This window comes from Mytilus edulis, chromosome 9, assembly GCF_963676685.1.
Source record: "Mytilus edulis chromosome 9, xbMytEdul2.2, whole genome shotgun sequence".
NCBI lineage: Eukaryota > Metazoa > Mollusca > Bivalvia > Mytilida > Mytilidae > Mytilus > Mytilus edulis.
The window spans coordinates 18,448,067-18,577,599 of NC_092352.1; the positions used below are offsets into that span (position 1 = coordinate 18,448,067).

At 32.0% G+C, this 129,533-nt stretch overlaps 4 protein-coding genes across 20 annotated transcripts; 1 reads left to right on the top strand and 3 right to left on the bottom strand.

Annotated features, from left to right (window-relative positions):
• Positions 1 to 1,370: 1,370 nt before the first annotated feature.
• On the bottom strand, positions 1,371 to 34,237 carry LOC139487749 (myosin heavy chain, striated muscle-like). Of its 16 annotated transcripts, none has more exons than XM_071272798.1 (38): positions 34,183 to 34,237; positions 30,309 to 30,632; positions 29,573 to 29,716; positions 27,903 to 28,059; positions 27,428 to 27,455; positions 26,347 to 26,473; positions 25,003 to 25,095; positions 23,391 to 23,454; positions 22,975 to 23,073; positions 22,290 to 22,393; positions 21,567 to 21,705; positions 21,017 to 21,135; positions 20,453 to 20,602; positions 19,993 to 20,163; positions 19,541 to 19,720; positions 19,104 to 19,230; positions 18,837 to 18,901; positions 18,364 to 18,569; positions 17,770 to 18,027; positions 17,039 to 17,504; positions 16,562 to 16,771; positions 15,815 to 15,960; positions 14,956 to 15,046; positions 10,896 to 10,952; positions 10,438 to 10,524; positions 9,898 to 10,064; positions 9,196 to 9,274; positions 8,724 to 8,969; positions 8,260 to 8,456; positions 7,579 to 7,711; positions 6,873 to 7,089; positions 6,182 to 6,422; positions 5,772 to 5,964; positions 4,857 to 5,357; positions 4,406 to 4,606; positions 3,897 to 4,058; positions 3,596 to 3,618; positions 1,371 to 1,776 (listed from the first exon to the last, which is right to left on the bottom strand). In XM_071272798.1, exons 2-37 carry the CDS (start codon positions 30,504 to 30,506, stop codon positions 3,610 to 3,612), a joined length of 5,832 nt encoding a protein of 1,943 aa, XP_071128899.1. In that variant the 5' UTR covers positions 30,507 to 30,632; positions 34,183 to 34,237; the 3' UTR covers positions 1,371 to 1,776; positions 3,596 to 3,609. The 16 variants fall into 16 exon arrangements, with proteins under 16 accessions (XP_071128899.1, XP_071128902.1, XP_071128900.1 ...); XM_071272801.1 differs by lacking the exon at positions 25,003 to 25,095 and adding an exon at positions 24,358 to 24,450 and having other exon boundaries at positions 34,183 to 34,235; XM_071272799.1 differs by lacking the exons at positions 25,003 to 25,095; positions 34,183 to 34,237 and adding exons at positions 24,358 to 24,450; positions 30,773 to 30,852.
• A 4,919-nt stretch (positions 34,238 to 39,156) lies between these two features.
• On the top strand, positions 39,157 to 83,802 carry LOC139487753 (meiosis inhibitor protein 1-like). The gene is made up of 29 exons (XM_071272814.1): positions 39,157 to 39,282; positions 40,879 to 41,117; positions 41,706 to 41,756; positions 42,194 to 42,267; positions 42,478 to 42,583; positions 45,282 to 45,482; positions 47,435 to 47,647; positions 48,536 to 48,581; positions 50,115 to 50,185; positions 51,128 to 51,227; positions 51,716 to 51,850; positions 52,556 to 52,732; positions 55,806 to 55,953; positions 56,565 to 56,725; positions 57,334 to 57,461; positions 62,420 to 62,525; positions 63,632 to 63,743; positions 64,403 to 64,448; positions 70,544 to 70,668; positions 72,129 to 72,245; positions 72,800 to 72,871; positions 75,426 to 75,528; positions 75,982 to 76,077; positions 77,203 to 77,295; positions 78,159 to 78,298; positions 79,047 to 79,274; positions 81,873 to 81,954; positions 82,629 to 82,738; positions 83,641 to 83,802. Exons 2-29 carry the CDS (start codon positions 40,880 to 40,882, stop codon positions 83,782 to 83,784), a joined length of 3,423 nt encoding a protein of 1,140 aa, XP_071128915.1. The 5' UTR covers positions 39,157 to 39,282; position 40,879; the 3' UTR covers positions 83,785 to 83,802.
• A 4,233-nt stretch (positions 83,803 to 88,035) lies between these two features.
• On the bottom strand, positions 88,036 to 121,552 carry LOC139487754 (protein transport protein Sec24A-like). 2 transcript variants are annotated; one of them, XM_071272815.1, is made up of 24 exons: positions 121,296 to 121,552; positions 119,349 to 120,074; positions 116,526 to 116,615; positions 114,395 to 114,481; positions 113,447 to 113,541; positions 107,848 to 108,336; positions 107,315 to 107,430; positions 107,003 to 107,105; positions 106,347 to 106,473; positions 105,643 to 105,752; positions 104,795 to 104,861; positions 104,407 to 104,571; positions 102,680 to 102,837; positions 101,848 to 101,949; positions 100,461 to 100,584; positions 99,576 to 99,734; positions 98,914 to 99,087; positions 95,595 to 95,705; positions 95,056 to 95,234; positions 94,431 to 94,568; positions 92,838 to 93,035; positions 92,102 to 92,205; positions 90,421 to 91,587; positions 88,036 to 90,010 (listed from the first exon to the last, which is right to left on the bottom strand). In XM_071272815.1, exons 1-23 carry the CDS (start codon positions 121,318 to 121,320, stop codon positions 91,473 to 91,475), a joined length of 3,762 nt encoding a protein of 1,253 aa, XP_071128916.1. In that variant the 5' UTR covers positions 121,321 to 121,552; the 3' UTR covers positions 88,036 to 90,010; positions 90,421 to 91,472. The 2 variants fall into 2 exon arrangements, with proteins under 2 accessions (XP_071128916.1, XP_071128917.1); XM_071272816.1 differs by lacking the exon at positions 116,526 to 116,615 and having other exon boundaries at positions 121,296 to 121,542.
• Positions 121,553 to 123,683: 2,131 nt separating this feature from the next.
• On the bottom strand, positions 123,684 to 125,522 carry LOC139489850 (uncharacterized). The gene has a single exon (XM_071276696.1). It carries the CDS (start codon positions 125,520 to 125,522, stop codon positions 123,684 to 123,686), a length of 1,839 nt encoding a protein of 612 aa, XP_071132797.1.
• Between the last annotated feature and the right edge of the window lie 4,011 nt (positions 125,523 to 129,533).

Sequence of the window (129,533 nt, forward strand, 5' to 3'; positions counted from 1 at the left end):
ATGATAAAGTGACTTAAACATTCTTGAATCTATTTCATACTGATGCTGTTCTCTAAGACTATTTTTTTTTTCTCTTTCTTACTTGGTGTTTGGTCTAGTTTCATTATTGTTTTTAGGTTTATCATGTGCTTTGTCTTGCTTCAGTTTCTTATGATTTTTACCACTTGTGTTGCCTTATCATGTCTGCATACGTTTCTCTAGTTTTTTTAATTGTTTTGTATTGGATCTTTTTTACCCATATAAATTTGTCGATACATATATTGTTTTTGAAGGATTTCATACTGGACTAACATAATCTAAGTGTATGATTCTTGATATGTTACTTGTAAAATGGAACAATTGTCCAAGCATTTTTGTAACTTAAGGTTCAGATGCTAGTCAGTATACATCATGTCCTTTTCTTCTTATGCTCGTTCTATATTACGATACCCTTTAAATTGTAAAGTTGATTTTTATAGATGACTTTTATGAATTTCTTATTCACTCTATTTCATACTCATTCTGTATAAATCTGTATATAGCATATATTTTGTTTAACAGTCTATTAACTTTGTAAAGGATATCTTTTATTTCCTTTGTAGTTTCCCTGGATTGTTTCTCCCTTTATCTGCTGTACCTTAACGTTGGTTTTTCGAACTTCCTTAGCCAATCTGCACATCTTTCATTCCAAGAAATCGTTTGTCCACTCTTTTTTTTTTGTACCTATTAATTTTGTCGGTGTCTTTTTAATGTTGGAACTTAAACTAAACTGGAACGATAATCATAATAACAATTATCGTGGAGCAAAAAATCAAATTGAGATGAACTCTGGTTCTTTGGAAGGAAACTTGTATTTATCTTGATGTCAGTTTAGAAATGCTTTCCTTTGTGGCATAAACTTTTTCGTATTTGCTAAGTTACTCGCAATACCGGTTAACTTGTTTCCTGTTACTTATTTTGTATATTTCGATTTAGCAATCTGTAAGATATAGCATGAATTTATAGTGTTTTTTTTTCATTAGGAAAATAGATATACGAAGGCAACATGCATGAAGGCTAACCAAACTGAAAGAGGTAAACCAAATCCAGCAGTCCAGCAAAAACAATGAGTTTCATTAACAAAGCATGTTATTCCCAATATTTCTGTTCAACGATTACTTCTTATGTATTATAAGTTCATTGGTCTTTTGTAAGCATACTGAAAAGAAAATTCTGATTTTTTTAACAGTTTTTGTAAGTTTTATCATCATAGTCGTTTCCGTAATTGGTATGTAAAAGATGACATTTATTCAATACACCAATGAGTATGTTTTCTTGTTAAATTCAGACCAGCATAGTACAGCTACTTTTTTTTATACAACTTGTAAGATGACATATAACAAACTCATTCATTTTGACATATACAGCTTTAATGTATTCAAAAAATTTGCACAACAAAAACTGTTGTATCTGTTACATATATCCTTATGAGGGATCATACTATATTAAATATATACATGTTATAATTCCATGAAGTTCCAAAATAAACTGCAGTCAATAAATTAAATTTTAAAACTATAAAACCTATAAAATAAATAAATCATAGTCAACAATGAACCACAATATCCTGGCAACTCCACGGGTAAGAATGTTGTTGTTCCTTGTGTAGTAGCTGGTCAGATGTTAACATGTAGATATTCAATAATGATTTTCCTCCTCATAAGAAGGAGTAACAGAGCGACGATAAAGTCCAGTTCCACGAGATGCAGATCTAGGCGATAGCAAATTACTAGAATTTAATGACGGACTTGAAGCTGGCTGAAAACAGACAACAAAATGTTTATTAGAAAAACATATCATACAAATTAGTAATATGAGTTTTAGAACAAACAGAATGAAACTTGTTCGTTGTCATAGCAACTTTTCTTACATACGTCTGAGATACAAACCTGGTAATATAATCAAGTCTTTAATTGCGAGAAACATACAATAAACTTGACAGGATACATAACATCTTCATTAAAAATATATACAGGGAACTACATTTGCCTTTTTTCGTTAATTGATCCCATGTGGATTTTTTGGCACCATATTGTCTATATCTTTTCAAGTATCGTTCAGTAAACGTCAGTAATGCAGCTGCACACTACGCGCGGGTAAATGAACCAAGGTCGTAATTACTTTGCCGTTAAGCATAATTCTGTTGAATTAGCAATTACCTTTGCCGATTGCTGATGGTGCATTAAGTTTGATTAACAAGTAATTTAATGAAAATAGCTTAAAAACTATTAACAAGATTACAATTAAAAACACTGAAAATCGTGACATCTGAATAAACAATACAATTACAATTAAAACACAAGCGCAAAAAGTTTATGAACATTATTTTTGCATTGTAATACCAGATAAAACCAATGATAAAGAGCAGAAGCCAAAAGTTCCTGCGTATCAATAAGCATGAAGGCAAGCAAGCAAATGATAAACCATAATTGAAATACGTTTAACAAATGAAGATAAACAAACTATTCGTTTTAGTTGCGAACAATGATAGTTTAGCACTCATCATTATATCGATGGTTCTTTAGTCAATAAACAATGCAAAGTTAGGTAAAGAGTCACAAGAACTTGAACATTGTTAATATTTCATTAGAAACACGAAAATATGTTAAATCCAATACTCTGACTGCCTCATTGCATGTTCTCCACAAGATAAGTCAAGGAATGGTTTATTAAATTGACAGTAAACAAGGTGTTTCTATATATTATCTAATTTCAAATGATCATGGGCCATAAATCCTGAACGGCAAAAATGAAAATCGTCGATATCAAACTAAACCACATTTTTTTCATCAGTAACAGCATATATAAAATTCATAGATTTATGCCTGGACGGTTCATGAGTAATTGCACAGAAACGACATAAAGTGCATATTTCCAATTTACCAAGACAAAAAGGCAACGAAAAAAGTGAAAGTCATCAATAAGGAACTTGAACTCCATTTTGTCATCAGTAGCAGTAAATTAAAATTTGAGAGGATTGGTTGAACGGTTCAAAAGTAATAGTTGGTGGGATACGACATAAAGTGCCATTTAAAAATTTATCAAGGACTTTTACTTCTGGGCGGCAAAAGGGAAAATCCTAAGTAATCGCACGGAAACAACATAACGTGTCATTTTGGATTTTCCAATAGATCGAGGACCATTACTTGTGAACAGTAAAATAGAAAATCGTCAATATTGAACTTGACCTCCATGTTGCCATCAATAACAATACATTAGGATTTGAAAAATCATTGGTAGCGGGATTCATAAACTATCGAACGGAAACGACATAAAGTGCCATTTTCCAATATACCAAGTACCATTACTCCTGAACGGTAAAAGTGAAAATAGTCAATATCAAACTTGACCTCCATACTGTCATAAGTATCCCTATATGACTATTGAAATTTGAAAATCATTGGTTGAACGGTTTGCAGCCGAAACCCCTACCGACCACCCGCAAACCGTACTTCGCCAATTTAATAACTTGATGAAAATGAAGAATGATACAAATGCGATGAACAGTGTTATGATGGAGTTATGAGTGATTTGTTAAACAAATTAACCACTGCAAAACACACAAACTAATAACTACCTGCCTTAAATGGCTTATTCGAGCTACAGAAAGAAATATAACAATAAGTACTCAATTAATTTAAGAAAAGGTAAACTATTTGAAAGGGTTAACGACGAATTGTTACCTTCTTAGATGTCTGATCTGTCCATGCTTTTCAACCTGCTGTTTGACTGCAAGTTGCACAAGCTTAACATCCCTTTAAAATATATGGTAAAATCTAACTATATTCAAGCTCTTATTATTTGATTTTTTAATCTTTTATTTCCATTGATATGAAACGAAACCATTAACAAGTATTCAACTAAAGTAGTCTACTTACAGTGCTAGTAGTATAACTAGTACGAGTTACAGAAACTGAGCTACGATTCTTAGCACGGAGTTTCTGAAGAGAACCTTCAGCACTGTCTGCTCGTTCCTCGGCATCCTCGAGCTCTTGTTGAACCTTTCGGTATTTAGCTAGATTAATAGCAGCAATCTCCTCCTGTAATATGTAAAAAAGTAAAAAAAGATTAAAAACAAAGGTTCAATTCTATATCTGTTTTGTACATATATTGAACAATTGACACGAATAATCTACTATGTTTTAGACCTAACTGTTAAAGTAACCGAACTAAACGAAAAAGTAAAATAACAAAAAGACCGAACTCAGATGAAAATTTAAAACGTACAGTCCGTATTAAATTGAAAAATCAGAAGCTCAAACACATCAAACGAATGAAAAACAACTGTCATATTCCTGAATTGGTACAGGGATTGTCTTATGTCGAACGGAGCTACGTTTTTACAGTGAATGCGATGTTTAATTTATTTTTAGTAACAAGTACTTACAGCTTCCTCAACTTGACGTTTGTAGGTCTTGAGTTTGTTGTTGAGTTTTTCTATCATTTCATTGAGATTTTCTTGGTTTTTGCGGTCTTCATCAGCTTGGAAGGCAATTTCTTTAAGTCTGCGATCTGCCTTGCGCATATGTTTCTGTGTCTCAGCATGACGACGTTGTTCACTGTCGAGTTCACCTTCCAACTCACGTACCTTTAAAAGTAATAATTTTAAACGTTAAAAAATGTCGTTTTACCTCAATGTTAATGAGATCGCTATGATAATCGGTTAGTTGTTTCTAGTCTATTTTGAACTCTTTGAACAGGGTTATATATTAAATCAAAGATTTCGTCATATTACAATTAATAAATTTGATAATTAAATTGTTTATTTTGGTTCTACTACTTTCAAAATTAAAATTCAAAAGACAGCTTATATAATTGTAATTTAAAAATATATATACTCGTTGTTCCAGCTTGGCAATCATCTTCTTTCCACCCTTGAGAGCCTGAGCCTCGGCCTCCTCAAGTCGGACCTGGAGATCCTTGACTTGACTCTCCAAACTCTTGCGGAATTTCTCGATCTGTTGGCTATGTTCTTGTTCACTTCTTAATTCATCTGCCAATCTTGCGGAATCATCATTTGCTCTCCTGGCACGTTCGTCGGCGTTTCTTACTTCGTTGTTCATCTCATCGAGATCGCTCTGCATGGCCTGAATATCCCCTTCCAATTTCCTTTTGGAGCTTTGAGCTGATTGAACTTCAGCAGATAGTTCATTCACTCTATCGTTAGCCTCAAATAATTCGTTTTCTGCTCCCTTTCTAGCACGCTCTGCTTGTTCAAGTGCTGTACGAAGTTCCTCTACCTCACCAGAAAGCATGTTACATCTTCTCTCGGCCATGTTGTATGATTCACGAACTTCTTCACGCTGGCGTTGTTCTTCCTCAATCTGTCTCTGCATTTCCTATATCAAAACATAGGAAGTATGAATATCTCTATCTCTTAACATTTCCAATACTAAGCTTTGAGTAATAGATTGAACGATTAAATCAAAATAGGTTTACATAATAAAATTAGTAAGCACTTTGTATAAGTAAAAAAAAGTACCAGTATTGCTTTTGAATTAAAGGCATTTGGTGTAATCGTCAATTGGACAGCAATGATCAAAAAGTTATGCATCAGGAGATTGACATATTGTCATCAACAAAAGGCTGGTCTCAATTCAATAAGCTCATCTCTAAATCTAGCTCATAATATCAACACCTACAAAGATGTTTCAACAACAAGATTTCCAAAATGACAAAATCTGTAAGACTAAAGACAACCACTGAACAACTTCTGGACTTGAGATAGGCATATGCCATTTTTAAACACTTACTGAAACTTGTTGTTGGTATCTCTTGATGTTCTTTTCAAGTTCTGCCTTAGCACGATTGGAAGAATCCAATGCTATTTCAAGTTCGTTTATGTCTTGTTCCAATTTTTTCTTGATTCTCATTGCCTCAGCTTTGCCCTTTGCCTCAGCTTCAAGACTTGCTTGCATGGAATCAAGAGCTCTTTGGTGGTTACGACTAAAAGTTTAAAATAAAAGTTTAAAATAATATATTTAGGATGGCTTCGTTTCAAGGAGGTGGTTTTTGGTTATGGTGTTTTAATTTTTTACGCTTACGTATTAACATAAAATATATAAATTATGACATCCCTTTATTTTTCGCCTTCCTTTTTTTTTAATTGAATTGTTTGCATTCATCTTAAATCACGATATTTTAATTATGATTAGTTAAGTACCGTGTGTTTTCAAATTCCTCATCTTTTTCTTGTAGTCTTCTTTCGATCTCACTTCGAACATTAGAAATTTCAAGTTGCCCACGCATAACTTTAGCCTCCTCTTGTTCCAAGGCAGATTCAGCCTCTTCCAAAGCGGCCTGCAGTTCTTCCTTCTCCATCTCAAGACGTCTCTTGGCTTTCTCGACCTCATGAACACTTCGGCCACCTTCGCTTAATTGTTCTGTAAGCTCGTGGATTTCCTCTGTAATAAAACAATTAAATATTGCAAAATAGTCAATGTAATTAGAAAATGATAACGTAAAATAACTAGTACACTGTTAATGCCTTGTGGACTTTCATGTTCGGATAAAATGGTAATAAGTTGCACAATTTAAAAAGCTTGTATTTACTAAATTATATTTAATATTTGACCAACCAGCAAGGTTAGATGATATTTAATATCTGACTCACTAGCAAGGTTCTAATTTAATTACTATTTCACTCACTAACAAGTATTAAAGATGTTTAATATTTGACTTTCCAGCAAGGCTTTACAATTTTTAATATTTTAATAAGGTTCTAAGATACTTGATATCTGACTCACTAGCACGGTTCTAAGATATTTAATATAGGCTGATTCACTAGCAGGGTTGTAACTTAATTAATATTTTACTCACTAGCAAAGTTCTAAGATATTTAATATTTGACTTACCAGCAAGGTTCTTATTTTCTCTTCTCAGAGCCTCAACTGAATCTTGAGATTCTTCATATTGAGCTTTACATCTGAAAAGTTCAGCAGAATAGCTTCTTGCTTCCTTTTGTGCATTCTCAAGCTCAGACTGAAGGTCAGTAACCTTGGCTTGCCATTCTTGGATGGTTTTGTCGAAAGCACGTTGTTTCTTTTCGAGGGAGTTGGCATTAGCATTGGCCTAAAAGAGTAATACATTAGGTCAGCCTTGCAAAAAGAGGCGGATATACTTCAAAATTCCGAACTCAAAGATAAAAGTAAAAAAGCTATGGAAAAAAAAACCGATAATCAACGAAAAGACAACAACAAGACAACAAAAACCTACCAAAAAACAGCAAGAATTATGAATATTAAGAAAAGAGTTCGTAATCAAAAATTAAAGTTTATGTCCACCAAAATCCAAATATATGAATAAGTGACTGTCTCAATGCACAGCTGTTACAAATTGCACGAATCCCAAAATAAAGTATTGGAACAAAAAATACTAGTTTATTATGTTACTTGAATTATAAAAAGTAAAATCATAAAAATACTGAACTTTGGGGAAAATTCAAAACGGAAAGTCCCTAATCAAATGGCAAAATAAATGATAAAACACACCAAAACGAATGGACAACAACTGTAATATGCTTACAAAACCAATAAGTAAAGTGACAATAATAATACTTACTCTTTCGACATCAATTCCCAGGTCCTCCAGTTCACCGGTCAGCCTGTTCTTTGCCTTTTCGAGTGAGCTCACTTTAGCATTTGCGGCCTCGGCGTTCTGTTCAGCTTCTTGAAGTTTAGCTTGTAGTTTACGTCTGAAAATATAAATAAAAAATAAAAACCTCATTTCAATCATAATTTATTGTTTAATGTCCTATTTCCAAGGTTCTTACCATACAACTTTTTTGCTTCAAACGAAAATGGAAACAATTTAAACCAAAATAGTCAGGGTCTAAAACAGGGTTTAAATCACACTTCAACGCTTTTGTCTTCACCATCTGCTATATTTGATATTAAGATAGTAAACCTAAGCGTTGGAAGTAAAAAATCGATTGAGAGAAAACTATCCGGGTTACAAATTGAAACCGAGGGAAATAAAGGCAACAGTAGTATACCGCTGTTCAAACTCATAAATCCATGGACACACATCAAATATAAGAGGAAAACAACGGAATAACATAAACACTGAAGTGCAACAAAACAAACGCCAACATACATAGAAACAGACTATTTGATAACAACTTCGCCATTCCTGAATTGGTACAGACAATTTTAAGGGGGGGGAAATGGTGGGTTAAAACCTGGTTTTATAGATAGCCAAACCTCCCGCTTATATGACAATGTTAATACATAGAAAACTTACCTAGCTTCTTCAAGTTCCTCAGCTTTGTTTGCGCCTTCACTTTCATATTTGACTCTCCATTGTTGAGCCTCATTATTGGCCTTTGACAAAAGACGCTGGAGTTCTGCCTTTGCCTCTTGCTCTTCCTCGTTAGATTCCCTCAAGCCATCCAAATCTGAGTTCAGATTCCTGATGTCACCCTGAAGTTTCTGGCGTGCCTGTGAAATTAAAGGAATTTCAACACATGATTCTTAGTTTTGATGTACAACAGTTTTCAGGAGTTTCTTTAAGGCAAAGTAAAAGATGCTTTCGGGTTTTTTATTCAAACGTAAAATATAAACATCACTGAACAAGAATTAATAAAAGATTTTTGAATAGAAGATTTGAAAAGAAAAGATTTAATATATTGATTAAAAAAAATTATGAATTCTCCAGTTACTGATTATTTGTTTTAAACAGATAAACAAAAGCTTGAAAATAATTACTCTGGTTTCTTCTTCTAAGGCTGCCCTCATTTCATCAAGTTGTGATTGCATAGCGTTTCTTTCCTTGGTAATAGCACTGCACTGATGTTCAACGTCCTCTAACTGCTGGATAATGTTGGCATTTTCAGCCTGCATCTTGGCTTTCTGTGTGTTCAAGTCGTTCACGTTCCTATTGGAATCATCGCATTTATGTTGGAGTTCAGCAATTGTGTTTTCAAGTGATTTGGCCATCTTTTCTGAAACACCCTATTATCAAAAAATATATAAAATGTAATCCCATCACAGAATGAATTCAGGAAGGCTTTTAAATACTTTTCATCAGATTTAATATTATTATACTCATGTTTAATTACAGTTTCATTTACAGATATTTCTGTAACCTTATATTACTCATTTTGAATAATTGTAAATAAACAATTTTATTGAATGCTAAAGTTTGGTTAAAAGCTACGAAATTCTACGTTTTTATTACCTTGTTTTTACTAATGTGTTGAAGTTGAGACTGGAGATCATCACATTCACTCTTGAATTGCTGTCTCTCCTTTTCAGTTCTATATAGAGGAAGGAAAACACACATGAGGAAAATCACACAGGAATAACAATCAAATGGGTAGGAAAATGCATAAATAACTGTTTATTGTTTAGGATGAAGTAATATATATATATAGGTAAAACACAGGTTACAATATTGATAGTTCTATTAACTAAAAAGGTAATGTTACTGCTAGGTTTACTAATTATTCTATAAAGTATATATAACTAGGTGTAAGGTATTCTAAGCTTACAGCTGTGGACCAATTGCCTGTTAAAATTTCTTGTGACAAACTTTACTTTTTGTCAATAAATTGAATTGCTTTCTTTTAAGATTAACAAAATGAACGATCAACAATGTGTCCTTGTCATATTCTTGTTCTATGTTAATTTGTATGTTTGAAAACCCCTATTCTATAAATAAAGATTACTTTTCTTTTCCTTATAAGATTTATAAAATAAATGGTCTACATCGTCATATGCTACATTTGAAATGTGGAAGCAGTTGTCTTTTAAAAGCATGAAAACATAACATAAGGTAAATCGAACACGGGAGTGTCTAATATTCATAGGTCATGGTCCACAGTATTCACACATATGTTTTCAAAAGGTCAAACCATTATTAAAAATATTAGTTACTTACTTGGATTTGGCCTTTTGAAGTTGGTCGATCTGGTCAGCCATTTCATTAGCAGCGTCTTGTTGTTTCTTTCGGAGGGAAGATACTTGGGCCTCATGTTGGAGAGTGGTTTCCTCTAAGTCACGGCGTAATTTCAAAAGTTCCTGTTCTCTCTTTTTGTTCAATTCAATCTAAAATATGTTTACATACATATGACTATAACTTCTGGGTTTGAATCACGATGATGGGTGATATAAATTTGCAGTTCTTACGAACAGTGTTTTAAAATTGCCGAATATATATATTAGCATATACTTTATAGATTCACAAGATTAACCGATAATGTTCCTGTGAAAAGATCAAAGGACACAAAACAAACTATCTTGCATGTACATAACAAAACACTGCCACAACAACAATACTAAGTTTACAAATGTTACAATTTCAGACCTTAAATTTTTTTGTCCAAGTATTATAAATTAAAAAACAAAACCAAATATTTTAACTGTTGAAGATACAAATCAATTTAGAGAATAAGTTATGTAAGAATAATAAACACTATACCTGTGCACTTGTAGCACCACCAGCTTCGTCAAGTCTTTCACTCAGGTCCTCCAATTCACGAGCAATTTCTGCACGTTGTTTGTCAACCTTTGAAAATAATGTGAGTACTTAAATTTAGGTTACAAAACATTTACAGGTTAATTCAATAAAGTATAAATTGTCAAGAATATAACACTTAACAGCATAGATATCCAATTACATAATGATTTTCTACACCTCCTTATTTTTATACAAAACAATTGGACTTTTTTGAATTGATACAATGAATGGTTAAACAAAACAAAACATTTGCTGTAATGAAGACTTTTTAAAGATCAATTTGAAAGTTATTAAAAAAAGTTACCATCTCAATTTGACTTTTTTCAATTGATACAATAAATGATTATAAACAAAACAAGCATTTGCTAAAATGAAGATTTTTTAAAGATCAATTTAAAAGTTATTTAAAAAGAACGCACCTTGGTTCTGGCAGCTCTTTCTGCTTCCAGTTCCTCCTCGAGCTCTTCTATTCTGGCCTGTAATTTAGATGACATGGTATCAGACATAGGTTGAATGAGACCCTAGGTACTCCAGTGATTTTAAATGATATGCAGAATTAAACAGTAAAGAGAAAACAAATATTCCACCTATGTTTCCAGAAGGAATGTATAAGTGTGCAATTGTCTGTACAATTTAGAGTTTTTCAGACATGAGTCATCAATGATTGCTTCACAGAGAAACGCAGCAGTCTTAAGTTAACTTTCCAAAGATAAAAGAATTTCTATGATTCTAAAATTATTCGAAGATTAGTATATAGATAAAATTTACAGGATTGAGTTTCACTTCTAGCTAACTTAGCATCTGTCGATTTGTAAAATGAACTTTTCAACTTAAGTAAGCAAACTATTTTTGTTTGAGATAAAAATATAAACAATCATTATTTGTTACCCATGGCATATGCACATATATCATATAGGTAGGTTACAGTAGGTAATATATTTATCATTTAACAGTTATTGTTTGCTGTGTATTAGTAATCATAGTTATATTATATTGTGCATTTGCTAAGAGATTTGGTATGTTTGTAATGATAATAAATGGCGATAATATGTTTATTATTGAACAAATAATGTTTATTATATTTATTAATTATCATAATTATATTGCATTGTCTGTATATGTTACTTAATTGGTATTCTTGCAATGTTATTACATGTCGATAATTTGTTATTATTGTTTGTTGTATGTATCGATAATCATTGTTATATTGAATGATGTGTATTTGCTAAGTGATGGGTATGCTTGTAATGTTATCATACGTCTATAATATGATTATTGTTGATTAATTATTGTGTATTATACGAAGCAATAATAATAATTGTATTGTATTGTCTGAATCGCTTAATTGATTTGATTGTAACAATATTGCATGCCAATTATATGTTTATTATTCAAAATTGTTTGGCATTTGTATTTGTATTTTATATTGTAAATAACACAAAAAGCTAACTATTTTCAATGGATTTAAGAACATAATTTATTTTAACTCTTAATATGTTTTTTTAAACTTTTAATTGAAAAGGTTTATAGCATAAAAATATATTATTCCTCATTTACGTTATCATGGTAACGTATCAACTAACATTTACCTTGATAACAGTAGCTTTGTTAATTATATGACAAATGTATTTATCTTTTTGGGGAAATGAGGGGGTGATATATGAGAGAGTATACATTTTAGATGGAAAATCATGTTGTTTGTCATAGTTATGTATTATCGGTATTGCAAAACAATCCCTAACAAGACATTCCGTATATATCATACGCAAAAAGGCAAGTTCCACTTGCATTACTTGAGTTCGGTAATTTTATTATTTTACTTTTTACTTAGCAGACCTATCATACAAACATTTTCATCAATCAAAAAATAACATGAAAACTTATAATCTACATCTGTGTGTTCCTGATTAGCATGTATTGCTTCTAAAGCAAGATATTAATTTATCGAGAACATAGTATTTGTAAAAACTATCATATAAAACGGCGTGCAAGTGTGTTGTGATGTGGTAGAGTTCACCTACGAATTTTTGCGGTGTTAGTGTTTTGTTGTGAATTGTTATTTGTCTTTTGAATTATTTTCTTTTGGCCATTGTGTTTTTCACTGATCTATGGTTTTATGTAACCCGGATTTGTTTGTTTCTCTATCGATTTATGAGTTTCGAACATCGGTATACTATTGTTGCCTTTATTTAGCCAATCCCCCTTTTTCGGTATCTTCTATACCCCTTTTTAACTGATACTGCTGAATCCTCGTAAATACATACGTCAAAACAATTACAACACACACAACATACACATTCGGTAAGCATGAAATGAAAGCAGCTGAAAGCTACATACAATGAATGGTATTCAATTTAATTTGCTAGTTGAAAAACCAAGTAGAACATTGTTCTCTTTTGAAATTATTACAAAACATTGGCTGTCATAAGACAAAATCAGTTATTTAGAACTTATTAATATTTACAATTGAACTGAAAAATGTTTCAATCATAAATTGTGTTCGTCAGAGGCGGTTTTCTGTGTTTACCTTTATCAAACACGCTCATAACTAAAACAATTGAATACCAGGGAATGCTAAAATACGTAGAAATATTACCAAAATTAAACAGCCATGCAGTTAATACTATAAAAATCTAAAATTGTAATATTTGGCTGGTTTGAAATTTTTCCATTTAATATTCCGAAGGCAAATAATATGAATGATGTTTTTCTGCGTTAGAAAATAACCCCCAGTAAAATAGCAATGATTGTATCAATCTTAGAAATAGCCTATAGCTATGCACCTGCAAAATTGAAATCCATGCAACAAGATTGTTTTACCTTGAATTGTTGAACATTCAGTACCAAACCAGCTTAAGCCAACACAACACAAAAGCAACTTTGAGCTTTGAAGCAACACAATTAAATTATATCCTACTTCTAACAGATTCTTCAATCCTGGGGCCACAATAGCTAAATCCGAGGTATCGCGCAGAATTTTTTTACTCCTTGCACTAAGTTTCTGGCGACCTATTTTTGAATCAAAAGTCTTCGAATAGAGAATAGGATGTGACGCAATGCCTTCCAACACAGCCGGACTGGTTCCTCGATAATCCCTTGTCAATTGTCCAATGGTAGATTCATAGTCAGAACTTCTACCTACTGAAGTTTTGGTTGTTCTTGTGGTAGTTTGAGAGGAGCTCATTTTGGGTGATAGTTGAGAGCTTGATGCTTTGGATGTTGATTTCTCTGTCACCGTCGTCACCTTGGCCGCCTCAGGCGCCGGTGGCTCGGAGATGATATCTGGTGTTGGGATCCTCTCTACTGTGGCTGATTCTTCCTTTGCTACAACTGGTTTTTCTTCTGTAGATATTGTGGATGTTACAGTGATTTTAGTATCAGACATACTATGTCAAACTAAAATTAAATTGATTGAAGTTGCAACTCAAGGCAACCCTCCGGCTCTATACCCAACTGTATCTAAAACCTCAAAGACAACACACTGCTAAGTCCGAAAGAACAATGAACGACTTTTGTATCAACACACTAACTACCTATCATTTACTTGGCATCGACCTTTAAAGGTGTATGCGGAAGCTATTGATAATACTTCAATGTCATTTCCATGACAACCACGTGAAGCATTTAGATGATAGATTAAACAACAATGTATAACCCACACATGTCTTATATAGAGGGGTCATGTCAGTTCATGAATGTGTGTGCGGAAGATATTGGTTAACCAGGAAGTGCTCATAAATACATGAATACCACCCCTTCTGTACCTCAAGAGGAATGTTCTCGTGTTACTGCCAGATACGTGTTCTCCTTTTATAGCAACCAAGATAAGATCCCTCCTTCTTCTTCGTTGATTGATAGGTATGATTCTACGCCTGATTATCGTTATAATATTCCTGAAGTCTGGTATACTAGACTATTAGGAATTTGCTTTGTCACGAAACATAATATTTCTGACAATTACAGAAATTGCTGCCTAGAATAATTTTTATGACTATTGTTTTTTCCCTTTCATACACCCGCTTGCGTGTATAAACATGCAGAAGGAATTTTGATTCATTAGCATATCAATTTTTACGGTTTTACTCTCATCATATCGTCTGAGTTCACAGATATTTAACATTGGATGTAGTATACGCTATTTTTGAAAATCGGCAGGCGTTTCAAAAGATACAAATATAATACTTGAAAATCCTTTTGTGATCAAATAATATCGACTTTTAAATAAAAAAAAGTTTTTTCAAAAATGAAATTCCAAGGCAAATACACAATACCTGACAATCTCAAACTTTCGACTTTATCAACAAACGGAAACGAATGGAAAACAACTGTCATATTCCTGACTTGGTACAGATATTTTCCGAAGAATTGTCTTAGGTAGAGTTCACAATACTGACAACGAGTACACACATGCAAAATAGCAATTGCAAAAACTGTTTAAAACAACAAAAAGCTCGATAGCTACGCTTAAAATGTTCTTACCAAAAGTTCTTTAATCTTTCTCTGGAGCTGAGCAATTAAACTTTGATCATCTTCCAAACGAGAGGATAAAGCAGCATTTTCGGCATCTTTCCTACAAACAAATTTTATTTGTATAAGTTAGATGGATCTTCTTTTTTTTAAATCCCTATAATATTTTTTTTTGTAGTAAATTAAAGAATAGTTGTATGCAATCATTTATATAAGTGTAAAAATATAATAATGGTATATTTTTTTTTGGATACTGCTTTCTGTCATTATTTAATTATATTATAATGGTTTTTTTTTTTTTTTAGGATACTGCTTTCTGTCATTATTTATTTGTTTTAAGGTACATACTTTTTGTTCTTAACAGAGAGGCAAAAGTTACCAAAGTGACATTCAAAATCATATGTAGAAAATAAGCTGACAAGAACAATGAAGAGACTAAACGACAAACAAAGTAAACAAAACATATCATTTAAAAAAAAACCGCCTGAGCAACACAAATCCCATCTTAAAACCGGGAGCGTTTCATGTGTTCCAGAAGGGTAAGTCGATCCTGCTCCATATGTGGACACCCGTCATGTTGCTCATGCAAGTACAAACCCGGTGATAAGTCTAGTTCGGCAGGTCACATTCGGAGTACAAACCCGGTGATAAGTCTAGTTCGGCAGATCACATTTGGAGTACAAACCGGGTGATAAGTCTAGTTCGGCAGGTCACATTCGGAAAAAGGAGGACAAGATTATGGTACGACGATCGAAACATATCCGTCGTCATCTGTCAAAGAGATATTCCATAACAGTCAACCAACTCGAGAACATTTTTGAAGGAATAATGTTAACTTGAAACTCTTATTGTTTTATTTTAATGTACATACTTTCTGTTAGTTTCTTCTAATCCTCTCTTTACACGTTCTAAGTCTTCGACGGCTTCTTGTGTGGCTTTCAAATCTTGTTCTATTTTGCGTTTGGCCTTTTCAACATCACCTCGAACCTTCTTTTCACGTTCCAAACCGTCTTCAAGCTAAAATGGCACACAATTCAAAACGTTATCTTTTTGTACGCTACTTCCAATTGACAATGTGTGTTCTTTAAATTTTCCATTTCAATACACCCATATTCTTATATAAAGGCAACAGTAGTAAATCTGTTAAAGACCATACAACAATCATCTACTAACACCCTTTAATATTTAACCAATAAATTGGTTGTGACAACCCAGATTATCGACCCTTACAAAGTTATGTAAAACTAAATACGTTGGAGTTGTTCTTGGATTATTAAGCATGTTCTCCGGATGTAGCTTATCATAATGTTCATAATATGTTTGTATTTCGAAAGTCCTTTTAGCATTAAGAATATAAATTTTGCAATTGAAGTCACAATTCAACATTTAATACCTCTGTATACCAACTTTCGGAACAAGTCGGTATTGAAAAATAAGATTGACAATAATGTGGTCACATGCAAAGACCATAATAGCATTGCTTAATAGCTTAACTTAATAATGTGTATATAAATTAAGGGAGTCTTCAAACTTTAAATATAGAATTCCTCATATTATGATCATGTCAACAATAAAATATATTTGTATATATATGTTAAACTAGATAGTTTTGTATTACCTCATCAAGAGTAGATTCGAGTTTCTGTTTAAGTTTTGATAGATGGTTGACTTTGTCTTCCTCCTTCTGCAGAGCATCAAGAGTCCTCTTGTGGTCTTCGTCCATTCCCTTTTTGTCTCTGTTGAGCTTAGCCATAATATCGTCTTGTTGTGCCATCTCATCTTGGAGTGTTTTAATTTGGTTATCTTTGGTAGTCTTTTCTTGTTCTGACTGTAATAATCAAAATGTCGTTAAAAAATGATGACACCAAAAGGACAATCAAAACTAATGTCCAAGAAAAAACAATAAAACCATTACGAAAACCAGTAATTACAAACAACAGACCTCAAAACAGTACAGGGAATACTAAAGACTGATCAATTGTGAGAAATCATATTACTGAGAAGGGGCGCTTACTCCAATTTTACATTTCATAATTATTTTGATACTGTTAAACACAATTATACATAGTAATATATACTAAAAAACATATCCTACCTTAGCAAGTGAGTTTTCAAGATCTTCAATGTCTTTCTTGAGTTCGTCATTTTCACCTTCCATTTTTCTTTTGATTACTTCTAATTCAGCTGCTGCATCTTCCTCGTCAAGCAGGCGTTCTTCCATTTCCTTAATCTGACTCTCAAAGTCAGCTTTCTGGGTGACAAGTTTTTCAACTCTCTCTTCCAAGTCAGCTACGGCATCTTGTTCTGTTTGGAGTTGTAGGTACAAATCATTCTTCTGTTCCAACAAGGTGACATTTTGAACCTCAAGTTCTTTCTTTAGACGTTCACATTTAGCTAAGTCTTCTCTTAATTTGCCCATCTCTTCAATTTTCTTCTTCATTTCTTCCTCTGCTCTAGCAATGTTCAACAGTGGCTTAACCTTGATGTACAGTTTCCACCATTGCCAATTTCTGAGAATCAGCCATTTTCTGATGTTACGCTGAATAACGGATAAACCAACTCTAAAAAAAACAATTACAGAATATTAGAGAAATGGTTTGAGTATTTATCCTTATAAATCTGCATTTACATGTTTATGAATATCTAAAAATTTACTGAAAGCCCAAAACAAATTAAAAAAGCAAAAGGTATCTCTCTGACACAATTGGTCTACATCGAAAGAGAAAAGAAGAAGAAGTAAACAATAATCTGAGTATAAACAATATTGCTTTAGCATACCTCTGGTCTTCAGTGTAGTTTACAAAGAAATCGCCAAGTTATACATACCTTTGATCGCACAATTTCTTGTATGACTTTCTGATAAGGTAAGCTCTGATGTGAGCCTGGAAGTTGGAGATGATCTTTGAAAGACACTCATCTCTCATATCCTCCAACATACCAAGCACACCAGCCTTGAAGAATACTTTGGTGGTTCCTAATCTGTATTCTGCAGGATCAAGTTGGAGAGCCAGTAAAACTTTCTCAGTAACCTGTTTGCCATCAGTGAAACCTTGTGGGATTGCATTTGGAGACAAAATGGAGTATCTGTAATCAAGAATACATATATCATTACACTGGTGTCAGAAATGTGTATTTACCTAGAACAAAATCATGAAACTCATTTATAAATGAAAAGAAAGTAAACTCAAAGAGATACTAAATCAGAAATATCTCTTTTTCACATTACAGATTTATAACATTCAAGTTAGGTCTGACGTTTTTGGAAATCGTAATCTAAACACTGAGATCAATTTTATGCATGCAATTCATTTCTCGTAGACAGTAAAAAAGAATAACATTTCTAAACATCATGATTATAAAAAAGAAGATGTGGTATGATTGCCAATGAGACAACTCTCCACAAGAGACCAAAATGTTTACCTCTGTTTGAATTCTGAATAGATAATCCTGTTAGGGAATCCTTTACGACAGATACGAATTCCTTCCAGTACACCGTTACATTGGAGTTGGTTCAGGACAAGGTGGGCATCAATCAAACCTGGTTGTTTCATTTCATTAGGAATGATACATCTAACGAAATGTGGATGGGTGCTGTACAAGTTCTTCATCAATTTATTCAAAGACTCCTGAAAATCATAAAAAAAATAGACTGTAGGTCGGGTCTCTTTGATACATTCCTCTTTTCCATTCTGAATGTTACATTGGTGTGACCTTGATCTAGTTTGTTATATTTACTTGATTACTAGTATAATATTTCCTAAATAGTTGGCAATGATTTTTTTCCTTTGCTTGTTGAATCTGCAAGTTTGAAATGAAAATATATGAAAGACCGATTTATGTAACTACAGTATTAAAACGAATATATAGTATAGATGCTTTAAAAATATACGTACTTTGTGAAGAGCTGAAATAGTCTGGAAAGCACTGGACTTCCTCTTTTTGTGTGTTCCTGTGGTCTCTGAAGTATAAGAAACAAAAATAAATTATTTTTTTTTCTCAGATTGTATTTAAGCGTTTAGAAAATAAAATATATGGCAACAATCAGATCCAAACTTCTTTTTTTTCACTATATGTTTGACCATGTTTGTAACAGAAAAGTTGAGCTTTCAAACATTTTAGGTGTAGAGATGGGTTGGTTCGCGAATGAATTTAGTAATTACCTGCTTCTTTGTTTTGAGCAAAGAGAGTTTGAACCAAGTGTTCCTTTGAATGAGACAGTAGTTCCACGACGGTTTCGTTGATTGGATCTTTGTTCTTTTCTAGCCAACCAACAGTACTGTATGGCACCTGTTCAAAGATATGAAACAGTTTTGAAAAACCAAAATTTTAAAAAAGTTTACATTAAAAGTTCAATTTAATAAACAGAATTTTATAACAAACACTAAGAATTTACGCATTCTGTTAATTGTTGTGATTTCAAGCTCATGTTGTATGTGTAAAACGTTTAAATGTGCAATAGCTTTTCCATTAGGTAAAAAGATTGAGAATTTATTCAAATTTGGAGAAATTAATTGACAAAGCTGACACAACAGCGACCTTTCCGTCAATAATTTCCAATCATAAAAACATATGATCAACATGTGAAAAAAAATCTTACAATTCCAGCATAGTGATGGAGCTCAAAATCAGATTGTCCCTTTCCTTTGGATGCATTTCCTGGTCTGCCAAAGTTAGGTGATTTTCCCAAGTGGTTGGCAAACAGTTTATCTTTAAACGACTTGTCGTCAGCTTTAGGGAACATGCATTCCTCTTCAAGGATTGAAAGGATACCCATGGGCTGAAATAAAAAAAAAACAATGATGTTATTCAAAACGATGTTATCATTCCATACTTAAGTACATTATAAAATATTGAAACGTCAAAGATCTGAGGCAACAGAAAACAAAACATATAAAAACATCAAATAACAGAAAACAAAACATATGATTACACATGAATATTGTGTCAGGATAAAAGTATTGAATTGTAATAGAACCAATTTAAAAGTGGTACCGACTTCGATAAAGCAAAAAGATCAATTTTAAATCAAAACCAGTGAATATCAATTACCTTTTCAATCAAATCAATACAGGCTTGCAAGTCCATACCAAAATCGATAAACTCCCACACGATTCCCTCCTTCTTGTATTCTTCTTGTTCCAGAATGAACATGTGATGGTTGAAGAACTGCTGTAACCTCTCGTTAGTATAGTTGATACACAGTTGCTCAAAGGTGTTGTACTAAAAGACAAAATAAAAAATATCTTTGGACTTCCGGTTTCAAAAACTATCAATAATTATAACAATTAAAGAAAATTTGCTCACATGAATTCCTTTAACCTTTTCTCACATTGACTCAATGTGTCAATATTTTATAGCTATTGTACACACACAGACGAATCCGTGTGAAATCAGGACTCATTTCGGAAATTCTTTTTTCCGTCCTGCATTATTTAACAATAAATAACCTGCTATGATTTCAAAAGCAGTGAACAATAGTTTTTAGAATAAGAAAATAAGCTTTACTTACATTGAAAATTTCAAAACCAGCAATATCCAGTACACCAATGAAATAGTTTCTCTTATTCTTGGTGTCAAGGGTTTGGTTTACTCTGGTTACCAACCATTTGAACATACGGTCATACAAAGATTTAGCCATAGCACTGACGGAATATAGAACCTGAAAGAAATGTTTTGTAATTATTATACAAAAGTTAAGAATAGGAGATAACAAGTTTACAGAACAAAATATTGATAAAATTAATTTTACATTTCATACTAATCAAGATCGGAGAAAAATCTTCAATTTAGAATTAGGATTTCGCTCGAATCCGTAGTAGAATATGTATTTCCAAAGATAAACAGACATGACTGACTGTTTAAGCATTCAACAAAAGCGGGAAAACGGACTACACTCAACAAGAGAGTTAAATCCTTTTCTTGAGTTGTGTAGAATACAGAATATCGATGATTACGTACTTCTAAAAATGATAAAAATCATAAAACATATTGTATTTTGTTATATTGAGAACTACTATACCAACTAAACCTGAATAATCAAGGTTGAAGCACAAATACTAAACTCAATCCCTACCTGTTCTCTTGTACGGCCTTGTGTGACAACCTCGTTACCAACTTTAATCTTAGGTTTAAGCAGAGATTTCAACAAATCATTAGAATTGACACCAAGCAAGAATGCAGCCTTTTCAGCATCTGAAAAATATAAGATTTCAATATTGAAAAGTGTACTCATGAATAATATACTTACAAACACTGTACTGAAGAGGTGTCTATATTTTTAGATTGGTAATATAAGAATAGAGATTTATATCTGTATAAGGGATACTTGAGGGATACGTCAATGAGACAGCAACCCAATGACAGCCCTAACCAATAGATTGATAGATTGCTGGTGGCCTAACGTTCAGTGAAAAATAGTCCATGATTGTTCAGAATGACAAAACCAAAGGACACCTAGAAGTCAACGCATAGTATTTAACAATAGACCGGTTTTCACACGTCAAACTCTTCATTTAATTTTTTTTTTTATATCATATGAAAAAAGACCTATATTGGAGATAGCACATAGGATAACAGTTTGTGTCAAACAAACAATAAATTGTACGCATGCATATTATATTTACCGGCAGTTCCATCGGCTTCAGCTTGTTCCTCACGGGGTCTTTGTTTGAATTTCATCTCTCCCATGTGCATAACAGATGCAGTGCACTTATATAAACTGGTCTTTTCTTCATAAGAGAAGCCCAAGATGTCAAAGGAAGACTGAAAGTTATATGAAATACATGGTATTACTCAAAGGTATAGCATTCCGGTTATAACTCAATCATTTCTTTATCCACGGTGTTTCTTTCTTAAAACAATACAATAGAACAGTATACAAATATATCATATAATACTTAAAAATGATGGGATATTGTTCAAATATTTGATATTATAGTTTAATAATACGATACAAAAATTGAAAATATAGTATACTTGAAGTGTTCGAAAGAATAAGAAATTTTAAATTAATAGACAATTTTTAAATAGAACAGTATATAATTAAATTGTACAAAAAAAAATGAAAATGAGCAAGTATGTAACAGCATTTAAATTGTACAATAAAATAATAAGCAAATATATATATATATAACAGTACTTCAAAGGTACAATAAAATAAAAGAAAAATATATAATAACACTATTTTGCTCCTCATTTCAGTCTTTTGTATAGTTCTTTTTTACTTTCTAGTAAAAGCAACTTTCTAATAAAAGCAACTTTTTAATAAAAGCAACTTTCTGATTATTTTTTTATCAAATCAAATAAAAACTTCTGTTGTTCCGGCCTCATTGGAACAGTTTACTCACGTCGGCGATTTTCATTTCCTCAACATCATCAATACCATCCACGGTAAGAGCTCCTTGGTTAATGAAGGAGAACAGTGCGGGGTCAGGAGTGATCAGCATCATTTCTGAAAGAATTGGTTAATAAAAGGGACATGGTTAGAGATCACACTAAGGTAAAGGGCCACAAACATTTACTAAGAGTATACACCCTCAGCAATGGAAGTGGTTGGTAAGGGTAATCCATGTGGTGGTCCTATAAGTCACTATTGACACTATCATAAAACACTTTTGAGGAAGGTATAATACAAACTGGTTAATGGTATATGGTAAATATTGTAAATTTGATTTTCGGGGTAAATCACATGCAACTATTCTCAAGGTTTCACTCTCATGGAATACTTACCTTGAATCTGTTATTTGGGGTATCAAACAGGTAAAAATTACAAAACTATATTGTCCATATAGGTGTTTATGGATTACTAAGGAATTCACTCTGGTTTGCAATGTAAAATAATAAAGGTGATCAAGGGTAAGGAAAACTCCATAATGGAAAAAAAGGTAAAAACTGGTTCAAACTTTTAACTCCGGTTTCTCGACCTTTAAACATTGTTTGCCGAAAAAACGAAACAAATAAAACTTGTTTTCTTCTAAAAGTCGAGAAATCGAAGTTTATAAAATAATTTATTAACGTTTTCGAATGACCTACCATGATACTTGGGATAGGCATTTGACAGCAACATGTAGAAGATATGGTAATCTCGCTCGGCAGCTTGTTGGAAAGTTACACGAGACTTCTCTAACAAATCTGGAAAACAGAGATCAAGTCAATATTAAATATAAAAAAAGAAGATCTGGTATGATTGCAAATGAGACAACTCTCCACAAGAGACCAAATGACACAGAAATTTAACAACTATAGGTCACAATACTGTCTTAAACAATTAGCAAAGCCCATAGTTTAGAGGAAACTAACAGGAGTACAAAAATAACCCCAAAAAAATCCATTAATATTATTTTGGTCACTTTTAAAACGTGTTCTAATGCATTTGACCTGTCTTAATTGTCATAATAATTAGTTGCAAATTTAACATGAAAATGTAAACAAAACAAAAAAAAACTTACATGTTTCAATGTCAGCACCAGCGATTTTGCCTGTTGGTCCAAAGTGAATACGGATAAATTTCCCCTGAAAAATTGAATGAGTACAGTGTAGCAGTTGCAGATGAAAATGTTCATGGTCAAAAATTCTCTGTTTTACTTATAATTTTGATCCAGTACATTGCAATGTTGCTTCAAACATTTACTCGGAGTAATAATTAATTGGAGTCTCCAATTTAGTATTAAAATCGAATAATAATATTTAACATCATATAAATAAGAAATATCCATTATGTATAAGATTATTCTATTGGTAGAGAAGATGGAATGGTGCATGCAAAGTGATCAAATGTAAGGTGAACACAATCTATACTACTGTATATCAGATTCAACACAACCATTGAATGATAGGATAGCAATTTCTTATTTGCGAGGTAGAATGAAATTAATTAATGATATTATTATTCTTTTTTCCATGTCAATTATGAAGGTATCCGCATGAAATTGATAAATGTAAATAATTCGTGTCTTTTATTCATGAAGAATATTGTGTTAAATCTGTACATACATTTGTGTTTTTGGAAAGATATACTATATAAAATTCGATCATGAGTTAAAATCTAGGGTTTCAAACAATCACACGGGAGAACACACTACAAACCAAAAAACCTGGTTTCTTATGGTTGTTGCTACGTCATGCAAGATTATCTTTTAAATATGACCATTCGGTGAATCCCTTATGTCCAGTTACACCAAAACCATCAATCTATTCGCAACCAAGTCGGTTCAGAATATCTCAATGTTTTTCTTATTTGTCAGTTTTTCTCCGCATTTGCTTCACATTTTCTTAGCTAGCTAGCTGTCTGTACACCCCAGGTAAGGAATTTTAGATAATTCAAATAACTATACAAAGTTTTAAAATTTCACGAATATAATTATCCTTTAATTTTAGATTCGAAATGCTTGCTGTCTGTCGAAAGATAATACTTACAAATCTAGACGAGTTGTTATTTCTCACCGTCTTGGCATTGCCAAAGGCTTCCAGTACAGGGTTAGCTTGAATGATTTGATCCTCAAGGTTACCCTAACCATGACAAAGGTAACAACAAAAGGGAAAGGTTAAAACGTAGAAAATCAGGTTAAACTAAAACATTCTAAAAGAAAATAGAAATTAATTCAACCTCCGTTGGACTGTTGAAACAATTTCCTGTATTATTTATATATGAACACTTTAAAAAAATCTCTGACAATCTGATATATATGTATAAGATTATTTGCACAAAAAAAGTATGTTGTTTTTAGTTTTATATAAAATTTTAAAATATTGGTAATATCATTGATATACGCTTTTATGAAAATATGCAGACATGGTAACAGAAGCTGTTTTAGTTGTAAAATTTCCCACAAAACGATAAATCAAGTCTTTTCGGAAAATTTAGCATTTTCCTACTCGTAGGAACTTGTGTTAGTCTGCATGTTATCAGAAAGGTTGTCCAAGAATTTTTTTTTTTAAAGTGTACATATACTACAAAATATCACTACAAAGTATCACACAGGTGAAAGTAGGGTAAGTGCATATGGTAGTGTTTGAAGACGGTCAGAATCACACGGTTGAGCACTGAAGCTCCATACTTACGAATCTGGACGAGTTATTGTTACGCGTGGTCTTAGCGTTACCGTAAGCTTCAAGTACAGGATTGGCCTGAATAATCTGATCCTCTAGTGAACTCTGTAGGTTTGGTTTAGGGGTAAAGGGAAAGGGAAAAAAGAAAAAGAAAAACGCATGTTATTAATACAATTATTGCTATAACATACGATTGTAAAACGATTCTTTTCCTTCAGCTGTTTATATACATACATTTATTCGAACATTAGAAATTTTCTAACAAGCTTTGATTCACATAATAAATAGTTCTCGTGTTGACGTAAAATGATCTGGAATATTCAAGTTGACTCAATAAATACAAAACAAATTATTGCAAATTTCTAAGTAATTTAATAAAGTATGAGAAACTGATTCAACTTAAAGATAAAATAAATCTTAACATGCAGTTCAGTATACATTTCGTGTAAGCAAAATTCCATAAAGAGATTTCGATTAATCGTGACTCTAAAAAAGTGCAGTTCTGTTGGAAAAATCACCACATGCAGTTGTTAAATTCGATATCAGAGAATGTAGCAAGTTCCCTTAAGCAGTGAAAAGTTGTTACAGTTGAGAACTGTTATTTACAGAATTAGATATATTTTTGAAAGGTGAACTATGTAAATTACGTTGATAATGAATTGTGCTCCTGTGGTTATTATTTTAAAACTAAAGACTATAGTATCATGAGTATGTTAATAAATTTATTCCTATTGCTACAATATTAGAAATAAAACCTAGATTGTGAAGTATTTAGACTTTTTTTATGCTAAAATGTTACTCTTCACACACTCAAACGGTTAAGGGTGACAGCATGACGTATGTCGACACCGGGATGTAGAGGTGTAATCCCACTTCACACACTCAAAAGGTTCAGTGTGACAGCATGACGTATGTCGACACCGGATGTAGAGGTGTAATCCCACTTCACACACTCAAAAGGTTCAGTGTGACAGCATGACATATGTCGACACCAGATCTAGAGGTGTAATACCATATAGGATTAACATGCTAGGATTGAAATCAATAAGAACAAATGACTTGGAGTCTGTGGTTGAATATAGAACGTTGAAATTGGGGGGAATTAGGGAATACGTGCAGGTGGGTAGTGTAGGAGGAAATTAAATCTTGAGAAAAAAAAAGATAATTTGAGGGGACTGCAGCTTGAATAACAAAACAGTGTCATTTTCAGCTCTGCATCTGTTGTTATGGAAAGGAAAGCATAAAGCTTTGTCTTTAATAACAATTACAGAACTGAACACGAGAACAGTTTCATTACAGCTATAGCTGAGTAAAACTATCATGCTTCCACACACGGGGTTAGAAATCCTGTACAACCTTCTTTTTTCCTTCCGCTGGTACAGGCTCATCTTCCTTGTCCTTTTTGCCAAGTGAAGCAGCAACTTTGGCAAAATACATAATTACTTTTTTCGTGTTTTCTGTCTTACCAGCTCCGGATTCGCCACTGAATAACACAATTTACAAAAGAATAATAATAAGACTACTACTGTTTAACGGTAGGCTTTATGTGTGAGTCTCTTTTGCCTGATTTCGAAATACCACCATAGAACTGTCAAGACTGCTATTAATGTTTACCCCCCTTCTAGTATTGTTTTAGACCGGATTGTTTTAGTGCCAAAAACATTTCCGTATAAACCATTTGAAAGTGGTCAATCAAAACCATAGCATTTGAGACGCACACTGACTTACGAATTTTTTCTGTTCCACACTATGTTTGTCTCCTTTATATAAGTTTGCAGCAACTCGTGCGAAATACATAATGACTTTCTTTGTATTCTCTGTTTTCCCGGCACCAGATTCGCCACTTGAGGTAACAAGACAAAACTCAAGATTACATCAGTCAACTATAGGGTAACTCAGGGAGACTTTTTGTAAAGTGAAATATATTATTTTGAATTTGAATTTCACTTAGACCTGATGCCAATATTGAGTTACACGCTCCTAGAAGAGACTTGGGCTATTTCCAAGTAAAGTAATATCAAACACTTAAATTCATTTTAAATTAGCATGAACAGAAGTCCATTGCTTTGGATGGACTTCTGGTATGAATTAAAACAATCATACTGTGAGAAAAACACTTTTGTTTGTGCTGATGTCTGCATGCTTTTACTATGTAAATAGTCTGAATTGGGGACTTTCATATCTGTATTCTTTTAAAACAAAATTAAGATGACTTTTCTCCATTCTTTATTTTTTGCCTAATATTCACTATTCTTATTTTTTGCCCATTATTCTCTATTCCTTGTATTTTAGCACCCCATAAAATCTCTATACTTTTTTTCTGTGTTTCTCCATCTTGTATATGTGTTGCCCCTTATTCTTCGCTTTTGGTACCCTATTCTGTAAGACCCTCTATTATAACTTAAGGATATTGAAACAGTGCCAATGTTATACTTACGTAATCAACATGGATTGATTTTCTCGATCTGCAAAAAAATAACAAACAATTTTAGAACAGAAAATGATGCAACACATCGAAAAACATTGTTAGCAACAGGAATAGGATGCAATAATTCCAAATGAAATCAACATTACAAGTATTTCTTATTACAATTTCGGAATGTTTTATCTTTAATGTCTTTGAATCAGAGCTTTTATCTCAGAATACAATATGGAAATTTGTTTAATATTATCTTTCATCTCTATATCTCTAAATTGTTTAACATTCAGTTTGCCAATAGTTTAAAGTTTAGGTGTAAATATTTGATATATGTATAGTTTTGCACAAAATTTTACACTTTCTGCGTGATATTGGATGTCAACACAGTAATATCCATCAAAACAAAAGTGCTTATGAATTGTTCATTATAAATATTGAACTTTAAAAAATAAACTGCACCCCCTCCTTATAAAAAACAAAAAACCTAACATACCTTGCAACATGAATTGGTAAGCGTTGTCAGCTACAGAGAAAAGATGAGGTGGCATTTCGGTCCTCCTCTTGCCTTTGAATTTTTGTATGATGCTGTCTGTGTAGATTGATAGCCATCGGTATGGATTGATGACAACACAGAAGAGTCCAGAGTAGGTCTGAAATAAGCATAAATTGACAGGTTAAAAGTCGTTTTTTTTTTTTGCTACAGATCTGTTCTCTATTATAGTGATAATACATATCAGGCCCGTATCCAGGAATTTCACAGGGGGGGGGGGGGGGGAGGGGGGGTCGTTGGACTCATGAACTCGACTTTAACAGTCACAATTTGAACAAAACATGACTTAAACAGTGCTTATTTGATTTCAAGGGGGGGTTCGTCGAAACCCCCCGAACCCCCCCCCCCACCCCCCCCCCCCCCTGGCTACGGGTATGCATATTGCCTTACATCAAAACTCAATAGTGAACATAATATATATTGCCGTACTTAAATGTTAGATAACACATATAAAATTAAGAATGGAAATGGGGAACTTGTCAAAGAGACAACAACAAGACAAAAGACAAGAAAACAGGCGAATATACCTTTATAGATAAAAATGAATTCTTTTAAATTGTCGGATTTATCAAAGCAAATGTACAAACGATAAAGATGAAGGATGTATATTGGTCTAGGCTTCTGTAAGATTGGTTTAATTTATATTGCCTCGCTTTCATTGAAAGTTGTGAAAACACTATTTATTTCAGTATTAGTAACCATTTGCATTAGCATAATCATTTTTGTTTAAACAACTGTAAGTAAAATAGAAAATTTAGAAAACGACAAAAAAGACGCAAGAGCATCTTTATTGAGATGTGAAAGGATATAAAACCTATATCAATAATAAAAATATTTTAAATTGCAAATTGCAATCTAACCAGCAGTAAAACAGAGTGATAATCCTCAACTTAATAAATAGTTTAACAGTTAAGATAAAGCTTATTGCTTCGTCTAACTTCTGGTCGAACTGAAATTCAATTTAGGAAAAAACATCACAAACACCTTGGTTCGTGAACCAAAATTACTTGGTGTCTTGACATCAAAACTGTTTGTCATAAGTTTAGGCTCGAGATAATTTGTTAAAACAATTATAGGTCACCGATATTACAGTAGATGAAAAACCAAATCAAACTAAATAAAATAAATGAGTGGTTAAATGATAAGTAAAAGAGAAGTAATAGCTACTTAATCAAACAGTTGATAAAATCTTGTTGATTATTCTATAAAAAAATATTTTGTTTATACTTGAATTGTTTTATAATCGTTATTATTCATGTCATAAGTTTGTTTTTAATCTTATTATTCTCTTTAGATATCAATGAATGATCAAATAAAATTTAAAAAGCGCGAAGAAAATAAAGTTTTGTTTGCCCTTGGAGATTTTTAATATCATCATCATCATCATTTATGTTTAATATTCAGATAAACATCAATCACTAGTATAGGAGGAGATCATACGTAAACATTTTGATGAGGAAGATGTTTGCCATCATCTGATAACTCTGACGTCATAGCTTCATGGTACTGCCTCCAAGATAAATACGGCAACAATAGCTCTCCGTATTTGTCGGTATCATGTTACAAGGGGAGTGTACCAAGGGAGAATAATTTCTAAGTTAATTGATACTCACATAGATTAAACCACTAGCGTATCTTGCTCTTAAATTGTGTAGGACAGAGGCTTCGTTCAAATAGGTCAAGTTTGCCATGTCTTCGATCTTTTCAAACTTGGGTGGATTCATCTGTTGGATATCGTCTTTTTTAACAGTTTTAGTCTGAAATTCGAGAGACGAATAATTAAAAACATATTAAAGCTGATTACAATTATTGTTCTAATGTTGTAGTTGTTTTCTTCCTTCCTATAAAGTTTGAGAACAATCAAACGATAGGATTTAAATTAATACTGCTTGGAAAACATGTCATGTTATAAATAGAGAATATGGCTCTAGATTGGAGCTAGATATCGTGATTTTAAGTTCGGGTTCAACTGTATGTATCTGTGATTGATTGATTGATTGATTGATAATTGTTTGCTTAACGTCCAGTGGCAAATATATCATGTATATTTAGGACTAAAATACAACTGTCAATCAGATAACTTCTTTATTAATCAGTAGGCCGGATAATAAAAAATACAAAACAACAAAAAAGACAGAATACAACAGTCGCACATTAAATTCGGCAGATTATATGAAAGCAGGTCAAAAAGAGTATTGTTTGAAATTATAAATTATATCGGTTTTGAGATGCAACTAGGTTATTTATGTCGCAAGTCAGACTATTTGGCCTACTTAAGAGTACAATGACAATAAAGAATATCGATTTTGAGAGAGTACAATAATGATAAACAAAAACAAACAAACTTACATCCATTTTCTCCACAGTTTTAACTGTAATATCATCTCCTTTTGAGGATTGAATTTCGGCGGCAACAAATCCAAGCTTCTCATCTGGAACCCAGCAATTCTTTTTTCCATCAAAAGGCACTGTCTGCAATTGCATTAAATCCTTTCTATCTACGCACAGATATTTATAATCTGGATCATCGGGGTGAATTCCGGGCATCTTGGCTTATGAGTATGGTACAAAACTCCAAAATATATAGTTGGTGCCGAAACTGGCGAAACTCGGAGATCGTCTAAACTCTGGACAACTACTACACAAGTTAACCCACTAGAATCAGCTCTTTGACTGAAAAAGCGACACAAATCAAAAATTAAACTATGCAAATTCCAACAGTAATTTTGCATATAAATATGGTATTGAATTAATCATATCTTAATCAATATACTTTAAAAGTCCAGGCAATTAAAACACACTCATATACTTACTTTCAAAAGCTGTTCTGTAAAGCTTTATTATCTTGATTCTCTATTTATATACGGCAGTGTAAAAGATGATAAGATTTTCTATAATTCTGTTAAAACTCGTTTGATAAGTGGAAATGTTAAAGGGGGTGTGTTTTTAACCAATCGTTCAATGTGTTATGAAAGCATAGAAAGATGCTGGGATGCTACTTAAGGAAGTGTCTTGTTGCCAGGGGCGTCTGTTGCCGGAAGATACAAATATACCTCTCACTTCCTCTTCAATCCAACTATGTATACAAGATAGATAAATATGTGATTGATGAGAAAAGATGTAAATCATGTTTTGTCCTTGTACAGATATTTTCGTTTACGAATTTATCTGGTTCTTATTTGTTGTTACAATATACAAAAAATGCAAATATATAATAAGAAGTACATTAATATATAGATTTCATAAATAATATTTTGTACTCATATTACGGTTATCTGAATAACACACATGCGCCTTTAATCATTGCCTACGATCTGCGTTTTTTTTAACAAATTTTGAAATGTTGCGTAATATATAAAAGATTAATAGGAATCATAAAAAAAAAACCACCAACACCAGTCTTCCTCTAAGAATTTTATGTATATGTATAACATTCAATTGTATTTATTACTATCACATTTACTTTATTCCATTTTAAACTTATTTATTCGAACTTTAACCAATTCATTAATCCAGCAATGAATCGTAAAGAGACCTCGAAAGAGACAGCAGATTAGTGGACTATTTGCTTCCTAGATTGTTTTGATAAGATTAACATGTTTACAGATGTCAATAGACAACAGCTGAAAACAATTCAGATATAACAGCAAATTAAGTGGTTCTAACAGCGCACTGTAAATTCCGATATTGTTAATCGGTTTAAATGTGACTACTGCCGGTGCCGTGAGGCAAGCACACGAGCAAATATATATTGGTTTCATCTGGTTTGGTATTCTAATTGTGTCAGATATTTTCCCTTTCCGTTTAGAAACACTTTTTTTTTGGTTTGGACGACTATCCCAAAAATGAATCCAAACTTTCTACTTGTGGTATTGATCTAGTACAAAACGCCATTGACAGAAATGTATAATTGGTCATAACTATGTTGTATTGTCTGTATCTGTTAATTGATATGCTTGTAATGAGCCCTTTGCTTTATAAAAATGTTTGTATAGAAATGTTATATGCCTTCGCGCGCTATACATAAACATGATTCTTATTGTATTATTATCTTATTGTATATTGTCTGTACCAATTAATTAATTGATATGCTGATAATGAGCCCTTTGATTTGTCATTAGGAAAAACAAATATTATTAGAAATGTTATATGTTTTCGCGCGCTATACGTAAACATGGATCTCATTGTATTGCTTATATCGATTAGAGCACATGCATGGATTCAGTGTACTCTTTTTATACGTCTTTTTGAGTTTGTTTTAATGGTCATGTTCTCGTCAAGTAGCTGTCTCTATGACAGAATAACTAAAAAAGTTACTAGTACTCAAATAATAACATTCGGGTTTATATTCGGCTGTGCTAAATTTCTATTTTCATGAATTTTGAACTATTGCATCTTGACCTCAAAGACGAAGAAAGTGGTTGTGACGGCACAATTTCCCTTGAATAAATTGGACATCAGGACCATTCCTAAAAAGGTCGCTTCCAATCTTTTATTAAATTCACAGCAATATAACAACCTTGTGGGTTCACTTTTTTTCTTAACATTTTATCAAATCTTAAATACATAAGTATGCGATCAAAATGTCTTGATTTTGAATTTTAACAAAATTGTTATTGTGCATTTAAAAAAGAAATAAGAATGAAATTCTTTATACCAAACCAAAAATATGCAATATTGTTTCAAAATTGTCAACAGCAATATGCAGCGCTGAATAACTTTTTATTTGTGAAAGTTGTATATGTGATTATTTTGAAAAACTGATATTTTTTTTACTTTGTGATGTTCAAAGTATCCATTTCAACAACTTTTTGATAAGGGGCAGTTATTATAAAGTAAAACAAATACATGGAAAATTGGCACTTCTTGTTTCCAATGCCTGTTGATAAATTTCAGAGGAAAATTAATTGTTTCTAGTACGTTAATTTTAACTTTTTTATGGGATGCTCGCTACAGTTTTTAAAACCGGCTTAATGAGTAATGCACAAGTTTTAGAGACAAACTTTTATTTAAACTATATATAAAGTGCCTAGAAAATCATGTTAAGAAAAGCGAAAGCTCCAAAAACTCTTATTCTGTTATGATATGACAGGATGGGATTAATTATTTTTTCTTTTCCGTGCACTTTTTATTTCCGGGAATTACTTTCAATAATTACAGGAGAAAAGAATTGTAAAACGAAATTGGGGAGGGGGTCTCAAAAATTTATCACCCATTTTTGCCTACTTTAGTTGTCCATACTTCATTTAATGTTGTTTTGTTACAATATCTGTTGTGATCCTTTGTATTTATAATTACACGAAATGAGATTACTGTCAAATTAATAAATGTTATTTCAATAGACGGTAACACGTAAAATGCATATGTTGATTCCTATCTCTAGTTACATGGTACATAATATAGACACTCATGGATTATAAAGTTATTTTATTCCTGTGCATCAAAGTTGGAAAAAAAACTATTTGCTGTCCGCGTCAAAGCAATGTCGATTTCTTTTAAAGGCATAGAAAACGAGTATCAATTAACAAACTTATTTTTCAGGATAATAACAAAGTCACGTAAGAATGCCGGAGCATATTGAATGTATAAATTTGCACTCGCTACTAAGCAGGAGAAAAGCTCGGCGAGACCCATTTCTATTTGCTTTCGAAGTTAATGTCGTAAACTTAATCATATATATTTTCAGATACATTTTTAGATGTATCTTGTATTTTTGTGGGGGTCTATATAGTGTTGGGTTCCATGGGGACCTTGTTGGCACTATAGTGACTAAGCTAGTTGCATGCTTTAGATTTAAGAACAGCATTCAGTGTGTGCGACATACTGAGGGTAAGACTAACATTTTCTATAGTCGTTAAAAGTGACTAAAATTTAACGAAGAATTGTCATTCGATCTTAAACACTTTTTGAAAATGTCCTTTATACACAAATTTCTCCCATTAAACATTTAAGTTCTTGTCTAAACTAAAACCATATCATTATCATGAAGTATTAATTTTTTTCCGATATTGTATAAAATAAACTTGTCAACTTGTAGCAGTTCCACATGCTACACGACAATTATAATTGAATGATATTAAAATTAATAACAATTACTTGTAGACATATTTTGGCAAGCGAGCAATAAAATCTGTTGAATCACTTAAATGTATCAAGGTATAAACTAAATTGCAGTGAATACAGTTCGATGTGTTTTTGGCATCGAAGATAAAATGGCACTTACCAGTAAGTTAGAAGCTGTGCGCGTCAGCAGTGATCACAAAATATGTTGGTACAGATATGTATACACTGTTTATATACCAAAGTATTTGCTGATATCAGAATATTAATATACCGGATTTAATGAAGCTATGCATTGCATATATTCGCCAGTTGTATAGGGAACACCAAAACGTTGCTAAATTTACTGGGGGTGACGATATTTTGATCTATGGTATCCATATCAAATAATTGGTGCTTTTAAATCAACTTAGAAGTTATGTTTCCAACCTCGAGAAAATACAATGACAGAAAGGACATCAAAAACGGAAAGTCCCAAAGTGACAATGCAAGACAAAGCAATTAAAAACAAACAACACAAATACCGTCAGTTCCACAAAAAAAAATTACTTAGAATTTAAAGGCAATAGGGAAATCCAAAATATACATTTAGTATGCCAATGTGCTCTTAGGGAATAAATAAAGTCTGGTTCGTGTCAACCGACGTATAGTTTCTATTTGGCGGTTGTGGTTTATACCAAATATACATTCCAAGACATAAGTATCGATGCTTTTTTTAGTTTAAAGTTCACTAACTGTAAACTAGAAATATTGAAAAAAAGTTTTCGTCAGTTTGTGTGCTGTTTATAATTCATGAAACAATCTAAAATACGTGGTACGAGGAGTGAATTTGAATAGTTCTGTTACACAACACATGGCTTTTGATCGCAAAATCATGCTGGAGTGGACTTAGTAAATTGTATAGGTGTTTCTTGGTATTGACGAATTCAATATGTTCTAGAATTAAATTCAAAACAGTGTGGCTGTGGCCATTGCTTGACACATTAAATTCATCCATTGACTGGGACAATTTACGTGAACGTTTGTCTGTAACGACCACTGTTCACGACGTACCTACGATAGACATTTAAACTGTCAGGTCACCAAAGGTTTCTTAACGCCTTTAATTATAAAATAATTCGAAAATTAATCAGGAATAACCTTTATGTTTTGATTTATATAATTGATATAAAACAAAACATCGTGTTATTTCTGATTAATTTTTCGAATTACTTTATTAAGGTGTTGAGAACCTTTGGTGGCCCCATAGTTTAAGTGTCTTTAAAAAGTACATAGTTAGAAGTGGTCGTTACATACAAACGTTCACCTAAATTGTCCCAGTCAATGGATGAATTTAATGTGCCAATCAATGGCCAGAGCCACACTGTTTTGAATTTCATTCTATTAATTTATTCAGGACACAGGTTATGCAGATTGGCCTATAGTTTCTAGGCGGGTTAGGTGCAGGTCATTTTTTAATATTAATTTAACAATGAATAAAGTAAAAATCTGAATAAGAATAGGGAGAATAAGTATAATTGCAAATGAGGCACCTATCAAACAAAGTTGAAATAAGGTGGATGTTGGCAAGTATAGGCAACCGTGCGATCTTCAAAAATAAGGCCCCGACATGCAAAATATGAAACGGAAATTGAGAAGACTAACGGACTAATACAGAACAAAACAATTGACGAAAAACAAATTTGACCGACGAATAAATTTAGTAACTCTAAAAAAGATAGTCCGGATATATCTATCGAAACTTTTTCAGAATATTTCAAAAATCTTAACTCTGATAATTCGGAGGATGAAATGCAAGACGATATGAAACCTGGGGATATTACTATCGATATAGATGCTGTCATTCAAGAAAATCCTATATATGATGAAATATTAAATGGGATTATAACCCAGACAGAAGTTGCTGAAGCTATTAAAAAATTGAAAAATAGTAAAGCACCTGGGATTGACAGTATTCTAAACGAATATCTTAAAAACACCCCACCTGAGTTTATCTCAATGTATTGTAAACTTTTTAACATTGTGCTAGACACAGGTATTATCCCAGATAGTTGGCTCCTGGGTATAATTAAGCCGGTGTTTAAGAATAAAGGAAATCCACAAGATCCTGACAACTTTCGAGCAATAACACTCATTAGTTGTCTGGGTAAACTTTTCACTTCGATTATAAACGAAAGACTGAATTTCTTTTCTAATGAACTGGAATTGATCTCTAAAAATCAAGCCGGTTTTTGGAAAGGGCATTCAACTACAGACAATATATTTGTCATACATGTACTTGTTTCATTGTATTTGTCCTTTGGTAAAAAATTGTTTTGTACATTCATAGATTTTAGAAAGGCTTTTGATACCATTTGGAGAACTGGACTTTGGTTTAAATTACAAAAAAGCCAGATAAAAGGAAAATGTTTCCAAGTTATATATAATATGTATACTAATATCAAATCATGTGTTCAGTACACCAATACGAAATCAGATTTCTTCCCTTGTATGATTGGAGTTCGTCAGGGTGAAAATCTTTCCCCTTTTTTGTTTTCCATATTCTTAAATGACTTAGAAGATTACTTTAGAGAACTTCATGTTTTACCTCTAGAATTAATTAAAGAAAAATGTTATAATGAATTACATGTATTTTTAGAAATTTTTGTTTTGTTGTATGCAGATGACACTGTTATTTTTGCTGATAATTATGATGAAATGCTAAATGCTCTCAAGGTTTTTGAAAACTATTGTAAAATGTGGAAACTTAGTGTGAATATTGGTAAAACTAAAGTGATGGTTTTTAGCAAAAGAAAATCGAAAATGGATTTTGATTTTAAACTTGATGGTACATCTCTTGAAATTGTAGATAGCTATACATATCTTGGTCTTTTGCTTAATTATAATGGGTCATTTGTTTGTGCAAAGAAAAAGCTTGTAGAACAGTCGCAAAAAGCACTTTTTGCTGTTTATACAAAGATTAGAAATTTACATTTACCTATTGACCTACAACTTAAATTGTTTGATTATCTTGTCGAACCTATTTTATTGTATGGATCAGAAATATGGGGATTTGAAAACATTGATGTAATTGAAAAAGTTCATCTACAATTTTGCAAGAGAATCTTAAATGTGAGATCAAGTACTCCAAATGTTATGGTATATGGCGAATTAGGAAGGTTTCCACTAGAAATTAAAGTAAAATTAAGAATGTTATCGTTTTGGAGTAGAATGGCTAAAAATGAAAACAAACTTAGTAGTTCTATGTATAAGCTTATTTTCAAATTACATGCTGATGGTATTTGTGAATTTAAATGGGTGTCATTTGTAAAATCTATATTTGACAACTCAGGATTAGGTTATATGTTTTTCAACCAATACATTGATTATTCAACTTTCAAACCCGTTATAAAACAGATTCTTCAAGATCAGTTTCTTCAAAAGTGGTCCAGTAATATTGATAACTCGTCTCGTGGCGAATATTATAAGTTATTTAAATCTCAGTTTGGTCTGGAAAATTATCTATTACGTCTTCCAGAGGATAAAAGAATCTGGATTTCAAAACTGAGAACATGTAACCTAAAAATTCCTATGGAAACTGGCAGATGGTACAACATCGCTAGAACAGATCGCATATGTACCTTATGTAATGAATCATGTATTGGTGATGAATATCATTATTTATATGTATGTAATAATAGTTCTATTACTGAACTTCGGAAGAAATATATACCAAAATATTATACAACATACCCATCTGTACTGAAAATGCAAAATATGCTGTCATTGTGTCACTGTCAGTTATTGTATAATCTAGCTATATTTATTAAGAAACTATCTACCTTCATTTAGAAAGATGCATGTATCTTACAAGTTTTATTATCTTTAGAAATTACACTTTTGTTAATAGTTACCTGTCTATTCTGTCATTTATTGTATTTGATTTGTAATGTGTCCTCATGTAACACATATTTTGTGTCTGAGTGTAAATAAAGAATTGAATTGAAAAAAAAAAACAAAAAAAAAACAACAATTAGTGTGGTTAAACATGTTTAACCCTCCCCTAACCCTGGACTGTGGTGTAACAGCATAACATAGGAGCAAACTATAAAAATCCGTTAAAAAAGCCCATCATATCGATACAAAACAGAAAAACATCAAACATAATCACAGACCGTACGTGGCAGAGTATATTTATCCATCCCTCATCCCTAACAACAAAAAGAACACTTAGTATACAGACAGCTAGTTCAAAACTAGTTCAAAGACAATCACATCTAATCAGATTTGTCGCATGTAGTCTAACGCATGCTACACCTAACTATGCTTTTGGTAAAATGCATATTCTACAAAAATAATCCTAAACGGAATTTCTATTATTAATAGCTATAGGTTAAAAATTCATAAAAATCTGTGAAATTCTAACTGCAATTGCAACTAAAGAGTACCGATACACAGTTATATGGCAAGCCGTTTTTTTTATATTTATTTCATTTTTAAGATATCTTATACGGTTAACAGTTTAGTTCTAAAGATATCAATCTTATTGTTGAAAAGATATCTTCTTTATTTTAAAAGATATCTTATAAACCAATTAAGATATAATATATACTTTAAAAGATAGCTTGTTACATTGTAACTATGTACAAGATATCACATAAAATAACTTTTTAAAAGTTATCTTTAGAATAGATATATGATTGATTGTTGGTTGAAGTTAACGGTCCAGTGGCAAATATTTCATACATGTAAGTTCAGGACGACTTAAAAAAATAAGATGTCTCAATAATTATATAAGACAATAATTAAGTTTAAAATATACATTTTATAAGATATCAGGTCAACTTATAAGATACCTTGAAATTAATATTATAGCTACTGAGAAACCGTCTTGCCATACAGTAAGGTCAGTAAGAATATGGATCAATATGGCATTTCTTGAAAACTCTGAAAATGTAAAGTTTATCATCACTTATTTAATTACTTCCATAAGGTATATTTTCTGTTGTTATTTTTAGAATCTGTAATGTGGAAGACAAAACTATTCTTCTGCAATGCCGTCTGAAAGCATTTTACTATCCCAGAACGTCTTTATAACCGCAGAGAGACCGATCTGAAGAGTGTAGCAGTTAAAAACCGCTCTTTTTATTTGGAGATCGAATTAGTGTACAATGCAAAACTTATGTGAAAGTTGAAGCGCACGATATTTTTAAATTTGCTACTTGGACCAGAACGTGTCTGCTTTAACATATTTTAACACGTGAACCTACGTCCATGAGTTGAGGTAGAATACATCCTTGGATATAAGAAGTGTAACAGGAAAACACACGGCTCGTTATTTGACGTTAAAATTGTGTGTGGTGACTGTAAAACTAAAGATGTGTGAATATACAAAATACACAGTCCCCATTTCTATTCTCAATTTTACTAAAACAGTATCACACAGTTCCTTATTTTCTTGATCCCTATATAATTTTAAATCCCCCAAAATGTTCATGCATAATTAACAAATGAACATTCTATGGTTAGCTTAAAAGATAAAAAGATTTTTTTCTGGTAAAAATTGAGAACATAAAATCTTTATCTAGATAAATATATCTTGACTTTTTTTTTAGGCAGTGGCTATTCGTCTGGCTAGGCTAGCCAGACAAATAGCATTTTTACGGTTTTTCGCTATTTGTCGGCCAAATATATAATGATGAGATATCACATCATGTTTTGAAGGAGATAATAAAGCAAGAGTAGATTTAAAATATATTGTCTAACATTGTTTTATGAAAAAGAACTCATTCTAATAAAAAAAAAATAGATAATTTACATTTGATTCAGATTTTTTTTTATTCTCAAGGAATTTAGTGATGGGGGCAAAATAATTCTCTCTTTTGTTGTTCTGCCTATAAATTCCTGTAAGGTTAATAGTCGGGTCAATGGTTATTGGCTCCATTAGACATCTTTGATTCTAAAAGATCCTGAATTTATTGTTTCTGTGAAGTTTGGTTAAAGTAAGGTCCTCAAATGATTATGCATGATTCTTCATTTAATTGTTCGGCGATTTTTAATTCATAGGAAATTCGAGAAAAGGGTAGGCACGTAAAACCTGTCCCTAAAAGTAGGATTGTGTTTTCGATAGAATTTTTTAGAAAAAAGGTATATTAAATACAACAGAAAAAAGGGGGGATACCCCAACCCTCAGTGCCTGGTGTCATATTCCCAGTCCAGGCATATCAGTGCATGTTCATTGTTCTCCGTTGTAGTATAACTTAAAAATAATGCATCCAAGCAAGTTTGATACAAAGTATTTTTTCCGAAATTTTATGCGTTTTGCCTCCGTAAGGTATTAAAAAAATGGGTTAAAATCATCAATTTCACTTGGATTTCAGGCATATTCCTCACGGTTAACATGTATATATGCTTTGGTTCTCAAATCACTCCTAAAGAAATTTGTTTAAAGCAATCACATTCTCTTGTTTTCTTTATAACATCTTTAAATATAAATCACGATCTCCAATTCTCAAAATGTCCATTGCATATGCGCGTTTGTTATCTGACACCTCATCCAGGACACTTTCCGTGTCACATGTCACTTTTATTGATATTGAAGATTTGCGCATCCGCAGACGGAGGGCCGGACGAATAGAGATTATTAACTATTCGTCCAGCTAGCTAGACGAATAGACACTCCTTTTTTTTTATTTGACATACAGTTCTTACTAGTAAAATATATATAACCATGATGTTATCCTACCAGCTGTTTTTGTCTTCCCAGAGATGTATTTCCTGGACCTTTGTATCTCTTACAATAAAATCAGAAGGTAACTTTGCATAGATCACTGTATCTTAAGTCAGTACATGTTCATGAAACTTCCATCAATTTTTTCAGAATGTGTGAAGACTTTCATAAAGACCATGTAAGCCATGACAAAAAGTGGATTTTCTCAACAGATCACATGGTGGCATGTGTTGCATGTATTGTACAGACAATAGAAGATCCAGATATATCCCATTTGAGGAAGAGTCCGTCCATAGCTTTATTGACTAAGCTGGTCCAGATACCAACTGTACTTCAAGATTTAAAGTCTGATCAAGATGTAACCTATCATATCATTCATGTTATTTTAGGTAAAAAAGCAAAATAACTGACACGTAAATTAGTTTCTTAGAAAAACAAGTCTTCTGATTCACAAGAATTGAAAATGTTTGTAAAATGTGAATATTATAGTAGATTATGACACTCATCTGTACAAATAGATAGTTTGACATTTGAAAATAAGAACATGAATAAAAGAACCAAGTTTGCATGTCACAAATATACAATTCAGAGAAGATTAATAAATTTCCTTCCACAAATGCATAAAGCATTATTTCTTGTATTAACAGAACAGAAGGAAAGGGGAGATAATTTGTCCTTAATCAATTTGTAATTTTATTTTTTCTGTATTTTATACTTAGGAAATTTTTTTATGCAGTCCATGCAAAAAAAAGGTGTTAAAAAGCTTATATTTTGATCTCATCCAATATTTCGTACCATTAATAGAATTAAAACAGCTTTATGATAAAAAAAACCCAAAAAAACAAACTGTTGTCCGACTTTGGTTTTACAAAACTCTTGAGAGCAAATTAGGATGATGAAATTGTGTTTTGTTTGTGAAGGTAAATGTAGATTATCCTTTGAGATACACCAAATTTATAAAGTTTTATATTTTTCAGATGCTTTGCTACAGACAGATGATACAACCTTTATTAGTGCTGCCTCAGATGGTAAGTACTGATGGTAGTTAATTATTGTTGTTTTCGTAATGTCACTTGCAATGAATAACATGTATGAACAGTATTTTTATTGGTCAATGAATCATGGGTGCTTATAGGAAAGGTACAGAACACAAAATAGTTGATTGTAAAAACTACATAATCTCTTAGTTTTCAGAATTTAGACAAAATAAGGTCCCTGTGAACCACATTTTTCCTTGGTTTATTAGGGCTTTGTTTTGTGTTCAAGGTTATATTGGTTTCTATACCTGATAGCCTTCATTTTTGGCATCACAATTAATGAATTTCATTAAGTTTTATGCCTGACTTTAAAATCTCACTAGTAGGTTTTATATGCAAATTAGTATTTGGAAGCATCCTGAAACTTATGTCAGCATCCAGTTAAAAGGAGTTCCAATAACCAGACATTTTTTTATTTTGCTTTACAGCTTGCTTAAAACTTGTTCAAAGTTGTGATTCTGAAGACATCATTGACTTTATACTCCAAGATGTTGAGAGCAAGGTTAGTGTCACTTCTCTTATACAATTTTCATTTCACATTAGTTTGGAAATATAATACGTATTCAATTTAAACAAGAATAAATACCCTTTAATGGTTTCTACTCTACCATTAATCTGTATTGCTGACAATGAATGTTGCTTAAGTTTTCTAACAATAAGTTCACAGTTCCAACATTGGACAAATTTTTCTACTGTTTTCTTTATTTTCCAGATGGAAGTAATAAATAGCCACAAGGAATTGTTACCTTTATATCTTCTGTTGGGAAGACTGGTTCAAAAGTTCTCTGAGCTGTCAGACAAGTGCTTACAACATTATGGTAAATCAATTATATGTTGGGCCCCTAGATAGTCAGTGGTGGCCTTTTTAGTAACTAACTTGTTAGGACTGTTATGTGAAGAAAAGTGAATAGTGCCTCAACTGATTTCAATAGTATTTATCCACAGTGTTTACACCTATGATAGGAAGATCCCTTTCAATTTTACAATTTTCAAAAAAATCATAGTTTTAATGACCTGGACCTCCTGCAGTTACCCCAAAAATCCACCTATACAACTTGAAAAAGTCAAGCAACAATAACATAAATGAACATGTTTCAGTTGAAGTATATTTAAGTAGTATTTGAAGTGATCTATGCTAAATATATTTGATGAATTATTTTTAATATGTATATGGAAAGTTGTGTCAAATTGCCATAAAACAGTGAGAAGCTCATCAACCTGAGCATGAAACTGATGATTAATTCTCTTCATATCTGCTGATTTGAATTAGTACATCTACATGTGTGTGATCTTCAACAGACACATGCAATAACCAAACCTTGATTGATATAGACAGAGAGAAGAGCTTAAGCTGCCTTTCTGCTTCTCCCATTAATCAAATTACTTGAGTGCAATGAGCATCAAAAGGAATACATATTGACACACTTGTAGTTTTTGATTAAGCTCATTAGTTTTATGAATGAAGATAAGATTGAAGGAAGTAAGGTTAATAATTAATAAGTATTAATACCTATATAGACATAAGGTGATCCTCTTTCATTCACAGAGGTGATGGGAGGGGTATCAATTGAAAACTGACATGTTTAATAATGATGGAAGTATTATTTGTTAGGGAAACGATTTAGTTTGCACACACTCTTACAGGAGAAATGAGCAAATAAAAGTTCCCGTATAAAACTAGACCAAATTTATGTGATAAAAAATAGATCAATGTGATCTATAAACAGTTAATTACAATATTTTATATTTTATCAAACCCATGTAGGGCCGGATCCAACCATTTTCAAAAGTAGAGTTACCAACCCAATATAAAAAGGTGGGTAGGGTGTTCCAACCACATGTCCCCATTCAAATGCATTGATCGTCCATAATAAAAACTTTAAAAATGGATACTCATATGGTTTACCTATATATTTGGGAGACATGATTTATTTATGAGTTATATTGTTTCGAATTACCTTTCAGTTCTTTGTGTCTACTGTTTCTATATTTGTAGTTGTTTCTATTTGCGCCTCATACCAATCTTTTGGGTTCATCCTATTGCGATATTACAGTTTGTTCTTATCTTGTGCTGTCCCAGGTATATGGGAGAGTTGGGCACTCACACGAATGTTAAACCCTGCCACATTCTTTTTTGCTTGTCCGAAGTCAGGAGTCTGAAGTACAGTGGTTGTTTTTGAGTAGTGTTTTTTTTTTTATTATTATAATTGTTGTTTTTGTAAGTTACTAAAGGCTATTTGTTTTCCTGTTTTAATTCTTTCATATTTTTCATGTATGGACCTTTTTTATCCCACTATACATTATGTTTTTTCATTGTTGAAGGCTGTAAGGTGGCATATAGTTGCTTATTTTCCTTTAAATTTAACTCTGATAGTTAGTTGTCTAATTGGCAATCCTATCACAACTACAGTGACAATTTACCTCTAACCATCTTCTATAGTAAAAGGATGCATATAAAATAGGGACTGACTCAGTAAATGACTGGGTTCTGTGAATGTTCAAATGGATCAGCCTTTTATTAACCACAAATAGCTATTTTGCCCTGAGCCTTAAACTTGCATGTAAAACACAATTATTAAGAAAAAGGCACCCTCCCTTTTGCCCCAACTCCTACACCTGCAAAATCACCTGTTATTGTGATGACAAAAATGTTTTCTCTATGTAAATTATAACAACATGGACACAAGCTATTATGATCATATGAAAATATTTATACTATTACTACTAATATACTACTTATATACTTATTTTCCGAATCATTATATACTAAGGGCTAATTACATGCAAATCAATCAATTAATAGATACAGCCAATACAAAATAGATATGATAATTAATACATATAACAACAATAATTATTCAATAATAAACATATTATCCACATATATTATCATCACAAGCATACCAATCAAGAAAGAGGAACAGACAATACACTATAACAAGGATTATTGATACATATAACAAACAATAATTTTTCAATATCAATCATATTATCATTACATCCATATCAATTTAGTAGACAATGCAGACAGTACAATATAATTATGATTACTATTGCATATAGCAAGCAATTGATAATTGTTCATCAATAAAGGTGGATAATCAGTCTATTATAGTTTTAATAGTTTGAAATTCATAGCACCAACTTATACCTATAACCTAAACAACTATTGGATTAGCAAAGGTTAATTATATTTTGAGTAAGCAAAGTATCTATATTTACTAATCAATTAAGCATTTTTAATAACATAATGGCATATTCCACTACAGTGTATCTTTCGTCTTCTATTGAATGCATGATTTGTTATGTACTTATTCAATATTTAAGCTGCTATATTTAACTGTATTATGTATTTTATTTTGTATGTCTTTTTTCTCTTTTCCTTTTTTATTTGTATTAATAATTTTTGAAGGCCTCATGGAAGATTAACATGTAATTGTTAAATGTGTTATACCTTCGTTAAATAAAGAATTTTAGTGTTATTTTATTATTACAGTATCTTGAATTTACTTGTAGATCAGTTAATTACAAAGTTGTGTACAGGACTTTGTTGTCCAGAAGAAGATGTTCAGTCTGCTATTTTGTTTATAATGGTTTACATCTTTGAAGGTCGTTGGGAAGACTTTTTATCACCTAGGCAACTAACACAACTGTGTGAAGATCTTGTGTGCATGCTTAACTCTGCCAAAACACAGATATTAATGATGAATTCTTTGGGTAAATATCAAAGTCTAACACACCATATCTGCATAGGTGTACAGGTGCTGCATTGTAAACAATCTATGTGGTGATACCAGATGGGAAATACCAAACCCAAAATAAACATGTCTGCATTTTGTTTGACCAATTTTCTTCTAAATTATAAATAGATAAACAGCTGATATATAAGTTTCTTGTACCTATCTTTAATTGACACTTGTTTAAGATTGGTATTTTTTTGATAATGTTGAAATAATACAGTGAAATGGTTGTGTTATCACTTTCCTAAAAAAACACCCTGACAAACAAAAATGTTACATTAAAATCAACCAATCACAAGCAACAATATAAAAAAATAAACAATAAAATCTAAGTTAGAGCAAAACAAAAAGGGTTATGTACAGATATCAGCTTACACATTTTTAAAACCATTAAAACAATTCAAATGGGATAGTGATTATATAAGATACTAAAAGAAAAGTTGATAGGAGATCTGTTACTATATTGACCAACTCAAATTATTATGTTAGACAGACTTTTTCACAAATCAGTTTTTATATTTATAATTTTATTTTAAATATCAGACATTTTAAAAGCTGAAGATGTTGCAATGAGACAACAGAACAATTGTGTTTTATCAGTAAATGCTCCATCTGAAGCTAATTATAAGATTCCATTAATATTTACTTTTGATTACGTATCAGAGAAGATATGGAATCAAAATCATCTATAGAAAGCCTTTATGTAAATATCTACAGATTTAATGCACTTAAACATCTTCTTCAAGTAATAGACTGTTTTATTAAGTAACCAAAACAACATTCTTCACTGATGGAGTTGATAACACTTCTCTGTTGGGTGTTTAGATTAACATTCTTTAAACTGGAAGTGATCAGAAATATAGATAGAAATTTATTACAAATTATGTTTTGAACTTTATTATTATGATATACAATGCTATTTTCATTATCTTTATATTGGAAATATATTATAAATGTCTTGAACTTCATTATTATGATATACAATGCTATTTTCATTATCTTTATATTGGAAATACATTATGAATTATGTTTTGAACTTTATTATTATGATATTCAATGCTATTTTCATTACCTTAAATTTTTTTTAATGTTTGGAATGAAATAGAAGACCAATTTAGATTTTATACCCTAAATGATTTATATTCTATTAATGTTACAACTCCACTCATACGAAGTAGATATTATTAAAAGTTTTGCTGTTTTATTTAGATCTTATTGGATTTGATCCAATTGAATGGTTATGTTTTTGACTTCTCAAGCATACCAGATGAAGGTTTCTAAATGCATGCACATAATGGCCTTAGCTAAATCATACACTTATATTAAAATTGAAGTTTATCATTTTTTGTTTTCAGTTTTTCAATTAGAAGTTTTGACTGGCAGTTTCCCTTAAAATCGCAATAAAAAAAAATCATATTTTCTGGAAACAGTGTGTGTTTTTTTTTATGCCCCACCTACAATAGTAGAGAGGCATTATGTTTTCTGGTCTGTGGGTCTGTTCGTCCATCCATCCGTTCGTCCCACTTCAGGTTAAAGTTTTTGGTAGTTTTTGATGAAGGTAGTTTTGGTCAAGGTAGTTTTTGATGAAGTTGAAGTCCAATCAACCTGAAACTTAGTACACATGTTCCTTATGATATGATCTTTCTAATTTTAATGCCAAATTAGAGTTTTGACCCCAATTTCACGGTCCAATGAACATAGAAAATGATAGTGCGAGTGGGGCATCTGTGTACTTGGCACATATTCTTGTTTTAGGTTTTCAAATGTAACATTTTTACATTTTAAAAAATGTAAAGGAAACAAAGCAGTAATTTCTAAAGTAGCAAAACAAACATCCATTTGACCTTTCTAAGGTATAGCATACCTCGAATAATATTTTAGAACAATTACCTAACATTTAAAAAAAAATATGTTGGTTTCATTTACTAGGTTTGCTTGCAAAATTACTGCTGAGTGAGAGATGGACAAACTTTATAATGACCTTGACTGTTGATGGAACAACACTTCTGGCAGTACTGAAGAAGATGGTAGCTTGTACTATTGAAGTTGTACAACAACTGGCTATACAGATATTGTCATGCATAATACAAAAAGATAATCAACAAGCTTACTCCTGCCATATTCTTCAGACAGATCTTCTAGGTACTGAATGTTCATGTAGACCAATTCAGATTATATTAAATCATGAGTAAATTTGGAAGAAAATAGATAAAGGTCTCTAGAAAGATGTGCTTTTCATTTTGATTGAATGACCTTTATTTTTCTTAGAAAAATACAAATAATTTGATATTTTATTTGACAGTCTCCCTGTAAAATATTACCATCAATTGGAATTTGAAAGGGGAGTTTTATCTGTTGAACATAAGACTGATTTGTAAAAAAATATGTTGGGTAATTTTTGTGAGAAATTTGAACAATATAAGAAGGCATATGTGATTTGGGCAGGTGGTGGATTTGATTTTTCATTGGACTCCCCATGTGATATATAAAAAGATATTCTTCTTCAGAACAACTTAACCAATTGAAATTAGTCCTGGAAAAAATGTTTTTAATGAGAAGTTATGATGTTTTTTCTGTACTGCATATTATGTGTAAATTGGGTACTACACTTTATGTTGGACCCAATAAAAAACAAGGTTTTTGACAATAAGCATCCAACATTGAACCATCAAGGGCTTTACTGGGGTTCTTCAGGTAAAATTATATTAAATAAATCACATCCCAACAATGAAAATGCATTTTTTATACCCTTGAAAGTAAAATTTGGTTAGCAATACAGGTTCGTGTGGTCCTCTTAATTAGGAAATGAAAGTTTTCTTTTACAGACTTTGAAATTGTGGTCAGTAATCAATCAATAAATAAATATTTATAAATTACATGTAATGATTCAGTTCTTGAGAATCAGCATCACAGGTACATTAAACTGCACTTTATTCAACACTTACTTATAAGTGCTTTATATAGTCTGTACTTGAATAGATTTTTGTGTTTATAATGAGGGAACGATTAACACAATTATGCTTTATACAGAATTTTTATTTGAGAAGCTAAATACCAGAAATACCCAGATCATTGAGTAAGAATTTGTTTTGTTTTTGTTCTTTTTCCAGCATTTCATATATAAAGGGAAATAACTATGACATATTTTGACTGACTTAACAGTAGATTATATATACTTTACAAACTTATTCATAGCTCACCGTGAGATTTCAAAATCAAATAAAACACAGTTTTGATCTAGTATCAAACAGGGTCATACGATTTGAAATTTTACAAAGCTCTGTTAGACAATGGAAAAATCATAAGACATTTTTGAAAACATTAACACTTAACATCCTGTTTGCTGTATTGTAAAACAGAATGAGACAGAGCAGTTGTATGTTTTGTTTTTTATGCCCCACCTACGATAGTAGAGGGGCATTATGTTTTCTGGTCTGTGCCTCCGTCTGTCCGTCCATTCGTTCGTCCTTCCGTCCGTTCGTCCCGCTTTAGGTTAAAGTTTTTTGTCAAGGTAGTTTTTTGATGAATTGAAGTCCAATCAACTTGAAACTTAGTACACATGTTCCCCATGATATGATCTTTCTAATTTTAATGCCAAATTAAAGTTTTGACCCCAATTTCACGGTCCACTGAACATGGAAAATGATAGTGCAAGAGGGGTATCAGTGTACTAAGGACACATTCTTGTTTTAATATATGATAGTTGTGCCAATTGCCTTCACTAAAATGTATGACATTATTTTCTTATTGTCTATTGTCTGGTATATCCAATTGAAAAGATATTTGTTTTCAATTGACTTCAGAATGGCCCCATGTCCCCTAGTACCTAGTAGTGACTTCTGAAAGATTTTTTGACACATACCTCACATCACCTTTTATTCAAATTATGCAAAGAAAAATAGGAGTTAGTTATTTAATAAGTGGAGATAACTTTTTAAAATTTATTCAAATTCAAGGGGAGATAAATAAGCTAAATATTAATGCATATTCACTGAATTTTACAATTTTTTATGATCTTTCATCATTTAAAATATTTTAGAAATAAAATGTTTTAGTTTTATTACTAGTCTTGATGAGTGTTCCATAAAAATAGTGGAAAAAGTATGTTTGGGTCCATTTGTTATTGCACATTTAATAATGCCTGATTTTAAGCTGGGATCAGCATAATTTTGATGTAAATTTCCTTTTATATATTTTGAAATTAAGCTGGATCATTACTTTTTTTTGTTGTTGTTAACATTTAATATTGATTGTTATTTTATCTTAAAAAGTCACTTATTATATGATAAAAAGGGTAAAATCTGTTTAAATTTCATTCCATTATAATTTAATTCAAACCAATTGAAAACTTTTGTGAAAAACATAAAATGTTTCAGAATAGGAGTACAAATTATATACTTTATTTTTACATCTATCTTTTATGTAAGAATTTAGAAAATTCTAGTCATGGTAATCAGTTTATAGAAATGTTTCCTTACAGTATACTCATTATTTTAATTTGAATTTTATTTTCTAAATGTTCTTGTTATTATATATGCATCCTTTTAGCGGAACATATTTCTCTATTTTTCATTAATCTTTAAACATAATTACTATTTTTGTATTTTAGACATATTTTGATATGTTTACTGCCACTAAGTCACATGGAGCAGTTCTATTCTAGAAATCATTCAGTATATGGTAAGTGGACTATGGTTATTGACTTATTTTTTATTTATTTCTATTTTTTGGGGTGTCTTTTATTGCTAGTAGCTAAACTTCCTGTAGTAATTGGTGAGCTATTAGGGGTCATCTTGATCTTAAAAAATATCAGTATTTGTAAAGTATTATAGCAAAGTACTACTAATGTGAAAAATATTAAACATATGTAAATGGAATTTTATTTCACCTTGAGAAACTAAAATATTTCCTTAGTTCATTTCAGTGGTTTTAGTTTGAAATCTCATCCTATTTATTTTTTTCTCATATATCAACTCAGATATTAGGAATAGTAGTAAATGGACCTGAAATAAATTATTAAGGCATATATCTTTTTCTTGATTTTTGTCTAGAATATGAAGCTGAAGCGGTGTAGAGTGTAAAGAGAAGTAACTCTTGATTTTTTGTCTTCACATTTTATGATCTGTTTTATACAAACAACTGTCTGGCATATCTTTTCATTCAGTCAGATTAAAAAAAAGAATTAACAAAGACCTATGATGAAGATATTGATGAAAGATGTATTCTGTATAACTGTTCAAGTGTTTTATGATTTTACATAATTGATCAAATTTTGCTTGCCTAATTATTTGACATGACAACATGCTGTAAGCATTGTAGACCTTTCGATAACTGTAAATGCTTGGTTTATGTTTGGATGTTAAGACCCAAAGGTATTTAGATTGTGGTGAGGGGGGATCTATACTTATATTTCTATCTGCGGGAATTTCTCGCTACATTGAAGACCTGTTGGTGACCTTCTGCTGTTGTGTTTTTTTTTCTATGGTCGGGTTGTTGTCTCTTTGGCACATTCCCGATTTCCATTCTCAATTTTATTATAGGTGAGATAACCAAGAGGCTTAGTGAAGGAAATTACAATAGTACACATTAAAATTTGGACAGTTTCTTTGTATATTTTTATAGGTATAGAAGTTCTGTTGAAGACACTACATACCTTGAAGACCATGAACCATTATGTTCTCACAAAGAAAATTATTGAAATCATTGGCATCATATTTGACAGGTAAATAAAATTTGCTGTTCTTTAATAGTTTGAAAATTATTTTTTTTAAGGAAAATGGTGTGATATACTGGATGACATTGCTGTTTCATTTTTGTGAATAGGTAATCTTTTCTGTTACTTTTGCTTATAGGCTAAATAAATTTTGACATAATTGTGGGAAGATGTATATATATACCTTACAAGGTTCACTCCTTATTTTATCTTTTTATGGTCTTTCCATTTAGTATAGAAGATTATATGTTGACTTCTAGATGTTCTCTAGATGATTTGTATTGTTGTTCGGTTGTCTTATTGACAAATACCCAACATCTCATTTTATTTATGTAAAATTAACTCATGTTCATGTATAAAAACTGTGCATAAGTTATATTTAGAAATTATATAAAAAATCTTTTAAGACAGTTTTTTAAGTGATCCTTGGGTAAATATTACCACTCTGAAATAATGTCTTTTATTATTATAAGCAATGTAATGGATTTCTTTTTCAGACAGCCCTCTAAGTCACCATTGTTTGTAAACAGTACCACTCTGAAATTGTGTCTAGATATCATTATAAGTATTGTTGAACATAGTCACCCTGGTGTTTTTGCTGCAGCCTTAGAAATGACAAAAGCCTTCTTGAGGTGAGGAAAAAAATCATGTGAATATGTTTGCATATTTTAGCCATTTACAGATCACTTTGAATCACTCAAATAACTTTGTTGATACTTTGTCATTCCAAATAACTATGTGTTATGCGTCATTGTAGATGTTGAACATTTTATCTTCTCATTTATGACCAGTATGTAAAAATAAGAAAATTTGGTATGAATGCCCATGAGACAACTATCCACTTGTTACCAAATGACATAGGAGTTAGCAACTATCTGAGACTGATCACTACACGACCTTCAATATTGCGCAAAACACATACTGCTTAGTAAGCTTTAAAAGGCTCTGAAATATTTAGTATAATCTGATTCTATAGTATCAATTCAAGTGTTGTTATTGTCTTGAGCAGAGAACATTTATTATAAAAAAAAAAAAGCTGAAAAAAATAGTTTTTTATAGAATGCACAGTAAATCCAACACAAGGTAGACAACTTTGGAATCAGTTAAAAAGCAACTTTTTGGTATAAAGATTTCAATTCTCTTTATTAAATTGCCAGTTATGAACAGATATTTTTCCCAAGTCACATGCATTTATAACAAGTTTCCAAAAGTCTCAAAACTATATTTGTACCCTTTTGAAGTTTATCATGTATTGTAAGAGTCACATGATTTTTCATAAACAACTACTTTACAGAAAGAAAATATACAACATTTTAGACAAATTTGATACATTTCAGAAAAGAACATATGCTGAGACCTGTTCCTGTCTCAGATTTGAAGACAATTCTTCAGAAAATGACAGGAAAGGTTCAGATATTTGTATGTGAAACAGAATTATTTGAAAAACAGAAATCTAAAACCAAAGTTAGTGATGTTAGCAGTGTGTTTTGTGAAGCAATGTTGGCGGCAAGCAGGTTTGTAATTTATTGCTACTGTATTCAAAACCAACCTTGCTGGGCATTGTTCATATCCTTTTATAAAGTGAGATGTTACTTTTCTTTTCATATGAAATTAAACATTTATTTAAAAACTTCAGAATTATGAAAATAATGACCATGTATTAATATCATTATAAAATCTTCACAGTAGATATATGTATTTTACAGAGAAAAACAAAAGAATCACTTAAAAGTATGTTTTATATTTCATTTATTATTAGTTTTTAGCTCACCTGGCCCGAAGGGCCAAGTGAGCTTTTCTCATCACTTGGCGTCCGGCGTCCGTCGTTGCGTCGTCGTCCGTCGTCCGTCGTCGTCCGTCGTCGTTAACTTTTACAAAAATCTTCTCCTCTGAAACTACTGGGCCAAATCAAACCAAACTTGGCTACAATCATCATTGGGGTATCTAGTTTAAAAAATGTGTGGCGTGACCCGGTCAACCAACCAAGATGGCCGCCACGGCTAAAAATAGAACATAGGGGTAAAATGCAGTTTTTGGCTTATAACTCAAAAACCAAAGCATTTAGAGCAAATCTGACATGTATAAAAATGTTTATCAGGTCAAGATCTATCTGCCCTGAAATTTTCAGATGAATCGGTCAATCGGTTGTTGGGTTGCTGCCCCTGAATTGGTAATTTTGAGGAAATTTTGCTGTTTTTGGTTATTATCTTGAATATTATTATAGATAGAGATAAATTGTAAACAGCAATAATGTTCAGCAAAGTAAGATCTACAAATAAGTCAACATGACCAAAATGGTCAGTTGACCCGTTTAGGAGTTATTGCCCTTTATAGTCAATTTTTAACCATTTTTCGTTAATTAAAGTAATCTTTTACAAAAATCTTCTCCTCTGAAACTACTGGGCCAAATTAATCCAAACTTGGCCACAATCATCTTTGGGGTATCTAGTTTAAAAAATGTGTGGCGTGACCTGGTCAACCAACCAAGATGGCCGCCACGGCTAAAAATAGAACAAAGGGGTAAAATGCAGTTTTTGGCTTATAACTCAAAAACCAAAGCATTTTGAGGAAATCTGACATGGGATAAAAATGTTTATCAGGTCAAGATCTATCTGCCTTGAAATTTTCAGATGAATCGGTCAATCGGTTGTTGGATTGCTGCCCCTGAATTGGTAATTTTGAGGAAATTTTGCTGTTTTTGGTTATTATCTTGAATATTATTATAGATAGAGATAAACTGTAAACAGCAATAATGTTCAACAAAGTAAGATCTACAAATAAGTCAACATGACCAAAATGGTCAGTTGACCCGTTTAGGAGTTATTGCCCTTTATAGTCAATTTTTAACCATTTTTCGTAAATTAAAGTAATCTTTTACAAAAATCTTCTCCTCTGAAACTACTGGGCCAAATTAATCCAAACTTGGCCACAATCATCTTTGGGGTATCTAGTTTAAAAAATGTGTGGCGTGACCCGGTCAACCAACCAAGATGGCCGCCACGGCTAAAAATAGAACATAGGGGTAAAATGCAGTTTTTGGCTTATAACTCAAAAACCAAAGCATTTTGAGGAAATCTGACATGGGATAAAAATGTTTATCAGGTCAAGATCTATCTGCCCTGAAATTTTCAGATGAATCGGTCAATCGGTTGTTGGGTTGCTGCCCCTGAATTGGTAATTTTGAGGAAATTTTGCTGTTTTTGGTTATTATTTGAATATTATTATAGATAGAGATAAATTGTAAACAGCAATAATGTTCAGCAAAGTAAGATCTACAAATAAGTCAACATGACCAAAATGGTCAGTTGACCCGTTTAGGAGTTATTGCCCTTTATAGTCAATTTTTAACCATTTTTTGTAAATTAAAGTAATCCTTTACAAAAATCTTCTCCTCTGCAACTACTGGGCCAAATTAATCCAAACTTGGCCACAATCATCTTTGGGGTATCTAGTTTAAAAAATGTGTGGCGTGACCTGGTCAACCAACCAAGATGGCCGCCACCGCTAAAAATAGAACATAGGGGTAAAATGCAGTTTTTGGCTTATAACTCAAAAACCAAAGCATTTTGAGGAAATCTGACATGGGATAAAAATGTTTATCAGGTCAAGATCTATCTGCCCTGAAATTTTCAGATGAATCGGTCAATCGGTTGTTGGGTTGCTGCCCCTGAATTGGTAATTTTGAGGAAATTTTGCTGTTTTTGGTTATTATCTTGAATATTATTATAGATAGAGATAAACTGTAAACAGCAATAATGTTCAGCAAAGTAAGATCTACAAATAAGTCAACATGACCAAAATGGTCAGTTGACCCCTTTAGGAGTTATTGCCCTTTATAGTCAATCTTTAACCATTTTTCATAAATCTAAGTAATCTTTTACAAAATCTCCACTGAAACTACTAGGCCACAATCATCTTTGGGGTATCTAGTTTGAAAAATGTGTCCGATGACCTGGCCATTCAACCAAGATGGCCGCCACGGCTAAAAATAGAACATAGGGGTAAAATGCAGTTTTTGGCTTATAACTATGAAACCAAAGCATCTAGAGCAAATCTGACAAGAAGTTAAATTGTTAATCAAGTCAATATCTATCTGCCCTGAATTTTTCAGATGAATTGGACAACTGGTTGTTGGGTTGCTGCCCTCCAATTGGTAATTTTTAAAGAAATTTTGCCGTTTTTGGTTATCTTGAATACTATTATAGATAGCGATAAACTGTAAACAGCAATAATGTTCAGCAAAGTAAGATCTACAAATAAGTCAACATGACCTAAATGGTCAATTGACCCCTTAAGGAGTTATTGCCCTTTATAGTCAATTTTTAACAATTTTCATTAATTTGGTAAATTTATGCAAATATAGTTCTCTGTTACTAATGGGCAAAGTTCATTATAGATATAATTGTAAGAAGCAAAATCGTTCAGTAAAGTAAGAACTTCAAACACATCACCATCACCAAAATACAATTTTGTCATGAATCCATTTGTGTCCTTTGTTTAATATGCACATAGACCAAGGTGAGCGACACAGGCTCTTTAGAGCCTCTAGTTTAATTGAAGATTAATTAATAATTTATTTCTCTTTAGATTAGTTATGGATTGTAAGAGAGATCCGTCAACATGTATGTCTGCTTTCCTGGCTCCTGATGCTGTAGACAACAATGGATCAACCATAGAAAGTCTGGGAGAACTAGTAGTCACAATACTGTCACAAAATTCTATCTCTTTAGCTGTGGTAATGTGATTTTATATTAAGTTTAGCTTCTGTGCTTTGGCTATAATATTATTTATTTGGTTTGTAATCTTATAACAACATTGACTATGAAATATAAAAAAGAAGATGTGGTATGATTGCCAAGGAGACAACTCTCCACAAGAAACCAAATAACATAGAAATTAACAACTATAGGTCATTGTACGGTCTTCAACAACGAGCAAACTTCTTAGTAAACCATGGTAAGAATCCTTATCTCTAAAAGTCAAGTGATGCAAGTCTCCACTTAAAACCTACGGACAATGATATAAACAAAAAAAAAGTAAATTACACAGTCAATATTTTTTCCTCTTCATGATGTAACAGTGAGAGGAGTTCAATCATAGGGTAGAATTTTCATTACTTCTACCAGTAGGCAGTATTTAAAATGTATTTCAAAATACCTGGCATAGTTAACAAGTTTATATTATATATTTTGTATTTAAAAGCTCCAAAAGAATGTCTTTTTTTATATTATTTAAAGTTATCACTGTCCTCAACACACCTCCTTCCCACACCACAAAAAAATTAAAATCCATTACAAAAAAGTTTTTATTTTTCAAAATAAAATTGATTGCTGACCTATTTTTCAGAGTCTACTTGACAACAAAGACAGCCCAGACCATTGTTGTTTACTTTTCCAGTTACTAAGCAGTTTGCAACAATTAGATCAAATAGAGCACAAGAACATTGTATCACAGTTAACTTGTGGAGGAATCATGTCAAAAGCTGTCAATATACGATGTTCTCTCAGGTATTTGATTGTTTGATTACTTTTTTTGTTAAATTAATGGGTACACAAATTTCAAAATAAGGTTGTATGCAAAACGATGAAATTGAATACCAATGAAAATACAATTTTCATTAATATCCCCAAAAAAATTGTATCCACAAAAATAAATGACTCCACAGCAGATTGTTTGACCATTGTAATTGGTTAGAGATAGGTAACTTTTCACATGTTTTATTATACCCCGCTTTAAAATTATACCCCCACTTAAAAAAAGGGGGAGTTATACTGTTTTACCTCTGTCTGTCCATCCTTTCATCAGTCCATCCGTCAGTCCGTCCGTCCCATGAATATTTTTTTCAGGAACTACTTGACAAGGAGTTCTGAAATTTGGTTCAGGGTTCATATAAGTCAGTTATACCGTGTGATGTGTTTTCAGATACATCACTCAACAATTTCTTGTTTACTGAAATATTTTGGCGGGGGTATCATCAATGGGCAGTAGCTGGCAGTTTTACTTGTTGTATCATGGTTGAAATTTAATTCTGTATCTATATTTCAGGGATTCCCAAACTAACCTACAGCATGCAGACCCCTGTCTATTAACTTGTTGTCTGTTATCTGTATTTCAGGGATTGCCATACAAACCTACAGCATGTAGACCCTTGTCTATTAACTTGGTGTCTGTTGTTGTACCAGGAAGAAAATAAAGATGATCCTTGTCCTGGAGAATTAGAAATTAGCATAGATAACATATTTGGTAATCATTATATCATTTTAATAATTAAAATTGACAACAACACTTCAAAAGATCTGCAATTTTATTATCTATGTCTACATGTTTCGCCTGCAAGGCAGGCTTCATCAGGACAATTTTTATACAGAAATTGAGCCCCTGAAGTACTCAAAGTGGTGCATTGAATTTGACGTCGTCATGGTGAGAGAAACAATGAAAAGTGAAAGTAGCAATACAGAGTTATAAATAGATAAGATAAATATAGAAAATTAAAGTTTGTAAACAATGTAACTTGAGTTCGTTTTACTATTATATGATACATGAAATTGTTTTAAAGGCTTGGCATGTAATAGGACGAACTTCCCATGGTTCCTACCACTTCCCAAGGCTTCTCTTCCAACCTGGCCATAGTTGGAGGTTACTACTTCCCGGCGCGTCGGCAACAATAGGAAGATTATGATCGCCGCTGTGGATAATAAAATTGTCAAAAACTGTTCCTTTGTTAATTATTTGGTGACTATATAATTTTTGGATCGTCTGCAGTAGTTGGTCTGTATAATGGCATAGTTGTGAATTCCTAGTTCATTTAAGATCGGCGCCCGTGGTACGTTTCTTCTGCAATCATTTATATCTGCTATCATTTATAGATGTATAGGTGGTATCGGACATCTTGGTCATCTTGATTCAGTTGTTATTTCGTTGTAAGTATGGAATATTCCTTGGTCCATGTATATGCTGGTGGCCTGTAGATCGGCGCTGTTAGCTTGGCGGTTCCTTTCGGATGCAGGGGTTCACGATTAAATAATAAATTAAATTCCGCGAGGTGAACCAACGCCTGTGAAATCGTTTTGGTAGAGTCCCTGAAGTGGATACCTTGGTATGCCGGGTTGTCAAATCATGCAAATGAATGCAATCCTTAAATAATAATTAAAATTGACAACAACACTTCAAACTTATACATTTCTGTATAAAAATTGTCCTGATGAAGCCTGCCTTGCAGGCGAAACATGTAGACATAGATAATAAAATTGCAGATCTTTTGAAGTGTTGTTGTCAATTTTAATTATTATTTAAGGATTGCATTCATTTGCATGATTTGACAACCCGGCATACCAAGGTATCCACTTCAGGGACTCTACCAAAACGATTTCACAGGCGTTGGTTCACCTCGCAGAATTTAATTTATTATTTAATCGTGAACCCCTGCATCCGAAAGGAACCGCCAAGCTAACAGCGCCGATCTACAGGCCACCAGCATATACATGGACCAAGGAATATTCCATACTTACAACGAAATAACAACTGAATCAAGATGACCAAGATGTCCGATACCACCTATACATCTATAAATGATAGCAGATATAAATGATTGCAGAAGAAACGTACCACGGGCGCCGATCTTAAATGAACTAGGAATTCACAACTATGCCATTATACAGACCAACTACTGCAGACGATCCAAAAATTATATAGTCACCAAATAATTAACAAAGGAACAGTTTTTGACAATTTTATTATCCACAGCGGCGATCATAATCTTCCTATTGTTGCCGACGCGCCGGGAAGTAGTAACCTCCAACTATGGCCAGGTTGGAAGAGAAGCCTTGCGAAGTGGTAGGAACCATGGGAAGTTCGTCCTATTAGATGCCAAGCCTTTAGAACAATTTCATGTATCATATAATAGTAAAGCGAACTCAAGTTACATTGTTTACAAACTTTAATTTTCTATATTTATCTTATCTATTTATAACTCTGTATTGCTACTTTCACTTTTCATTGTTTCTCTCACCATGACGACGTCAAATTCAATGCACCACTTTGAGTACTTCAGGGGCTCAATTTCTGTATAAAAATTGTCCTGATGAAGCCTGCCTTGCAGGCGAAACATGTAGACATAGATAATAAAATTGCAGATCTTTTGAAGTGTTGTTGTCAATTTTAATTATTATTTAAGGATTGCATTCATTTGCATGATTTGACAACCCGGCATACCAAGGTATCCACTTCAGGGACTCTACCAAAACGATTTCACAGGCGTCTGTTCACCTCGCGGAATTTAATTTATTATTTAATCGTGAACTCCTGCATCCGAAAGGAACCGCCAAGCTAACAGCGCCGATCTACAGGCCACCAGCATATACATGGACCAAGGAATATTCCATACTTACAACGAAATAACAACTGAATCAAGATGACCAAGATGTCCGATACCACCTATACATCTATAAATGATAGCAGATATAAATGATTGCAGAAGAAACGTACCACGGGCGCCGATCTTAAATGAACTAGGAATTCACAACTATGCCATTATACAGACCAACTACTGCAGACGATCCAAAAATTATATAGTCACCAAATAATTAACAAAGGAACAGTTTTTGACAATTTTATTATCCACAGCGGCGATCATAATCTTCCTATTGTTGCCGACGCGCCGGGAAGTAGTAACCTCCAACTATGGCCAGGTTGGAAGAGAAGCCTTGCGAAGTGGTAGGAACCATGGGAAGTTCGTCCTATTAGATGCCAAGCCTTTAGAACAATTTCATGTATCATATAATAGTAAAACGAACTCAAGTTACATTGTTTACAAACTTTAATTTTCTATATTTATCTTATCTATTTATAACTCTGTATTGCTACTTTCACTTTTCATTGTTTCTCTCACCATGACGACGTCAAATTCAATGCACCACTTTGAGTACTTCAGGGGCTCAATTTCTGTATAAAAATTGTCCTGATGAAGCCTGCCTTGCAGGCGAAACATGTAGACATAGATAATAAAATTGCAGATCTTTTGAAGTGTTGTTGTCAATTTTAATTATTATTTAAGGATTGCATTCATTTGCAATATTGATTTGACAACCCGGCATACCAAGGTATCCACTTCAGGGACTCTACCAAAACGATTTCACAGGCGTTGATTCACCTCGCGGAATTTAATTTATTATTTAATCGTGAACCCCTGCATCCGAAAGGAACCGCCAAGCTAACAGCGCCGATCTACAGGCCACCAGCATATACATGGACCAAGGAATATTCCATACTTACAACGAAATAACAACTGAATCAAGATGACCAAGATGTCCGATACCACCTATACATCTATAAATGATAGCAGATATAAATGATTGCAGAAGAAACGTACCACGGGCGCCGATCTTAAATGAACTAGGAATTCACAACTATGCCATTATACAGACCAACTACTGCAGACGATCCAAAAATTATATAGTCACCAAATAATTAACAAAGGAACAGTTTTTGACAATTTTATTATCCACAGCGGCGATCATAATCTTCCTATTGTTGCCGACGCGCCGGGAAGTAGTAACCTCCAACTATGGCCAGGTTGGAAGAGAAGCCTTGCGAAGTGGTAGGAACCATGGGAAGTTCGTCCTATTAGATGCCAAGCCTTTAGAACAATTTCATGTATCATATAATAGTAAAACGAACTCAAGTTACATTGTTTACAAACTTTAATTTTTTATATTTATCTTATCTATTTATAACTCTGTATTGCTACTTTCACTTTTCATTGTTTCTCTCACCATGACGACGTCAAATTCAATGCACCACTTTGAGTACTTCAGGGGCTCAATTTCTGTATAAAAATTGTCCTGATGAAGCCTGCCTTGCAGGCGAAACATGTAGACATAGATAATAAAATTGCAGATCTTTTGAAGTGTTGTTGTCAATTTTAATTATTATTTAAGGATTGCATTCATTTGCATGATTTGACAACCCGGCATACCAAGGTATCCACTTCAGGGACTCTACCAAAACGATTTCACAGGCGTTGGTTCACCTCGCGGAATTTAATTATATCATTTTGTTTACAGTATTTAATTTAGTATAATGATTGAATAGTGAAATATCAATTTAAAGAAGGACTAATAACAGATGGCATTCTCAAATTCATATTATAGTGATAGACAATGACATTTTATTAGTTATATATATTTGATGCTTAAAATTTAGTTATATAAAAAAAAAACAGTAAATAGAAACATAATAGGCATTTCTTATAGAATTTGCTGACATTAAATTGATTTGAATTTTCATCACAGTTAACCTTAACAAAAAAAATTCATGAATTGTCCCCCCTAGACAAGGTTACTTGTAACAACCTTTTCTAACTATGCAGATGGTTTTAATATCATCAGCTGATTTTATTTTATTTTGAAATTAAGTGTGACAGCCCTTTAAGGCAAACAGTCTTTTTAATTCACTTATGGGCTTCAAGATGGTTGAGGGAATGGTGTTTACAGTTTTAGTCTTTTATGAAGAAACATTATCTGACAGGTTAATCAGAAGAACAGGTGATACTTTGGAACTATTGTTGGAGATTCCCTGTACTTACCAAGTTTTGTAAACTTGTTTCAGATAAAAAGTTTAATATGAAGCCAAAAAAGAGGTCCAATATGAAGCCAAAAAGGGTTCCAAGATCTACTGAACCAATAGTCCATTTGCCAATTACCGATTTGATTCTGTTATTACACACTTTTTAAACGAATTACCTCCCTTTGTCACTTGTTGACTGGTTCTATACCGGACAAAATTGGCTTTTGCCAATGCAAAGCATGATGAATTGAAAGTGATGCATCTGCGGTTTAACTAATTTTTCATGAAAAATAGATTCTGATGTCAAAAGTATTAAGCTGAACAACAAATTAATGTAATTAAAAGGTTTGAAAACCTTGAAGATTACAAACATTACGCACAGGTAAATTTGCTCTTTCTACTACCTCTCCATTGTAAAAATTAATGTCCCTCATTAGGGAGACAACTTAAATAGGGATCTCTAAATACAGTGTCAATAACGGTAATTGGCAAATGGACTATTGAAACCTAATTTTTAAAATATGTTCCATATGTTATTATTGTGCTTCTTAATAAAGCCTGTTTTTGGTGTTTGGACAAAATAAATCTAGATAAGCGATTTTGATTCGTGATAGTAACTTTCTGGTATTTAATTTTAGTGAGACTTGATGAAGTGGCAAACTACCTAACTCATTCCTGTATGAGTAAAGATACTGTATTCCTTTACAGTTTTCTACTCTATCACTGCTACAAAAATGATGATCTGTGAGTATTTACCACATTATACTCGATAATCTATGTGTGATAACAATTTAGCTCAAAGTTTGAATTTTAAGGAGTTTGACAGTTTAAAATTTAAATGTTTTAACAAAATCCTAGCAACTTATCAGTTATCAATACTTGTGGAGTATTGAATCAATATTGATGCTGAATTCTGTTTAAGAAAAATTAAATCACAAGAAGCTAGATGAAAAAAGATTAAACAAATTGTTTTAATACAGTTTTTTAAGCCTTGAACAAGAAAAAGAAACTGCAAAAAAATAGTGTGAAAAGTAAGTAGAAAAGTACTCATTTTATTCAATTTAAACTGCTTTTAAAAAAGTATCACTGGTGTCAATGTGATGATTGTAACTGCAATTATGATCATCCCAATGTAGGGAAATTTTAGAAGTCTGATTTCTCCACTTTAACAGCTTATTTTCAGATTTGTTTTTATCAAGAAAAATTTTAATAAGCATCAATGCCATTGAATGTGTTTTTCCTAAATGATATAAAAACTACCAGAAGAACGAAAATTGAGATCCAAAAAAACATGATGATGATCATAACTTCGTCTATGGATGATCATAACTTGGACTTGTTTTTATAAAAAGATGATCGTAACTCAACATTTATGATGTGTTTTTTTCTTTAAATGAACATCATATTTAGCAGAAAACCATATATTGGTCTTACTGAAAACAGTATGATTTTCATTACTGAAAACAGTATGATTTTCAAACTAAATAAAATGAGCGTTAATGAACACCACTATTTATCAAAAAGAAATGTCAACAGGATGATTAGCTGCAGGCAAATGTCCTCAATATATTTATTTAAATCAAAAATTAAGTTAACATTTAAAATGAAATATGTTTATATAAAGTATCATCCCTGTGATACAGTTTAAGAATACAGGCCAAAACTTTCACTGAATATTTGAGAAATAACTAGATTAAGTGATGGTAGGCATGAAGTTACATTATTTTGATGTGTTTCTATTGGTTTTAACTTCTCACCCAGGTCTTATATTTTCAACTTAGTGAATGATTCAATTACTGTTATATAATCATAAGACATACTTATTTCTGTTCTGTTGTTTTTCTTATTAGAATCCTTCCCTGTGATGAGTTGATGTTTGTTCTGGACACATTTTCTAAGGACTATGACAATGCATCAGAGTTATCTCCCTTTGTAAAGAAACAATTTATGTTTCTGTGGGCTGTAAGTATGAATTGTCATTCTGTTTTAAAAGATGTAAGATATCAAACATAGAATGATTTGCTTGTCTTGCTCTATGGGTAAGGTGAACAAATTGGAATATGTTATATGTTTACTATTCACATTATTGAATCGATCATCTTCTTCATAAAACTACTTTTCCAATATTGGCTCAACTTTGAGTGGGTATAATATGATAGTTTTCTACAAATTTTCCTCATTTGGTTAAGACAGAATGAAAAATAGCGACCTAAAGAATTCTGAGTGGCTGCTTTTGAAATATCTTCTAATCTAAAGCTGCCTTTTTTTCCTGAACATTAAGAGAATTGACATTAGAAGACTCTTTACAATACATTTTAATGACAAACAAGGTAGGTGTAGAGGTACTTATTGTATCACTGTAAAACAAGTCAAACAGGAAAACCAACAGTGTTTTCTATATAAATGAGAAAAAAACGAGAAACAAGAAACTCTTTTGAAACACATCAGCAAACGATATGCAACCACTGAACAACAGGTCCCTAATGTGTTTGGCCTTCACTTGTTTCTATTAAAGCCCTACTGATGAGGCTTATGCAAGCGATACATGTGACTGGCATAAAATTAAGATTGATGAGTTTTATGTAGTATTTTAATGAATAAACTTTTTATTATTATTTCAGATGTTAACCTGTATGACAGAAAATGTTGTTGGGCTTCCTACTAAAGGTAATATATTTTTTGCTCTGTTCTGTTTAGAATAATTCCTTAGGATATTTATTATAATCTTCAACTCAGACTTTATTCCCTTCATAAACAGACCTTGTAATGACCTTGTCTGTCCATTTGTCTGTCTGTCTATCCTTTTGTTCTTCTGTCTTACTTAGGGGTCATCCATAATTGTCAACCATTTTCCAAAGTGTACAAAACAAACACTTTTTCAGACCCCACCCTCCCTCATAAAGTGTACATCAACCATTTTCAGATTTCAAGACAAGAATCAATCATAAATAATAAAAAGAAGATCCTGTCTATTATAGTTTAGTTTAATATAGAAATTTGCACTGAAAATAAACTGAAAAATATCTGACATATATTCTGGAAATTAAAAAAAAAGCCTACAGTAAAAATGTTAATTTTTTTAACCCCCTCCCCCCAAGCGACGTTTTGTACACTTTGGAAAATGGTGGACATTAATGGATGACCCCTTATTTTACATGAAAATAAAGCATGATTTTATATTGATCATGGTGGCTTTATAATATTGAATTGTTCTGTGTAAGCTACCTTCTGGTCAGCTAGAAAGTCACCTCCTGTTTATTAACTTTGAATTTTTCTTTTAATCACATGTTTTTTTAACCAGTTAGGAGTATACTTTGCTTGGCATGATCAAATTTTGCATCTTCTTGTTATTTAATTATTTTGATTATTACATTAATGATTCCAAATGATGCACTTTTTGAAATTTATGTAATTCATTATATGTACTGTAAACCAACTAATTTAAGTGAGCGATTTATTTTTGCGTCTTTCTAAAGTAGAAAAATATCTTGATTATAAATCTTCACAATAATATGTTAAATTTGATCTTTCCTCATTAAACTACATCAGGCTAATTTGAAAATCAAGAAAATTGAATAGCTTTGGAATGGGCTAGAAAAGGGTAAACGTGAAATAAAGTATCTGCAAAATTAAGTTGGTTTACAGTAAGAGCTGATTTCATTTAGTGTGTAGCTAAAGGTAATGTCTTCGGTTAGCTTGCTTGCTAGCTAAACCATGAAGTCATTATTTAGGTTAGGTAAACTACCCTCCTTTAAGAGTAGACTAGTCTGACAGATAATCAATTTACCTGTCTGTAGGACTAGGCTACTTGAAACAAGGGTAGTAAACCTTACCTAATAATGACTTCACAGTTCACCTAGCAAGCAAGATAACCAAAGATATTACCTTTAGCTACACACTCAATGAAAATGGCTGTAAAACATTTATGAAGACATGATCTTTTTAACACACAAAATGGTAATTTAGTTCTACTTGAAACACTTCCCCTTAGATATATGCTAATTTTATTTTTGATAGAAGATTAGATATAAAATATTTTTTACCATTATTGACTATTAACAGGCTGAAATTTATCTAAGAATAAATCCATAAAAATTGAAAAAATTATTTTAATAACATTGTTTGTTCTATATTTTGAAAGTTATAATTTTATTTAATACTGAGTATAATCATCTTGAAATAGTTATGTAGATGAAAGATACTCCATGTCAAAGTTTACTCACATGTGTAAGGTGGGTGATAATATTGGTGTCTAGGGGATGTACCTGTCTGGTACTATATCCAAACTTTTGCTAGTATTTATTGCTCCACATTGTTTGGTACTACTAGAGTCCTCTAGTTTATAGTTAAGTACTGTGGTTATGAATTATAAAAGTGGACTATAGAAGCTTACTGCTTGTAGAAAAAGCATGGATATTATAATATATGTATTGGCATGGAGAGCTGGGTTTGCATGTGACCCTTGTGATTTGATATAACCTATGAAAGGACATGTTACCTTTAAAAATGTTCAAAACCATTTTATTTAAATGTTTTATTTGCTTACAAGTGACCTGGTGACCTGAGACAGTCTTTAAAACTTGACCTTGTGTCCTTAGTGCAATGAGGTTCCCTCCTGGACAAATTTAACAGACAGCTTCAATATTCTGTTTAAGGAATAACAGTGCTATAGTTGAACAGATCTTTTTGCCACCATCAATTGACATTTAACATTCAGGGGGAAATGAGGCTGCTGATATGTATATGAATGTATTAGCATACTTGATGCCATTGAATAATATAATGACATCTTTTGTATATTACCTTGAATATTATTAGAGAAAGAGCTAAACTGAAAACAACAATAATGTTCAGCAAAGTAAAATCTACAAATAAGTCAACATGACCAAAATGGTTCAGAAACCCCATAAGGAGTTATTGCCCTTTAAAGTCAAATTTAACAATTTTTCCTAAATTTTGTAACCTTTTACAAAAGTCTTTTCCTAAAACAACTGAGATAAATTTAACCAAACTTGGCCACAATCAGTATTAGGGTATCTAGTTAAAAAAAATGTGTCCGATGACCCTACCTGCCAACCAACATGACAGACATGGCTAAAAATAGAATTTAGAGGTAAAATGCAGTTTTTTGTCGAGCCTGCGACTTTTGTCACAGAAAGCTCGACATAGGGATAGTGATCAAGCAGGGGCGTCGTTAGCTAACTTCTTAAAAGCTTTATATTTTAGAAGTTGAAAGACCTGGATGCTTCATACTTAGTATATAGATGCCTCATGTTACGAAGTTTCTGTCAGTCACATGTCCAATGTCCTTGACCTCATTTTCATGGTTCAGTGACAACTTGAAAAAAAAGTTAAGATTTTTTGTAATGTTAAATTCTCTCTTATTTTAAGACAATAACAAGTAATAGGATAACTGTATTTGGTATGTGCGTACCTTGCAAGGTCCTCATGCCCATCAGACAGTTTTCACTTGACCTCAACCTCATTTCTCTGAAACTAAAGTAAAAGTATAACGGTTGCATTATTTCATGCATCAATTGTAAATTATAATATCAGGTGAGGGACACACGCTCCCTGGAGTCTCTTATTAATGTTACAGTTGAAGAAAAATTGAATTCATCTTCTAAGATTTTACATATTTTACATTTCTTTCGTTCCTTGGTATTTTTGTATATCAACCAGTTTTTATTAAAAGATAATGATTGCTGATTCTAAATTTGGTTAACATTTTCTTGTTTTTTTTATTTGGGTGTGATAGGTAGTATAATAAGATTGAATTTCTTGATTAGAAACATAAATGATAATTTTTTAATAAAATACATTTGTGCCAAAAAAAACCTTTATTCTTATGTACTGTAAACCAACTAATTTTCGAGAGCAATTTATTTTCGTCTCATGTGAGAAAAAACTTATCGTGAATATAGATCGTTGAGAATATGTACAATTTTTATCTTTCCTTGTTGAACTGACATCAGGCAAATTTGAAAATCGCACTGAATTGCTCGAAATGGGCTATCAGAGGTAAATGTGAAATATCCGTTTTATGAAGACATGATCTTTTTAACACACAAAATAATAATTTAGTTTTACTTGAATTGCTTCCCCTTAGATGTATGCCAATTTTATTTTTGATAGTAAATTAGATATAAAATAATTTTTACCGTTATTGACTATAAAGTGGCTAAGATTATCTAAGAATAAACCCATAAATTTGAAATATGATTTTAATAACAGAGTTATCGTCTATATTTTGAAAGTTTTAATTTTATTCAATAATGAGTATAATCATCTTGTAAATGTAATATAGTCGAAATATTCGCCATATTAAGTAAATCTCACATGTGTAAGGTGGGGAAATAATATTGGTGCATGGCGGATTTACCGGACAAACTGGTTGACATCCAACTCATTGCTGGTATTATTGCTCCACATTGTTTGGTACTACTAGAGTCCTCTAGTTTCAAAGTTAAAGTTATGTTTATCCAATTCTTGAACCGATGCTTGTGTATATCAAAATTAGTCTTCTGTAACCATTTTTTTATTTTACACAACCATATTGTATATTTGTCAGAGAAAAAAAAATATTGGCCTGTTATGATGTGAAAATATTGCAGCTAATTAATTGTCATGTTTTGAAGCTGTTGCTTACGGATTTGTCACCTTAGTAAACATTCAACAAAGAACCATGGATATTGAGCATGTGTATAACATGATAATAGTTTATTTCAATGCATATTGCGATTACCAGATTTTTACGCGAAAGGGCAAGCTGAGTTCACTGTATAAGGTAAACATATCTGCAAATGTTTACTGGAAGCAAATAATTAAAAATAAATAAACTTCTAATTTTGGACAAATTATAGAATTTTCTTTAGAAAGAAGTATATGTACATAGTAGTAAGTTTTATAATAAAAACTAGCCATTTAGTCATAAAAACATATGCATATTTTGTTTTTAATTTGAAGTTTCATATGACTTTAACTATTGTGGTTATGAAATGAGAATGAGAATATATATGTATTGATAGAAGTCGCCAGAGTAATTTCTGCTTGTTAAAAAATATATTTGTATCACTTGGCATGGGGAGTGGGGTTTTCATGCGATCCTTGTGATTTGATATAACCTTTGAAAGGACATGTAACCTTTAAAAATGTTCAAAACCATTTTATTGAAATGTTTTATTTGCTTACAAGTGACCTGGTGATCTGAGACCGTTTTTAAAACTTGACCTTGTGACCTTAGTGTAATGAGGTTCCCTACTGGACCAATTCAACAGATGCTGACCATCAGTTGACATTTAACATTTAGGGGGAAATGAGGCTGCTGATTTGTATATTAAATTATTAGCATACCTGATGCCACCAGCTAATATGCTGACATCTTTTGTATAAACAAACAAAAAAGGATCTTTTTTTTAAATTAGGATATTTAACATTGATAGTGGGATAGTAATTGCTTTCATAATCTTTTTTTGTTGTTGATTCTTTTAGGTCTATTTTACACAGCACAATCTATCAAAGATTGTACTATTTCGCAAAATATTTCAAGTGTAAAATTGAAATCCTTGAGAAAAAACATAATGATAATTTTAATATTAATCAAAATACATGTAAAAAAAACAAAAAAAATAAGAAACCATTGCCAGAATATAGCCTTTTTGTGATGAGCATGGATGAGGCGGAATGAATCAATTAATGATCTAGTAAATCGATCAAGTTATACTATTTTTGGTCACCAATTTGAATTACCCCTGTAAAATTTACAATCATGGTTTGAATTATCTGTTCACTTTTAAAAAGGAAATGGTCTTTTGTGTCTTTTTATTCCTTTTGAATCCTTTTTGGGTCATTTCTGTATTTAATCATCGCTGGTCTTTTCTGTAAATCATCACTCTTTTCTGTCGATTGTTTAACATTTTATTACTGTACATGTTGAGTGCATAATTCTTTTTTTTGGAAAGGTATATTATACTGATGATTTACAATAACTCAGGTGTTAGGGTCTGTATTTGAATACATGACCTTTAAACTTCAGAATTATATTGATGAAAAAATACACAAGAAAGTTATTTTGTTCTACTAGAGTTGCTTCCCTTTGGTGCTATTTTATTTTAAAAAATCAATTGAATCTAAATAGTATTTATCATTATTGATTATATAGTTACTGAAATCATCTAAAGATACATAGAAAAAGGTTAAAATGATAATTTTGATTATATGGTTTTATCTATATTTTGAAAATTGGATATTATTCAAGACTTAGAATAACCAACTTGAAAATATTGCCTATTTGAAATTAACTGTAGTTTTAACTTTACTCACTAGTGTAAGGTGGTGCAGTAATAGCAGAGAAAGCTGGAAGCCAGCATTCGCTACAACATAGAACTGGAAAGTCCGTTCTCCTGTGCTGGTATTATTGCACCACATTGTTTGGAATAACTAGAGTCCTCTAGTTTTATTTGTAAATTCTATGAGGTGAAGGGTTGTTGCTGTATCTACACATCAAATGTATATTGATTCTGTTAACAATATAAGACTTGGTTGACATGATATAGTCAAAATCAGGATATTGAGGATAGGAACAATATAAAAACAACGGTATATAATCAGTACAATATTGTCTACATCCCCATTCAACGATTTTGATGTTCTAATAAAATGTAAAAACAAAGGTATAGACTCAATATAAACATGATGTTGACAAGAATACTTTTAGTGGGGATATCTTTAGCTGAGAGTTGAACTTGTTTGATATATTTCAGGATTACAGACTGTTGTCAAGTTGATTGACAGCTGTCCATCATCAGTTTGGTATACACATCACCCTGCTGTATTAAACTGGTCATTCAAAGATTCTAGGATAACAAAGATCTGTGGTCAGAATGTGGTAAGTTATTTATAACACAAAGGTTATATATTATGGAGACATGCTCTCCATAAAGGAGGATTGTGCATAATAATTTACCATTAAGATGTTTATCCCCAAAAAAAGAAGATTTACTCACTCAGTCGCATTATTTGCAATAATAAAAACCTTGCAATAGTTTCTAAATTTACAGTAAGTAAATTTGCAGAAAAATTACATGTATATTATCATCTTCTGCTGGGACAAAAAAAGTGCACTGAAAAATCCAGTCAAGTTTTTAATTTTCGGAAACATAAAATGCATAAAGTTTTTAATTTTCTGAAACATAAAATTGAGAAAGGAAATGGTGAATATGTCAAAGCGACAACCACCCGACCATAGAGCAAACAACAGCCGAAGGCAACCAATGGGTCTTCAATGTAGCGAGGATTCCCGCACCCGTAGGTGTCCTTCAGCTGGCCCCTAAAATATGCATAATAGTACAGTGATAATGGACGTCATACTAAACTCCGAATTATACACAAGAAACTAAAATTTAAAATCATACAAGACTAACAAAGGCCAGAGGCTCCTGACTTGGGACAGGCGCAAAATTGTGGCGGGGTTAAACATGTTTATGAGATCTTAACCCTCCCCCTATACCTCTAGCCAATGTAGAAAAGTAAAAGAATAACAATACGCACATTAAAATTCAGTTCAAGAGAAGTCCGAGTCTGATGTCAAAAGATGTAACAAAAGAAAATAAATAAAATGACAATAATACATAAATAACAACAGACTACTAGCAGTTAACTGACAAGCCAGCTCCAGACCTCAATTAAACTGATTGAAAGATTATGTCTTCATCATATGAATATCAGGTACAATCCCTCCCGTTAGGGGTTTAGTATCATACTATCATAAAATATATGAGAAGAACATAACCCGTGTCATGCCAACAACTGTTTTTTTAGAAATAAATGTTTTTAGTTCCGATGCAAAGACCCTATCAGTGAATCAATGTTAAAGCCAAAATATGCAATCTTTAATGACCTGACAACAGTATCGTAACTATATCCCCTTTTAATAAGTCTATTTAAAGGTTTTGTTAGTTTCTGAGGAGAATACTGACATTTTTGTGCTTTATAAAGAATATTTCCATGCATTAAGTTTTTTATTTTCTAAAACATAAAATGCATTAAGTTTTTTATTTTCTGAAACATAAAATGCATAAAGTTTTTTATTTTCTGAAACATAAAATGCATTAAGTTTTTTATTTTCTAAAACATAAAATGCATTAAGTTTTTTATTTTCTGAAACATAAAATGCATTTGAATTTTATTTTTCTGGGGCATGCTATGCCTTTAAACTTTTCCAGATAGACAAGTTTAGCTGTACTGAGTGTAAATTTTGAGGTGAAAAGTCAACCATAGTAGCCAAAGAGTCCACATTAACCTAAAACGTGAAAGAGTTAGGATGCAGACATAAATTTCTCATTTCAGCTATCACACTGGTTGAATGTAATTTCTTTAAAAGATGGTAACCACCATGATGTAGATACTGATATAACTATATTGTATCACATGTTTACAGATGAGGACTTCATATCTATTCTTCTGGTAGGTTCCACATATACAGACATTTTGTTTTATTGCAAATAGTTAGAATACTTCTTTTCAGACTAAATGTAAGCTATTACTTTTACAAAGTTTTTTTTACTACAGGGATGAAACAGAAAGAGATTTTATAATTAAACCTTTATTTGAAGGAAAAATTAACAAATTTGAAATAGGTGTAACCAAATTGTATATTTGAAGTTTTTAAGTATTCCTGTTATATGAAGAAAAATATTTAGGCTTTTAGTGTCTGAAAAATGTTTAACAGACTCAAAGATAGAATGATAAGAATAAAGTTACTATGGCTGACTACAGTTTTTGAGTATGTTACAAATAAAAATAATTAATAAAATAATTTCAGTATTTGAAACATTTTTCCTGATGCAATTATTTAAAGTTTGATAGCAATATCTTGGTCATCTTTAGTTATTAAAATCAATGTTAGAATAGTAAGAACAGTGAGTTTTTTTAAGGTATAAATACTGTTGCAATGATAATGTAGCATTTGAGCCCATAACAAAATTGAATATTGATATTACTTTGAACATATTTTGCAGGCTTGTATATCAAGAATGAATGGAAGAACTGCAAAGTTGGTGCTGGAATTGTTTGAAAATTACATTTTACAGGTATATATATAATACTGTAAATTCAGAAATTGTAAACGCAATAATTTAAACTCGCATTTTGAAATATTTTAAATGAATCGAACAGTATTTTTCTCTAAATCGTAGAAATTAAAGTCTAAAATGACAAAATCGCAATAATAAATGCATGCAATAATCTCTGAATTTACAGTAGTTACTTATATGTATTGTGTTCTCTGATAAAAGTATACCTGGATGGAGAGTTGTCTCGTTGGCACTCATACCACATCTTCTTATATCTATATAGAGTGTTTACAGTTTTCAGCAGGAACTCCAATATCATATTTCCGTATACAATACATCAGCTTTAACTGCATGTGCTAGTGTAACAAAAAATTTGTTCCGGTGTGACATTTGTTCCACCGGAACAAATTTCATAGGAAATATGTTCCACCAGAACTTATGTCACAGAAAATATGTTCCAGCACTATAAAATTTGTTCTGGAACTAACTTTTTAACCAAGTGTGAAATAAGTTCCGGAACAAAAATCACAGCACCATGAATTTTGTTCCAATATTAAAATTTAAAAAAAAAGTGAAATAAGTTCTTGTGATATTAGTTTTAAACAAATCTATTTTATAGAAATCAATGAAAATGTTGTGCTCGAACCTATTTCACAGAAAATAAGTTCTGTGCTTGCATGGGGTACATTTGCAATTGAAGGAATGACTTTAGGATAAAGATAAGAAATAAAAGCAATGATAATGTATCTATGTTTGATCGTTTATGTGGTATTCAACCTCCTTGTTTCCTGATGATCTGTCATTGGTGTTCTAATCATACATGTACTTAGCTATGGTCATGGCACAGTTTTTAAAGAGCGTGTATTTTGTTTATTTATGTCTTTTAATATAATTGATCAGCCACTTTGTCCTTTTCAAAAAAGTACAAATATTCATCTTCAACTATAATACTTTTTTTCGGAATGACTTTTATTATTATTTCTTATTCTACTCTTTCCTGACTCATAAGTGCCATTTTTAGTATTATTACTTGAGCATGTTATTAAACTTTTTCTTTACTCCACATGATCCAATTGGATGTTTACACTTTTTATTTATTACATTATGCAATATAATACATGTTTTTTATAATCACTTTAAACTCACTGATGACAAGTGCTCAGTATATAAGAAAACTTGTTTAACCAGTGGAACATATTTCACAGACAAGGAACTTATTTCACCAGGTGAGGAACAAATTTCACAAATCCAGAACTTATTCCACCAGGTAAGGAACAAATCTCACAAACATGGAACTTATTTCACTAGGTAAGGAACAAATTTCACCAACCCAGAACTTATTTCACCAAGTAAAGTGTGGAACTTATTTCATAGAGATGGAACAAATTATATAGAAATTGTCTGTGAAAAAAGTTCTCCCAGAACATATTTCCTGTGAAATTAGTTCCACTGGAACTTTTTTCACAGGAACAAATTTTGGCTCACACTAGTCATGACAATGTTAATAAAATGCATAGAAAAACAACAGAAAATCTTGCTACAACTCTTAATTTCATGGTTGTAGCATAAACATGTAATCATAAGAATTGAATGCTTCTTTTTATATCTTTTAAGGTCGTAAAAGCGTTAAATTTGCTCACATTTTTAAAATGGGGTATGAAGCATGGAAGTGCAGTCGTCAAGGATGTGGCATCCCAATGAATTGATAACAAGAATCTAAACTAAATGACAATTACAAAATATGCATTTTTAGATATATCACTCACCAACTTTAATAGCTAGCTGAAATTTGGAACTTATAGCAGAAGTAACATTGTGAGCAATAGCTCATATTGACCCATGTACTCCAATACAATTAAGGAATAACAGTACTGTAGTTGAAGAGTTGCCACCGTCAATTGTAGATTTGACGGTCGCAAATGCAGTTTTACTGGCGACGCGTAGCGGAGACAGTTAAACGGAGATTTGCGACCGTCAAATCAAAATTGAAGGTGGCAACTCTTCCATTACAGTACTGTTATTCCGATTCTAATGCATAACAAAAAGAAATAATATGATTAAACTTGATAAAATGTCTAAATTTGACAAATAAAAAAAAATCCGTGAAACTTTATAAATGATTTTGGCGCAAAGACGTCATGGGTAAACGTGACGTCATACAAATGAAAACTTACAAACTGAAAGATATTATGGTACCCGTACGATTCAAATTCGGATAAAATTACATTAAAACTGTGAATTCGAGGTAGGTGTTGTGTTATTTTCGATTATATAGCAGTATTCGAACATTTGTTGATTCAATCAATTCAAAATGGCGGGTCCCTCCTTAGTTACGCCTGGTCAACTGTGGATTTAACGGCAACTTTTAGCCAATGAAAAAAATTGTTACATAAAAATTGCATTAGAATTAGTATTCACTGAATAAAAATAAATCCCCAGTAACTGAATATCTGAATCTGAGGAGAATGTAATTTTCAAATAACACTTACCATCTTGTTTTCACATGAAAGACATGAAAGACTCTAATGAGACAAATTTGTTCTTATTAAAAGTAACTGTTCTGTCTTTGTAGATGACAGACTCTGATGAGAAGGGAGTTTTCCTTTTAACTCTATCTGCCATAACTGAAGACAAAATTGTAGAGATTTTCTTAAATGCAGAACAAAAACCTGAAGGTAAGACAAAAAGGAATGAAAATTTTGTTCACAAAAAAAATAGTATTAAAACAACACCTTATAAATTATGAAGTCTAAAGTGCTTTCTAGATTGACCTTCATCAGGAAAGCTCAAAACTCAGACAGTTTAAAGCCAAAGATGTATAAAGATGAAGATAATTAGGAGCTACAATGTTGAAGTATTATATTTAGATTGCAATGTAAGCATGGTATTTGTGTAATTGGTATGTTCCATTATTAAAGCTATTATTGAAGATATTCACACATAAGACAGCAACCCAGCAAAACCAAAACATAGAAAAGGCATTTAATGGGCAAAACAGCTATCCATACCTTGTGTCAAGCTTGAAATGGCCACACATCTTGACATTTTGAAAATAGAATGAAAATAACCATTAATTGTCTCTCATCAACCATAAATTCTGTACTAACAATATTATATGTTTTATATAGATATGAATATAGAAGTTTACATACAGATTCTGATGATGTGTAACAGTAGGAATACAGAGGATATATCTAGTAGTTTTCTCAAGATATTGTATCATAGTAAGTATAGGTCATACCCAGAAATGACCAATGCAATTAATTTAATTAAATTATTGTCAGTTTATTGTCTCAATACTGTGTGCCATAACCATTTAATGTAAATGTGTTTGTGCAAATCATATTGTCTATTGTCTGTCATAAACTGCAATGGCATTGGGCAAGTTGAATGCAGGTCATTGCCTTATTTTTCAATTTTGGGAAAGTTACAAATCTTTTCAAATTTTACAAATTTTATATGAATGACCCTTTAAAGATCCTCTTTAATGAGTTATTACTAGTGTTGTCAAATCGTACACTTTTGCCTAACCTGTTAATTGTATAATCATTCGACCAATTAACCGGTTAACAGTTAGTTTAAGTTAATGTTTGAAGGCCTTATCAATAATACCCTACACATAGATATAAGAATATGTGGTATGAGTGTCAATATGACTAAATAATCAAATACACGGTATCAACTATGGCGTTTGTACTAACTTCAAATTGAAAAATTAAAAAAAAAGGTCTTGATCTCGTAGAATAGCATATGTCTGAAACCGATGATTCTTCCATTTTGTCTTGTTGTCTCCGAAAAAAGTGTGAGGTGTTTCATTTAAAATTGATTAATCCTGATATTCGTACCATCAAGTATACATTGATTACATTCACGTTGGTTTGCTTTTTACAGTTTTTGAGTTAGCATTTAGTTTAAAGTATGACAAAGACTTGAACGACAGAGATTGCACATTCAGATATAAGATAAAAAATGAAATAAAGTAAATCCTTAAATTTAATCGTATTATTGATTAAAAACTACTGTTAAAGAAAACACAACTTTTTAATGATTTCAATACAAATTTATATCAAATCTATTAAAATTGAAAAAAAGTCTGGTAACGGTTAGTGTTTTTGGTATTTGGTATTCATTCGTTCACCCCCGTTAACCATTGACAACACTAGTTATTACTTCATGCTGCTTGGTTGACATATATGGTGGCATCATGACATGTTTGTCTCAACCATAATATGTGGTTGTGGCATTTACTATTTGCATAAACTTTTGAAGTTATAAAAGAAGAAGAGCTTGACAATCCATTTTAGTATCTTTTTTTAAACACAAACACTAATATTTTCTTTCATTTACAGTAACATCATGGCTGGATGATGACAAAGAAGAACCTACCATTTTATCTTGTCTACAATTATTGAGTGGTGCTATGTCTTATCATCCTGCTAGAGGTGAGATAAAAAAAAAATCAATATTAAGGCATTGAGAGATAAGATAACATAAACAATAGCTTTAAAGTTAAAAAAACTAGTATTAGTATATCTCTTTTTGAAGTGAAGACCTATTGAAACAAAGACTTACTGGAGAAAACAAACTTAAGTTACATAGTAGTCAAGTCTAGTGTGCCAAGCCTTGTGGAATTCAGTTTCAGAATCTAGTCTAATCTTAGAAACTTTTTCCAAGAGCATACACCAAAATGTTTTGATTTGCTAACAAAGCATTTTCTAATTTATCCAGAATTTTTGTTTTTATGTCAATTATGAGATCGAGAAGTAACCTATCTGTATTTCAGCAATGTTTTAAATATGACGAGAGGAAGCCTAATCACTGTCAAATGATTAGAAATTAGTAGTTAAATTTTATTGAAAATGTAAGAAATGTTCTGCAGCTAATGCATTTGTCTTGTTGATTTGATTGATTGTTGTTTTTTTAGTGCCACTTTTAGGCTATTTTGTGACGGCCAATTGTAATAGTGGAGGAAGCCTGGAGAACATCACTGGCCTTCGATAGGGAAACTGACAATCCTAGTCAATTAAGATTTGGGGTCGAGTGCACCCACATGAGCAGGTTTTACTCACAACCTAAGTGTTAACTGGCTAGTGATTACAGAAGTAACTACTTAGACCACTAGGCCACTGAGGCCCCACATTTTCCTGGTGAAAGGATACAAGTCCTGCATGACATATAGATATTGATGACAGTATTTGTTTTGCTAGGAATAAATCTTCTCTCTTTACATAGACTATTACTGCTTTGAATGGAAAAGAATGTTTTGCAGACTATAAGAAATGATAAACATAGATTATTTTTTCAGTTGTCAACTTGATGGTAAACAGTTATAAGTTTATTGCATTGATAAACAGCTTGCTAACTTCTGCTGTTGTTCAGCTTCAGAATGCGAGCTGGAAGATTTTATCACTAATTATATTGCATACAAAAGGACTTAATGAAAAGGTAAGTTTTCAGAAATATAATATTAACTTAAAAAAAAGCATGCTCTAGTTTATTTAAGTTAAGAAAACATCAAACACTATTAACATTTGTAATTTGAGTAGAAAGTTTGCACTCAAAATTTTTCTCATACTAAATTAACAATCAACTCTCTTCTCAAAATACGAAGGGTCAATGTGTTTGAAGATAAGAAAATGCAGCAAAGAAATAACAAAACTTATCGATTTAGAAGAATGATTCAAAAACGGTGGAATCTATGTTTACTTTTTTATTCCATCCTTTGTCGTTAAACACATGTTTTTTGGCAACCAAACATGCACAGATCTATTTTCGTATTCAAGTATAACGTTCACTTGATAAAAAGATCAATCACGATCGATCTTAGCGATTACACTTGCAGAAAGATCGATTCATATAAGATCAATCTTTTTAAAACCACCTCTTGAGGTAGACTATTTTAGACCTTTAAAGACTGATTGAAGATCATTCTTTCTCTTTTACACTAGACTAAAGATTGGTCTTTTGAAGAATGATCTTTAAGTGTAAATGGGGTCTTACTCAGTTTGAGTCAATATTTCAATTGAATACCTGTGCAATTTCCAGTTTACTTCCCTTGTTTGTCTTCTTTTTTACTCTTTTTGAGCTGTACATTGGTTGAATCATAACTTATCACTGTTTCATCAAATTTGAGATAACGAGAATGAACTGAACAATTTTGCTTGTCAGTTTATGACATTGTCCTTTCTTTCAGGTTGTAATGACTGTAGATCTGACCATTAATCCTGTAGGAGAATTCGTCCAGAACATAAATACTGTCACACCTTATTTACAGGTGTTGTCAGCTCTGTTCCAGGTAGATTTTACCTGTCCAATAGTGTCCTTGAAAAATACTGGCAGATATCCACAACATATGGCATGCCCCTTCACCACCAAGGACTTTAAAGTTCTCTTCATTTACCTTCAACAGCTTGTCCTTCAGGTAAATGTGTGTTAAACATAGGAGCATGTAGAAATAGGAATCATTGATATAACCAATTTAAAAGAAAAAGTTTATAGAAGGAAAGAGACATTTTTAAACAACTTTGTGTTTATTTTGTCTATTTCATTTCTTATTCTTAATTTGTGAAGGGAGATGGTATTAAATACTAGTCCATTTTGCTTGACCAGAAGGGGCTTTACTCTGATATCTCAGATTATTCTGTAACAATTTCTCATGAATAAGTTGGGTAATGGTTCACTCACTAAAAAGATAAATTATTGTGACAAGGGAGATAATATCCCTGCCTATGATCTCAGACTATTTATTCTGTTGCACATAAGCTTAAGCCAAGGTTCAAGACTAGAAATACTGATGATGATTATTGCAAGGTGGCAATAATAACAAAAGTACTTGTACTCAACTATTCTTTAAAGGGAGATAATTATAAAAGATGATATTTGACAAGGGAGATAATTTATAAGGTTCAATAAAACCAAATGACAGTTTGATATATAAAAGATGTATATGTTTTATTATAATGAATAAAGTTGATTTACATGCACTAGACAGGTTTATTATCGTAGGGGATCTTTATCAGATAAATCAAACTTATTCTTGGTATTGAAAGGATCGACAATTGTGGCAGTTGGAGACATTCTTTGATTCTAATTGTAAACAATGAAATACTTTCTCCTAAATTTATAAGGGACAAATTTTAGAAAACTTACTTGATTTTGAGACTCTAAGTAAAGATCCTCATCTCATATGTATTTGGTTGCAAACATGGTGACAGTGGTGGTACATTATTTTCAATAAAAAAAACATTGAAAATCACATCTTAAAGTTTTATACTAAGACTTTTTGGCTAATAACCAAACTTAAATATATTTTGTATGAAAGCATTTCTTCAAGGCTCTCTTTTTATTTCATTTGGAAAAACAAAACGGCCATTTTCAAAAATTTGAAGAATAATCTGAGATTATCTGCTTTTGAACAATTATGGGTAAATTTGCCAGATGAGCAATTTATAAGAAGTTTATTTTTAAATTTCAAATGTAAACCATTATTAATTATTGTTGTACAGCAAAGTTTTAAAGAAAACACAATAATTGTTGTATAACAAAAAGACATACTGTAAACAAGACAATTTTTGAAAACTGAAATATTTTTTAATCGTTCATTTCGTTTGTTAGTTAATAAAGTATTATGAGTTGTTTATTTATATTTCTCAAATTCTTTGTCAATTTATCCCTTCCTGCACTCATTGTATAAAAAGATTTAATCAACGTGTGGTTCATTTGATCTCAGTTCTTCATTTGTTAAAATCTTAATATGATGTAGAGTTTTCTAGCTTTCCTCAGAATTTGTGACAGCATGAAAAAAGGCGACCATGCCTGATGACTTTACATAGAAAGAACACATCTTTTTACAGATCTTTCAAAAAGAAGGCATAAGTTTGCGGGCACCACCAAATCTTGTGTAATACAATATTTTTCCACTCTCGACAGTTAAATTTTAAATATTTAACTGTCTCGAGTGATATTATCACACTAGATGCAGTGCCAAAATCTATATGTATCTTTGAAATAAAGTGAAGGAGGAGTACTCAATTTTGTTCATGACTCCATATGCTGTTTTAACTTTGTTTATATGGGCATAGGACATTTGAGCGAAAAAGAAAAAAGCACATAGGGTCATTTGAGCGCCGACTTCATAGGACATTTGAGCGCCGGGATATTAACCTTACCTGAGTTTTCAGACAGGACATTTGAGCGAAATTTTCCCTGATAATTTTACACGAATTAAGATTTTTTTTTAAAAGTAAGAAAAAAAAGTAAGATTTAGTTATAAATATTTTTTATTTTATTTCACACCCGAGTAATTCGACCGGTTCTGGCTGGTTTATGTAAGTGAAATCCTAAGTTGATCTCTATTTACCAATCAATTCTACTATAATTCATTGGCTATGCAAATTTTCTTTGTTCTAAAATTCTTATATATATATCTATTAAGTGAAATGTCCCTTGGCACTTGAAATCTTAATACTAATAATACATGTACGTGTTAAAATGGATATTATTTTGACCGAGACTAATAAGGGAAAAAGAAGCCTTGTTTGTGACAGTTTCCGATATAGAGTGGACAAAACACTAAAAGGAGAAGAAATATCCTGGAGATGTACAGTAAGTACCTTTTTTTACAAATTTGTTTTTAGTGCTTTGTTTACAATTAAAAGATGTTTTAATCTTTTTGTTGGTAAACTCCTGTTTTATGACTGTGCTTTGTTTTTAGTGCTTTGTTTTTTACAATTAAAATATGTTTTAATCTTTTTGTTGGTAAACTCCTCATTTAATGAACTATATTCGTAAGAAAATGAGACAATAAGACAATTCTCTATCCAAGACTTGTTTTCGCTCAAATGTCCTACGCTTATTCTTATTTTCGCTCAAATGTCCTAAAATTTAGGCGCTCAAATGTCCTATACTTTGGCGCTCAAACGTCCTTTTTTTTTCGCTCAAATGTCCTGTCAATGCACTCAAATGTCCATTGCCGGTTTATATCCTGATTAAAAAATGTTATTTTTCATTTTTAACACAGGACATAAATGATGTGAAATCTACTGCTGTACAGTGTATAGAGGATATGTTCGGATACCTTAAGAAGCATTCATTTAGGCTAGGTAAATAATGTTTGTTTTTATTTAGATCTGTTGGATTTTTTTTTTAATTTTTTTTTGTGGTAGTCTTCATCTGCATCTTGTTTTTAAGCAGATCATCAGCATATGTTCAGTGTGAATACCTATATATAATAATGGCATTACAGTTAATTATTTATATGTAAATTAGTTTTAAGCATTACTTAAACTTGGTTGGTAAATCAAAATTGTCATTCAATGATGTTTGACCAGTGGATATCACAGAAAAAGTAATAATGGTCATGTAAAAATTGGATGACCTTGATTCCACCAAACATGATGAAAACAATCCTACCTAGTATGAAAACGGGCAACTTTGCAAAATGCCTCATTGTGTTGAATTAGGAAAAAATGTCAAATCAGAATGACAATTTATAGTTGGTCATTTACACATGATGACATAAAGTCTTACCAACTGTGAAAGTTTCTTGGTGATGCATTCACATGGAGTCTTTGTGGTACTCTTTCAAAAATTGTCAAATTAAAATGCAATATAGTATGGTTTACTTAGAGATTTTGATAGCATTTTTTGTGTGAAGCATTTCCAGAAATCACAACAATTAAATATCACATTTTTTTCCATTATTGCTCAATAGCATATAATTTTTTAATACATGAAGTCTTATATAAAAACATTAAAAGTCTAATGGTGTTGTCAGTTTCAGATCTGTTAAAATGTTCTTGGAACAGCATACTATTGGAGGTTCTGATCACAATTACAGCTAGTGACCTTAGTTCACTACAAACCACATTACAGCTGATTGATGTTGTAAGTAACAAATTACTTTCAGGAGTACCGTATTTAGCTGTTTTAGATAATTCTCCCTCAAAAAATCTTGAAAAAAACAGCAAAAAAAAATGAAAAAAAAAGACTTTCACGATTATGGTATTGCTTTAGTTAATTTAGAACTGTTAAAGTATAAAACTAGCATTTCACATTTCTTACAGTCAAAGACATGAATGTGTGAAACAACAGAGCAGAAATATTCAAATTTGCCACTTTTATTTGATTCTTTTCTCCTTCTAGTGTAACTACATCTATGGATAGTAGTTTGTATGCAAAACACAGTCCTATTGATACCATATGGCACTTTCAACAATATTTTGTACACTGTGGACCTATGATGAAATCATCTCATTAAATCAGTGTTGAATATACAGACTTATCTCAAGAACAAAATTACTAAACCTAGCCTCTTATATTTGCCAAAATCTCTTGATTGATAAAACTGGACAAACAAGTATTTTCACCGGGGCCTGATTAGATAGTGTTACATCTTGGAAAGTCCATTCAAATTAATTTTGCAAAGAAATCTGCTCAAGCCTGTGCAAGGGGCAGTCTAAAACTTGCAGTGAGGTCAGTATCTATTTTTTAGGCCTCATTGTGACTTTGAGATGCAAAACAGCAATAAAAGGGCTGTTCCTTTGCTTTATACATGTTTTTTATTTTTAGTTGTTGTGCATGTACTGATTTTGGTGTCATGGATAGATACCCTATATCCTTTGTTTTCTCCTATCAACTTTCAAAATCAGAAAGAATTTAAAAATTAAATCAGATGTTGACCAAAAAATTGGAAGCAAATGCAGTAAGCAAAGATTTAAAGTGGTCAATGCTATCAACAATTGTGTATATATTGTAAGAGCAGTCTTAAAAACTTTTTTACCTTTCAGGTGTTGGAGTTGGATCAAAATGAAACCATTTTTAAGAAGAACTCAAATCTCCATCAACATTTAGTAGATTTCATCAAATGTATTGACATAGAAGATACAACAAATCATGCCACACTCAGCAGAATCAGAAACAAAATATTGTGAATAAACAAGTCATGTTCACCAAGTTATTTTTCTTGATATGGCACTTTGAGAGTATTAAATTAAATCTTTTTTTTTCTGTTCAGTCAAGAACCTCTAGCCTTTGTTAGTGTTGTGTGTAATTTTCAATTTTGGTTCATTTGTATGTTTGTAAGTTTAGTGTAGCGTCAATTTCGCTGAATTAGTATACATTGTTCAGGGCCAACTGAAGCCAGGTGTGGGATTTTCTAGTTGTGTTGAAGACCATTTGGTGGCCTTGAGCATTTTTGTTTGGGTTGTTATCTCTTTGATACATTCCCTTCCATGCTCTATTCAATTTATTTATTTGGCACACATAAAAAAAGGTCAGTTATGGTTTTTTTTCCCTAGCTAGCATTTCTCTAAGGGTTAATGTTTTGTTATTCTACTAACTCAAATATTTCAGTTGGTGTAAAAATTTCTCTACAATTTTGTGAGATCACCTGTCCAGAAGTGCTTGCATAAGTTTCAACAAACTGGCAGGTACAATAGGCCAAAAAAAAATAACACTTTGAGATATATGATCTTAGAGGAATAGGAATACATGTACTACAGATAAGGACTTTTATAATTTCCATATATTTTAGTGTAGCTTAGGAAAAGTACTACAGGTATATGTATTGCATTTATCATGATAAAAACCCTTAGAACATATGTTGGTTGGTTGGCAGGGTCATTGGATATATTTTTCAATCAAGATACTGTATTGAAAATTTTTACTAAGTTAAATTCTATTTGGCCCAGTAGATTAAGTGGAGTAGATTTTTTTTTAAAGATTGCAAAAATTAAGGAGTCAATTGAAAATAAGGGTCATATTGACTTATTTGTAGATTGTACTTTGCTAAACATTATTGCTGTTTACAGTTTATCTCTATCTAAAATAATATTTCAAATAACCCCAGACTGCAAAATTTTCTTAATTCAGGAGCAGCAACCCAACAACGGCTTGTCTGATTCTTCTAACAATCTCAGGACACAGATCTTCACCTGATAACCATTTTTACCTCATGTAAGATTTGCTCTAAATGCTTTAATTCCAGAGATATAAGCCATAATCTGCATTTTACCCCTATGTTCTATTTTTAACCATGTAGGCCATCTTGTTTGGGACACATTTTTTAAACTGGATACCTCAATGATGATTATGACCAAGTTTGATTAAAGGAGAAGATTCACTAAGAGTTAAAATTGGCCCTAAATTTTTAATGTCTTTTAAATCAGACCAAACGATTACAAATTTCAAATAGAAATACTTGTGATAATACTGTTAAGACTAAAATATACTTTATTGGCACCTTCCATTAAAATTTTTGAAGCTATGACACCTTAAATATACATTATTTGTATTTTAGGTCAATTTTGTCCAAAATGTTAATTGTTTTTGGCATAATTAACCTTGGCCGCCTTCCATGATCCAAAAAGTTTTTATAATGATGAATTCTATGTCACATTTGGTATCTATTGTTTACAAAACATTTTGGATCGTAGGTAGCAGCCAAATTTTTTCTTAAGCTTTTAGGTCTGAAAATTGCCCAAAATCATCAAAATTTGACAAAATGTCCCAAATGGGCCTAGTTTAGAGAGTATTATGTACTTTTATGAAAAGAACTGATTTATGGACTTTTAGAATAGACCCATTTATGAACCAATTTGTGAACTTTTTGATGTTTTATGATAAAGTTGATATTTTAGGCCATTTTGGGCCATAAGTGAACCTTGTCCTTTGGCTCAGTAGTTTTAGAGAAGATTTTTGTAAAAGATAATGACAGATGTCAAGTGATGAGAAAAGCTCACGTGGCCCTTTAGGCCAGGTGAGCTAAATAGTACAGAGTTTTATTTAATGGGGTAAGACTTGCAGCAATGATGGTAAACAGGTAAACACATTTTTACCTGTGTCAACAAAGGCAGATGCAGGTCTAGTAATCTCTCAACTCTGTCTATCCGAAAGTAAACAGTCAATATATTGTTGCTTTCAATGAAATGGAATGATTTTTTTATTTAGTATAGCTTTATGATGTTGAGTTGCAGACCATTAGCAAGTTTTTAGCTCACCTGGCCTAAAAGGCCATGTGAGCTTTTCTCATCACTTGGCGTCCGTCGTCGTCTGTCGTCGTTAACAGTTTTTCAAACATCTTCTCCTCTGAAACTACTGAATGGATTTGAATGAAACTTAGCATGATTGTTCCTTAGATTATCCTGCACAAAGTGTGTGCTTCGATTTTTGATCCATCAAAAAACATGGCCGCCGTTACTTAAAATAGAACATAGGGGTCAAATGCAGTTTTTGGCTTATATCTCAAAAACGAAAGCATTTAGAGCAAATCTGACATGAGGTAAAAATGTTCATTAGGTCAAGATCTATCAGCCCTGAAATTTTCAGATGAATCAAACAAACCATTGTTGGGTTGCTGCCACTTAATTGGTAATTTTAAGGAAATTTTGCAGTTTTTGGTCATTATCTTGAATATAATTATAGATAAAGATAAACTGTAAACAGCAAAAATGATCAGCAAAGTAAGATCTACAAATAAGTTAATATGACCAAAATTGTCAATTGACCCCTTAAGGGGTTATTGTCCTTTAATGACAATTTTTCACAATTTGTTCATCACATTTGCTAACTTTAAAAAATCTTCTCTGAAACTACTGAATGGATTTGGATGAAACTTAGCATGATTGTTCCTTAGATTATCCTGCACAAAGTGTGTGCTTCGATTTTTGATCCGTCAAAAAACATGGCCACCGTTACTTAAAATAGAACATAGGGGTCAAATGCAGTTTTTGGCTTATATCTCAAAAACGAAAGCATTTAGAGCAAATCTGACATGGGGTAAAAATGTTCATTAGGTCAAGATCTATCAGCCCTGAAATTTTCAGATAAATCAAACAAACCATTGTTGGGTTGCTGCCACTTAATTGGTAATTTTAAGGAAATTTTGCAGTTTTTGGTCATTATCTTGAATATTATTATAGATAAAGATAAACTGTAAACAGCAAAAATGATCAGCAAAGTAAGATCTACAAATAAGTTAATATGACCAAAATTGTCAATTGACCCCTTAAGGAGTTATTGTCCTTTAATGACAATTTTTCACAATTTGTTCATCATATTTGCTAACTTTAAAAAATCTTCTTCTCTAAAACTACTAAACCAAATTCAACCAAACTTCAACTGAATGATCAGTAGGGTGTATAAAATAAAGTTTGTGCTTTATTTTTTATTTCGTCAAAAAACATGGCCGTCATGGCTAAAAATAGAACACAGGGTAAAATGCAGTTTTTGGCTTATATCTCAAAAACTCCAGCATTTAGAGCAAATAAGTTAAAGTATTTATTAGGTCAAGGTCTACCTGTCCTGAAATTTTCAGCCGAATTGGGTAACTGGTTTTTCAGGTATAATGCCCCTGAATTGATGATTTTAAAGAAATTTTGCAGTTTTTGGTTATTATCTTGAATATTATTATAGATACAGATAAACTGTTAATAGCAAAAATGTTAAGCAAAGTAAGATCTACAAATAAGTCAATTTGACCAAAATTGTCAATTTAAAGACTTTTTCACAATTTGTTCATCATGTTGACTTACTTTAAAAAATCTTCTCCTTTGAAACTGCTGTATCAATTTCAGCCAAACTTAGGCTAAATGAGTTTCAGAGTATCTAGTATAAATTTTATATTTCATTTCCTTGTATGTCAGAAACATAGCTCCTATGGCTAAAATAGAACATAGGAGAAAATGATTTTTTTTTTGCTTTTGAAGAAAATAGGACGATTCAAAGAACATTTAAATAAATTGAAAAGCCAAAATAATCATTGATGAGAGATTTAACCAAAAAAATTAAGGTGAGCGATTCAGGCTCTTGAGAGCCTCTTGTTTCATCTGAGATGTATCCACTTCCTGTTTTACTGATAGTTTGAAATTTTACAACTATTGTTGTTCAAGGAAAAATTTTGTCAAAGAGTTTTTTTTTGCATAAGGGGAAAGGAATGATCAGTTACCCTCCAGTATACACAATGACTCAATCAATTGCATGCAGCAACACAGATCCAGACCCAGTTTAAATCTTACTTAAACTAGAAACAACAAGATTGTTGTCCAATGTGGATCCATTAGCCAATTAGTTGCAGAAGAGAATATTTTTTCTAAAAAGAACATGGTGGCAAAGTGATGAGAAAAACTGACGTGGCCATTTGGGCAGAGTGAGCTAAAATCATACGAACAATGACAAACAAAATATGCATATAATAGGATAATTTATTTTATGAACAGGTATTTTACAACTTTGCATGAAATCTACAATAATTGTTGATAAAACATACCGTAGTATACAATAAAGCACCACATTCACCTAAAATATCTCTTTCTATCAACCATTCGTCATCTGTCTAGTTTATAAACTATACAACAGAAGCATCCTTACCAAATACTCTAAAATATATTACAATTCTGCACATATTTAGGTGTACATTATACACATAGAATTTTTGACATGTATTTACATGTAACAAATGTGTGCCTGGTTATCAAGTCAACAACAAAGGGGTGAAAAATATTTCTATATGATTTTATTACAAATGATAAATTTCTAAATAATTGAGTAGAATGATATATAAAGAACAGGAACTGATTTGTTTATGAAAAATAAATTAAATTAGAAGACACAATGAAACTTTACTCCATTTCATCTAGCAGATTAACCACCTCCTTTGAGAAATTAGGATCGATTTATTTCATGGTGACAAAAACATCCTCTTAAACTTAAATTTATACTGTTAATGCAAGTTTAAAATGAGCTTGAAGGTAATTTGGTGGGTACTAATTTTCAAGGATTGAAGAGAAGGTTTTTTTTGTGGATATTTTGACTTTGTGGCTTGTAAAAGTCTGCATACAAGCCAATAGAAAACATGTACTTTTCATTTCGAGTTTACTTATACCCAAGATTTCCATGAAAATTGATATCTAGTTAAAAAAAAATGATAAATCCACAGCATAATTTAAACTTTATGTGCTTATGTTTGATAAATACCTTTAAATGATAAAGAAATTAAGCTCCAAAACTTTAAGGAAGTTGTTTAACTCTAGATGAATGGAGTTTCTGAGTTTTAATGAGTAAGACAAGAGTTTCATAAGAACTTTAGAAGCATAAGAAAAGTATAGAATGTTATTGGATGGAAATATGTCAAATAATATATATATTAAACTTATGTTGAAACAGAAATAAGTCAGGGTAATATTTGAAAGAAAAAAAAGAAGGATATTTAATCAGTTCAATTTATTTCTAGACTGGGTATTACTAATCTGCTGAAAGGAGAAGCCAATCCAGAGTTTATTTGAGGATTACTACATGTATATCAGATATTTGTCTTCTGGGGGAGAATACCGTATTTTAATTTCTTTACAATATATTAATCTCAAAATTTTAATATACAAATGTATATATATACATATAAAACAACTTTAAAATTCATTAACATATTATTATATTGTTGTCCAATATTTCAATCCTTTAAAATTTTAATTAATATGGTACATGTATACAATGGTAACATACACTACCTTCATATAAACAATCAGTATCTATTTTTAATAAACGAAACTCCAGTTAAATAAATTTCTTTTTAATTAAATTTCCAGTAGAAAGAGTAGATTATTACCACTGATGTATACTGTTCATTGGTATTACATTTTTCGCCAACATTTTACTATCTTTAGACAGCTTTCAGAAATTGTCAAATAAAATCAGACATCAAGTAGCTTTTGACCTTCAAAATCAGCTTTAGTTGTGCCTCATCCAACTCATGATAATTCTTTGTGACAAGCTTGCAATTATATGGATAATAAAGGGGGGAGGGGCTGGTAAAATATACATAAGCTAGCAGATACAAGATAAATTTTCTAAATGAGTTACAACCCTATGTAATAATATACTGACTATGACTGTTATTACACAGTATGAGCAAGATACAAAGAACACAAAACAACAGTCGAGCTGAGATCACTGCGGAAATAGTTTTAAACTACTATGTGTTTCATTTAAGTTGTTTTGAATAACAAGTATTTCATGAAAGTGTGTAGTGGGTTGGATGTAAAAACCAGACAAATCAAATATAATGAGTAACTCTGTTTCTGTGTTTTGATCATGCATGAAATAAATAAACAAATAAAACACTAGATAATTTGAATGTAATGGTAAAGGGAAATAATTCACAATGTAAAACTGCAAATAAGAGTACATTTCACAATCAAAATTTCAAAAATTAACAAAAGTCCAAATAATGTTTTACTTTCCATTAACATTTCATAAATTCTTAACTTCTGATGTCTCCACAGAGTGAATAAACATTTTCGTAAAGAAATTGGTCTCTATGTCTTTTGCAAGCTAACACAATTATGTTGAGTTATTTCCCTTAAATAGTTTCTAAAGTTTGCTTTTTAGAAAAAAAAAAGGATGGTACAATAGTACAATGCAAGGGATAAACACAATTTCCTAAAAACGTGAAACTGAAAGACTTAATCTACATGCACCACCACTGCCTGGAATACACAGCAAATCAAGAATATTTTGATGTTCATTAATTTGCTTTCATCAAAATTTATTTTATCTTAATTTCAATGTTATATGATATTATTAAAAGCAACTGAAAATTTGATGAAATTTTATTCTTTTGCTACATAAATCCCAGGAGCCTCTAAAAAATTAGATGGTAAAACATATATTTTGTTTGCCTAGGCAAAACTGATCAACATCCACATAAAATAACATTTTCATTTACAAGAGGTCGAGTTAAACAATATGTCAAGGTTCATTAGTGGGGTCAGTATCACAAACATAATTATAGAACTGGCCTTATTGACAGTGCAAAAGAAAAATTAATGAACTATTGTTAATATTCCTATGAATTTTTTATAAAAATTTCAAAAAGGAATTATATTATCAATAGATATCGTTAAATAAGCATAAAATAAAACAACAACACCAGACAAAACATTAAAACTACAACAATCAACAAATGAATAATTGCATCCTTTAATGTTGGCACCAAGATATTTATACACCATCATGCCAACGTCTGGTTGCAACTTTTATCACGTCCTTAGTTTCATCTTAAAAATATATCAATGATTGTATCATATTTCAGTTGCCAATTTATGTTATATTCATGACTATTTGTTGTCTGATTAAAACACTATAGTGAAATCTTTCAAAATTACTGACTTTAAAATGTAACAGTCTTCAACATTAATTTTAACTCATCTGTTGAACAAAATAAAAGATCTTTGCAACAAGTGTTAACACAGTTGTTAGACAACAGCATATTTATAATTCACATGAATATTTGTCCTGAATAAAATAATGTTTTTTGGCTCAACTTCCATTCTTCATTGTTCGATAATATAGAATTAGCATTTCAAATTTTATTTCACGTTAAATTATATAATCACTACGTTTTTTATTTTCCAATTTCACACAACTTCTAATTCTGTGGCAAGCACTTGGGTAATAAAACATGAAAATTTTAATCACTTTTCCATTTACCCATCTGAAAATCTTCCATGTCTGAAAAATTAACACCATATTGCCTTTTGAGACTGTACTTTCGTCTTTAAAATGAATATTTCTTTTTATAGAAATATCGCTGTTCAATAAATTAAAAGCACTATATATCACAAAATCAGCTTTTGACTTGTTTTTGCAAATGCTGTAAAAATTCATAATAAGACATAGATGATTCAGTCCGGTCTTCCACCATATATTGAAAGAATTCCATGCGTATTTTACTGTCTTCTCTGAAAATAATAAAAATGATTATTGTTTTATTGATGTCGACTCTCATTTATAACTGAATATGCTGTATGGGGCTTTACTCATTGTTAAAGGCTGTTCAGTGACCTATAGTTGTTAATTTCTGTGTCATTTAGTCTCTTTTGAAGAGTTGTCTAAGATATTATTTATATATATTTATTTAAGATAAGTGGCTGTTTTGTTATAGACTTTCATGATTAGTGGCTGTTTTTGGTATATACATTTTTTTGTAAAAACGTGTCTTAATCCCAACATTATAATTTTTTTTACCCAAAATGTGGTCCCTGTAAACTGAAATGAATATAAAACTAATGAAACCCTGTTTTCAGATCTTTTTAGTCCTTTTTCCACTAGAAAGGCGACACATACAAAATTCTTAGTTTTCAGTTATTGGGTTATCAATTATTTTGTCTATTTCTTACTGTAACCTTAGAAGTTGCTCAGGATGGATTATGTTTGCATGTTTCATTGACCCCTAATTTCAAAATGTCTACATACCTCACAACATAAAACGTTGATCCATTAGGTCGATTATCCAATAAATAATTTACAAATGCTCTAACATTTTCTGATGTTGGGTTTTCTAATTCTGGTAAATCAATCTGTAATAAATCATAATTTAGTAATTCACAGTATTAATATTCTTAGGAAATGGATTTCATTGATATTTCACATCCTGGTGTTGCATATTACCCTTTCAAAAGTATTTACTGCTTTGAACATTCAAATAGATGTTTACTTCTAATCATGAAATTGTTATCCCATGAATATTGTAGTTATACAAACAATATGTTTATATTGCAACCTAATTTTGGTAAAAGTCAAATAAATCTTGATAAAACATAATAAATGATAGGTGAAAAGGTAACGTTAGATATTTGCAAGGTGTATTCTTTTTTTACTGCTTTTATGTGCATATGTGCAGGCATTGGCCTGAATATTCATGAAATATTAGCCAATGGACATTATACAAACCAAAAATCAATCAATTTTTAGAGGGAGCAATATCTTTGACCCTAATGAAAATCTTATGTTTTTTGTATTACCAATTAAGTAATTATCCAGATTATTTTTTGCTATGTGTATATATTTACGGATAAATTTAGCAGCTATGAAATAAAATATTCTTGCCAGAAATCAGAACTTTGTAATTTGCAGCAATACATGTATGTATTTAAACATATATTATAGAATAAGCTTGGATAAACTTAAGATCAACAAAGTGCATTCCTACCATTCCTTCAGGTATTGACATAAAATTAGGAACATCTAATACGTCTTGACAGAACTGGTCACCTACAGCACTTCCTACATAAAAGTACATGCGATCATACGCATCTAACACATACACTCCTTGACGGTCAATATTGGCTGAAGACAGATGAAGTCTTATGGTATTTGGAACCTCTGTATTATTCTTTGTCATTACCGTCTGAAAAAAAGGGGAATAATTACATCAAATGTAATTCACATTATCTATCTGACTGATAAAAGCAAAAAATAATTGTCAAAATTTAAAACCTTAATTGAGTGTTTATTCAAACAACGCTTTGTTAAAGGGGCACTAGCTGTCAAATTCATGGTCACCGATTTGACTCAAATTCTCATATTTGATTTATAACAATGTAAGACATTTATCCAAACTATCAAAAGTCTAAAATAAACAGTTTACAGAGCATGGGGTAGATAATATATAGGTTCGTTTCGTGTGTACTTTAGTCCAGACGCCTTCTAATTAACTATCGATTTGACCTTAGATGACCATATAAGCGATGTAAACATAAATAAAGATATGAATAGATTAAACCAACACGTGCAATTGTATTTTTATAGGTCTGTTTGATTTTATTTTATAAATTAACAAGAATGTGTCCAAAGTACACAGATGCCCCACTCGCACTACCCTTTACCATGTTCCATGGACGGTGAAATTGGGTAATAATCTAATTTGGCATTAAAATTAGAAAGATTATACTATAGGGAACATATGTACTAAGTTTCAAGTTGATTGGACTTCAATTTTATCAAAAACTACCTTGACCAAAAACTTTAACCTGAAACTCCCACTTTCATTTTCTATGTTCAGTGGACCGTGAAATGGGGTCAAAAGTCTAATTTGGCTTTAAAATTAAAAAGATCATATCATAAGCAACAAGTGTACTAAGTTTCAAGTTGATTGGACTTCAGCTTCATCGAAAACTACCTTGACCAAAAACTTTAACCTGAACGGACGCACAGATGGACGGACGGACGAACGGAAGCACAGACGGACGGACGGCCGAACGGAGCCACAGACCAGAAAACATAATGCCCCTCTACTATTGTAGGTGGGGCATAAAAATAGATGTTTCTCATTGTTTTTAACCGTATAAGAAAGATTTTTTGGGCATCGAGTTAGTAATCAAACGATTTACTGTAGTTTCACTTTCATTGTTGACATTCTTTTTCTTTAAATAACCAGTACACGTACAATGCATGCGTTGTCAATTTCTAGATAGAGGTTAAATTGAAGTTCACATGAATACGAATTTAAAGAGGTCGACTCATTCACTTGCAAGTGAATGACTAATTATCAATGTTTCTTAGCGTAATTTGACAAAATTTAACCTTTTTGGCTGCAAAAAGCGAATTGTTATTTCACTATTTCACTTTCATCATGTTCATTATTGATTGAACAGAAAAAAATCAAACTTTAGATTTTTTGTATATCTTGTAGCTAGTGCCCCTTTAAGACATAACAAAGAAAGCTTTGATAAGTTATTCTACTCTAAAAATTCATGTTTGTGTGTTACATATAAATTCATGTACATGTTAACTTGATACTTACTGTTTCGCCTAGTTTGTGTATAGGATACAAGTGCGGGTATATACTCTGAATAAGATACTGTATGGGTAAACTTTTACATTGCTGCATGGCAAATACTCTATCATCTAGTTTGGTAGTCGTACCAAATCTAAAGGCAGTCTGAAATGGAAAAATAGCAAAACTGATAATAGAATCCTACTAGGGAATTGTTGCATGCAATTTAGATGTGAGAAATAACTGATTATCATTATCAAGTCAAAATATTTGCAATTCATCTAAGCAATTATATCATTGTGTATACATCCATCATTTTCTACATAAGGAAATGTCTGTACCCAATTAGGAATATGACAGTTGTTTTCCATTACTTTGATGTGTTTGAGAGTTTGATTTTGACAAGGGACTTTCTGTTTTAAATTTTTCTTTTTTGCTATATTACTTTGGACTATGAGATTTTTATATTTCCCTCAATGAATAAGGAAAATATATAATATGAAGTATACTTTCTGTGAACTAAAGAAGACAAATAGCTTAAAATATATGTTAGACAGAAAATTAATGAATTGTACTTTATGAAAAGTCATGTAAAATTATTGACTTGATTGAAAAAATACTATTAAATGTTACCCTTTACACATTTACTTACAAATTTACACATAGCTGAGATTAGCATTGGTAATAATCTTAGTGAGTAACATATGGGTAAACTGCCTATTCTCTGTGAAGAAGGTAATGTACTACCGAAGGCTGATAATGAATCTACAGAAGCATTTAACATGGCTTCTCTGGCATCAGGTAATGAAGCTGTTACACTTCTGTCAGCACCTGTAAAAAGAAAATGTCACATTTTAATAAAAAATTGTTTTTACTTCCTGGTTTATAACTTACTTACATTTCTGTTTACAAATTTCACAGAGCATAACCAATTTATGATAAAATTGACAACTGTGGAAAAATAAATGAACCTTTATTTCATGGTAGATTATATATTACAAAACCTAATGATTTTAACATTGAGAAACAAGAGAATTCAAGTGATGAAATGTTCAATTTTTCTTATTATTCACCAATATTGCATAGTTATTTTCACCAGTTGACTTACACAAATTTTGGAAACTGCATGTATGTTTATTTCTAATTTTCATGATCATTTCAACTTATAATACTCTTTTTTGCCAAACTCACCCATTTTTGCCAGTAATCCAATAATTGCTTGTTGATCAGCCCCAGCATAAATCTCACTTAACTGATTTGTAACTGGAAGGCACATGGTATGTACACGTATTCTTCTTTCTCCTGAAACAAAAGTTGTTCAGAAATTTCAATACAGGCTCCAAGGACTTTTAAATATACAACTGACATCCATTAGAAATGATTTCTTAACCTTACACATTTTTTTATTGATTGGATATATAAATGAAATGAATGGTTGGCAGATAATTCTGGACATGACGTTCTTTAGATAATCCTGACAATAATGCCCTATCGATCTTTGAAGCAAAATGGAACAACTAACAATAGTTAGCTTCAAACTTGTAAAAAGATAAATCTGACACATTCCAATTCTATTAGGGCTATTCCAGTAAAAATTATCCAGGGGGGGGTGGAACGCCACTTATTTTTTGACCCCCCACCTATGGAAAAGATTAAAAAAATACACCCCCACCTAGAACATGTATTTTCTTCCAAGACCCCCTACCTAGAGAAAAAAAATAAAAGTTAGCTAGTTTTTTAAAGTATACAAAAATGTTGCATCCTGTCAAATAAATGTAAAATTTGTTGGTCTATCTATTTCAGTGCATCCAAAAAGGGGGGGCCCTCTGGCCCCCCCCTCCCCCCCCCCTAAATCCGCCTCTAGTCTCAATGGCAATCATACCACATCTTCTTTTTTATACTAGCTATGTTGCTATTAAAATATAAAATGAAACATGTAACAATGTTATGGAGCAGCAGACGACAGATGCAACATGACAGCAATAGCTCACAGTGACCGAAAAAGGGGGGTGCGATTTTAATTATGGCCCATTTTATTTTTAAAACTGTCAATAACATTTTCAGGTACGACATATTCTTCAGGTGGGGAAACTGGTTGGCACCAACCATTTGATGTTTCAGAGTTTAGTTTGAGCCATAAAATATTTTTGGTAGGCACAATGTAATTCTTTTTTTATTTTTTGTATTTCTTATATACATTTTTTTTTCAATAGGCAAATGTTGAGGAAGATGATATACTCTCCTGTGTAACAAGGCCATATTTTTCCGCAAAAATTAGGCCATTTTTTTCCTTCAATACCACCCACGCAACATATGCGCAATAAAAATCTAATTGTCTGTGCCAAATATAAATATTTTTTTATGGACCGCATAGTTTGGATGTCACCCACACATATTTTTTTGTGGGGAGACGGTATACAAGGGAGAGGGTACTTGAAGTTGTTATAAACTGTATGCAATAAAATATTATTTGGGACAAAAATTGCAAAGAATTGGCCAGTCCACCTTTAAGGACATATTCTTTGCAAGGAAAGAGATTTAAGTACAGCAAATTCTGCCATTTCAATTTCAATGAATATATAATAACTTCTTCCAACCGCAACAATATTTAAGTTAACCTTTATTTACAATGTTTAAACTGGTACTGTTGCCTTGTTCATGTTCATGTTGGTTTTTTTTACATTAAATTTGGGTCTTCGTCGATACCATACTTATTCCAGACGTTCCGTATCAGAGGACATTTCAGGCAATTCCTCTGCACTTCTTGTATCATTATATCTTCATCACGGTGACAAGAATAACAGTATAGAGTACCATTAATTCATAGAACAAAACAACAAATCGCTGAAGAAGTCATGTTTACAAAATGTCAAAATGAGCCAAAGACCAAAAAATGACAAGGACAGTTAAGCGTCTTTTATGGAGACAAAAACTATATTCCTAAAAAGTCTTTGGGGTTCTTCAATCGAAATAATAGCAAGCTAAACTAAATGAGATTATTATAAGGGCTAAATCTCGTCTGTACTAGCCAAATTTAACAAATTTAAAGTTGTTTATAAAAAAAATATATATCATGAATGATGGTTAATTACGTTTTTCGGGTTATCAGTTAGACCGCATGGTTTTATTATTACAATAGGAAAACACCCGAGACGTGAAATCGCATGGTTCTATTATCATAGGTAAACATCCGAGACGTCCCAAAAATATATATAGGTGCTCCTATTATTGGAGGAACATTACACAGTTGTGTACACACACATGGCGGCATGGAACACGATCGGAAATTCATTTGACGATATCTAAACGTTTCGAAACGAAGTGAAAAGTATCGTGCGCCACGTGGGCGCTTACATTTGTCACTGTATGCGCCATTTCTTGTCAATATGCGCTATAGGCGCAGGGGGCACGTCCTTCCCGATCACTGGTTTGACAAGAACACAAACGGACGCTTAAAATTAGTGGTCTGCCAACTTTATTTGCAGTCGGATGACCTTTTCAGGAGAATCTTCCTTCATAACAGGGGGAACAATATGTTTAACCTATCATTCAGAAACCCCCCACCAACAGAAATGAATTTAAATCGGGACCACCACCCTCCAGAATACAATTATGTTGATAACCCCCCACCTATGGAAAAAAATATCGTCGGCGTTCCGCCCCTCCTAGGTAAAGGAGTAGGGGCAATAAGGCCCTTATTTGGCCCTAAAATTACTGCAAATTTTAAAGTTATCATACATATTCTTAAATTACTGAAAACTTGTCTAAGGTATAAGGTACTAAGAAAAACAAAACAAATTTGACATAGAACAAGTTACCATGGCAACAAATCTTAACCTAATTTGCATATTTTGTTAAATTTTGTGATTTTCCTTGTTTTTTCATCAAATTTGAAGTACATTTTAGACTGAAAAAGTATATGCGCACCCAAGAAACAACTTTATATTTGGTGAGATAATGCCAATAGTAATAATAAAGCTTTTGTTAAATTATTTTGTTGTTTCTCGGCTGCGCAGGATGTTTCCTAAACGGAAATACAGTCAGAAAACTGCATAAATTTTGTATTTTTCATCGTTTTTGTGAAAATAGTACATACTATGACGTAATTGTGACGTCATCAGATAAAAATCTTCATGTTTTTCATTTATAATTCTTGACCCTATCCATTTCTAAACGTTATGTGCCAATTTGAAATAGTTATTAAACATTTCATTTTCTTGGGCCAAAACTAGGGCTTAATGCCCCTACTCCTTTTACTGGAATAGCCCTTACAAAATGGTCTCACAACTTTTAAAAGAAATATGGAATAGTACAAGTGTGTTAAATGATACTAGATATTTAATACATAAACGGTTCTGGTTTCTATTTTTGATTGATTATTAAAGTATTCTGAAGCATGTTTTTCATCAGAGATAAATTTTCTCCTTTTGTAACAATAAATCCCAATTTTCAAAGGTGTCAAAAACTTTACAGGCATAAAAAATAACATACACCTCAAATGATATCATACCTTTACTAGATGTATACAATAAAGCTGCCTGGAAGCATACAACACTATTTTCTGTCAATGAATCTTCTATAGACATCTGCATACCAAACCCTGCATCAGGATTGATGTTGGGTAATGATAGTAAATCTGTTGACCGTACAAAAAAGTTCCCATGGAAAGTATGGATACTCAAACCTGAAATATAAATCGTTTTAATTATTTAAAGAAACATGGAATGGAAAGTGAAAAATATTTTACTTGGACAAAGATGGAGAAAAAGAGTATGATATGCCATTAATTTCAATTTCTTTATTCACATGCCATCCCTCCTATTTTTTCCTTTCTTTTCCTATTTTATTTCTTGTTGTGAAATTATGTTAAAGTTTCAGTAAAAATTTACAATAACTTAGAATATAATCCTCTTCTTATTTTCTCATATTGTTTAGAATGTGAACATACATTTTAGTTTTATAATGACTTACAACTCTTAGAAACAAACAAAAAAAAATTCTTTTAAATCTGTCATCTTAATGTTACCTGTCCTTTGATTTTATTGGCTATTAATGACAAAATTGCTATATTTTCAGTAAGAAGTGAATGAAGTTCAACCTAGCAAATAAGTACTTCATAGTTTTTGGTACACTTCAAGTTTTGTATGTTAATAAGGTATAAAAAGAATTTACCTTTAGTGCATCTTATTCTCATAACAGCTTCAAAACCAATCTTCCTTGTGAGATATCGTCTTAAATCTGTCTCAAACTTCTCTGTTAATGAAGGATTCTTCACACAATGGAATGAGGGGAAATAGTGTATACAACCACCAGAATACTTTGATATACAGGCTGAAAGTAAAGACATACATATAATAAATCCTACTTTTTTTTAGGATATTTTATTCTATGGAGATTGGACATTTGTTTGACATTATGTACAGTTTGAATGCCAGGCTTATAGAAATTTATCAAAGTTTGTTTATCCCCATGAGGGAAATATGAGGGTTTTTTATTTGAAGCAGTATATTGTAAGACTCGGAAATAATCCAAATTCCCATTAAGGTCAGTTAAAGTGTTGATTCTGACAGCTCTACTTAGATATTAAATCTACCTCAATTTCCATTCCTTTATATGTTCTGTTATGTCTATTAAGAAAGTGCTGCATTAAATATAGGTATGTTTGTTTGTCTAACATTTATTTTTTCAATATGTTATTCAAGTTGAAAATGTATATCAATTGCTTTATCAATATTCTTATTATAGACAAATTATCCATATACTAAGGTTCTCAACACTCAAGTTTACCTGTCCTTAAGGTGACCAAGGAATTCTTTTTTAGCTAATGTAAATATAGAAACAGACTTAAATAGGGTTTTTTAACATCTTAATGTCCCCTGTACTATTATTTGATTGACTTATAATGACAAAGTAGTTTTTCATTTTAAAAGAAGTTAACAATTGTCACCCAGCAAACAGGCAAACTTAACTTCATATATTTCTATACACAAATACCTATACTGTGTCTAACAATTTATTTTTTTAATACCAGGAAAGTGTCTTAAAATGTTAACTTACATATAGAACTGATGTCTGCATATTGACCATTTAACATAAACAGATCAACAGCTACTTGTTGAGCTGAGCAATCTAATGCCAACTTCTTATAAAAATCTGTAGAGGGTCCTAGATTCGTTACATTCTGCAAGACAATAAAACAATTTTAAATATAACTTTTCTTTTAGTTAAGAATATATCAAGTAATAATGAAAAACAAACCCAATACAATTAACTATACACTGGGGTACACCAGCACTTAAATGAGACTATAATCACATATTGCAGTATCCAATTAAGTTAATTTGATTATCTCCCCTTTAACACATAGGACCAGTATTATATATATTCTGTAATTTTACACATGAAAATTATCAACAGTCTTATGGTTTATAATTAAACTGGCATAAGGGTTGCAGTTGAATTCAGCAAAGTTGCTAAAGACTATTTTGATTGTTCTAGTAATGTTATTTTCTGGTTTTAGTACTGGACTTTCATAAGGAAGTTGATACTAGAAAAAAATGTCATGTTTAACAATATTGGTATTGTATATCTAAGTGTCATGCAGAACATTTTTTCCTTCATATCAGTTGATCTGATGAATAAATGTAAATAATACCTGAAATTTTAAAATAATAATATATATAAAAGCATATGCCACAGTACATATCAAAACTTAGAATATGTAAATTTGATAGTAACCAATAACAGATGGTAAAATTATTAAACCTCTTTTTATCAACCCCAAAACTTACCATGAATAAACTCAATATATCCATCTAAATTTTATAAAATGAATTTGTGAATATAGTGCAAGCCAATACTTATGAAATTCAAATAACACAAGTTAAATAATTAACAATATTTTATTCCATGCAGACTGATGTGCAGCCCCTTAGGATAATGTAAGTGGAAGATTTTTTAATTTCTTACAAACAAAGATTGAAAGCAATTTAGGTGGTACCTAACACTACAGGGAGATAACTCTGTAAAATCACCTAAACATTTAAATAAAGTTGTGTTGTTAAGGGAATATTAAGTTTCTCAATGATCAAAATAACTGTTTGCCAAACTGCTATATAACCAGTGTAATTTTTCTGATAAAAAGGTTGGTTCAAATTTTTATATTTTTGTCAAAGGGTCAAAGTAAATGCTTTGTCAAAATTTTATGAAAATTAAACGAGCCAAACTAATTTTAGTGAAAGTGTTGGGTACCACCTTAATTGAAAAAACCCAAACATTTTCTGAATTTAGTTTGCAAGACATATAACAATTTTGTGACTTTCACTTGAAAACATCATGAAAGCGTTGTTCCTTTGCTTTTTGCTGTGCATGAACTGATTTTGTGTCATGGATGGATACCCAATTTTCTATATTTTCTCTTATATTTATCAATGCATGTTTATACCTTGGTTGTTCTCTGGTTAGGATCTTCTCTATTCTCCAGTCCACCAGGACCTATGGTAGGTAATACTGTCTGTACAACTGTTATTCTACCACCTGTTGAATGCTATAATGTAAAGCGTGACTGATACATATTCATTTTATTTATACTATAAAAAGTAATTTAAGGTTAAAATATTAAATTTATCTAATTTGTTTTGATTTCCAATCATCAGATAAAAAATTTATTGAAAAAATCAGCTTATGAACTTGTATTAATTACAAGTTACACAAGAAGTAAAATTGAAAACCTGACAATATTAGAACAACAATAAATTAGGATGGATATCTAAGCATTGTTAAAAAAAATAGTCATGAAAATGGAGGACAGTACCATCTGAATGATGACAATTTGTCAGAACTGATAAACAGAAAAATGTATTTGTAACTATTATTTAACCCTGATCTGGTAATCAAACATATTTAAAAATAGTATCAATGATCACAACTGTTACAGATCTTCCTTATATGAGCTAGGGCGGATAGAAAACCACCTTATGCAAGTGCATGTGTACATGACGTACATGGATAAGTCTTTGATTGATTTTGGAACATTTGAATATGATTTAAAAGATGAATTATAGCCTGTTTTGTATGGTTTTTATAACAACTCAATTTTTAAACAGTTACAGATTTTTCATATAGATGTTCTCTTTTCAGAGTATGTTAACAGATCTAGAGACTAGATGTATTGATATTCATTTGCATACGGTTGAATTTTTATCCGAAGCAGATCAAATGTTAACATAACAAGATCTGGTTACATGCATAAAACATTACTTTATTCTAGCACTTACAATTAATTTATATGCAGCCTGAAGTGCAGCACCTAATGCACTCCCTGTTTCTCTGTTGCTTTCAAACAAAGTTGGCAGTTGATTTAATAAATCTGATACCATTTCTTTACTCTCTTGTAAATTGACTAGTAAGTTATCAGGACAAGGAAGAAAAACATCTGAAAGTAAAACAGAGATATAGTTAATTAATACCAATACAATTATGACAATTTCTACATGGTTTAATTTTGTGAGGTTTTTTAAAGTATTGTTTTCTCAATTGCAAGCTCCATTTGGGTTCAAAGTTGGATTCAAACTCAAAGGACTATTGCCCAAAAGCTTTCATGCTTTGTATGATTATTTGCCATAATATTTGGTTGACTGCACTTTACAGTCATTTTGATTTTAGTTATAATAGTTATGGGGACTTTGACAATTTGTTTACTATCATGTAAAGATGACTTTACTGTGCTGTCATTTTGATTTGATAGTTAATGCAATTGGACTATAGGTTGCATTTCTGTAAATATTGACAATGCATTTTCCCGTAGGAACTCCCTTTACGGCTAAAACTGTACCACTTTTACTATGAAGTTTTGAAAAAAAATCATATCCTAGAATGGAAAGTTCATATGTACTACTATTTTTTTCAAAGGTCAAACAAGTGAAACTGCGAGCTACTGCTCACTGATGATACCCCCGCCGCAAGTGGATAATATTAATAGTGTAAAAATATGCAAGTGTTCGGTAAACAGGAAGTTGTCGAGTGATGAATCTGAAAAAACATCACACGGTATAGCTGACTTATATAAATCCTGAAACCAAATTTCAGAAATCCTTGTATTGTAGTTCCTGAGAAAAATGTGACGAAAATTTTCAACTTGGCTATCATGTGTAAAATCAGACAAGTGTTCGGTAAACAGGAAGTTGTCAAGTGATGAATCTGAAAACGCATCACACGGTATGGCTGACATATATAAATGTTGATACCAAATTACAGAAAGGGTGGATGTGTAGTTCCTGAGAAAAATGTGACGAAAGTTTCATGGGACAGACTAACTGACGGACGGACTGATGGACGGACTGCTGGACGGACTGACAGACAGAGGTAAAACAGTATACCCCCCCTTTTTTAAAGCAGGGGTATAATAAAGCGGGGGTATAAATATAGGGCTGTGAGGCATATTTTCAACGTTTATATGCCCCGAACTTCCATGAGTTTAAACTAACACTAAATGTCTTAAATATCCCTACCTCGACTGTAGGGTTACCATAGATTTCAATATGAACAATATTCACATGTATTTTTTCTGGTAACTTTCCCAAGTTATGTCTCTATGAGATGCAACCTACAGATCAGAACTGAGAACCAGTATTTAAACAAAATGAATTTTCTATGAATATTCTAAATCTCCCCAAAAGAGGCGTGGTTTGAGAAACAGCTGTATTTACAAAGTGCAACCTATAACCATTTTTTAAAAATTGTAACAATGACACTTTTGAAGTATAACTCTCTAAATCTGTTTCCTAATAAGATTTTATATTTGTAGAATTGGTTGTTATCTTGCATGTGTGACAATACTTTACTGTTATTTCTGATTATTTTTTGGAGAGTTATTGAGCATTGACTATCTTAACTTGTTGATGCACACATATATGTTGAAACTTTCAACACAAAGGTAGAGGAAATTCCACTACTGTCTAGTAATCTTTTTTTCTTAATAAAGCTGTCTGATAATTATACAAACCATCAACATCAGAAACAATCAACATCTGAGGTTGTGACAAGTTCTCTTCCAAGTTAAAGAAATATAATGCACAATCATAACACAGAAAACCAATCTGAGTCCTAGAATCACTGGGAATTTTATCTAACTCATCTAATAATGTCTGACAAAATGTATTCAAATAACCTACAATAAAAAATATAATGCAATAGAAAGTGTTACTAGTACTTGTGTCTGTTTTATCTCTATCAATTCACCATAGGTTATAATGAAGAATTTAAACCATATAGTAGATTATGATTTGGTAAGATTTCTTTAAATGTCTTAAAAAATTGTAAAAACAAAAAATATTTTTTTCTTGTCAAGTATTATTCTTTTTACATCAACGTAATTCTGATTAAGTACTCACCAGTTTCTATTGCATTGAAAGACACATCTAGTAAATACAGGTACACTGCTGGTTGTGGTGGACGTAACTACAAACACAAGAATTTGAGAATTAAAAAAATTACGTCTTTAAATATCAAACCATACTTTTAAAATTAAAAATTATAGGCCAAAATATAGAAACAGCATAAAAAGTACATACAAAGAATGGGACTTTTATTTTCTAGTTCCTATGAATTCAATATACTAATACATGGACAATAATAATATCCATCTAATCAGATAAGCCTTTTTTAACTGATTTTAATAGTTAATTCTTTTGCTGTATGGTTTCACCACTGTCTAAAAGGACAGGGGAGTGTTGCGACTTCAAACTAGTTTAACCCAGCCATATTTTGTGTGCCTGACCAAAATCAGGAGCCTGCAATTGAATGGTTGTTATTTGTTGCTGTGTAACATATTTGTTTTTTTGTTCATTAGTTTATCCATTAATTAGGCCGATAGTTTACTAGTTTACATTGTTTTATATTTGTCATTTTGGGACCTTTTATAGCTGACTATGCGGTATGGGCTTTACTCATTGTTAAGGCAGTACAGTGACCCACAGTTGTTAATTTCTGTGTCATTTGGTCTCTTGTAGAGAGTCGTCTCGCAAGCAATCATACCACTTCTTCTCATTTATATATGGATGATAATAATAACATAATCATGTCATACTTTGTTCTAAACCAACAATTTCAGTCAAATTTTTATAGTGAGTTTACAAGTGAACAGTCCACATTAAGACATGTTACACTAACTGTATTTTACTACAATCTGATTATCATTTAGTACTACTATTCCAGTTAAAATCATAAGAGTACCACTTACCATATACTCTGAAGGAGCAATGAACTCTATAGTGGCAGACTTGATCTCAGGTCTTCGTTGTGGTTCTCCATATGTCTTAGTCACAGGGTCAAAATTAAACTCTTCAGGCACTAAAAATACACATATTATTAAACTTGCTTGTGAGTAAGAGAAAATATACAATAAGATAATCATTAAGCTTTCTAGTACAATTCTAATTACTGGTCAAAGAATTAATAAGTCATATATTTTATGCATTAAAAACTGTTAAAAATTACATTAAATACTAAATTGCTTTGAATTGTTAGAAAGACACACTACATGATCTTGGTCTAGAATATTATTCAAATAATTTTTACTGAAACAAAAAGCACATCTTAAGCTCAGGGCTATTCCAGAAAAAAATGTATGGGGGGGTTGGAAGGCAGTTTTTGTCAGCACCTGCCACCCAGACAATTGTAATTTAGAATTATAGTGCATTATAGTGTGAAAAGTTGCTCTGATACCCATCACCCATGTATTATTTATACAATGTGCCTTCCAACCCCCCCATACATTTTTTTCTGGAATAGCCCTCATGAGTTTCTTGCATACAAAAAATTATGTTGTCTCATTTGCGAATTAAACATTTATATTATACTAAAGATTATTAATTAGAAATCACATAAATGTAACTTTTTCAACCATTTCTTAAGCATTGCAATAGTTCTTGTAATTTAACATACATTCATTTACTCTGTAACATAGATTACACTTCCATCGTCGCTGATCCACAAAGTAAACAAAAGGATTGATATATGTCCTACACGATCGACAGCGCACTATCACATTAGATTGTATAACAGGAAGTTGCTGAAAATGAGAGAAAAGTTAAAATAAACAACTAATATATAGTGGTTTTTCAGAATAATAGCAAAGTTAATTCTTTAGTCTTTACATTCAAAGCCATTTTTCTAGAGAATTTTTCAACTCAGTCAAACTGTTAACTGTCAAATTATATATATGTTTTTTTCAAAAGCTTCTTTATTTGTTCTCTTTGTAATAAACTGAAAAGATATAAATTCAGCATGGACACAATTTACAAACTAAAGTTTCCAAATCATTTTTTTTTTAAAAGTCAATAACACCCTGTCAATATAAGCAAGAGGAAACAGCATTGTTTATTGTCTGAGATATGTCAATAATTTTTATTTCCTAAGTATTTTACACATTTAAAATATGCATAAACTGTGTTTGCAAAACAGGCAAAGAAAATTATGTACATCACACACACTCTTTCCATAAGATATGTATTAGATAGACGAATGATGGAAAAAATAAACAACAGCTCCTAATTTGGCAGTTATCTTATTATGGTATAAGAGTAAAACAGAATACTTACTGATAAGTCTTTAAAAGGATGTATAAGAATGCCCAGAGGTAACCTAGATTTGTTTAAAAGTGACGATGTTTGAGGAATTGACGTCAATGTACACCTGAGGATACTGAAAAAGAATTCAAATTTGATGTTAATATTAATACCAAAAGTGTTATTCAAATTCAAATAATAAGTCAATAGTATTACAATTTTACATTCTAGATAACAAACTGTCAAATTGATATTATGAACATATTTACTTCTAAGATATTTGTTTTTCTCAATCATCTTGAAATAATTCTTTTAATAATTCTAGATTAAATTTATATGACTTACTCAGGACTACAGTTGACTTTTTTGAAGTCATTATGCAGTTTTATCTTTGGGTTCTCAATGCCATCAGCTGGTATCAACTGTTTTTCTTGTAATAAATTAACAACTCGTGAATCATCCTGTGAAATAAAATGAAGCATTTGTATTTGGCATTATACTTTCCGTCTCATCAGAAAACATGGTCGAAATAAGTAAATGGCACTTTATAATATTTTTTGAAACTTGAATCTTACCATAAGAGATTTTCTCATATTATTACTAACAAGTCATCATAATTAGTAATGGATTAGTTATTTAATAAATACTAAATATTTAAAGTTATTTGATAGTAAAACATTTGTTCTTTAATTTCATTACTTAAGACCAAGCCTCTAGTGATTATCAGGGCCTTAAATTCCGACCGGCATGAAGAGGATAGGTGAGGTGAAGCCACTAGTGACATTTAGTTTGTACTTCAAGACTGTTAAAGGTACATTACTATTGTGTCTTTACTTCATAGACAAACACAAGGTCTAAAATGCAATATGTCAACTTACCGTCAAAGACATTCCTCCAACATTAGGCATATTATTGTATTGTCCTGAACCATAACCATCCCCTTGCTGTTGTGGCCCTGGTTGGCCATACATTTGTTGTTGGGGTGGCAATCCTTGACTAGATGGAGGGTATCCTGGTCTTGATGGCATTGTATTTTGACCAGTAGGTGTTGGCTGGTATCCAGTTGGTGGTGGAGGCGGTTGACCATACTGTCCACTTGTGGGTGGCATTCCAAAGTTCGTAGGTCCACTTGGTGGACCAGAAGGCTGATACATATTTTGTGTTGGCCCAGGTTGAGGACCTTGTGGTTGAACATTATAATTTGGAGGTCCAGTTGGTGGACCAGGTTTAAAGTTTGTTGGTCCTGATGGGGGCCCTGTCCCCATACTATAATTCTGAGATGATCCACTTGGTGGACCAGGCCTTTGAGGCATGCCTGTTGGTGGAGGCCCATAAACTGGACTTTTCACATTTAGTGGTGGACCAGGCTGAAATAATAAAATTCTGTTTAATAAAAATAATATTTTGATTATAATATGATCTTTTGTCGAGTAAAATTACTATTGTTTTACATTTTTTGGTGTATTTCCCACAAACTTATTTAGTTTTCTATTCATGAATGCAAATAACCAATTTAATTGAATTTTAAAAATGATAGAATTATACAATTCACAATGATTAAATTAAACAACTGTTAAAATTGCATCTTCTAACCAGATGCTCCGCAGGGTGCAGCTTTATACGACCGCAGAGGTTGAACCCTGAACGGTTGGGGCAAGTATGGACACAACATTCAAGCTGGATTTAGCTCTAAATTTGGATTGTGATGAAATAGTTGACACAGCATAGATTTCAGACACAGAATGAATGTGGTCTAATGAACTTAAAATATTTTTTTTGCCTTTGAGCAATTCACTATGCTGTTGAATATTAATCCTCTAAAAAAAATGTTTGAAGAAATTTTCTTTTTATTTATGAAATCTGAAATGAGAAAAATTTAACCCATTTTTTTTTCACATCCCCCTTTCCCTTTTTCCAAAACTGATCTCAATTCAAATTTCAAATGGAGTTTGCAACAATAACTACTCATTTAAATACATCATAAAATATTAAAATGTAACAAAAGGTGCTTGTTATCACTGAATGGTAAAGATTGTTTTAATTTATCAGTTGGTAGTAAAAGTGAATATACATTGTACATTGTATAAAACAATGATTTAAGTTAATTCAACTCTATTCTGGACAAAGAAAGATAACTCCAATCAATTGAAAATTTCTTGCTATTGCACAATATTGTGCAATTAGATATTTCTTGTTATTGTGCAATGCTGTGCAATTGAAAATATTTGCTATTGCACAATACTGTGCAATTGAAGATTTCTTGCTATTGCGCAATACTGTGCAATTGAAAATTTCTTGCTATTGCACAATACTGTGCAATTGAAGATTTCTTGCTATTGCTGAATACTGTGCAATTGAAAATTTCGTGCTATTGCACAATACTTAATATAATAATTTTGGATCCTGATTTGAACCAACTTGAAAACTGGGCCCATAATCAAAAATCTAAGTACATGTTTAGATTCAGCATATCAAAAAAGCCCAACAATTCAATTTTTGTTAAAATTAAACGTAAGTTTAATTTTGACCCTTTGGACATTAATGTAGACCAATTTGAAAACGGGACTAAAAATTAAGAATCTACATACACAGTTAGATTTGGCATATCAAAGAACCCCAATTATTCAATTTTTGATGAAATCAAACAGTTTAATTTTGGACCCCGATTTGGACCAACTTGAAAACTGGGCCAATAATAAATCAAAGAGCTGAAAGCTCTGAAGAAAAATGACGCCACTGCCTCTAATATTGGGATATTTTTTATGCAAGTCTTAATTTTCACATACCGTAATAAGTTGAACATTGCAACATGTCTCGTAAGCATATAATTGATATTCGTATATGAGTGTGTAAAGTGAAGATGACAACTGACTGTTTTTTTTAATAACAATGAATATGTCAAGAGTCAAGACTACCTAAATGATCTACAGTATCCAATGACTACTGGCATGTTTTTTTTGTACAAATAAATAGGTCAAGACTACTTGAATGATCTACAGTATCCAAGGACTACTGTCTGTTTTTTTTTGTACAGATAAATAGGTCAAGAATACTGGAATGATATACAATATCCAATGATTACTAGCTGTTCTTTTGTACTAATAAATAGGTCAAGACTATTCATATGATCTACAATATCCAATGACTACTTGCTGTTCTTTTGTACGTACTAAATAAAGACTATCTGAATGATCTAAAGTATTCTAATTAATGTGTATTTTTTTTTCTTGCAATTACATTTTTCTAATTCAAGAATACAGACTACAAGTATCCTTTCAAACCAAATGATTATGAAGAGCCTGTTGTAATAAGCTCTTATACCCCACTAGTCCTATAAACATATAACTTCACATTCTTATTCAATTTTTAACGTTTTTATACTGATATTTTCATTTTTTTTTTAATTTTTGAATGCAAAGTGTGACACATTGATAGTAAAAAAAAATTTATCAGAACAGTTAATAGAAATAGTAAACAATGCTCCTGAGGTCATATGTTATAGGACTAATTACCCACATACTCATTAAATAAGTTACTAGTGACATACACAAATGTAGTTATTTCTGTTACTTGAAGCAAATTCTATTTCTTTAAATTTACACAATATTGTTATACTTGTTTTATTTCACATTGAAGATTAGACAAATAGGGATACTCCTTTGATTTTTTTATTTCATGTCAGTCAGGTCCCTTTATATGAAACTTGAAACCACTTCTCTGCCATATTGATATTTTATAACAACTCTGCCAATGACCCATATAATTTCATATTAATTCTTTAACCATATATTAAAGTAAGCTAGTTTTTTTTTTTTTTTTACACTAATCCACAATCTTTCATGTTAAATTTTGTCTCCATTTAAGTTTATGCCATTGAACCATCATGGTATTAAACACAATCCCAAGTAATTATGCTGTTATAGTGGGTCACCATATATTCAACTTGGGTGGCATTCCAGTTATTGAAATTTGTGTCTGATTGGATAATGAACTAGACCTTTAGGAATTGATCTCATAATTTAATATGGAGCCATCGTATGCGACCCCTACCCGGTAACAAAAATAAACATGTCAAGCGGCAATATTTATCACCAGAGATTACAAGTCAAAAGAGGATGGATAAGTCTCCAAAATGCTTGCCAAACTGGAACTACAACAAGATCTCCAGACAAGGACGAACAAAACGTTCAAGAAAAAGTTAGTATTTATATACAAAGAAGTTGGGGGGCTGATTCACGCTATTGAACCAGACGAATTCCCCTTAAAAGCATGTCCGAAGAGAACCATTACTGCCGAGAAATTCAAAGAATACCACGAAACAATTATTGTGGAAAAGCAAGTAAAGAATAACTCTTACTGTGAGTGTATTGACATTCCGCCAAGTAAAACACTGTACAATATTCAAACTCACTTTAGGGCCTTAATAATATGGTACAAGTCAAATCGGCACCTGGTTAAATCGACATCTAGTCAAATCGGCACCTATTTAAAGTCAATTAGGCATCCAATAATAAATATAAATAATTCAACCTTTAAAAATGTGAATAAACATGATAAAATTAGGTTAATATTTCTGGCCAACCCCTTCCTTATCTACCTTTTCTTGGGTAAATACTGTAAAATTTCTGGACAACCAATTCCTTATTTTTACTATTTTTGCTTAAAATACTGTTAAAATATATATTAAACAAATCTAACATGGGTGCCGAATTGACTATATCAAGTGCCGATTTTACCAGGTGCCAATTTGACTAGATGCCGATTTGACTATACCAGGTGCCGAATTGACCAGGTGCCGATTTAACCAAGTGCCGATTTGACTAGAATTCCGTAAGACAGTGATCGCGCCGATCAGGGCGAACGATCCCACCCCGCCAATAAAACCGGTGTATTAAAGCCAGCATCGATATCGACAATTTATGCACATTTCAATGCACATGTCATACAGATACAGTCTGTTACAGACTGTTGTAACTTTGTAAACAAAGATTGAGTCGGATGTCCGGTACTTCGATCCGTCTTATAACCAATAGAAAGTGTACCAACACGGACACATTATATTTTCTTATAAAAAAGGCAGTGGTTTGTAAAAAGAAAAGACTATCAAGTTTTCCCCGATTAATTATAGATTTTTAATGTTTTAACAATGTTTTAGTTTTACTTCACATAATCAATAAAGTTATAAAAATAGATTTATGAGTATCTTAACAACATTGGTTGTTACACTTCGATCTTTTTGGTAATAAGAAGGACCGGAGGTATGTAGACTGGTTCCCGGTTGATTACTACACAGAAATCATAATAAAAGCAAATTCCAGTTTAAATTATAATAGTAAATACGAAACCAACAGCGGTAGACGGAGAAATGTAATGGAAAGTAAATACGAACCAAGCGCGGAAGGCAGAGAAATGTAATGGAAGTTCAGTTCACTAGTATAGAAACATGCTGCTGAAAGCGTCATTTTTCAAAAATCTAAGTACATTTTTAGATTCAGCATATCAAAGAACCCCAAGGATTCAATTTTTGTTAAAATCAAACTAAGTTTAATTTTGGACCCTTTGGGTCCCTTATTCCTAAACTGTTGGGACCAAAACTCCCAAAATCAAACCCAACCTTCCTTTAGTGGTCATAAACCTTGTGTTTAAATTTCATAGATTTCTATTTACTTATACTAAAGTTATGGTGCGAAAACCAAGAATAATGCTTACTTGGGCCCCTTTTTGGCCCCTTATTCCTAAACTGTTCAGACCTCAACTCCCAAAATCAATCCCAACCTTCCTTTTGTGGTCATAAACCTTGTGTTTAAATTTCATTGATTTCTATTTACTTATACTAAAGTTATTGTGCGAAAACCAAGAATAATGCTTATTTGGGCCCTTTTTTGGCCCCTAATTCCTAAACTGTTTGAACTAAAACTCCCAAAATCAATCCCAACCTTCCTTTTGTGGTCATAAACCTTGTGTCAAAATTTCATAGATTTCTATTTACTTAAACAAAAGTTATAGTGCGAAAACCAAGAAAATGCTTATTTGGGCCCTTTTTGGCCCCTAATTCCTAAAATGTTGGGACAAAAACTTCCAAAATCAATCCCAACCTTCCTTTTGTGGTCATAAACCTTGTGTTAAAATTTCATAGATTTCTATTCACTTTTACTTAAGTTAGAGTGCGAAAACTAAAAGTATTCGGACGACGACGCAGACGCCAACTTGATACCAATATACGACCAAAAATTTTTCAATTTTTGCGGTCGTATAAAAATTGGTAATATTTAAAAAGGAGAAATAATCTTTTGTTATAATAATAAAAATTCTTTTTTATACGTTACGGTAAAAAAAAACCACTTTTTAATACTAAAACATTTTCTCATCATTTTCTATGAAAAAAACCGTTTAGAATTGATATTATATTTGCCTTTAGTATGACAGGATGTTTTTTTCCCAAAAGTAGTTTTCTCATGTATTTGTCATATCATATACCTGTGAATAAGTAGGTTGTTTTGGTGGTGTTCCACGACCTTGAATTTCCTGTGATAGAGGCGGTGTCATTGGCTTGGCTTGTTCACCTAGTGGTGCTAAATAGTAAAAATTGAGACAATAGGCAAATTAAGCATATTCAATAACATAATGTATTTCATTGGTGTATTGAAAGACAAGTTAGGATCTGTATGAAAATTGGGGAAATATACTAGTATATATACATCAATTTGAAACCCGTGTTATTGTGACTACACAAAATGTACAATGAATGTAAGTGTATGACTTCTTTACTACAATTATTACAACAGATGTCTAACATTGTATATATTCATATAAATACAAATTTAATTTAATAATATTTTTTGTAAATCAATATCAAAGCTATAATGTTTGATATAAGCTGAAAGATTAAAGAAATAGTAATGTCATTGCAAGGTATTACTTGAACTATTAAAGCTGGATAGTAATTATGGAAAAAAATACAAAAATAACATTCCTTCATTTTGTAAGACATGATTTTATAGAAATGTTACATTACTGCTTAATGTTTCAACTATTAAATTTACACTGTTGCATATTGTAAACTATCAAGTTTAAGGGTTACAGAATTTATATATACAGACGGATTATGAATTGATGATGCAGTCTTAGGGTTAGACAAGAGGACTTTATCAATTCACTTTTCTAAGGTGCTCTCACAGGATATGATTGTTTAATGTACTTTCAACAAGACAAATATTGTAGGTTTCATTAAAGAAACAGCTGACCTTTATGGATAAGTTGATTTTACTCCAAGTTTTTTTGTAAGGTTCATGATACTCAATCTTTAAATTTAAGTGCAATTTTCTGTGGACAGATGTTGTCTTTAAGCCATTTTACATTTGCTACTTTGTCTTGTTCAAGTTTTAATGACCCAATTGGTATTTCCCCCCTTTTTTAATTACATACCAGGTGTAAACTGCCCTTCTAATGCATCCATTGTTTGACTATTGTTCATTGGTGATGGAGTCCTGGAAGATCTCCGAGATGTGGGTTCTGAAAAATTTAAAAGCTGTTATTTTGAAAATAAAAATGAATTAGCACCCAGTTTTAGGCACTATTTGTCACCAGCTTGTAAGCATGTTGTAAACTACAGGCTATCTCTTCAACAATAATCAAAAGTACAAGATGACATCATTCATAGTTAATGGGAGATTTTGCTGAAAAGTACAAATATGTTTGTGTTAGCTGTTAAAATTTTCAATTCACCAATTCCTATTATTTTTGAAAGTTTTAAGTATATCTTAAGCATTTCTAGTTACATTTCTTTGTACATTTTTCATCACTTTTATTATAGGCAAGGGAAGACTTTATTTGATCTTATAATAAATTGGGTATGATTACCAATTATCTATCAAAGACCAAAAAGCAAAGTTATGAACAATTCCCGAGGTTATAGCACAATATCGTTTCGTGTATTATCTAAAATAAAGGCTGCATGACTAGTAACTGGCATGACTTGTTAAATGCACATGCATTCAATAACAGATTATGATTTTGAGTATATGTGTCAATGGAGGTAAAAAATCAGTGTTATATGATTATCAAAATCAAGGCAACTAACTGTCAATGAATACCTTGTGATAATAATATTTTCATACATTACAGATATTTCACAAATCTTCATATAATGTGAATCATGTTGATTGACATTAAAATGTTGAACCTAAACTTATATTACAATTGTATGCGAATGTCATTTAAAAGTATGATAAAGTAATCTCAGGCCAATAATACAAAAAAAGAGTTTCCAAAATTGTAATTTCATAATTTTTCATTCTGTAAGATCTAACTACAGTGAAACCTGTTTTAAGAGACCACTCAAAGGAGAGCAAAAAAGTGGTCTCATAAGACAAGCAGTCTTTTAATACAGGTTCAATCTATATGAAATGCTCTTGATAGGGATCTAAACTTAATGGTCTTACAACACTGGTGTGTTAAATACATAACACTGGTGTGTTAAATACATAACACTGGTGTGTTAAATACATAACACTGGTGTGTTAAATACAAATGGTCTTATATAACACAGGTCTGTTAAATATAGATGGTCTCTTGAGCAGGTTTGACTGTATATTTTATTTATGTAATACATATGTAAGATATAACTAAATTTGGCTTATGTTATGCAGTCAATCATTCCAATTATTTTTCATTAATGTGTCGCATAAAAAAAACATTCTGTCTGCATAGGTAATACATAAAAGTAATTTATCAAAATTCAGTATTACAACTTCACACACACATTAAGATGTAGTATTGAAGTGTCAGGTAAAAGTTTTGTTTTTTCTGAGACATCAAATATCTTTACCCATATTAGCTTTCTTCACATGATTTGAAGATGAATGAAATAATACAACAATATGCAGGTTAAGATTTCATATTCATTTGTAAACAAGAATAAACTCAATGTCATGCTAGGCAAACCCTTACACATAAATCAAAGTATAAAAAAAGAGAAAGCAAGTGTCTTGACAGATTGAAAACACACATGTAAGGTGAGGTGATGAACAAAAAAGAAAAAGTTATGCAAACAGGAAGTTGGTATCTTACAGAATATCCAAAAAGTTATTACAGGTTACAACATATCACTGTCAAGCTTCCTAACAAATAGGAAGTAATTCTAGTTTTTGGTTTCTGATAAAAATGAGACGAAAATATTAGTTGGACAGACAGGCATACATGGTGATTGCAATATAGCCCCATGGAATGAGGGTATAATTACAAATTAGTTTGGCTACATAGTCAAGAGATTCCAGATTCGATAGAAAACATAAAAATATACATCAAGTAAAACACAATAACCAGTGCAAAGCAGTATACTCAGAAAGCAGTGACAAACACTTAAAATCAAGGTTTAATTTACTGGTTAATTCATTTTAATTGAAGAAAATATCTGTCTTTTTTTTATATTTCTACAGATTTTAATTCAAATAAATATAAAATTTTATCAAATGAAAAACATATCAGAGATAAAAAAAAAAAAAAAGTCTGAAAGATTTCATATTTTTTCCATCTTTTTGATTTGAGTGAAATATACCTGAATTGTTAGGTGTTAGTCCCGGTGTAAGCTGCATGCCCACTTGGTGGGAATACTGTCCCTGCCCATGGTATGGCACAGGCAGACCATCTACAACACATATGTACACACAATAAAAAAAACATGCCATGCAGATGTTTTAACAACTTCACAATATGACAAATGCAAGTTAAGATGATCTACATGATGCAATAGACAATGATACAAAAAATTAATGTCAATTGGATACCATGACTCTCTCACACAAGTACTATGGTCAGTGATATGAACTGCAAAATCTTGGTTTAATCAATAAATTGGCATAATTTTCAAAAAGTTCACACCCTATTGAACATGTGTTTTTATGTCCTACATGTATGTTTATGTGACCACAACTTTAAGGTAAGCTAGCTTCATGTACCTTAAATTTTAAGCTGATATTCAACTGATATGAGGATGCACAGGCCTCAAAGCATAATACCCCTCCTCTTCCATGTAAAACTGAAGGGGAAGTATAAAATGGTTATCTTAGTTTTCCACAGTTTTTCAAATGCCTCATAGTTTTTATTTTAGGCCACCCTTAAAAAAATGTTTGTTTGGCATTGCCGACCCACACTATCAGCAGGTGGGTAGGTAGGTAGGGATTTTTTTTTTTTTTTTACATTTAAAAGCTTTATACATGTAAATCATGAAGTCTCTAGATCAATGGTGTCTAAAGCATTGCAGCATTGTTGTGTGTACATGCTGGTGGTTTCTTTGAAAGGGGTCAACCGTCAATGTCACATTCTACATCATATGGATAATTTCATGTAAGACAGTCAGTTTTATTGGCAGAGTTAACCAAAGTACCCAGAAAAAAACACAGAACTGAGGCAGGAAACTGACAAATTAACCATATAAAATGTATGACGTAAACATTGAACTTTTATTGTGGGACTGACCATTGAACAGAGGCCTGATGTCACATCTTGAAGTTGTGGTCACAGTTTGGTAAAATTACCATAAGTTAAATGGCTCAACCACTACGGCTCCTTGTACAAATGGACAAAGATTTAAAACTTTGATTGTTTGCTTTGGTTTTATAAACATCACTTTCTACACCGTATAGGTAATTTCATGGCAGTCACTTTTGTTGGCGTACTAAACCGTAGTACTTGAAGGAAAATGCCAAACTGCGGGAGGAAACTGACTAACCTTATTACATATGACATGAAAATCAAACCTTAATTTTGCAACTGCCCAACTAGAGCTCAAACCAACACCTAGAGGCTAGTAATCATACATGTAAGGTGTGACGAACTACCATACAAACACGCCTACTGCCCCTGATAAGTTTTGAGGATAAAGGATCTGTACCAAATTAGGATAGCACAATATTAAAAATTTGGAAGGTTGGCACAATTAGCCATGGTGTTTATACTAATATTATCCAAGTGCAAGGTTTTTCAGGACTAGGTTTAAAACGTATGATAAATTCAAAATGGAAATATGCAGCAGGACAGACAATTTTTTGCAGATAAATAAATTATGGTTTGTAATGCTTGTTTGATTAACAGAAATCTGGACATGCATTACATGAATACAGATAAATTAATGAGCCCTTAGAATTGTGGAAAAGGAGGGGATTTTATTCATCACTAGTACACTAGATACATTTATAAATATGTTTCTGTCAGTATCTTTTATGTTTTAAGAATTATCTTATTCATGTTAAGAAGAAAGGCAAGAAAAGGGGAAGTACTTCAATTGACACAAGATGCTAGTCTTTAAAATATGTATGTTTTGTACCAGGCTAGCATCTACTGGTACAAAACTACTATAAACCTTTAAATCTGGGACCATTTTGGTCTTTTAGCTTTGGTGCTTTCAGCCATAATTATCTTGAATGCATCATTGTGGTTCTGACTATAGAAGTTACTTTGTTCTCTGGTTCAAGGGAAACTTTGTCAATGATAAATTTCAAATATTTAATAAATTCAACAAATGTAAGAGCCACGCATATTTGTTCTGTGATGTCCCGGTGAAAAGCTTCTATCTCATGAAGCGACAAAGTCAAGCAGACATCAACTGTTTCTGCTTTACAAAAGATAAAATTTGAGTCTTCTACAAGGTCTCTCAGAACGTTTCTTTCAAAGAATAGTTGAACATATGATTTTTGATAAAATCCATCTCCCTTAACCAATGCATTGCAACATAGGGAGATGCTTTCCCCTGCCGGCCTCTTTGACATTATTTTGGCAGACTTTTTCTATTCCATGTCATTTAAATGTTTGCTCCTAATACAGTGTAAGACAAGCGCTTTTAAGATCGTGATTTGAAATAAGTAAAGCCAGGAACAAACTCGGCGGATACGATCAAATTCCGGCACAATTTCGATTTTTTTTAAATAAAAAAAAATAAATTTCTGAAACGCAAATAAAATTATTTGGCCGGCAAGTTTTTCAGTGGGTCAGGCGGCAATGACAAACAAATGAAATTTTATTTTAGGCCTTAGACTCAAAAAAATTCAAACAGATGCATTGATATATATCTAAAAACATTACTGATAGATTCATTGGTTAGCATCACTTTCAGCACTTTTATCCAAGGAGCATAACTGTTTTCAAAATAGTTGGATAAGCACTAATTTCTGAACTTGCTAGACATTGATGATAGAAACCTTTTATAACATTTTCATAGATATCCATTACAATTTATTGAATTATGCATAAAACTAAAGTAAATACCTACATGTATGTAATATTCCAATATCTATATAACCATCTATATGTTTAAGAAGCATTTGTGTATATTGAAAGTTAAACATTAGATGTATGCAAATGATAAAAAAATGTGTATGTGTACCTGATTGTTGTGATGTCCCTGGTTGGTTATTTTGAGAAATAGTAGGAGGTGTTCCTGTGCCAACTGGTAGGGCACCCATTCGTGGAGGTCCAATTCCTGGTTGCTGTGGGCCATTTACTAATGGTGGTCGATTTGGCATTCCACCTGGGAAACCAGGTCGTTGCTGTATGTTTGTCATTGGAGGTCGCATACCAGGTCTGATTTGTTGAATATTTGACGTAGGTGGCATTTGTCCTGTCTGACTAGATGGTGGACCATACATCGGTGCTCCCATCTGAGGCCTGTTTATTCCAGTGTTTGGTGGTGGTCCACCAGATTGTCCTTGAACAGGTCTTATTTGTTGTGTATTATATTGAGGAACTGATGTAGGAGGAAAACCAGGTCTTGCAGCTTGATGCTGTGATGGAAATGGTCCATTGCCCATCGGACCCTGTACATTAGGTCTTACTTGATTTGGTGGTCCATTGCCCATCGGACCCTGTACATAAGGTCTTACTTGATTTGGTGGCCCATTGCCCATCGGACCCTGTACATTAGGTCTTACTTGATTTGGTGGTCCTCCAATTCCTGATTGCATTGTAGCATTTGATGTTGGATATGATGAACCATTCAATGCTGACTGTGAAAATGGTGTTTGGCTTGGAGATTGTGGTTTTCCATGGAAAGGACCTGGCACATTTGGAGGTATAGATTTGTTCATGGGTTCAAATTTGCTATTCTGAATTCCTACAAAACAAACACACAGCTTAACACAAATATATATGAGGCAGTCGCAGGACATTCATTTACAAAAATATATTGCATCTATACTCTGTCAAATTGTTACAAAACAATGATACAATCTGTATCTGTGCTAAACAGTATACTTTATTGGGGTTACATATACTGGCTCAACTACTTTGTAAAGTGTAAAATATTTTCACATGAAATTTCAAAATCTATAGCTACCTGTCTAGATGTTTTTGACAAGTTTATGACCATCATCTAATTGAAGTTTTTTAATGTGTTATAAGTTCTGAAAGTTGGATGGGTCATTCAACTGTTAATTAACTAGCCCTGTTTATTATGATTTTATCAGAAATGCATAATAAAAGATTTAGGGTCATCATTGTCATGGGGTTCTTTCTAACTATATGCTGGTTAGGTAACTGGAACCATACATGTATTTTTAATTGGCCTGAGTGTAAGATCCATCACTGATCTAATGAATATCCCTATGACATACATTTTTGTAATAACAATTTTAGCATTGTGACATATACATGTATGAAAGTGGTCCATTTTGATACTTATTTTATGTTTGCTTTATATATTTTAATGTGTAGTTAGTTTTCTACTTTTGCAGGATAATGACCACAATCAACAAACTGATTATATACTGTCATGGGTTTGGTGCACATACAGAACAAACCCCTCCCCAAATTAAAAGAATTTAATTCAGCTTAGTCATCAACACGCTCAAGGCTTTAACATCTCCTTTGGAACAGTTTAAACAGTATTCTAAATTCAATTTGAAATTATTATGGTATATGTGTGCCACCTCTTGATAAAATTGACCTACTTTCATAAATATGTGGGTTTTTTTTTAAAGAATACTTGTAATATTGAAATTGATAACATTTACATTTTATACTTCAACATGATATATACATGGAATCAGAATATTTGTTGACTTACTATAGTGGCTCATAATCCAGAGAATTTTAACATAATACAGTTACACTTTAATAATAAATATAGTAGTTCCAATATTTAATCATTTCTTGCCACGAAATTTTGACAATCTGTTAAAAACCACGTCACATCTGTCGTAATATTTTTGAACGTGTTACACAAAAATAATGTGCTTATATGAACATAGTGCATAGTTAGAATACCAATTCAAAATACATAACCTTTAAAAATAGATCGAATAATACATGAAATAAACTAGAAGCCGAAATTTACCAGAACTGCGAGACGGGTTTGACATTTCTGATGTACTATAGAACTTGGTGTCTTTGGGTGGTATATATTCGCTCCTTAATCAAAATAATCTTGTTAATGGTACTGGTTCGCTAACTTGTAAATCAATAAGTTGGACTGGAAGTAATTTAGACCGCATATTGGTTGAAAAGAATATATAATTCAACATTTATTCAGGTGAGTCCACATTCTGATCTAGACCGGAAGCTTACAAATTATGGTCATGCGCATCACCAAAACGTGGCAAAGGGTGACTAAAGGAAAGAGTTTGGGTAGGGTACAACCGGGGATGTTCGGACACCTTTATAGAAACAGGCTCCGAAAGTGGTTTTCCGTTGTCAGAATGTGTAAATTTTTTTGTCACATTTTTGTGGGCATATTATAGTTATGATTTATTCCTCTTTTGTTATAATATCACTTATCAACAGTTAAAAAAATGCATATCCACGGGTAAAACCACCTGTGGGGAACTTCGGACAGTTTCGGGTATGTTCGGACATTGTTTCGGGTAAGTTCGGACGATAATGACATGGCTATGTCAGCCCGTTGGTTTATAGAATGTTAGGAATTTTAACGATCTTATTATGCTTATATAGTTTTGGAACAATGTGTCAATAGTGTATATCAGTTATCCAGGCAACTAAAATATTATATTGAATATACTAAACTGCTGCTCTTTGACATCTGACGTGAAATATCATTGGTATTGTTGATGCATTTCGTAATTTTTTACTGAATAATTCCTGTTGAATTGGTAGGCACTGGCTACGGTTACATTGAAATGTAACAATTATTAAAATAAAAATATTGTTACATCGAGGACTTATTGCCGGAATGCAGGCATGGTATGGAACTGATTAATTACGGAATAAACAATAAGATTGAGGGGGGAGGATCTTATTCGGGACTCTGGGATCGGGTGTTTTTAAGCTCGGGATTTCGGGATTGACCATTTCAGGATATCGGTTTTAAATTTATTTAAAGTTGGGATTCCGGGATCAGGACCCCTACTACCCTCCCTCAATATTTGGGTCAACGATTGGTTGTCTACTCTCAAACAGTGATATATTTAATATATATATATATATATATATAAATATTTCAGATTTTAAAGTAATTAATGTAATACTGCAGCTTACATATTGACATTAAGCACACTTTTATCGTCAAGAATGTCCAATGTAAACAGTGTACAGTGATATTGGTGGAAGATATTTTATTTATGTTGTGAACTCCATTACTCAGAAGAGGTGTGTCTACATTGGCAGAATATATACAATGTATTACAGATTACAGTTTATACTGTGTGTTGTTGTTACAGGAAAGACTTCAATGTACGATTGGACTATTATATATATGTATATAAATAAAACCTTTAATGTAACATCTACTATGTTGAATACATTTTTTTAAACTTTGTATTTTCAATGACAGTTCCTACAAATCCAGTAAGCAGTTTTGGAGCATGTTTCTGTCCTGTGCATTTTTTGGTGAACCCACTCCAAGCAGCCAATCTTAAACCATGTGATTGATTGATTTTTGTTGCTTAACGTCCAGTGGCAAATAAACCATTTGTATAACTGTATAAACATTTTGTCTTGGTATTGTTTAAGTTTCGATTCAAACGCATCTCAGATTTTATATTTTCCACTAAAAACAAATTGTGTAATATGGAAAATCTTCCTTTGGTCCATTGTTCAAAGTATAATGACAGTAATAACTGTATGTATGCAATTATATACTGGTACTTAGAAGCGAATATTTTTCTCAGTTCTTGACAACAAACAATTGAACTCAGTGGCGAATCCAGAATGTTTGCCTAAGAGGGGGACCACTCCCATCACGCTTCAGTGATTCCCAATATAAACAACCAATATTTTACAAAAAATGGGGGCCCTGGCTACCTGGGCCCCCCTAAATCCGCCTCTGGATCTATATTTGTTTTCGCTTTGGCACTACTAAACTGTAGTAGTTACGGTGACCTATAGTTGTTAATGTCTGTGTCATTTTGGTCTTTTGTTGATAGTTGTCTCATTGGCAATCATACCACATCTTCTTTTTTATATATGTAGTAGCTGTACCTTTCAGAATATCAAAACAATTAATACTATCATCATATTTCATTAATACAAATATTATGATCTAATACATATTCGTTTAGAAACAAAACTATAGGAGGTTCAAGTTTAATAAATATAGCGTGTCTATTTTAGTATGTATTCATCTCCAATATTGTTTGTCGTCATGCATATATATTTATATATATATATATATGACACTAATACCATTACCATGATTACGATCTGGTTAAAATGATTGATGTGCAAATAAATTTGGAAAAGTCATTCGTTCAGGTATGTAACTGTTAAATTATTTCTTTTTCTCCTTCTTAACCTTTAAGTTGTTACACTTCTCATCCTTCTTTGCTTTCAATTTCGTACACTTATCGTCCTTTTCCTGCTTAGCCTTGCGTTTTTCATTTAGTATTTGTGGACTCGTTAACAGTCTATGGGAAGTTAACCTTCTGCTGTTTTTCTTAGGTGGTTTTGGAATTATAGGCGGCAATTTGAAAATATTCTCCAACTCTGAATTCCATTGAGAAGACCATCCAGTGATATCTTGATGAAGTGATGATTCCACGGTTTCTCCTGCAGTGATTTCCATGTTACCATCATTAAGTGCTGCCAAAATATTTGCAGCATCTAAATCCGATAAGCTTTGTGAGATCATTGGATCATTTGATGTGTTCAAAATAGAATTATTAGGGCTTTCGAAATCAACTGTGTATTCACCATCTTGGCCTTGATTTTCTGCCACTGTATGCACGGAGCTTGGGACCGCTGACCTGTGAATTTCAACAACAACTTCTAAGTTTTGCTGAACATTTTCTGGTTGAGCAATGGGCGTCACATCTGTGGGCAGTGATACAACTGGAATAGGGTTGTTTGGAACACTTTGTATGTTGGCCAAAACCCATTGAAGAGGGTGTTCATCAGTTTTGAATTGGCCATTATTGTTCCGGTCAAATGCATCGGAAGGGCTGAAAGCTTCTTTAGGAATTGCTAAAGGATTCCAGTGGTATATTCCTGTAGATTCAAACCCTGATACTATGTTTACCCTTGTGAAGGCCTTCTCATATGCCTGTCGTATCAATTTCGGGGCTGATTCCTTGTTGACTATGTTGTTGGGGTCAGATGACATGTATTCGGTACATAAGTATCCATATTCCTTCATTAAAGGTCCAAACATTGTTCTGTCAAGAGGACACAAGAAGTGTGTTGTATGTGGTGGAAACGCAAGTACTTCTATCCTGTTTGCAAGGGCTGCTTCCAGAAGTCCCAATGTCTCATGTGAATGATGAGAATCTAAAACTAGAACCTGTGGTCGCTGGGGACCACAGTGTTTTAGAAACACGTTTTTGAACCAATCCTCACCGAGCTCATCGTCCATCCATGCTTTTGCCTGGAAACGCCACTCTGCGTTTTCTGGTCCTTCATGCATGTTGTATGCTCTCAGAGAACGCGGTGTTTTACCTTTTGCCACAATGAATGTTGGCATTTTTTCCCCGGCGGCATTGACACAGGGAAGGAGTGTTATATTTTCCCGTGTATTCCCTACACGACCGGGAACTGACTTAGCACCCCTACGCGCTAATACTCCAGCAGGCTGATGTTCTAGATTGATCCCAGTTTCATCCATATTCCATATTGATGTAGGGGAAAGTTCTTCTGTTACTGTTTGCAGTTCCTTGAAGTAGTTGCCAACAACAGTTGCATTCAGCATTCTTGATCTGACTGTTGACAGTTTTTCTGGTTTTCGGATTACAACTTCAGGATGTCTGTTTTTAAATCCTTTCCACCAATCTTTTCCAGGAATACCATTCTTAAACGGAGTTTTTAGATCCATTTGTCTGACAAGTGTCCCGACGCGTGCCAACATCTGTCTCTTTGTTATTCCAAAGCCTTTTTCTGATAATGTCAGGACTACCTCCACCATTCTGTCTTCAATTTCAATTGGAATGGTTGGTTTTCTACCAAATTCTAGTGCTATTGGTTTTTTACCTGTTGTTCTGTCGTTTAAACTTGACTTGGGGACACCATAGCGTATTGCTGCCTTTCTAATTGACATTCCACTTTTAACTGCATCAACTGCATTTTTTAGTGCCTCGACATCATATTGTCCGTAAATCCCTTTTCCCTTATGGGGCATTCTGATATCTTAAATTTGTCAAGGTTAACTCATTGATAGATTAATTGATCGGTTAATTAATTAATTAATTACAGACAGACAGACAGACAAACAGACAGACAGACAGACAGACAGACAGACAGACAGACAGACAGACAGACAGACGGACAGACGGCTCGATGGACATACATACATACATACAGACAGACAGACAGAGACAGACAGACAGACAGACAGACAGACAGACAGACGGACAGACGGCTCGACGGACATACATACATACATACAGACAGACAGACAGACAGACAGACATACATACATACATACAGACAGACAGACAGACAGACAGACAGACAGACAGACAGACAGACAGACAGACAGACAGACAGACAGACAGACAGACAGACACCTTTAATAGCAATAGCTACTTTTTAATTATAATTATGTAAATATGCCTTTCAATTTATTACTTGATTACTACATTTAGAAATACAAAAGAACCTTTGTTATTTGCGATGTTCAGGTAAGTACATACATTTTCTGTAACTTTAAAATAGATGCATTTCGGTGAACTTCCAAGATTTGTTATTCTTTAAAAATAAAAGGAGATGTGTGTGGTTATTATTTTTCATGAAAACTATATATAAATATCACATTATATCTAATGACAAGTTTCTTGCCTCGTCGGCGGTAACTTAAAACCAGCTCAACACCAAATCTGCAAATATGTTTCAAAGCCGTCCTTCACTCTGATATCGGTGGATGTAGGAACGAATACGTTGGTCATTTTTTTTATTATTTTGTAATGGTCAATATATTATTAATTAAATTGTCACTAATCAAGAAATATTTATCGGCAAAAAACGACGGACATATTGAACAGCAAAATATTCACATACATCAGTGTAAAAGAGAGGACAAAGAAAATACTGAGGGGACATTCAAACTCATGCAAAGGAAATAATTCACATTTTGATACAGAAGTTTTATTTTTACTTCAATTATCTTACACAGAGAAAATGTTAACATTTGATAGGGGTACATAATATCAAAAGTCGTGTTGGTCATCAGTTATTTCATCTACACAATTTTGCATTCTGATGATATCGTTGCAAATTATTGCATTTTCTAAATGCATTGTTTTAACAACAGATTTACACAATAACACTACACTGCGAATCTCAGAATCCTTGTCATATTCAGATTGCGACAATTCCGTTAAAACGTATTCATGTAGACTACATTGTTTGCAAGTTTCACAATGAATGATAAGATCTTGGCCGAGTAGATATACTTTAGGGTGATAGAAAAACCATTCATTTTCTAGCATTGCTATAAGTTCTTTTCTAGTGAAAAATATTTTCATCTTGTTCACTGCAGAAAATGTGCCAATACTACGTAAATTCTGTAGCTTCAGGAAGGACATGGTAACTTAATGTTCTGTGTTTTTGGTAAAGGAAAATATTGCAGGTTAAATGTTGAATTCCAGGGGACACTATTTCCAACAATAATATGTCAAATTATGTGTAGTTTTTTACTGAAAATGTTTTTTTCAGGAGTTTTTAGTTTATTATGTGTAAATTGTTTCTTACTGAAAATATAAGGGAGTGTTAAGTCCACAGAATTATTAGAACTAATTAGAAATTGTAAAAAATATGAAAGAGGGTGATCATTATGCCTCAATTTCACCTAGAAATATTTTAAGAACTTTCAATTGTCATTGGATTCATTTCTGTACGAAAAAAGTGTGTCCGAATATCCCCTCTTTAATAGAAAATAGGGTTGGGGATGTTCGGACACATTTAAAAGGACAAAAGCACTGTGAAAAAGCTGTTAAAACCCGATGGAACAGGAAGAAACGGCAGAAGAAGAACATTAAAACCATAGAAAACTATTTTTGCAAAGGATACAGATAAAAAAAGCTGTGTAAAAAATCTCCTAAAGTAATTCACTGATCTAACGTTTTGCAGTTCCGGTTTTAATGTTTACAGTTAAATTTTGCCGCCGAAAAACTTTTTTCAAATATGAGCCAATGAAAAATCTTATTACAGAAGGGTATTCCCCGAGAGTTTGGAGTCAAGATAAGCCCATTTTAATTGGCTGTTCTTCAGATATGATGTCATGGGCTGCAAAATATGCCGAATCAGAACGGAGAACTGAAACAAAACTGTCCGAACTTCCCCCTCTGTCCGAACATCCCCGGTTGTACCCTACATATGTTTTATGTTCCCAATCGACATACTACATATATAATGTGTGCCATTGTACATTATAACATAATTTCTTTTTCTTCTTACATAGCCGTGATACACCAGATATATTAATACACATAACGTAAGGATACCCAAATTGCACCTATTTAGGCAGCAACCATTTGATTTTCTGGGGGGGGGGGCCTATGGTTTTTTTTTTTTCTGGACACTGGAAACAAACTTTTTTTTCCAAAAAAAAACATAGCCCCCCCCCCCCCCCCCCCCCCCCCGAAAATCAAATGGTTGCTGCCTTAGAAACAATAGCAACGGAATTCTTACAAGATTTCCTAGAGATTTAACAATTGGTATTTTTATGATTTGATACTATGCACGTCTTTTAACATAGGTAAACATATTTAGATATACACTAAACGTTCACAGTATTTATCAACAGATGTACTGTTTACTGAAAAAGCAAAATGTACGAAAACGTCATCATGCGACGTCATCAAAACGTCATCTTTTTAAAATTAGCAAATACAAAATATTATAAGTATCCATTTCGTAAAATATGAAAGTTCAAAATATTTGAAGAAATTAAACAAAAGCTCGGTTATTAGACTTTTGACGATGTGAATTGAAGCATGGATGCAATTTGGGTACTCCTCATTACAGAATCATGGATAGTTTTGAGGTTGATTCAAACCCATTTTTTTATGACTCAAAATGGATTAAAAATTAAATTGGTGTACCTATACAGTAAAGAAGGATAGGGCTACAAAATAGACACACTAAGGACATTTATTTCTTGATCATAAAAAAACGTAGGTGAAAAAACTGTCAAAATAGGTGCAATTTGGGTACCGTCACGTTATGTCTCAGGAAACACCAACCAATCTGGATTTGTTTACATGCACCATGGCAATTTATTTAGCATCTATATTCTCAAATTGATGTATGAAGCTTAATTAACGCATAATATATGGTATATTTTGGATCGCTTTGCGGTTTGTTAAAAAAAAACAATTCATAAAGACATCAAGGAGAAAAAAATCGTCGAAAAGTAATATAAATGTAATTTAAAATGTTAAATCAGAATAAATATTAGATTATCTATATACTAAATGTCTCTGGTTAATTGCATCCACAAATTAGTGAAGCGAGAGCGAATCTGTTGATCTATTTGATGACTGTCTTTTGATACCAAAAAAAGTTTTCAACATCATAAAACTGACCAAAGTTGGAAACGTGTGTCTTATGTCATCATGGTAACTACTATAAATTGGTGTGTAACAACATTGACTACCTATGAGGACACCGGTCTCGCTTGGTATGCACCATGATCACAGGTACCCAGTGACAAAACACATTATATATGATTTTAATTCCGAGACAAGTCCCTATGTCTCAAAGGGCCATTATCAGCATGTTATATAAAAAAGGAGATGTGGTATGATTGCCAATGAGACAACTGTCCACAAGAGACCAAAATGACACAGACATTAACAACTATAGGTCACCGTACGACCTTCAACAACGAGCAAAGCCCATACCGCATAGTCAGCTATAAAAGACCCCTATATGACAATGTAAAACAATTCAAACGAGAAAACTTACGGCCTTATTTATATAAAGAATGAACGAAAAACAAATATGTAACACATAAACAAACGACAACCACTGAATTACAGGCTCCTGACTTTTGACAGGCACATACATAACTAATGTGGCGGGGTTAAACATGTTAGCGGGATACCAACCCTCCCCTAACCTGGGACAGTGGTATAACAGTACAACATAAGAACGAACTATAAAAAATCAGTTTAAAAAGGCTTAACTC

What these genes read in the sequence shown, in the direction of transcription:
- LOC139487749 (XM_071272793.1), bottom strand. Translation starts at nt 30,506, where the DNA reads ATGCCCGGAATTCACCCCGATGATCCAGATTATAAATATCTGTGCGTA. An exon ending in TTGAAAACTCACTTGCTAAG is followed by an intron (nt 16,772 to 17,038) that starts GTAGGATATGTT and finishes TGATTATTACAG; the next exon opens with TCAGAACAAGAAAAGACTAC. An exon ending in TTAGAAGAAACTAACAGAAA is followed by an intron (nt 15,047 to 15,814) that starts GTATGTACATTA and finishes ATTTGTTTGTAG; the next exon opens with GAAAGATGCCGAAAATGCTG.
- LOC139487753 (XM_071272814.1), top strand. Translation starts at nt 40,880, where the DNA reads ATGTGTGAAGACTTTCATAAAGACCATGTAAGCCATGACAAAAAGTGG. An exon ending in TTGAAAATTACATTTTACAG is followed by an intron (nt 72,872 to 75,425) that starts GTATATATATAA and finishes CTGTCTTTGTAG; the next exon opens with ATGACAGACTCTGATGAGAA. An exon ending in TTCAACAGCTTGTCCTTCAG is followed by an intron (nt 79,275 to 81,872) that starts GTAAATGTGTGT and finishes TTTTTAACACAG; the next exon opens with GACATAAATGATGTGAAATC.
- LOC139487754 (XM_071272815.1), bottom strand. Translation starts at nt 121,320, where the DNA reads ATGTCAAACCCGTCTCGCAGTTCTG. An exon ending in CTAACCAGAGAACAACCAAG is followed by an intron (nt 100,585 to 101,847) that starts GTATAAACATGC and finishes ATTGTCTTGCAG; the next exon opens with AATGTAACGAATCTAGGACC. An exon ending in TACACAAACTAGGCGAAACA is followed by an intron (nt 93,036 to 94,430) that starts GTAAGTATCAAG and finishes CCTTTTTTTCAG; the next exon opens with ACGGTAATGACAAAGAATAA.
- LOC139489850 (XM_071276696.1), bottom strand. Translation starts at nt 125,522, where the DNA reads ATGCCCCATAAGGGAAAAGGGATTTACGGACAATATGATGTCGAGGCA.